The 144,179-nt window shown below is 38.3% G+C and overlaps 1 protein-coding gene across 2 annotated transcripts; it reads right to left on the bottom strand.

Moving 5' to 3' along the window:
• Positions 1-26,983: 26,983 nt before the first annotated feature.
• RASSF9 (Ras association domain family member 9) lies at positions 26,984-141,088 on the bottom strand. Of its 2 annotated transcripts, XM_044088430.1 has the most exons (3): positions 140,283-141,088; positions 137,529-137,610; positions 26,984-29,548 (listed from the first exon to the last, which is right to left on the bottom strand). In XM_044088430.1, exon 3 carries the CDS (start codon positions 29,533-29,535, stop codon positions 28,303-28,305), a length of 1,233 nt encoding a protein of 410 aa, XP_043944365.1. In that variant the 5' UTR covers positions 29,536-29,548; positions 137,529-137,610; positions 140,283-141,088; the 3' UTR covers positions 26,984-28,302. The 2 variants fall into 2 exon arrangements, with proteins under 2 accessions (XP_043944365.1, XP_043944364.1); XM_044088429.1 differs by lacking the exon at positions 137,529-137,610.
• Positions 141,089-144,179: the final 3,091 nt, after the last annotated feature.

Raw genomic sequence — 144,179 nt, 5'->3', positions numbered from 1 at the left:
TTTCCTTCTGATGGACTACTTTATCAATGTTGGGGACCATCAAGACAGTAAGATTACAAATAAACCTTTAACTAGGAAAGGGGAGAACCACTACCAGATCCATCTGTAAGAATATCTATAAATAGTTTTAGAAAGCCGCAAAGGTGCAAGCCTTTGCTAAGGGCACAGTGTGAAGAGGAACCTACATCTTGCCAAAAAGGATTTAAGGAACTATATCTGCATATATGGATGGTAGAACTGTCTACATAAATAGAGCTATTAGAATAATAGGGAGTTACACAGTAAAAATACTGCGGCATGAAAGTGTTGCATAGTAGGTAGTAGCAGATACTAGAAAAACTGAAGAGAGGGAATCTCTCATTGAGAGAATCCAAGCAGATTTAAGATAATTTTAGCTTAGATAGATAGCAAATGCTGGACGTGTGATGAAAAAGAGAGGGATAACAGGTGACATATTTTGGGAGGAGTGTAACAATTTAGCAGAGTTTAAAAGTTCCCTGCAGAGAACTTTGACAGAAATGTAGGGGGAGCAAATGATTGTAACTAAGGAAATTATTATTTTGTGATGAGGCACTGGATTAGAAATAGCTAGGCATAGTACGGCCTTACTAGGTTTAATGCTGTTGATTGTCATAAAAGCAATGACTAGAAAATGGAAAACAAAACACAAACCATAAGTAACTGAAGTACTGAATACTGTAAAGAAAATAAAAGAACTGAGGGTAGTATCATTAGAAAAGTGAAGCAGTAAATTACTAGAAGTAAATGGAATTTGTGGGTACATTACATGCAGAATAACATTCAGGAGAAGGAGGTGTGAGGTTTAAGCGAAGGGAGGAAATGAGCAATTTATGCAATTCTGGAGTAAATGGCAATTGTAAAATAAAATACATGCATACTGCATTAAAATATTGAAAATGTCATTATGTTTTTTTCTTTTTTATTAATGAATGTGTACTTATGTCATTATGTAAATTGTGATTTAACAAAATGGTAAAAAAGAACAAAAAACAATAAATAAGGTATAAGTAGCAAATGACAAAAGAGTAGTGGTATGAAAGACATAGTGAAAAGTGACACTTGAGCAGAAGAGGGGAAAATATGACTAGAGATGTAGGGGAAGAAGCAGAACAAAATATTCCTACTTGTCATCTGTATTTGTTATGAAATGGTTATTGTACCAAGTAAGGCAGGGCATAAAAAGAAAATACTATCTCAGCTATTAGTGGATAAATCTTTCATAAACTTAGTGAGGAGGTTAAGACACAGTCATATACTAGCAGGACTCTTATAAATGGGCAAGAGTAAAGTGTGGATCTTAGCAAGGGCTTAGTGGCCAGGAATAATGAAAGAACTTGAAACTGTTGTTTTGAATGACCTCAGTCCTAGAAGACAGTGCCCTACTCAGGCTTTAAAAACCTTTGCTTTCCAAAGACTATTACAGAGGTGCAACTTAAATGTATTGCTGTGGACACTGGTGAAACTTTGGTAAAAATCCAGCAATAGGTTTTAATACATCCTGGTAATTTTGGACTGTGTAACTGTGTAGCTGATGGAATTTTCTTGCATAAAACTAATGTTTAATCTATAGCTAGTGAGTTAGTCTTATTGATTTCCAGATAAATAATTTGTTAAGAAATGCTAAGTAACTTTTGGACTCTGTTTATATCCAGAAATTCAAAAACTGTGCCAACTTTAAGGCAGAGCAATTAAAAAAACTTCTATATACCATCCCCAAACATATGGAATAGTGAAACATTTTAAGTAAATTTTAAAGATCATGTTGAGAAAAATTATTGAGGAAAATGATTCTTGGTGTTATGTTGCAGTAAGGAAGAATTACTATGGCTATTTTGCAAAGAAGAAAGACATCCTCCTGTGAAGAAACCTAGTGTTGTGACACTCTACAAGACAGCATCTGTATGTACAAACTTTGATTCCTGCTTCTTCCCAGCAAAGAATAAAATTATTGAACTGTTTTGGAAGTAACTGTTACTTTATCTGAGGAGGCTCTAGAAATTTAAAAAAGTACTCAACATGTTTTTCAGTTTGTTCAGAAAGATATGTGGGTGTATCTGGATGTGAAAGAAAGTGTTTGGATCACTGTCTTTTGTTTAGATCTAACCACCCATCTCATAACTATGAATAGCAAGCTTTAGGCACCATTGAACCCTGCAGTTGCTGCCCCCCCCAACCACTGCAAGTTATCTTATCTTGATATTTTGTCAAACCAACAAAACAAGTACAGCAATCTTCTATACTTAACCAGGTGGGTAACTCTTATTTATATCTCCTTTAAAATTCAAAGATATCTCTGGTTATAGTAACAGTGTTTTATCAAGTAACAGGCTTCACAATTCCATTAAATATTTTACCACTGACATGGTTCCCCTGGTTTAGGCAAACCCTGCTGGCAGACATTCTCTCCACTAAAACTAACAACATGTCTAGCTTTATATACCTGCAACACCCATGGCTACAGGGGGCCCCCCTTAGTCATCCTTGACTGTGTGGGGGCCCCACAAATGCTGCTGCTGCTGGTTAGGGAAAATGAGAAGAAAAAATATATGAATTTCCAGATTACACTCTTTAACCTGAACAGGGCTGTGATATGACCCTGTTAGGATAAAGCCAATAATGAAGATGAGCAAGGTAAGCACTAGAGAGATCAGCAGTCCAGAGTGATTGACCTCAGATTAAGCTTTGGATTTTAAGAAGAGCTGATGCTTCTGGTCTTCAGGGATGTTTATTCACTTTCAGGGAGTTTTATAAATATTGGCATAACAACAGATACTATAACTCTCAACGTCTTTACTGAAGAATTCAGCTCAGTGTAAAAAATAATAGCAGAATAAAGGCTCAAAATCATGAACACGTTTTAAATATTAATGTAATTCACTTAAAGGAGAACTGCACCCACAGACTCAAAAGAACATGCATGTTTCATCATGGTTTGGTGTTTCCTACATTTGAACACCACTTTGGGACTATTTACAGGTTTTTAAATATTTTTATATGCAATTTCTGAGTCTGACCACTGATTGTTTACTCTGTCTCTAGGAATCCCACAATGCAGTGCTTGTCTGTAAAAAATTAATTACATCATACAGGCCTCTTTCTTCCTAAAGCTCCTGTCACTGCATTGATTTTACATGCAAACATTGCTGTCTTTCAGTCAGTTAGCTTTAAGTAATATTTCATGCCATTCAATGACTACTTAAAACATAAACAGCGCGAATGCCACAGAACAGACTTTCAAAGCTCTTTTTACTGCTGCTTCTTTTTACAATGGCTAAATTGCAGTCTTTTGTGAAGCCTGAATTGTACTAGTTTTACTCATCTCCCATCCCCCTTCACCTCCAACTTCCATAGCTGTCAAAGTGCTAAGGGTAATTTGAACTGTTTCCTACTAACAGCTCACAGCAGGAGACTTGACTCTTGTACCCTTTCCTTGTTCTAGCCCTTACTTTCTGTATTGGTAGGGGAAGGACCAGGGAGCTACGACAACACAGCATGAGTGGGTTTTTAGGACGGTCATGGTGATGCCAGTTTGGGAAGGTAATTGGCCAGAAAACTACCTGTATTCTTTGGCCTTGATGACATCAATGAATCAGAGACTGCAGCAAGCTTTTCCAGGGCAGGATAAAAGGTTTTTGAAAGTGAAACTACCACAGTACAGTAAGGTACTGTTTTAGTGAAGAGAAACAGTCAATTTAAAATATTTTAAATGCTGTATTGTTATTTATTCATAGTAGGGGCAGTAAATAGGGAGGAAAAGGACAGAGAAGTTGAGCATTTAATAACAGAATCCCATTGTTGTCCTGTAAAAATGTTAATAGAATAAGACTTTTTGTATCAACATGCATTTTTGGACAATAAAAAGTATAACAATCTGATGGATTTATTGACTGCAATCCTGAATGATTTACCTGCAAGGATAGAGCAAATTTATGAGCAAAATCAGAGAAGGCCTGTGAAATCAGGGGTAAATAAAAGTGACTTACACCTGCTGCCAGTGTTGCACAATGTATTGCTCTATGCTGAAATAAGTATAAAGCTACTATTGCTATGACTTATGCTGTGTGTGTGTGTGTGTGTGTGTGTGTGTGTGTGTGTGTGTGTGTGTGTGTGTGTGTGTGTGTGTGAACAGTGCTGCTATATGACCCTGTTAAGATAAAGCTAATAATGGTCTCTGGTCTCAAATGCACCTATTCTACAACCAGCCCAGTCCTGTTCAGATGTGTGTGTGTACAGAAAGCTGCTGCAAGTTTTGTGGGGGGCTAGGGATTGGGTAGTGATTACTTCTTTCATTTTCATTACAGTAAAAACTTAGAAGTGTGCATAGGAGGTCATTATAGCTTTCTTTTTGGTTGAGGACAGTGTGGCCATTGTTTCTTTTACTTTTCTCACAGACCTCAGAGGTGTAAAAAGAAGGCTAGTATAGCTTGTGTAAGGGCAATTTACTGTCTAGGAGTAACAAAGTCAAATACACTACTGTAATCATTATTTGTTTTTCACCTTCCTCACAACCACACATCAAGAATGTATACAGATGGGCTGCCTTAGGGGTAAGGAGTGAGGAGGCATGCTATGCAAATGTATGTCAACAGTTACTTGAAATAAATGACTGAGGCAATTTGAACCTTTGCTTTCATCCCAATCTAACACCAGAGGGATGCATAGGCAGTGACTATCTTTTTTGTGGTGTCAGGAAGGAAGGCAGTATTCCTAGATAGGACCTGTGTGCATCCTAACAACAGTAGGCTTGGTAGTTTATTGTGAACTACAATTTTGTCAGCTTTAAACAGTAAGCTTTGAGCACAACTTTTGCCTTCCTTGATAGAAAAAAAATAAGATGAAAATTCTTTTCTTACTTGTGGTGTTTGTTTAGGCCACCACAGGATTAAAAGGTTGGGAGCCCCTATGGCTGCTGCAGGCACTAGCTTAATTGAGTTATTTCCTAAATGGTTATTACTGTGCTATCTTGATCAGAATAGGTGTGTTGAATGGATGCAAGAAAAACAAAAGCTGGACAGCAAACACTGAATGTATTTCCTTAATCATAATTTCTATTCAAACCATCATTGGATGAAAAGGTTGTGTAAAAAGAAAAAAAAACTTTAAAATGCACTTCAGAGCATATAGAAAGTTAAGCATTTTGAAAAAGCTAAAGAGTAAGGCAAAATGTGGGAAAAAGAAAAAAGTAATGTGTATGATATGGGGAGCCCAAGATGGAGGTAAACAGAGGGGGGCTGAAGGATGTGTATGTCTGGGGGGGGGGGGGGTTGGCTGAAACAGTGTTTAGACCTGTACATAATGTTGTTGTAATGAGTCATTCTTGTAACCAAACGCCAATAACTGTAAATGTCCCTTTGTGAAATGGGCCAACATAGTGGGGTACACAGGCCTGTTGTAAAAGTATTGTAGCTACAGGTCATTCTGTGTGTGCTACTCCTAAAAGTTTGCAGCATGAACAAAGAGGTTGCTTAAGAGGGGTGGCAGTGACAGGGTGATACTTAGACTGGAAGTTCTTGGTGGACTCCATCTTGACATTTGCTGGGGGCCCCCAAAATGCTAACTGTAACTATGACACTGAATTTATGCAACTTGGATCCAAAGTGTAATCTGCAACAAATGGATTTGATAGAACATTTACCAATTAAAGTGTGCAGTGGCATAAAACAGCTTGACAAAGGAACCCTTAAGATGTCTACCCTGAAAACATTATGCTACAATTCTGCATAATGAATAAGTTATAACCTTGCATGACATTTAAAGAATTATAATGGGCAACATATTTTTACACAGTTTTCATCGTGTCCAGAATTCTCCCAACGTTTTGAGTTCAGTTTTTTTAGCATACTATAGCTGAACCTTATTCACCTGGATTATAACACCAGACTTGCACAGCTCTCATTCAAAATGTAATTTATAAAACTGTAAAACATTTGCTTGTTATTGGAATTTCAAGACTTTTTATAGTTTGCCTCATTAAACTTGTCTTGGACAGTTTGCCTGGCTGATTTTTAATGGAGCCAAGGACAGATGTTATAAATGGTACCAATTCTTGTTAAGTGTTTTTTTAAAGTGATTTTACACTTTTATCACTTTTTTACATTAAAATACAGCTCATTTAAAATAGCTGTTATTGTGCATTTCTTAGTTACCTGGTTATTTGTGAAGCTATTAGATCGTTTTGTTACACTGACTGTTCTTTCTCATTGGCTAACTTGATAGATAATATCTCCAAATAGATAATGTGTTTTTCTTGTGACTTTCTTACATTAAAATACACTTTTGGTTGTTTTGCTAGTTTGTGTGTAACTTTGTGAGAGCAGTGGTAGTTAGCATGTGGCAGAGAGTAATCTACAGCTGTTTCTGAGAGGCAGACATTATTAACGGGCGTTCTAACTGGTTTTAATTCATTCTTTCACCTTTAAACTCAGCTTAATGGTAATGGCAGCCATTTCCCTGAGTCTTTACCAAGATTTCAAGGTACCTGAAGAACATGTGATAAGTAAAGTTTTCCTGGTATTTTTCAACCTTAAATTCACAAAATTTCCAGGAAAGTACTTTAGATTAGTACACTTACATTCACTGGTGACTTCAGCACTTTTTCACGTATTTAATTAATTTCCATAACTTTTTTTGCAGTTTGTTTAGTTAAACGTGTTAGCTTTGTATCTTGAACAGTGTCCTGGCTGTTGTACCTGAATGCACTCCCTTCTAGTTAATATAAGTGCTTTCCCCTATAATTTTCACTTTTATCACCCTTTTTTGCATTAAACTACAGCTCAGTTAAATTAGTTGATATTGTGTACTTTAGTCACCTGGTTGTGTAGCTAAAAGAGCCTCCATAATTTTACACTGGGCATTGTGCTTTATTTCATTAGATACCATCTCCATCTAGTCAGTGAAAGTGTACTCCCTGTAACTTTCCACTTTTTCCCTACTTTTACAGCTTAATCTTACATTAAAGTGCAGTTTTCATCTGGTTTTCTAGTCTAGGTGTAAATTTACTAATAGCAGTAGTAGTTATTTGATAGCAGGAAATAGCTTGCTGCTGTTTCCGAGGGGTTGACATTATTGGCTCAAGCTCTACCTACTTTCTAAATGGTCTATCACATTTACACTCGGATTAACAGTGCTGGTAGCCACCTCCCTGTGTCTGCCAAACACCACACAATGCTGTACTCAACAGACGCAGTAACTTTCATTTTTTTGTATTCTCTCTTAGGAGCCTTAGGCATCTCATTTTCCTGCTTTTAGCTGTATAATCCATAGAGTTAAGAATGTGTACATCATTGCACATCTAAAGCCAATCTCATAGCTAATCTAGACAAAACTATTTACTCACGACCTAGTGTTGGTCCTCACACCAACATTTCTCAGTCTACAGTTACTAGTATACCCCAAATCAATACCTTAACTATGAGCTGAAATGTTTCTCCCACTAACTGTGCAAACAGACTTTGGTTTGTACGAAGAGGTACACTGCTGTCTGTGTACAGACAGGTTATTTGTTTAAGGCAGACAGCACTCCAGCAAGTCATCTCCAAACTTCATAGGTGCTATTTCCACTTTAGCCCACATTAGTAAACATCTGGAGCCATGGATTTGTACTTTCCAGCTGCCTCTGTAGGCAGCTAGGTTGAAATGTGTATATTGAGACAAAGCAGTAAGTATCTTGTGTTTACTGACAACCACCTACTACTTAAGCAAACTGATACAGTGTGTGAGAGATGTAGTTATATAATGCCATTGGGGGAATCTCTCAACAAAGCCACTGCAAATAACAAGCAGTACCACACAACATCACAATAAACTAATCACACACAACTCAGACCAATCAGTTACACATGCTGAGGCTCTTAAAAGTAACCTCTCTAAACCACAAAGGCCTCTTAAATGTTAGCTAAGAAGCAAGTACTCTCATCAACCTCACAAACATGCAATACAGGCAACACTCAACATTAAACATATATCTAAGGGTCACAGTGTCTTAGTTCAAACCTCCACACCCTCTACACAGTCCAATATCCTAGTTACAGGTGATTCCATATTGAGACAAACCAATGCACAACTCACCAGGCTATTCAAGGAGAGGGTCGCCATCAGTTGCCTATCAGGTGCCAGGATTTACCGCATCACATGTGCACTCAGTCCCTGCATCAGAGATACATATATGAAACAGTCACATTGCATTTGGGTATAAAGGACTTGAGATGTACCTCCCTGGACCCAAGAAGAGAGACATGATCGACTATCAGAATATGTGTCTTAGGTGGGTATGAACCTAGCCTTGAGCAGCATTCTACCATCTCCAAGAATGATGCCACAATACAAACAAGAGATTATTGGCTTCAACAAATGGCTTAGTTTCTGGTGTCATTCTAAGGGGTACAATATATATTTGCCAGGGATGAGATATTAGACAGTCCTGCTTTGTTGGGGATGGTCTGCATCTATCTCCCCAAGGCTTTACTATATTGGTTAAGTTCTTACTCAATACATAGTACATTTTTAGGCAATGTTAGTCTTTTAAAGCTTCCAGCATAACAAAACAATATTTGGATAGCATAAAGGTAAAGATATTGTTCAAAGATGCAAGAAACCAAAAACAAAATCTTACTTACCCTGAAAAATGTTGATATATGCACTGTCATGGAGACCTAGTTCAAGACCAACGACAGACCTCCATCAGTGCAAGGTTTCAGTGCCTATGACACATTCAGACCCACTGCATTTGATGAAGGCATTAAAGGCAGTGGTGTGTCTAAAGTCTTAAACAGCATTTCACCTCTAGGATCATAAGATACAAATAATGACCTGGAACTCCTCCATGTCCCAATTCCTATTAACAAAACTAAAAAGTATGGAGTCCCAATGCTTGTGCTAAACATCATTCTCCTAGGAGACTTCAACTACTCCCTCCATTAACTGGGAGAGTTGTACAGCCTCAAGCATGTACGCCCTGAAATTTCTGGAAATCTGTCTAGTGTGAAGTAATTTGTACCACACTCACCATATCTATGTTTTCATTAATTCATTCTCCAGTACCCACATTATTCTACTCAAGGTCACAAAGAAATCAGAGCTTATTCTTACAAAGGTAAAGAACAAATCTTGAATGGAAAAGAGTCCACACATAACACATTTACAGTAAAAGTTCAAACAATCCAAGAGAAGCTTAGAAAAAGAAACAGAAACAACTCTTTTGTTGCACAGTTATATAACAATGATACAACTCAATGCCACTTTCTTTAGGTTAATGAAGAGAAAAGCCTTTGCTTTTAAATCCACAAAATAATGCTATTCTATTACTCTGTCTCTCTCACACGCATGCATACATTTTGTATACACTCCCCTTACCAGAGTAACTGTATCTGCACTATTTTGAGCTCCTTTCTCTGTCCACCCAGCACCTTCAACATATGCTTTATACCTGCAGTAACATCTTTTCTTACCATCTTGGTCTATGAAAAAATCTATGTAAACACTTCCATCAAAGTTCTTAAAGTGTCATACAAATTGTTGTCCTGTGTTTCTACATTATTTTCTTTCCCAACCTTCTTTCCTGGTTTTCCTTCTATTTCTTTGCCATTCCTTTTCCTAATTCCTAATATAACTTACATCCTTGGCTGACTAACTTTTTGCCATTTATAACATCTGTCCTTGGCTCCATTAAAAATTCTGCCAGCTATGACATCTGTGTTATACCTCTTGCAGTTGTCATTTGTATTAACTGTTCTGAGTTCTAAAAACCTTATTTTTTGTCTGAGGATCAGACTTTTCCTTATAAGGTTCTTGTTACAGGCTCTGTAGTGAAGTGGTCAAGGTGCTGGTTTTATATTGTAATGGTTCTGAGTTCAAGCCTAGTTTTGCCAATATATTCCATTATGGACTGGCTTCTATAATGCATTTAGTCAGAGGAATTATGGGAGCTGTAGGTGGGCATAATGGTTAAAGTGTGTACCTGACAGACAAAAAGTACAGGATTTAATTCTTACCTTTGGGGTGGAAAATTTGGCTAGATTTAAAATGGCCCACAAGAGCAGATAGCCCAGTTCTAACTACTGAATACATATAATTTTTTACCCTAACTATACCTCAGATTACCCAGCTTCCAATAATAGCCCAGGTCCAGAAGCAACAAGACAGAGAAGCGTGGGAATTAGCAGCTAATAAGGTTAAACAATCTCAAGGACAGAAGTTGGAGACCTGCCACAGGTCTTTACCTTGTAGAAAGCCCATGATTGCAGCCTTCACATTTTGGAAGTGGAGGTGTGATCTGTGGATAGGGATGTGCAGAAGCAAGTGCTACACAATGTTTTGTGTTAAACAGAGGAGTGTTTGAATTATTCATACAATGTCTTTACCCCCAATGGATGAAGGGCGTGAGTCCTCTTAGTCCTCAGGACATGTATCACAGGACATCAGAGGACCAAACAGACCAAAAGTAGGGAAAGGTTTGATGGCCAGGGGACAGTCAGCTCATTTAATTTACAGCCTTGGAAGATTAACAATTTATACACCTGCAAGTAATTTGGAATGTGGGAAAAAACTAAAGATCCTGAGGGAAAAAAAGAGCAAAAAATATATATGGTCACAGGAAAGACATACAGACTCCACAAAAAAAACAAGATGGTACCCTAGTCTGGAGCATAGTGTGAACTGGAGAAGCAAGTAGTGAAAAGCAGCAGAGCTACTAATACTCCATGTTCAAGTATTATTAATACTCCATGTACCAGCATTACCTGTCTCATTTAATGCAAGTTGTAAGGCAAGAGGATATAGTTTAAACTAAAAATTTCAGACTAGAATCATTCAGCAACTGTTATAAGGAATATGCCTCATAATAAACTACTTTTGTGCAACACCGTGCCACTAACTGATGGACATTTTGCTCAAGAAAGACTTTTATATTCACAATATACCAGAGATGAAGAAATGCTTGAAATGTTGGAGCTCTGTGGCTGTTAATTAGTGTTTTGTAACTTGTGACACACTTCAACATAGAGTAGCATAATCATAATTTGGGTGTATATGGAAGCGACAACAAGTAAACAATATAAGCTGCATTCCCCCGTGTATATGGAAAGTACAGTTGTGTACACTTACCATAAATGTAGATGTCTGAGTGCATTCACTGTTGGAGTCATTACATTTAGGTTATCTGCTTGCAGTAGCCCTCAGTCAGCCTGATTAACAATGTCTTGGGTCCTGCATCGGTTGCTGTCCCTTCTTCCATGACGTCAGGTCGTCAGGGGTATAAAACATGCAGCCGACGCCATTACATCAGTTTTTCTTGACCCAGATGTCAGGTGCCCCTCGAATGGGAAGCAATTAAATCTATAAATACAAGGATATACCTCCAACAGAAAAGCAAATACATCAAAAAGCTTTTAGAGCATAGTAAGTGAGAGTAGAGGTATAGCCAAAGGAAGAAAAGGGGGCTGGAGGGAGGGTAACCAGGACTGCAACAGTAAATACACTCGAACATCTACATTTATGGTAAGTGTACACAACTGTACTATGTTCTTTGTGTTTCACTGTTGCAGTCATTACATTTGGGAAGATTCCCAAAGCTAAGGTTGGGAGGAGGAATTTAAATAGAATTAGGACCAGCTATAAGGCCCTGCAAGACTGCAGTGGCAAAACCAGCCCTGGATTTAGAGAAAATTGGCAAATGATAATGCTTGGTGAAAGTATGTACAGAACTCCAGCTAGCAGCTTCTAGGATGTCCCTAGTAGGGATGCCCCTGAGAAAAGCTGCAGAGGTAGATGCAGCCCTGGTTGAATGGGGTCTGATGCCCTGTGGGATAGGTTTTCCATGGTGCTTATAGCAGAAATGAATGCAGTGGCCAATCCATTTTGAAATGGTTTGTTTTGAAATAGTGAAAAATAAAAGGCAGCTGTTGCAAGACAAAAGCGACGCTTGGTAGATGGTAAATCCTTTATAAGCAGAAAACTCCAAATCCAGAAAAAATACAGACAATGTTCATCCAAGATAAAGCAGTGCAAGCAAACACAGCAGTATTAAGCACTTTCGTCTGGTAGATTTGTTTTGAAATAGCTTTCCCCTCTGTCCCTGCAGCAAATACCACCAGCAGTTGTTCGATTTCCTTTGAGGTTTAGTCCTGTCCAAGTAGAATCTATCTAAAGAGTGCAGTATCCATTCCCCTTTGTTCTGTGGGTAGAAGGTAGGCAAATGAATGGACCGATTAAGAGCCACACTAGATACCACCTTGGGCATGAAGGAGGGATTGGTTCTGAGGGACACCCTGTCCACATGAAAGATGATGAAAGGTTCCACTGCCATAAAGGCCTGTAATTCCGATACCCTTCTTGCAGAAGTCATTGCCAAAAGGAAAGCTGTTTTCCAGGAAAGGAATTTTAAATCTGCAGTAGCAGCTGGCTCGAAAGGAGGAAGAGTGAGTTTCTCCAAGACAAAGTTAAGATCCCAGGCTGGAGTTGGAGCTCTTCTGGGTGGCCTTAAATTTTTGGCCCCTCTGAGGAACTGCTTGAGCAGTAGGTGAGAAAAGAGGGAAGGCTCTGTGCTATAATGAGCTGAAATGGCTGAGGCATGAATTTTGATGGAGGGAAAAGACAAGCCCTTATGAAGCATCTCAGTCAAGTATTGTAGAATCTGAGGTAAACTGGGCACTGCTGCATTCATTCCTTGAGATTGGTTCCAAGCACAGAATCTTTTCCATTTTGCAGCATAAGATTTTTTAGCACTAGGCCTCCTTGCCTCTAAAATTATATCCATCACTGATTTACTGAGGGATGGTAAAGGAGAGATTAGGTAATTAGCCAGGCTGCTAGGTTCAGGGTTTGCAGCTGAGGGTGCAGAATCTGGTTCTCCTGCTGAGACAACAGGGAAGGGGTCTGAGGCAGGGGCTATGGAGCCAAGCATAACACACTGCGCAAAAGTGGGTATCAGTGTTGGTCAGTCTGGTGCAATTAAAATCGTCCTTGGCTTGTCCTGTTTGATCTTTAGTAGTACCTTGGAGAGCAGAGGCAGAGGAGGAAAGGCATACACTGATAGGTTTTTCCAGATGAAGGATAGAGCATCCACTTTCCAAGCTTGCTTGTGGGGAATCCTTGTGCAAAATTTGTCCAGTTGATGGTTCTGGGGGGAGGCAAACAGGTCTATATCTGGGCCCCCCCATTTGCTTGTCAACATGTTGAAATTCCTTGGTTCCAGTTTCCACTTGTGTTGGTTCATGAGGTTTCTGCTTAGTCTGTCTACCAGTGTATTTAGTTTTTCTGGCAGGAATTGAGCTTGTAGATTCACTTGGTAGCTCAAGGCTGTGTTCCACAATACCTTGGTTAGTCTGCAGAGGGAGTAAGAATGTGTACCCCCCTGCTTATGTACCACATGACAGTGGTGTTGTCCATCTTTACCATTAGTTGCCCTGGAAGAATGTGGTCCTTGAAGGCTGTCAGAGCATTATGTACAGCTAACATTTCCTTTTGATTTATATGCAGGTGCATTTGACTTGGGTTCCATTTGCCCTGAATGCACTTCCCTGCCAGGTGAGCCCCCCATGCATAGTCTGATGCATCTGTTGTTAAGATTTGTGCAGCAGGGGGTAAAGTGAATGGTAGTCCTTTGTTTTGATGGCAGGCCTCTGCCCACCAAAGGAACTCAAGGTGTAGGCAAGGTATGATAGGAATCCTTGCTTCCAGATCCTGTGAATGTTGACCACATAGGCTTTTGAGATACCATTGTAGTTTCCTCATATGCAGCCTTGCATATGGAATTAGAAGAATACAGGAGGCCATGAACCCCAAGGCTTGCAGTATTTGCCTTGCAGATAGCTGGGTTTTTGTGGCCACTTGTTTGAAGTAAGTTGTCAAATGAATCCGTTTCTCTGGCGTGAAGAAAGCCATCTGGGAAGTTGTATTCAAGCTTGCTCTCAGGAATATAATTTGTTGGCAGGGTACCAGGTGGGATTTCTTTTCATTTATGGTGAACCCCAAACAAGTCAGTATCCTTTGAACAAAGGCCAGATGATTCAAAAGAATGTCCTTGCTTTCTGCCAGAATTAGACAATTGTCCAGGTATGGGTATATTTGAATATTTCTTTGCCTGCAAAATGCAATGACTGGAGCTAGGCACTTTGTGAAAACCCTGGGCACAGTAGATAAGCCAAAGGGCAGTGCAGAGAACTGATAGTGTATGTAGTCTGCTTTGTAGTGTAGGTATCTTCTGCAAGACTCCCTGATAGGGATGTGCAGGTATGCTTCTTTTAAGTCTAGTGTTGCCAACCATGCATCCTTGCCTAGCATAGGAAGTAGCTGGTGAAGAGTCAGCATTTTGAATTTTGGAATCACCAGAAAGGTGTTTAGAATAGATAGGTCCATGACAGGACACCATGTACTGCCTTTTCTGGGTACCAAGAAAAGTCTTGAATAGAAACCTTGTCCCTTTTCCATTTCTGGTACCAACTGAATAGTTCCCATGTTTAAGAAAGAGAGTACTTGATTTTGGGCCTCTGCCCACTGATTTGGGGGATAGATCTGGCCACCCGCTCTGTGTTGGTAATGTGTGGAAATGAAATCTGTATCTTTGGGACACTATATTTAAAACCCATTTGTTCTGGGTAATGAGTTCACAGTTTTTGGCCTACAGACCAATCTTTCCGCCTAAAGGAGCATTCAGTTGGGAAGTGCTTGGAAGTTTTAAAAGCAAGTCATTGAGACAGTTTTCTATAGGGGGGAGTCTTACTACTGCCAGATTTGGGTGCAGAAACCCCCCACTGACTAGTCTTGTGTGTCCCTTGGGACTGAAACCTGGGGTTTCTGCTGTGTCTGGGTTTGGCTTGAGAAAACCTGGAGGGGGCTGGAAAGGACCAATTTTTATAGGGCCAGTGCCTGCTAAATCTAGGAGGATGAACTTGTAATAAATCTTTAACAGTCTGCATAGATTTAGCTTTATCTTCCATCTTTTTAAGAACTTTCTCAGCCTTGTTGCCAAACAGGAGGTCCTGATTTAAGGGAGCATCCAACAATTTAGCTTTAACATGATCAGACAAAGATTGCTCCTTAAGCCAAGCATGCCTTCTGAGCACAGACCCAGTAACAGCAGCCCTGCAAGAGGCCTGTAATGAATCAAATCCGCATTGCAAAGTATGTTTTCTAACCTGTTCAGCAGAATGCATTAAATCCTGTAATTCTTTATTTTCAGCGCAGTCAGGAAATAACATCATTTTCTGTTTAAGTAATCCAATAACATGTTGTTGATACTTTAACATATGAAACTGGCAGTTTAAAGCCCTAATGGCCAAGGTTGCAGAAGTGTAATCTTTCTTACCCCATCTATCCAGCTCCCTGGAGTCCCTATCAGAGGGGGTAGGATTTTTAGCAGTAGAAGCCTTAATGCCTTTGGGTCCCTGTGAAATAGTCTCTGGATCCGCAATAGGATTTTTAAAAAGGAACTTGTGAGAATCAGGAACCATGTAATATCTGTTAGGTTTTTTGGGAGCAGGAGGCAAAGAAACAGGGGCCAAACTAGATTCTGAGAAAGCATCATCAACAATGTCTAGTACAGGAGGTATAGCTAAAGGCCTATGCTGAGGCAGGAGTAAGAAATCTCTAAGCCTCTTTTTTGAATCAGAAAAATCCTGGCTTTCCCAGTGGAAATGCTCCCTTAGAATATGTAAGGTTTCACCAAAAGAAAAATCCTCTGGAGGGGAAGCAGAGGGAACAGAGTCCTCTGCATCAGAATCCTCATAAGTGGATAAGGGCAAATCCAGATCATCAGAAGAATCAGAAAAATCTGAATCCTGTTCAGAAGATTCATAAACAACTTCAGTCCTAGGTCTCTTAGAAGAGGGAGGTTAGTTTCCCCTGATTAGAGTTATACGATCTTCAGCCATTCTTATCATTTGTTTTTTAGGCATAGAGGCCTGAGCATGCAGCCTGGGCATCAGTTTCTTATGCATGGTTCGAGATTTTGGCCTAAATGAAGAAGGAGGCATCGATTTAATATTGCAAGTCCATAGGCCTGAATACACTCTCAGAAACCGGTGCCTGCACAGCAGCTCCAGACCCATCCAAGGTAGAGACATCTGCAGGTTCCACAGTGGAAGCATCTCGCGGCATACCGGACTCTGAATGGGTCTCAGTAGAGGCCTGCGAGTCAGAAGAAGCGGGTATCAGGGGCTGTGAAAGCTCCTCACTGAGTACCAGCGAACTGGCGACTGGCTTAGGAGAAGGGTCGTCAGCAGCTTTGGACCTTAGTGGCCTGTCTCTGTCTTTATCTTTGCGTTTTTTTGGAATCCTGGTAGTCGGAAGGTTAACCAACAAAATTTTTGGATAATTAAAGTGAGAACTGAAATATTTAGAAGTGAAAATATACCGATGACGGATAGTGTGCTGTTTAAATAAAGCACAAAACCGACAGCAAGGTACATTGTGGTCAGGGCCTAGGCAAGGAATACAATACGAATGAAAATCTTTGTGAGGTATTTGCTTTCCACAAGTAATGCAATTATTAACTTTTACTGACATCGGTAAGGAGCAAGAAAAAGTTTCCCCAACGGGGTACTTAGCTTTAGTTGAAGACTTCGGTTCTGAAATTCGATAACGAAAATTTCAGAAGTTGGCAAACCGGCACTTGCGAACTGCTTCTGCTTTGGGCACCAGACAGCAAGAAAAACTGATGTAATGGCATCAGCTGCATGTTTTATATCCCTGATGACCTGACATCATGGAAGAAGGGACAGCAACCGATGCAGGACCCAAGACTTTGTTAATCAGGCCGACTAAGGTCTACTGCAAGCAGATAAGCCAAATGTAATGACTGCAATAGTGAAACACGAAGAATATCTGCAACTCAAGTGCATTCCTTAAATAATTCTCTGTTTGCAAACACCCTTGGCAGACAGCAAAAATGTGAGAACAGTAATAAATGAGATAATTTGCTTTAACTGCCATGCATTGCTTGGTAAGAAACAACAGTAACAAATGTAATACCGGTATGTCTTGATTTTTAAAATGGTTCAAGGGCATTGCTGTTCAAATTTGTAATGACAAATCTGGTGGGAGGTATATACAAATCATTAGACAATCAATGAAGCAGCCAAAATACTTTGTGTAATACTTGCTTTCACTTCCATATCTATGCAATAAACATCTACAATTTATTGTCTTCTGTATCTATCTATCATATCATATTTATCATATCTATATCTATACAGATAGCTAGATATACTGTAGATATAGTTTACTTATATGTTATCAATCTCTTTTGGCTCACCATTTATCGAAAATATATTGAAATTGGTGAGCCCAAAAACATAACATTTTAAAAAAATCTTTTTTTTTTTCTTGCAAGGGGGCAAGCCCCTCTATATCACCCATGCAAAGGATGGATCCCACATAACCCCTTAAATTATATATACCAACTCCACAGTCATATAATAGTGGAAAAAAAGGGACCCCCCCCACAAAAAACTGCTCTGCCAGCTCACACTATACAATACATTGCTGTGAATCTCACAGCACCATAAAGTATTCTAAAAGAAAACACAGTTATTTAAATGTGTGGGTATATGTGTGTGTGTGTGTGTGTGTGTGTGTGTGTGTGTGTGTGTGTGCGTGCGTGCGTGTGTGTGTGTGTGTGTGTGTGTGTGTGTGTGCGCGCATGAGCACATGCATGTGTGTGTTTGCATCCTCCATCACTTATCCCAAAATTTTACACTTTATGCCAAGCTTGTAATACATTCACATACAACTTATTGACTTTGATAACAATAAGTACCAAACATTCATCTTTTTGTTAACTCTGAATTCGAAACCATAACGTGTAGTTAGGACCTCATGTGTGATCAATGCATACTACAAAAGCACTGTTTACATTTCTACATGTTACACTGTATACACGTTTCACTTATTTTTGGAATCAAATTGTGAAATGGAATAGAGTTGTTTAAGTACAACCTATGCACTTGCTTAAAAAAATAAAACTTGGTACTTCGTCATCCCTTGTAATCCACTTCTTTAAGAACCTTTACATGCAAGTGAAGTCACAGAACTTTACCAAAGTTGTAGTTTTGCATTATACAATTATGTTCATGAAGTGAGCTAATTTTGTTCTGCAAATACTGAAAACAACACACAGATAACTAATATAAGCTGTCTTTTATTGCATGCATGTGCTCAGAATATTAGAGCATATTCATGTGTTGTGACCCTTTAAGCTTTAGGCCATTTTTCCTAGCTAAAAGCATTCAAGCTTCCTAAATTTGTTTTTCAACTTTCCAGTTTATCTTTTATTTAAAACATGCAATTTGACATGCACATATGGACTATGATCTGCAGATGAATAGAACAGCTGCTGTCAATATTAATGCTAAAACAGAAACATTCATTGAATCCATATAATAAACAAACACTGTGAGCCTCTGCATAACGAGGTTACTGACATATGGACCCAGAAGATTTAGTAATCCCTCTTTACTACTGAATCAGGCAAAGCATTTGACAATGAAGGACATGATATGCTTTCTTAATTCACATTCACAACAGTACTTTGATGGAACAGCACTTGAAGAGATTAGAATCTGTGCCTATAACAATGCTCAAAGGACAACGACACAAGGAATTTAAGATTATCTAACTAAATGCATCTTGCCACTAGTTTTGCCGCAAGATGCCACATTGTTTGCACATTCTGTTAAGTTCTTTCAAAAATTATTATGGAGTGGATCCTTTATATCGCCATGGAAGTTATTTTATTAAATGCAACAAAACTTAAACATTGTTCACATGATTCTGAAGGAGTTTGGGTAGTTATACTTTAACTTACTGAAAGGAAAAAAAAAAACTCTTCCTACTTCAGCAAGGTAAGCTAATGGATTTTTTGGCAAAAAATGCCTTTGATGTTTAGTATTATCCTAAAGGCAATGAAGATGATCATTTTCAAAGATCTGAAATTTCAAGACCTTTGTATTATGTTTTACATTCATTTCACCTTTGACATACATTTGCACTATGTGATTAAAATATACCAAAAGCAAGACACAAAGTGGGCAAAATTCTTTCCTTGTACACAAGTAATTGTGTCTACTATGTTTTGCACTTGTAACAAACTGCAGAACAATGTTGATTATTATTTTTTTCAAAGTCCCTTAGAAGATTGGAGGGTGCACAGACATTAACATTCCTTAGAGGGCTAATGAATTTTACACTAATAAAACATGGCTTTTAATGCACTCAATAGATTTTTGTTAAAGTATTTAACAGTAAACAGTTTTTTTATTTAAATGAGTTATATGTAAATAACAACCATCTGAAAAGCTACACATTAATTGAGTTCTGCATTACAAACTGAAACTGGAGCATTCAGCATGTAAAATGCAATCCATTTAAAATTCTCTTTCGTATTTTCCACTTACAATTTTCCTTGTGTCAGAGTGCTGCAGGAAAATGACACCCAAAGCAAATTATATACATTATCTACCCTTACAGTTCACTGTGGTCCAGAATCATGACTTCTCTGCTAGGATGGCCACCCATGCCTTACATGATGGTTTCTTTCACACAAAAAATAGATTTTGAACATTATAGATAGGGACTAGGGTATCAGGTCCTGTTTATTTTTCCAAAAAATTATAGTTCTTTTCATTTGTCTGGATTTATTCAAGTGCAATCCACATCAGAAGCATGAATTTTTTTCTTAGTAGCAACTAAGTTGAAATATTCTGCCCTATCTCTATTGTGCCAAAAACACTACTTTCCAGATAAAATGGATTTTTTTAACTCTTGGCATTATTAACACAGCACCTAAGAAAAAAAAGTGCAAACAGAGAGCAATATAAATATTTTTAAGCTGCACTTTCATATATGTATGCACAGGCATATACCTTTAGTTAAGAATGGCAATGAAATTGCAAGAACTATATTTATGGGATCTCCGTGATGGTCAGTAATATAAATTCTCCTTTTGAATTTTGGAACACTTAGCTTTATATACTTAAGGAATATTTTCTTGTTACTGAAAGGATGTGGAATAGAGGGATAGAGCCCTGACTGCAATCAAGGCAATGAGGTTCAGTTAGCAAACTCAGTCACTGATCAATACAGTCGAGGGGGGGGGGGCATAATTTATAACCAAGGAACAGTAATAGTTGGTGTAGACCAAGAATGCTAGTCCCCAGGTATGTGCAGGTATCATTCACATTCAGAATTGATGGAAAGGTGATAAGATATAAAATAGCCCTCAGCAGCCATCAAGATGGTGCTGCGCTGAAATGCCCTGCTGTCCTGCGTGTGCACTTCGAACAACTGCCAATGATAAGGATTTTTCTACTTGTGGTTCTAAGGAGTTAATCTGATAGGTGTTAGGAAAGGTAAAGAAGATGACTGAAGAGTGTCTCTAAACACAGCTGACTGATGACAACTCTGATGGGAATAAAAAAATTAAAAAGAAAGTGTATAAAATGAATCTTAAAAAGTCCATAGTGGTGACTGTGAGCTAAAGATCAATAAAGTCTGCAATGAATTAGGACAGGGAAATTGTAGTGTTGGCAGAACAGCACTCCAGTGCTCGGCAGTATGAAGAGTGGTATCATTCAGCTATGTATAACACAAGTGAACATTTCTCAAGCAGGGGATATTTATCACCATTACAACTTAATAGGAATAACAATGAATTATAATACAAACAAAGCCTAGCTATTACTACATTGAATTTCTAGGTCTTTTTTTTTTCTCACCTGCCTAAATGAACTAGTAAGAATAAGAGATCATACAACCTACACATGCATTTCATGTTAGCAACTTGGATAACATAATTTTGGCCCTCTTCAAAAGGAACCTTGATGATTGGATGGGAGAAAGGAAATTCACCCCAGGGATCACGTCAGTTGCCCTGCTAGACACGGGTACAGGAAGTAAATAGTGTTGGAAGAAATAGCCAGGGAATTGTTATGGCTAGGCTTCTATAGGCCCTAGGGCCAATAGCCTAGTACCAACCTATGAACCTATGAACCTATAAGAACCTATAAGAACATAATAAAATAACCTCTGAATAAAGTGTTTTAACTACTGGATCATTGCAAAATACAGTGCTGATACCAGTTATATGTACAAATTTATAGGTGATGCTGTGAACAGCTTCAGCTGCAGCAGATGGTACAAAGTTTTTGCAACCAGGTTGTAGCACAAAATGAACTGAGTGATAAACAATGATATAGAAACGTTCCATACAAATGCAGCATTTTGGAAACATCAACACAATGGAAATGTACAGGCAACTCCATAATGTCAAACCCAACACCATGTGGACAGAACCTCTATGAGCACTGGGAAAAGCACCTAGAATTGGTCACTGTAGATGAACTTAAAAAATGCATCAACAAAAGCAATAGGCATGCTGTTAGGAGAGTACGCCATATAATCTTGAACATGTTTAACACCAAAAGAAGTGATTGCTTCTGCTGGTGTTACGTCCTTGCAAAAAAGTGCATGGTGGAGATTAGTGAATTTGCCTTTTTTCCACTGTGCAGTAATCTCAGAGTTGGTATATATATATATATATATATATATATATATATATATATATATATATATATATATATATATATTTATTTATAATTAGCGAGGGTGTGGGGGCGTGCAAAAAACATAATTGTTTTGATGTTTCATTATTTTGGTTTTCGATCTTTTAGGATCAATCATTAGCCGTTCAACATTTGTGTACTTCGATGTTTCAATGTACAACTCACTGTTAGGATAATGGATTACACTGGAAGGGAACTTAACAATACAGAGCAAGAGAAAACTCTACACGCAGGAGTAAAGGATAAGAGACTTCATCTGTATAAAGACAGTTAAGGCTGAAGAAGTCTAGACAATATTTAATAAAATAGCATGGAGATTTTACAATTTTTTTATGAAAAGACTAGGTCAATATTTGTCTCTTGAAAGAAAGCAGACATATAATGTTTGCATGCTTTAAAAGTGTAATTACAATTCTGGAATGCAGTCTTTCTTAGAAAAATTCATAAAAGTGCATGTGGGATAAAAACTAAAATAGGCAAATGAAATGGTTAAGGTGACAGCAAAACATCCTGCAAGTGAAGGTAGTGGATTTGTGAACAGCATAAACATTGACATATGTATAGGACAAATCCAAACCTGTTCCGGCGTTAGGCATAGAAACTTTAAAGTGCTGCTTACTTTTGACTGGTACCATGAATAAGTATGAGCTCAAGATAAATGATCCACAACATGCAGAACTAGAGTACTGCAAAATGATGGAAAATTCCAATATGCAAAGCAAATAGAACCACATAATACTGCTGCAGAATCAATATGTTACTGGGCACCAAAAAAGAGTCTGGTTTAGAGGCAGGCAATCATAAGTCAAGCATGTAACATTCAATTGTTTACTTTTTTAATTGCAGAGCAAACTACAAAGCAGAATTAGAAGCAGTTCATAGGTTCATAGGTAGGTACTAGGCTATCTGCCCGAGGGCATTTATAAGCCTAGCCAGAGTGTGTCAGCTTTCGCTGCTCCATTGATTAATTAACTGATCCTCTGTCAAGCAGAGCCAATGAAGTGATCCCAGGGGTGTATTTTCTGTTACCCATCCATTCATCAAGGTTTCTCTTGAAGAGTGTTAGTGAGGGGCTCTGCCTAATGTAGTTTGGAATTTTGTTCCAAAACATGGGGAGTCTCTGTGACAGGAATCTATCCCTCCAGCATGTTCTATTTATTGTTGTGGCGAGGTTTAGCTCACTAGAGCGCATGGCTCGCAGTAACTTGGATTTTTTTAGGTGGAGCATGTCCATCAATTCTGAGTTGGACATGGCTTTGTAAGTCGGGCGGAGATCACCTCTGAGTAAGCGATATGCCACCGAGTACAGCCGGAGGTTTTTTCAGTCGGGCTGCATAGGACATATGTTTGAGGTCAGTAATCCTCTTGGTGAGGTACTTTTGTGGTCTTTCCAGCTGTTGGAAGTGTCTTGTGAGGCACATCCCAAATGAGGCATTGTACTCTATGATGGGTCTGATGAGTGATGAGTAGAGGGGCACTATAACCTCTTTATTTCTAGATGCAAACCCTTTAGTAATTAGATGGGCCACATAGAAGGATTTCCTAACTACTTTGGCAATATGATTGTCAAAGGAGAGATTACTATCTACATGGGTCCCCAGATCTCTTATTATCTCTTCTGTATTAAGGGGGCTGCCACCTATGTGGTAACTCGTGGATGTTTTATTTTTCCCAAACGGGATGACTATGCATTTTTTGACATTTAGCTTGAGGCCATGACTTTGACACCAGGTGTCCGTCTCAGTAAGGCCCTTTTGCAGGATGTCCGTGTCAGCCAGAGAGTCAATTATGGCTCCCAGTTTGCAGTCCTCGGTGAACTTGGTTAGCCATAGTCCTCCTGTGTTTGCCTGTACTTCTGAAAAGTATATGCCAAATGCATATTCTTAATATAATGAGGCACTGGCAAACCATATATTTCTAAACACTATGTTGAGATATGCACAGGAATAGAGAAGAGTCTGAAACATTTAAGTTATGAAGATGAGACAATAAACATAACTGACATATAGTGTGTACTCCATACTCTTTTACAAAGATGGTCACAGCAGACAGCAAAAAAAGGAAGAGGAAGAAGATATATAATCAGCTAACAGAAGGACACCTGACAGTGGTTTAGAATCCAAACCTGCCAACTTAAGCCTTTAAATGAAGACACTAAATTTGCAGTGCACATAAAAGCCTCCACATCAAAATGCTTTTCACTGGGACACGTGGAAATGTCAGTTATGGTGACTTGAATTTTTCATCTGACCACAAGGAGAAAAGTGGTGCTCTTGGACCACAAATGCTACCACGTGACAACTCTTATGTGAAGTTTTCCTAATACGCCTACACTTACATATTTAAGTGCTAAAAAAATTAGTGATATATTTAAATGTTAAGGAAATTATCAGTGTGTGACACACACAGGAAACTGTATCAAGAAGAATGAAAAAAAAAATCAAAATGTTACAGGTTCATAGGTTGCTACTAGGCAACCAACTAAGTAAACTGTTTTAAGCCTACATGGTACAGTCACACTGGTACATCCTACTATCCCTGCTCATACGGTGGGGCTAGGCCTGGGGTAAAACTGATGGTTTTACCAACCATTCAGCCTTATTTCAATTTACAGACAGTGAAGAGTGTGCTTTCTTCGTAGAGTAAGAGTTTGTTTCAGAAGTGACAAATTCTTTGGAAAAGATATTTGTAACACCAACAAGCCATACTTTTCCTGCAGTAAACATTTAGGTCTCTTTATCATGTATTTATGTTGCCAGTAATCTTGTGGACGTGTAGCAGATCATACAGGATTGTGCCATAAACTGCTTTGTAGGACAAACATAGATCACCTCATAGGAGGAGACAGACAAGAAAGACAGGTGCTCTGGGTAACATAAGGAACTTACATCTGAGACTTTTTTTTTGAGATTTGGGTATTTTCAAGTTCAGTTAAGTGTTTGGACAGGTACATACTAATGGATGTATTGTAGTACATGGGATTAGACAAAGAGGACATACACTTAGTAACCATTTTATGGAGGTATGAGACTTTTCTAGTGACAATGGATGTGTGGTGGTTACAGGACAGGTCATTATGTGGGAAGGTGCTTATGTGTCCAGTAATAATTTGTTTTAAGGGGACCATCATTTACATGATAAGTGTACAAGAGTTCTTGTTCTCCAAAGTATACAATGCTAAACTGTTTGGTGTTCAGCTAAAGATGATGATACTGACACTACAAGTTTGCTCACATTAGGCCTTTTGAAGGATCACAGTGTCTCCAGCAGAGGTGTCGATGTAACCAAGCTTGTAGTCATCCATAAACATGGTCAGAGATCTTTACTTTCAGATTTGATATCAGAGAAGTATGCTCCTAAAAGCAATGATCCCAAAACAGAGTCCTGCAGTACACCACTGGTGTTAAGCCTTTTAGACTTATAGTGTACCATTAACTCCAACAGAATCATTTCTAACAGAGAGCCAATTGGAAATCCCATGAGTTGCATAGGAATTTAGCTGGAGTTTGATTTATCAGTAATGCCAAATTGGTGTAAGTGCCAAATGCCTTAGCTAAATTGAGGTAAGCAGGGTGCCTGAAGCTGCCTCAGTCCACAACTCTCAAGCATCCAGAATTTCACTGAATGTCTAGATTTGTGCCTCATAGTTTTCTTCATAAAGTTTGTATTTTTCTTGCAAACCATTGAGCGCTAAAGTCACAAAATTATGACAGATATTTTGGTTTCAGACTTCATACTCTACAGAAAACTTTCAAAGTTAATAAGAGCGATATTTAAAATCTGTCCCTGATTTTTGGCCTATACCACAAACACACACACACACACACACACACACACACACACACACACACACACACACACACACACACACATTATTTTTGACTTTGTCCTGAAGTCTTGCACTAACAGGGTTGAGAGGTATGCATCACAGCAACTCTTTCAAAAAAATTAGTTAGGTTTAACAGGCACAATCTACCTTCCTAAAAGCAAATTAGTTAGGGTCTATGGATTGTAGGCTTCCGATGCTCCTGCAAATGATGCAGATGAGACTGATCGGTCTACAGTTGCCAGGGTTAAGGAAATACTATATGTGTTCTTCAGGCTTCCGGTGTGTATCCAGTTGACAGGCACTGGTTGAATAGTTTAAAGAGGGGGGAATCTCATGGGAGATGATTTAAAAAGAAAAGCAAACAGTCTGGTATGTCATCCGGGTCTATATCATATGAACGAATAGCACAAATTGCGAATGCTCATAATATTGAACATATTGGACCTCAAAGTGCTTTTTATGATATCATGATGCAGTGAAGAATGGGATATTTGCCCTTTCCTCACTGTAGTGCGATCTCGGAGATGGAATATATATTTAGCGGGGGGTGGGGGTCATAGTCCCCCACAATAGGAAGTTCGAGGTCCGGTGCGTTTGATATTATGAGCGTTCGCAATTTGTGCAATTCACTATATGATATAGACCCATGTCATCTTGACTCATCGAGCTGGGTTTCATTTGGTCCTAGAGATCACTTACCTAGGAACCACTTATAGCATCTGTTCACTCTTCAGATGTGATTACGTCGGGGTCGGGGGAGTTATGGACTGGATACTTCACGCTGGAAAGTTTGAAGGTGACAGAGAATTCAGAGAAGAATTTATCTTCAGGGATGTAATTAAACCCTCAGGGTTTGCATGGGTGATGTTATTAAAGGTAAATTTGGCTGAATGCTAGGTATTATTTCTGAGATTCTTTACATAATTAAAAATGTTTTGTGGTTATACTTCATAAACATAGTAATTGCTTAGATTATAATTAACTCTGTAGGATTTCATCTTGTCCCTCCCAAGTTCATTACTAACCCTTTTAAGATTGATTACAGCACATTGAATTGTTGTTCTACTATTTCAGGTAATGAGGTTTTCTTTTATTGTAGAGTTTGTTTACAGCTGCATTTCACTGAATGGTTTTATTTATAAACCTGGCATAGTATTAGTGGCAAAAAGAAACATGAGCCTCTATGCAAGAAGTTAGAAGACAGCATGAACTTTGAATATATGCAACAGGTTTTATAGAGTGAGTGAGGGTAGAGAAATGCATACCTGCTTCAGAACCAGACACAAATAATTAAAGAAATTAACACTACTACTTCCCAAATGACAGAATTGACATATAGGGGTGCTCTGAAGACATATGTGGACTCACCCTTCATTTTAGAGAGAAAACTATGAGTACTCTGACATTGTAAATTGTAGAACCTTCCTTGTGTCTGTGTGAAAACAATATATATATATATATATATATATATATATATATATATATATATATATATATATATATATATATATATATATATATATAGAAAGAACTAAAGGTGTGTTCTATTATACTTAACTGCAAGAGGATTTTGAAGTTTTTACTTATTTAACTTTAACTGATAACTGGAAAAGTGAGCTGGTCAAAGGGCCCTTTTTAGCCACTACCCAGTCCAGTGTACAAAAAGAAAGTAAAAGCAGTCAATTAATACTGTTTACAGATACAGACAAATGACACAATACTTAACACACAAGCACACTGCACTTGTTGACAATGAGTATAGCAGGTGACATAACATAATGAAGTAAAATATGATACAGCTATAGCTGAGGCTGAACAACACTACAGACGATTATATACAAACATAAGAAAAATTCAAACACATAAGCAATACCACAAGTTATATCATTAAAACAACAGGAAAATGCACTCATGATCTGGTGCAAGGAAGGACCCCACCGATATATGTAAGTCTATACAAATGCACCAGTAATACGCCTACATAAAAATGCATGCAATGAGGGTGAATAAGTCCATTTACATTTGATTGCTTACAGAATGCTTAGTAGGACATATTTATATTTGCAGTGATATTTTCCCCTGGCTATAGTCAACATGTCTCCTCTGATGTACTCTGAAGAGAGTGGAGGCAGCCAGCTTTGGGAATAACATAAAAATCCTTATCTGAACAAAAATATGCAAATACTCATTTTGCTTATGCCAATATTAGCATTTATCTGCACATTCAGTGAAGGTCATGATAGCTACAATTCCCATCTACAAAGCATAATGAAACAAATCTTAGCAGTCGTTTTATATATTTTCTTACCTAAAAAGCTACAGTGGTCTGTTTGACATTTACGATGTCTTTTCTGTGGCTTGTGCTTAAAAAATGTACACACTTGTACAGATTTGTGACTCTTTGCACAATAACAAAATAAAATGGGACAAACACAACATACAAATAGTTTACATATAAATAATTTCACTGAGAATGAAAAAACTGTCTATAGTAGCATCTTGCAATTTTAGATGTGGGTCCTTGCTGATGACTTTAGAATACTGTAGTAAACCAGAGAATCACAAGAAAGTGACAGGGCTCCATGCAGTTCTGCTTTAATACATTTAGGCAGTACATCAAAATAATTATATCAGCTACTGTTACAATAGCCACGTTAAACACAATGAATAAGGTATAAAAAAGGTACTTCAAAATACATTTTCTTTAAATTACTGCTATAAACAGAAATATAAAATTCTGCTGTCAGACAAATGTTTCTATCTGCCAACATTCAAACAATTGTCCATCTTCCTGCTTGCTATGCTGTAAAGGGCAAATAAACTTTCAAATTTACTTGCAGCAGTTTGTTTTCCATTGTTAGGTAAAATATACAAAACAACATGGTGCACATATATGCATTATGTTGTTGTAAGTGCTGCTTCCACAGAGTCTTGGCTGTGAGTAGAGCTTATACCTGTGTCAGAGTCTGTATCATTCATGTCTGTGCCTGATGACTTATGAAGAAAATTGTAGGATGCAGCAACATTGCTTGTGTTGTATTTTGTTGACTCGTTTTCAGTAGTAAATTGTCCAAGACTACTTGTGTCTGAAATGTGGACTGAATTAACCTGCTCAATGAGTTGGTCATATTCTTTTGTTTTCATTTCCAGCAGTGACGCATTCTGCTTCAGTTGATCTTGGACAGCATTAAGCTGAGAATATAATGCCAAAGTGTCTTTCCTGCTTTTCTCTATTTCCTTCAGCAAAGTTTCAGGACATGTATCTTCCTGTTCATTGCTACAAGGACTGGATAAGTGGGGCAGGTCCTTCACTTCCGGATATGCACTTCTTGTTTCCATATCAATGTCTGTAGACAGTTTTTCTATTAGTTCATAGTAGCTCCTGAGCTGCTCTTCCAAGAGTAAAACTGCATCACCTTCACTGAGGCATTGTTCTGCTGTTGCATCGGCAGTATCACCTTTGCAATCAGCTGAAGCAGCATCTAACAAATAAGTGTTACGTACATAATTCACTCCATGCAGTTCAGCTCTAGTTTTATGCATTTTGGATTCATAATTCTCAATTTCCATGTCAAGTTCTTTCATTCTTTGAATCTGCTGGTGGATTGTGTGGTCCTGGGATATAATTAAATGTACAAGGGTCTCCATGTTGTTTCTGTCTTGCAGAAGAGCTTCCTGTTTTATCTTTGCCAGTTTCCGGAAAGCCTTTTTTACTGTTCTTTTCTGCTTTTCCATTGGCAGTGACTTTATGTAATGTACTGGCTTTTTTACAATTTGCCTGTCCTTGTTTTTCACAAGTTTTGCCTCTGCTGTTCTCCATGGCGGGAAGGGCATAAAAGCATCAGCCTTTACAAGAACAAAGTGAATGTTTGGCTGCTCTTCTCCCCAGACTCTCCAGAGTCTCCATATTCTTGTTTGAGGTGGTAGGATTCTTTCAAAACCTCTCCACTTCTCAACAATACAATACTCATTGGGGGCTCCTAACAAAGGCTTTTTGTCCCCGGCCATGGCATGATTATCTTCCAGTAATGCCTGGACTACTTCAGCACAAGTAGTATACTTTGTCAGACCAGAAACAATCTTTTCCTCTTGGCAAACCCATACCACAACTTCCTTTTCTCCAGATCCCATTTTTCTTCAGCAACTACAAAAAAAAGTAAAAAAAAATGTTATAACTGGATTAGCAAAGATAACATATGTTAACCACATTCTTGCCTACCTATCTCAAAAACATATATTTTACTCAATACATAAGAATAGATAAACCCATATAATAGTGGTTATGTTGTGGTGAGATAATTCTGAATATTATTTGAAGCAGTTAAAATAATTTATTAGTTACAGTTTATACAGTAATTAATTGGACAATAAAAAAGTACAGCTGTGTCAGTATGCTTACCATAACAGTTGATGTCTGAATAGAGGGATCATTGCTAAATTATCATTCCTTATCCATAAAAATTAAAAGCAGGTGGACCTTTGTCCATCCTTCCTGATTCTCTGGATTTTTAGGTATTTCCAAAGTGAAGCTGACCTCATCCTCTTCCCAAACTGTCAGCACGACATCTTGCTTTAAAGTAGGACTGGCCATACCATCTCAAATTCTTTTTTGACTAATAATATCACATAGAAGTGTGCCTTGCAAAGAACAAACTATGCTTCTGGGGTAAGATGCATGTCTCCCATTATACAATGTGTGGGACTTGTCTCACTAGGCCTAAACACGTATAACAGGGGCATTTGGAGGCACCCTGTAAAACTTGAGAGTAGGTGTGTGGGACAATGACAACTTCTTATTTAATATCCTTCTTTAAAAGAAAAAGGCAGGCAGAAGAGACAGATGGTTTCCCTCCTGTCAGATTATCACCCTCTCAAGATCATCAGTGAATTAAAGGGATGTCTAAAAAAAAAAGTCATTAAAACACAGACGGTCATTCCAGGACTCTGATTATCCTCCACCCAAGGTTAGGGAATGCTAACAAAGATACTGTCCTTCAATTACCTTATACGGCTAATTAATTGTTAAATAATCTATTATGTGTATAACTATCCCTGTTTTGTTGTAAGTTCACTCTTTTTACTGTAAAAAAAATTAAAAATCCACTTGATGTGAATTCACACGCTGGGCTAAGACTGAAATTGGTCAAGGGGGATCAGTGCTCTTCCCTACTTAGCAAAATGGAATAATATTTGGTTTGTTGACCGGGACAGCCCAGCTGGGATATTGCCCCTTTTCAGTGGAGCCCTGGGGAGAAAAGCTCCTCAATGGCAAAACATTAGCTAACTATAAGCACACAGTGCTAATGTGCTGCATTAGTAGGCAATGCATAGAAAATAATACATAAAATAACATTTACATAGCATATGTTAGATAAAGCTAAGGATACAAATATGTGTACATTAATAAATGTGAATGGTTACTTCTTTTTCAAGTGATTATCAGTAGATGAAATAAGGGACAGCAGAAAATAGAAGACCTGTAATGACAGAAAGAAAAGAGGGTAGGATTAAAGAAGGAAGAAGCAGGGAGATGTATGGGAGATGAAGCAGAGAGAGTGAGATGTATGGGAAGTGCTTACGGGTTGCGGGAAAGAGAATAAGAGATTTGGTGAAAAGAGATGGTTTACTGCTATTTTACAAAAAAAAAATGGTTTAAGTTAACATTTGACACAGTGGCAGATCCATATTGAAGTTAAATGAGTTTTTAATTCTGTCTGAAAAGCTGTGATGTAAGTTTTGATGCTAAGGTCGGGTGGGAGGGAGCTGTTTGACTTTACAATATATACTGTATACAGGGAATCAAAATGATACTTGATTTTGGAGATAGCTAAGTAGTTTGGTTAAAGAGATTTAGGTACTTGTCTTCATATGTATTTTGTTATTAAGTGGAGAAAGGCAGGAGAGAATTATTTGTATTGTTTAGTATGTTGTCGACTATATTAAGTTGGAAGAAATGTAAAGCATGAGTTAGTTCTAACCATTTAAATGAATGTAGAACCTGACAGTGATGACATCTGATGGGAAAGCTGGCACTGATTTTTGCATTTTTATTGTAGCATTGTCCAAGTTGGTTAAGTGACACTTTTCAGAGGTTTGTTAAAGCTGGAGCTGCATATATAAGTCTTGGCAGTTAAAGATACAAATTGTAATCTGGCTTATGGAGTGCATACTGTAATGATGAGTTTACTCACACAACTGTACTATGTTTAGTATAAAGAGTACAGCTGCAGTATTATTCCTCCTTACCTATGTGAAGAGTACTAAAGCAGTTAGCTACTGCTGTATGACAGTGGTCATAGGACACAGTGGCAAAGCTTGCCTTACTCCTGGACTGACTGTGCAATTTATATGGTTGTAAAATGTATGAGTAGTGGGCCAACTGGCTGTCACACAGATATTCTGAGCTAAATCGTTTCTAAAGAAAGCTGTTGTGATTATTGTTGCCCTGGTGGGTCATTCCTTCACTTGTCCTTCTAATGCTTTTTTGCATGATGATTAACAAACTATGATGTAAATGGCCAGCCATTTCAAGTGTTTGTTTGGACATTCATGTACTTTGTTTGCACAGCATGAAGGAGACACAACGCTGATCAGAAACTGAAATCCATAGCTCTCTCTGTGAGCAGTACCTGACATGCTTATGCACGTATATTAAAGCAACATCCTCATCCGCTTGTTTAAGTTATTAATATACTGGCAGCTGGGCAGTTTTGCTTGGGGTAGCTTCTGACACCACTTTTGGCATGTAGAGCACAGTTTTATTTCTAAGTTTTACCCTGCTCTTCTGGAAGACTGTCTGTGGTTCTTTATGTATTAAGGCCTGCAGTTCAGACATCCTCCTAGCAAATAAAATAGCAACCAGAAAAAAATATTTTAAGGATCAAACCATAAGGTTTCATCAAGGTGATGCGTTTCAGAGGGAAAAGGCCAACTTTTTCACCACAAAATTAAGGTTAAAAGCAGAAATAATTTTGGTGGGGAGAATGAGATGCACGTCTCCTTTCAGAAGATGCTTAACTGTGAAGAGGGTGAAAATGGGGACATCCTTTGGGAGATAAGCTACTGACAGATGCACATTCATAAATGTATAAGATAACCTCATGTGGGACAGCTCAGCTACATACTGTAGAAGGGTATGTTCTTTGGTTGCAGTAGGAAGGGTATTCTTAGAATTACATGGAAAAAGATAAACTCTTCCAGTTCACTCAATAAGATTTCCTAATAATTAGTTTCCTGACCTCTTGCACAATATGTAACACTTTCTTAGTGAAATGGGGCCTGTAGGGTACGAGACAAAGATGTTGATGCCACCAGGTTGAGGTTCCTTAGCTGTGGATGCAATAAAGACTATTTCTTTACTATTGGAAGGATAAAAATATTGGTAGTGATCTTTCTTTGTTTATTTGAATCATTTTATTGAACTATAATGACTTCATGCAGAGAGAGGGTTATCAGAATTTGTCTTGCTTTTTCTGTTCTTTCTTTTTGGAGCTTCTGTGAAAGAAAGACAGAAGCAATTACATTTGTAAATGAGTCTCTCTGTGCAGTGTGAGGAAAAGGCATTCACTGCTCAAGTCTCTTGGCATGGAAGTCTGACACATAACTTCTCGAGCCAGAAATTTATCTGTGAAGGTAACAGGTCTATTTCCATGGTTCTCTACCTCTTTCATAGGCTCTAGAAGACTTGTCCAGTTTCCATTTGTGGAGGTGGGATGAGGATTTGTTTAGCTTGTATACCATGAAGTTCTGATCTGAAGGGGAAGTATGTGCCAGAAGGACCAGGTCTTAGGTCATTACAACCAGTTTGCATAATGGATAAAAAAAGGGTCCCCCTGCCTACATGTGAATCACATCACTGTGGTGTTGTCTGTTACTCATTTCAATGTACTCGGGTGTGACACTGTTTTGTGTACCTACAGAGCTAGCAATAATGCCATAATTTCCTTTATACTGATGTGTTTGCCCACCATTGTGGAGCTTCAAGTGCCCTGGACTTTGCAGTGATCAGTATGCAACCAACAAACGGGTCTAGGACATCTGTTGTCAATGTCTGAATACTCTCTGGTGTCACAAATGGCATCCATGGGTTGGGTAACACTTGTAAGACTACTATCTGAATTTCTTGTTTATGTAAGGGTCAGTCAATGACAATACTTCTTCCAGTAGCTGCCAGTGCTCCTCTTAGAGATTCATGAAGTACCACTCTATCTTTCTTATGCACAACCTGCCCACTGACATAGTCAAAAATGTTGATAAGATACAGAACAGAGATTTCTTGAATGTTTACACTGTCAAGTATACCACTTTGGCAATGTGAGCAAAGTATCTTAAATGGTGGTCTTTTCCTGGGGCAATAATAACCTGTCTCTTGGTGTCTTGCATGGTATTTGAAGAGATATTTGAGGTTGCAGGTGTTACACAGGACTTATCTCAAGATCAAAAGAAATTTGCATGCTGGTACAGAAATAGATGGTATACAGCAAGTCTTTTTGCAACTCTTCTAAGGTTAGTGTCTGAATCCGCTAATTCTCTTGACAAAATTAAATGCAAATTCTCCAAGCCCTGAGATACACAAATAGTAGGGATAAGTATCAGTGAAACACTCAGGGCTCAATGGGAAGAGCAAATAACAGGAACTTGAACTGAAGGTACATCCTGCTCTGAAACTCAGGAATTGCCAGTCACTGTATGCTGGAATATGCAGGCACATATCTTTAATATCTATGGTTCCTAGTAGTTCATTTCCCATATTACTGTTTATGACAATAAATAAACAAAGAAAGGAGGCCTGGTGCAGCATTAGCCTTTTGAATTCTATAACTTTCAAAAACTTGCTTAGTCTGATTAAGCCCAAAATGAATCTACCAGGACCATCTGTGTTTGAAGCAATGAACAGTCTGGAATAATTCTCTTTACTTTGTTCTTTTTGAGGCACTCTTTATATGGCTTCATACAGTAAGAGTTTGCAAACACTGTTTGCGCTGTCTCTGTTTGTAGAGATGGAAGATATTCCTTGGAAAGGACAGAAAGTTTATGAATTCTGTACTATTAAAAACATCTCTTGGTATAATCTCCCTTATCCTTCTCTACCCATTTTTTAGGAAAGTCTCTCACCAAGGATATGAGAATAGGAGAGAAAGGAAGAGTCGTAAAGGAGGGGATACAGGGTGGAATTGCATAGTTAATACTGATTGTTTATTTCATAGGCAAGGGGCGACTTACCTCCCCTCTCTATAGCTTCATACATATCTTGATCTCTACTATTTTTTTTTTTTACCTGTTTGTTGTTTGGGTAAACCTACTGTAAAGAGCTGTCCCATTTGAAGGGTTACCAGGAGCTCTGTCTGGTTCAGTTACTCGATCAAAGTCACACAGCAGGCAAATGAAATAGAAGGAGTCAAACCCTGGAACCTGGGTACAGGAAGCAGCTCATTAACCGCTCAGAACTTTAGACCTAGTAAGTTAACTGCAGATTCAGAACTTTAGACCTAGTAAGTTAACTGCAGATTCAGAACTTTAGACCTAGTAAGTTAACTGCAGATTCAGAACTTTAAACCTAGTAAGTTAGCTGCAGATTCAGAGATCTTTTTAAAAGGATATTTTTGTTTAAACAGCTGTGGTTTCCTGAAGAACAGAAGTTATTTCTGGTTGGGTAATTACTGTTATACTGAAATAGGAGCAAATTAAAATTGTTTCACTGGATCTCTGGTCTTTCTCTCCCTTTTTTTCTCATTGAAAATTTCCTAGGAAGGGGCCCAAACAGCTCTGTCCAAACAGACATGTAGTAACTATTCATGTACTTCTTCTGTAGGGTTTGAATTCTCATCCAGGCAAAATTGCTTGCACACTACTATGCTTAAGGTTGCCCCCTACTGCTAACATCTTTGGCAATGTATCCACTTTTGATTGTATGTTTCCCAATGAAGTTTGAGTCAGCTTAGGAAATCATCAGGGTATTCAGTAGCTATATCCTCAGATTCCTACCTCTCAGCTGTCCCTGGTTTTCAGGGACGTCCCTGATTTTGACTCAAATTTTCACTCTGTCCCTCTTAATCCCCCCTAAAACTAGTGACTTTTGGAGGAAAGGTGGCGAATTACACTTAATGAATAATGACAATAATTAAGAGTTATAAACGTCTTTTACTTCAGAAAATGTGTATTAATTCACATGCTCTGATTCTGTCAATGTTTCAAGTTAATAGCACTAATATTTTAAAAGTGTCCCTGATTGTCCCTGAGTTTTTCTTGACTTGTCCCTGATTCAGGTGAAATTTGTCCCCACTTTTTGAGAGGTCTGCTCGGATTGTTTGAGGATATCTCCCTGGCATAATATTATATGTGTTCAGCAATTAAATGTTTTAATGGAAAGAGAGGGAGAGATGCATAGTTTCTTATTTATATGTTTATGCATGTATGCATGCATGTATGTATGTATGTATGTACTTGTTTAATTTATTTATTTACTTTTGCCAAATCAATCCCCTTTTCACTTGGGAGAGTGCTGAGACAAACATCGTGGTTAAGTTATTAGCAGCGTCTAAGTATTCTACAGCAGGGTGTGTTGCAGGGTTGTTAAATTGATCTTTCTATGAGTACAATGTGTGTGTGGTTTCTTATGTATGGCAACAAATCCTTCTATATTTACATTAGGGAAATAAATAATAACACTCAACAATGATTTGAACTTATTCAAAATGCAACCACCTATTCTGACCTGGAAGACATTGCCAACACACTATCAAATAAATTTAGTGCAACCTTTACACCAGCGATGACTAACCAAGGCCCACTTATCACCAAAAACTCAGACTGTCCATTGTCAATAAAGATCACATAGAAAAGATTTATTTTATTTATTTTTATTTTACATTTGTTGACCGGGCTAGTCTAGCTGGATACATGTCCTTTTTCAGTAGAGGCCCGGGGAGAAAAGCTCCAGAAGAAAAGAAGGTACATATAAAATACAACATAAGTAAATGTTATTAACATAAGAATATAAAAAAAAAAAAAAACAATGGTTTTACATACAGTTTAAAACAGGTACAAAACTTATGTAGGTAGTCTAACATGATTACATTGAGAAACCTTAAGGGGAGAAAGATCATTCTGGGCTGGGTAGTGGCTTAGGTGGTCCTGGACATTTGATGTTAGTCTGGTTTAGAACAGGGGCATAGCCAGTGGGACTTAAGGAATTCTTTGAGGTGATTTTTGAATTGATTAAGAGAGGTCATGAGTCTTAGGTTGTTTGGTAGGGAATTCCAGGATTTTCCAATGGAATTGGCATAGAGAGCTTCACCTCCCGAGTTGTTAGATTTAATGGTCTGTACCTGGAGACTTTTAGATGATCTGAGGCACGCAAGTTTAGAATAGGGGGTAAGTATTCTACTCAGTGATGGGGTTTTGTCTGGTTGGTTGATTATTTTAAATGCTTCAGTGAGTTGATTGAGTTTGAGAATATTGGGTAATTCTAACCATTCAAGTGTCCTTAGGTTTAGGCAGTAGTGGGTACGATAAGGCATTCCCGTTATAAATCTGGCTATATGGTTATAGGCTGTAGAGAGTTTATTGAGCTCTCTCTTGTTAAGGAAGGAAAGTATCGGGGAGGCATATAGGAGGGTGGAGAGGAGGTGGGTGCGAGCGATAGTTAGTTTGGTGTGTGGGGTTAAGAAGTTCTTTATTCTATACATGGACCCGAGTTTCTTGTTTACCGACTTGATGGTCAGGCTGACGTGGGTATCAAATTTAAGCTTGTGGTCAATGGTCACTCCTAGTAGTTTGGTGTGGGAGACAGGTTCAATAATGGTGCCATTGGTGGAAGACACATGGAAGGTTGGGTTATTGGCATTTGGAGGTTCTTTTCCTTGGGAGGTAGTTACAGTGGGGAAAAATAGTAGTAACTTGGTTTTGGTTGGGATGAGTAAGAGTTTTAATTCTGAGAACCATTTTTCTACTATGGTAAAGCAGTTTTGAGTTGTAGCTTGGAGTTTGGCGAGAGAGACGTCAGAGCAGATCAGGATGGAATCATCTGCATATTGAATGCAGGTGGCTTTGGGAATGACTGAGTGAAGATCATTTATAAAGACAGAAAAGAGAAGGGGACCGAGAATAGAGCCCTGGGGAACACCAATATTATTGGGGAGTAGGTCTGATAGCCTGTTTTGCCATTGAACAGCTTGATTTCTACCAGAGAGGTAAGCATTAAACCAACTTATAGTTAATTTGCTAAGATGAAGGGTTTCCAGGGTTTGGAGCAGCTGCTGGTGATTGACCATACTGAAGGCTTTCGATAGGTCAAGAAAGAGAGCGGAGGATATTAATTTATTATTGCGGTTGTAAATGACTGAGTCAACAAAGGAGAGAAGAGCAGTGGTTGTGCTGTAATGGGGGTGAAAACCATGCTGAGTGTTAAACAAGAGGCTATTAAGGGTAAGGTGGCTTATGAGTTGTTTGTGAACACAACGTTCCATATTTTTGGCTAGTGGAGACAGTATTGCTATGGGTCTATAGTTAGATGTGTCCGTGGAGGTCCCTCCTTTGTGGAGAGGGATGATATAAGAGATTTTCCAGATTGAGGGAATGGTAGCTTCAGTTATGGTTCAGTTAATCAGGATTGAAACGGGATATGCTATGGCATCAGATGCTATTTGTAAGTATTTGGCTGGGAGTTGGTCAGCCGCTAGGGTGGTTGGTTTGAGTTCTTTCAAGAGAGTACGTATATAGGAGGTAGATGTTGGTTGTAAGTTACAGGAGGGGTGAGTTGGGTCTTTAGTTAAGGTTACAGGTGAGGGAGTAGAGGTAAGCTGACTGGCTAGGGACTGAATGGTCTCAGTAAAAAAAGAGTTAAAAGTGTTGGCTATTTCTCCTGGATCTTTCCCTATGAGTTTATCAGGGCTGGGGGTGGTAGATTTACCTGGATGAAGGAGGTTGTTGAATCTATCCCAAAATTTTTTAGGGTTATGCTGGTGTTTATCTTGGAGGTGACAGAAATATTGTTTTTTATCTGAAGTAATGGCTGCTTTGGTTGAGTTTCTAAGCTGTAGGAACTTGGTGCGATCTAGGGGAGTTTTAGTAGCTCTCCATTTGTTCCAGGCCTGGTCTCTGAGTTTAATTTTGGTTTTAGTATCTCTTGTTAGCCAAGGTGCGATTCGTTCCTTAGTTCTGATTAGTCGCTTTGGGGCATGGGAGTCAAGTATCTTGAGGAATGTGTCATTAAAGTATGACACACTCTCATCTAAGGGTAAAGTTTTTAGGATGGACCAATTACATGATTTGAGGTCTGCAAGAAATTGGTCTGGGACAAATTTCTTATTATTTCTAACTAGTCTGTCTCCAACTACCTCTTCAAACTAGACCCACATCATGTCCATTGAATCTAGTTAACTTCCCTTGAAAGAGTATAGTAAGGCTTACTTTGGCCAAGGCCTTGAACACCATACCTCCTACTGAACAATTAGCAAATTAAAGGCATTACAAATAGCTCTGACGTTAAATCTTGGACCATTCACAATGTTAATATGATTTTTTTGACAACATTTGGTTTGATTAGCTTCACTAGATCCAGTCATACGTGTGTGTATGACATATCATCTAAATTTATTTTTATCTAATCAAAAATCATTGAAAAAATTATTTAAAATGCATTTTATCTAAAACACATTTCATTGAATCACATTTCACAGAAAATTTCATACACAGCAAATATTCTTCAAAATAATTTTGATTTTTGACCGGGGTAAGTCTTGCAACACCACCATGTGAGGGTTGTTTCTCGCACATACCCTTTATTTAAATATACTAACTCAACTGTTGCAAAACCACAGAGAAAAAAGAAAACATCACACACAGTGAATCTCTCCAGGTGCCCAAACACAACCTTTTAGAAGTGCAGTACAACAAAAGAGAGAACATTGGCTAGGTACAAACAGTATTTTAAACTAATTTGCCTTGTAGTTCCTATGATCCTAAGATCCTAAACCACACCAGCAGTGATTGCTTACAACCTTGTTCAGTTTTCTATGAATTGTGTTTCAGCCAAATGTGGTTTAGATGAAATGTGTTTTCAATTAACTTGCAATTACATGAAAAGATGAAAAGGTAATCAGATGAAATTAACTGTACACACATATATATATATATATATATATATATATATATATATATATATATATATATATATATATATATATATATATATATATATATATATATATATATATATATATATGTATCTATATATCTAAATCTATATATATATATATATATATATATATATATATATATATATATATATATTTATGTATAAACCAATAACTCAGGCAGCAAACACCAATATATAAAATCGAATAATAAACAAGGGTACGCAAAGCCAACATAGTAAATTAATACTTTATTTGGAACAAAAGTTTAGCGCTTTAGTCCCTGATTCATGGGACTGATTCAGAACCTAATTAATACTTTTGGGGTTCAGGTGCCTTGGCAGGGAGACATTTTCCTTTGATACATTTACTTGGTGACACATGGGCTGAAGTGACATTCAGCTGCAGAGAAATATGGCTGTTGTGAATTCTCTGCAGGAAAAGAGAAGAATGTAGTGCCACACCCAAAACTTCAATAACCAAGTGCACAAGGGGGGGGGAATAATGCCTGTGGCCCCAAGACAACATGAAAATGCAAGGAATATAGCAGGCAACAGAAGGCTGGCCAGAGGGCATGTCAGTGGCAGTAAAAATGCAAACTACAAGGGGCGGTGCCTTTATAATTGGTGTGTGTGTGGACAAAGTACAGTTGTGTACACTTACCATAAATGTAGATGTTTGAGTGTATTCCCTGTTACAGTCATCACATTTGGGTTATCTGCCTGCAAGCGGCCTGAATACCAGAGTCTTGTATTCCTGTGTCGGATACTGTCTCTTCTTCCATGACGTCAGGTCATCAGGGGTATAAAACATGCAGCCGACGCCATTACATCAGTTTTTCTTGCCCCAGATGTCATGTGCCCCCAAAATGGGATGCAATTATATGTTATGTCACACCTCCATCAAAAAGCAAATACACCAGAAAGCCTAAATGCACCAAACAAGAAGGAAGGGTAGAGCCAAAAGAAGTCAGGGGGGCTGGAGGGAAGGTAACCAGCAATGCAACAGTGAATACACTCAAACATCTACATTTATGGTAAGTGTACACAACTGTACCATGTTCTTTGTGTTTCACTGTTGCAGTCATCACATTTGGGTTGATTTCCAAAGCTAAGGACGGGAGGAGGAAGTTAGAGAGCATTAGGGCCAGCTATTAAGCCCTGCAAGACTGCAGTGGCAAAATCAGCTCTGCATTTAGAAAAAATAGGCATGTGGTAATGCTTGGTGAAGGTATTTACAGAGGTCCAGGTAGCAGCTTCTAGGATGTCCCTGGTAGGGACTCCTCTGAGAAAGGCTGTAGAGGTAGGTGCAGACCTGGTGGAATGTGATTTTATCCCTTGTGGGGTAGGTTTTCCATGGTGCTTATAGCAGAAATGAATGCAATGGACTATCCATTTAGAAATGGTTTGCTTTGAAATGGCCTTCCCCTCTGCCTCTGCAGCAAAGCCCACTAGCAGCTGCTCAGATTTTCAGAGAGGCTTAGTCCTGTCCAAATAAAATCTAAGTTGTCTGTGCACATCCAGAGAGTGCAGTATTCATTCTCCTTTGTTTTGTGGATTAGGGAAAAAAGTAGGCAAATGAATGGACTGATTTAGGGCCACACTAGACACCACCTTGGGCATAAAAGATGGGTTGGTTCTGAGAGAAAACCTGTCTGCATGGAAGATAATGAAGGGTTCTACTGCCACAAGGGCTTGTAATTCAGACACTCTTCTTGCTGAAGTGATGGCTAGAAAAAAGGCTGTTTTCCAAGAAATGAATTTCAACTCAGCAGTTGCAGCTGGCTCAAAGGGAGGGAGAGTAAGCTTTTCCAATACAAAGTTAAGGTCCCAGGCTGGTGTAGGGGCTCTTCTGGGGGGGGTCTTAAATTTTTGGTCCCTTTAAGGAATTGTTTTAGCAGGGGGTGAGAAAAGAGGGGTGGCTCAGTATTATAACATGCTGAAATGGCAGAGGCATGAATTTTAATTGACGGGAAGGATAGGCCCTTGTGGAGCACTTCTGTTAAGTACTGAAGAATATGAGGTAAGCTCGGCACTGTTGTGCCTATCCCGAGTCTGGCTCCAGGAACAGTATCTTTTTCCACTTTTCAGTATAGGATTTTCTAGTACTAGGCCTCCTTGCCTACAGAATGACATCTAGCACCTGCTTACTGAGGGATGCTATTGGAGAGCTCAAGGAATTAGCCAGGCTGCAAGGTTCAGGGTTTGAAGCTGAGGGTGCAGAATCTGGCCCGCCTGCTGGGACAGCAGGAAAGGGGTTTGAGGCAGGTGCCATGGTTCCAGTAGTGTCATACTGCACAAGAGGTGATACCAGTGCTGGCGTGGCCAGTCTGATGCAATCAGTATTGTCCTTGGCTTGTCCTGTTTGATCTTTTGCAGAACCTTCGAGAGGAGAGGCAAAGGGGGAAAGGCATAAACTGAAAGGCCTTCCCAGGTAAAGGACAGGGCATCCACTTTCCAGGCTTGACTGTGGGAAGTCCTTGTGCAGAATTTGTCCAATTGGTAGTTTTGAGGTGAGGCAAACAGGTCTACCTCTGGAGTCTCCCATTTGTTCCTCAAGAGGTTGAATATTTTTTGTTCCAGCTTCCATTCATGTGGGCCCATGAGATTTCTGCTTAGGTCATCTGCCAGTGAATTTAGCTTGCCTGGCAGGAACTGAGTTTGCAGGTGCACTTGGTAGCTCAAGGCTGTGTTCCACAGAGCTATGGCTAGTCTGCAGAGAGGGTACTAGTGGGTTCCCCCCTGCTTGTTTATGTACCACATAACTGTGGTGTTGTCTGTCTTTACCAATAACTGTCCTGGAAGAATGTGGTCTTTGAAGGCTGTCAGGGAATTCTGTACAGCTAACATTTCTTTTTGGTTGATATGCAGGTGCATCTGTCTCAGGTTCCATTTGCCCTGAATGCACTGCCCTGCCAAGTGAGCCCCCCATGCATAGTCTGATGCATCTGTTGTTAGGATTTGGGTGGCAGGGGGTAGAGTGAAAGGGAGCCCCTTGTTGTGGTAGCAGGCCTCTGCCCACCAAAGGAACTCTGTCTTTATACAAGGAATGATAGGAATCATTGATTCCAGGTCCTGAGAATGTTGACACCATAGGCTTTTTAGATACCATTGTAGTTTCCTCATATGCAGCCTTACATATGGAATTAGTAGAATTCAAGAGGCCATGAACCCCAGGGCTTGCAGAATTTTCCTTGCAGATAGCTGGGTCTTTGTGGCCAATAGTTTGAAGTAGGTTGTCAAGTAAACTTGTTTCTCTGGAGTGAGGAAAGCCATCTGGGAAGTTGTGTTCAAGCTTGCTCCCAGGAATACAATCTGTTGGCAGGGTACTAGGTGAGATTTCTTTTCATTTATGGTGTACCCTAGAGAGGTTAGAAGTTTCTTTATGAATGCCAAATGTTTTAATAGCAAGTCCTGGCTTTCTGCCTGAATCAGACAATCATCCAAGTATGGGTGTATTTGAATTTTTCTCTGCCTGCAAAATGCAATGGCTGGAGCTAGACACTTTGAGAATGCCCTAGGCACAGTAGATAAGCCAAAGGGAAGTGCAGAGAACTGACAGTGCATGGAGCCTGCCCTGAAGCATAGGTATTTTCTCCAAGATTCCCTTATTGGAATGTGCAGGTAAGCTTCCTTTAAGTCTAAGGTTGCCAACCAGGCATCTTTGCCTAGCATAGGAAGCATCTATTGAAGTGCTAGCATTTTGAGTTTTGGGATTACCAAAAAGGTGTTTAGAATAGGGAGGTCCAGGATAAGACACCAGGAGCTGTCTTTTCTGGGTACCAGGAAAAGTCTTGAATAAAAACCTTGTCCCCTTTCTTCTCCTGGGACAGGTTGAATAGCCCTGATACTTATAAGAGAGACAACCTGCTGTTGGGCCTCTGCCCACTGATTTGGGGGTAGGTCTGGCCAGCCATTTGGGGTTGGTAGGGTGTGGAAGTGGAATCTGTATCCTTGGGAATCTGTTCAAAACCCATTTGTCCTGGGTAATGAGTTCCCAGTTTTTTGCATGCAGGGTGAGCTTTCCTCCTAAGGGAGCAGGCAGTTGAGCAGGGCTTGAAAGGGTTAAGGTTAAGTCATTGTGACATTTTTCTGTAGGGGGTGCCCTACTACTCCCTGCTTTGGATGAGGGAGCCCCTCACTGCTTAGTCCTGTGCATAGTCTGAGACTGTAACCTCGGTGGTCTGTTGTTCCTGGGTTTGGACTGCGAAGGCCTGGAAGAGACTGGAAAAGACCAATTCTTTGAAGACCAATGCCTACTAAATCTGGGAGGCTGTACTTGCAGGAAATCTTTAACAGTTTGAATAGATTTAGCTTTTTCCTCCATCTTTTTAAGGACTTATTCTGCGTTGTTACCAAACAGGCAGTTTTGGTTTAAGGGAGCATCCAGTAATTTGGCTTTAACATGATCTGGCAAGTTTTGCTCCTTAAGCCAAGCATGCCTTCTAAGTACAAACCCAGTGATAGTACCAACTTGCTCTGCAGAATGCATTAAATCCTATAATTCTTATGTTCAATACAGTCAGGGATCAACATAATTTTCTGTTTAAGTAGTCCCATAATATGATGCTGGTAGTTTAACATATGAAACTGGCAATTCAAAGCCCTAATTGCCAAAGTAGCAGAAGTGTATACCTTCTTACCCTATCTGTCCAAGGCTCTAGAATCTCTATCAGAAGGGTAGGATGTTTGGCAGCAGTGGCCTTAATGCCCTTTGGTCCTTGGGAAATGGTTGTTGGATCCGCAGTAGGATTCTTGAAGAGGAACTTGTGAGAGTCAAGTACTCTGTAATACCTGTCTGGTTTTCTGGGAGCTGGAGGTAAAGTGTCTGGGGAAAGGCTAGTTTCCAAGAAAGCATCATCTACAATGTCCAGAACAGGAGGGATAGCTAAAGGCCTGTGTTGAGGAAGGAGTAAGAATTCCCTAAGCCTCTTTTTGGAGTCAGAGTAATCCTGGCTTTCCCAGCAGAAATGTTCCCTAAGAGTGTGCAAGGTTTCACCAAAAGAAAAATCTTCTGGAGGGGAAGCAGAAGGAATGGAATCCTCTGCATCAGAATCTTCATAGGTAGATAAAGACACATCCTGGTAATCAGAAGAAACAGAAATATCAAATTCCTCATCAAAAGAATCAGAAGGAAATCAGTTCTAGGTCTCTTAGAGGGGGAAGGATGGCTTTCCCTAGTTAAAGTAATAAGGTCTTCAGCCATTCTAAGCATTTGTTTATTAGGCATATGAGCCTGAGCATGCAGTTTGGATGCCAGTTTTCTAGGCATGGTGAGAGTTTTAAGCCTGGATGAAGAAGATAACGTCGGTTTAAAATGCAAGTCTGTAGGCCTGAATACACCCTCAGAAGCCGGTGCTTGCACAGTGGCTCTGGACTCATCCAAGGTAGAGACATCCACAGGTTCCATAGTCGAAGAAGCATCTCGCGGCATACTGGACTCTGAATGGGTCTCAGTAGAGGCCTGCAAATCTGAAGTAGTGGGTATCAGGGTCTGTAAAAGCGCCTCACTGAGTACCGGCGGACTGGTGACTAGCTTAAGGGAAGCGTCGTCGGCAGTTTTAGACCTATGCGATTTGTCTCTGTCTTAATCCTTACGTTTTTTTGGAAGATCAGTAGTCGTATGGCTTGCCGAAGCCATTTTGGAGTACGGGTCGGATACCGAATACCAAAATAATTTGCTGCAAATATAGCCCAACAATGAATAGTTCGGGGGTTGAACAAGGCACAAAACTGACAGCGAGGGAAGTCTTGGTCTGGGCCTAAGCACGGAATGCAGTACGAATGAAAATCTTTATGTGGTATTTGCTTTCTACAAGTAAGATAATTGTTAACTTTTACTGACAGCTGTAGGAGGAAGAAAAATGATCCCCAATGGGGTACTTATCTTTTTTTTTTTTTTTTTTTTGAAGACTTCGGTTCTGAAACTCAAAAATGAAAATTTCAGGAGTCGGCCGATCAGCACTTTCAAACTGCTTCTGCTTCAGGCACCGCACGACAAGTAAGACTGATGTAATGGCGTCGGCTGCATGTTTTATACCCCTGATGACCTGACGTCATGGAAGAAGAGACACCATCTGACACAGGAATCCAAGACTCTGGTATTCAGGTTGGCTGTGGGCTACCTGCAGGCAGATAACCCAAATGTGATGACTGCAACAGTGAAACATGAAGAACATCTACCACTTTCAAATTGTCTAGGGAACATTACCTAAAATGCATACTGGTGCATACATGAGACTACAGTACCATGCAGGATTTTCTCCATGCTGTAGCCCACTTCTACATCTTGTAGTTATTTAAGCATGTACTGTACACTGAGCACAACACTCATTACTTCTTCTGCCCCCATGCACTTGGTTATTAAAGCTGAGGGCATGGCAGTGTATGTTTCTCTCCATTCACAGGGAATTTACAACAGACATATTTCTCTGCAGCTGAATTTCACTGCAGCCATGTCTACCCAACCAAATGTACCATTGAGAAATGTCTCGCTACCTAGGCACCTGAACCCATACTTTTGATGTCACTTCCTTTTATATCATAATGAAACAATCATCTGTTAAAACAAGCTAAGTAATAAATTAACTCAGTGCTACTCATTAATTTAAAGGTACAGCTCTCAAATAATATAAATATCCAATCCAATCCAATATCCAAGGCAAATATAAAAACAAAAATACAAACTGAGTTGAAAACCTATTAAATAATAAAATGCAAGTAAAATAACATCAAAGCCTGGCTGCTCTCAGTTTCATAACTGGTTTATTAGAAATAAACTCATTGAGCCCAAGATGGCAACTAGCATTAGTTCTCAACTGCCATAATAGTTCCTTATACGCGACTGTCAATTCCCATTCTCCTCCTCTCAGGTCCAGTGTAACTTTAACTATTATAATAAATTTGAATTTTTCAAAAACATTACAGAATGTTTGTATAATACACTTTTTGTATTACAAGTGTGAATGTCATACAAATGCTCATATAATCTTCTGTTAAGGGACCTCCCAGTCTTTCCAAAGTAGAATGACACTGTGTACACTTGGCTGTATACACCACTCGCTCAGTAAAACAATTCCTCCTAGATAACTTTACAGATTTTTGCAGAATGTCCAGATTTTTGCCTCATATTTTTGTCCTTTTTTCATAAAGTTGTGGGTTTCTGGCAAATTAATGGCAAATCATTAAAGATCGAGGTTAGAAAATAATGACAGACATTTGAGTTTCAAACTTCATACCCTTCTGAAAATTCATGCTAACACACAACCTGTTATTAAATCAACATTAGAAAATGAAGAAACGAACTGAATAACGTAACAATTTATTCAAAAGGCAAAGCTGTCAGGTACAAGACCCTTCATCAGTGGTCAGTGGTCTTGTACCTGAAAGCTTTGCCTTTTGAATAAATTGTTACGTTATTCAGTTCATTTCTTCATTCTCTCGTGTTTTCATGAACTGTGTTTAACTCAGATTTTTGATTTTTTATCATTCTATCAACATTCTAAGTTTTAAAATTGTCCCTATTTTAAGGTCTTTCTCCCACTTTTACTTTTGGCTTTGTCCAGATTTCTTGCTCTAAGAGGATGAGAGTTATGCCTCAAGTCATACATAATGAGGAAAGAAAGGCAATAACACTCAAATGGAAATCCAGAACACACACACACACACACACACACACACACACACACACACACACACACACACACACACACACACACACATATACACACAAAACAGCATCCATCAATCTACCTATCTGTGTATCTAGCTAGGTATTTTATGTATGCATGTGTGTGTGTGTGTGTGTGTGTGTGTGTGTGTGTGTGTGTGTGTGTGTGTGTTACATACATTTCTGTGTGTCTACATGTGTGGTGCACACATGCATACATTCATTCAATTACATATATACTGTAGGTCCAATGGGAATGGTTAAAAGGTGGTTTAGTCAAAACAGAAATTTCAGACCAATTTAACTGATTCTAATTTCATCACAGTACATCGTTTCTGCTCATGGCTGATGAACAACGAGATTAAGGAAGTTTTTCCTTTTCCTTTCTGTTTTGCAAGCTTGTTGTTAGTAAACATAATTATATATACATATATATCTATATCTATATATATATATATATATATCTATATCTATATCTATCTATATATACACACACACACACACACACACACACACACACACACACACACACACACACACACACACACACACACACACACATATATATACACACACACACACACACACACACACACACACACATATATATATATATATATATATATATATATATATATATATATACATATATACATATATGGGGGTTGAAGGATACAACATCATCTGCTGTGAAAACATCTGTGTTACTATTTTGCTGTTTTTTTTTTTTTTTTTTTTGGTAAAACATTCAAATGATGCAGTTTCATCAAGAGAATGTTATTTGACATACTCTTTTAATGCTTTGTGATAATCTCCTTTCTCTGTCTCTCTACATATATATATATATATATATATATATATATATATATATATATATATATATATATATACATAAATATGGATATAGACATCTATATCTAGATCCACAACGCACATATATATATATATATATATATATATATATATATATATATACATACACTAATTTATGTAAGCATGTATGTTATATGTGTGTGTGTGTGTGTGTGTGTGTGTGTGTGTGTGTGTGCATTAGTATGCATGACTGTTCACGTTTACATATCCAAGCTGATATCCAGGTATTTATAAATCTGATTTCTGTGCTGCTTTTCCTGTACAAATACTGAAACTACAGGTATAGATAGTCCACTCTTTCTTTTCTTTTCTTTGTGCTACAAGTTAATACTAACAGCATGCATAGTAGGTTTGTGCACTTCAGAATAAGATCTCTCCTTTCAGTTCTCCAAATATGCAGAAGAGCATAAACATCGAACAAGCATTACTCAAGACCATGGCCTAAAAGAATAGAACCTATAAAATAATGGTATTGAGTCCTCGTGGTTTACTGGCTTGTTTAAGTAGTGAACATAAACAGAATGCAGGCATCTCTAACAGCAGTAGACCTGACACACAGCAACAATGTGAATCATTTTGGCAAAAAGTGCCAGTCAGAAATATTAAGTATAATTTCAAACTGACTTTATGTTTATACAGTAATTGCTCTACACACTGGTGCTGTTGTCTTTTAGAAAACTTAAAAAAAAAAAAAATAAAAAAAAAAAACAAAACTGGATTTATGCATTTTCTGTCTTGCACTATTAACCAACTATTCGTATAGGGTGGACAGTCATCTAGAACCAACAGTTCTACACTCCTTTCCTGTATCAGAAATTCCTTGAACTTTCTCATGACCTGTGTCAGGCTGTCGGGCCTAGAGTTACTAGTTTCCTGCATTCTACTGCAGTGTGTAATCTAAAGTGCTGTTTCTATGTAATGTCAGGCTTTTTGGCCTAGCGTTATCAGTTTCCTGTATTCTGTTGCAGCGTGTTATCTATAATGCTTTTCCTATGTAAGCAGTCCTCCTCCCACAGACTTTTTACATGCACTTGTTAGAGCTGCAATTGTTTTTCAACTCCTTCAGTATTTAACAATGCAATCCTACCCACATTTCTGTGGTTAATTTTCTTAGCAAATTCCTTTGTCTCAGCTACCAACACATATGCCATACCTTTCTTCTAAATTATTCTCACTTCCTTCTCTCTCCAGCCCTCATCTTCTACAACAAAATAATTGTTTATCTAATATGCCAGGTGGAGTTGAGTGTAGTCTCTACAATTGTTTTTAGAGTATAGAAGTGCAAGTAAAAGTAATTCCCTTTAATGTGTATAATAAACGTTATTATATCATTATGATATATGATTGTTTTTTTTTCTATGTACACTCAAGTACCTAATCTTGTCATTATGTTCCTTGCTTCTGTCTGTTTCTCTTGAAAGACACCACCCCAGTTCAATCACTACTGCATCTTATTCATGTCAGTACTGACAGACTTCTGACTACAATGTTGTTTTATTTTCACAATACCAAATTCTTATTGGATTTGCTTTTGACTTATTGTTAAATTCCTTATAATCTTCTTTTACAGACATTATTTCTTCTAACCATGCTGTTCTTGAGTTGTCTTTGACTTCACATGCACTGCCCCCCATTAGGAATTTTGTTTTTTATCTGGAAAGCTTATAAAGCTGTTCACTTTATTGTGAAAATTAGCAGCTCTACACTGACTACCCCAGTTAGTCTACACTGTGCCAAGTTTTGTACCATCATTTCCAGCTACTCTGACTTCACGCATGGTCTGTGTTTCTATAGACTTGGGGGGGGGGGGGACCTCTGCTTCAAAAATGAAACCACTGGTACTTCAAACAGCCACTTTAGTATTCATAACATGATCGCCGATGTCAGAAACATGTCTATTTTCTTCTGTCTCATTTTTTTCATCATTTTTAACTTATTCGTTACCCAGGGAAATAAACAGATCTTTTATGGGCTCTTTTCATGTATGACTAAGGCTGAAATATTAAGGGTAGGCACAGTGTATATGGGCAGGTATATGGACAATTTTTTTTTATGTGCCACTTAGCATCCAGGATATATTCTATCCCACAGAACATTAAGCAATGAGGATGTTATGTGAGCACCATATTCTTTAAATGAGGATGTTAAGCGAGCACCATATTCTTTAAATGAGGATGTTAAGCGAGCACCATATTCTTTAAATGAGGATGTTAAGCGAGCACCATATTCTTTAAATGAGGATGTTAAGCGAGCACCATATTCTTTACATTGTGCTTTGCTTAGCATCCTTCTGCACAACTGACTGCATTTATATCTCCTTAGTACAGTGCGGATGTAAATGCAGTTGGACGCTAAGAAGAAGGACGTTAAGTGGAGCACACCTGACCAACATGTTTTTTGTGATGTGATAGGAAATCGTGTACCTTTATAAAATCCGCAGGAAGAACATGTAAAACTTTGCAAGAACAATAGCCAGAGGATTCACCACTGTAAAACCATGAGACTGTCACATTTATCATCAAGTTACCTTAACACCTTGTTTAAGTCCTTGGTCAGATTTTTTACCTCTTTGCTTGCACCTTCCGCATAATTATACTGTAAGCTGTGATTTCAGCTATCTCTGGAAACTGGGATAACCTGTAATACCTGTGCCTCCATCTTCATTTCCATTTTCCCTGTGTCCAACTTCATTTGGATAGCTCTTTATGCTTTTCACAAACGCTGCTTCTCGGGAGGTGTATGTCCACTACCATATATGTGCACTACCATACATACTGTATATGCACTGCCATATATATCTGAACACCACCATACATGTTAAACTTCCCAGCCAAGTAGCTCAATGCTCTGCAGCGTGGGCACTCTTTGCTCTGAGCAATGCAGACTTGCAGGTGTTGCCAATACAGTGAGCTGGAATTCCTCAATGCCCCATTGCAATTGACCTACTGATAGCCACTGTCCCCCATTTTCCCTTGCCAGGTCCCTCCAGCACCCATGTCACAAACTGATGTTGCCAAATCAAATTCCCTTTATATGTAGCAGTGTAATATAGATATATATATATATATATATATATATATATATATATATATATATATATATGATTCAACAGACCTGCATAGTGTCCGTTGTTTCCTTGACATACTCTGACTTCTGGATTAACATCATTCGTATCAGTGAACATAGTGGATTTAGGGCAGCACTGCACAGTGGTAGAGGATGCCTAATATACTGCAATGGACCTCTTGGAATCTGGTTGAAAATGTCCTCTAAGTCTCCATTATATTTTTTCACAGCTGAATGTTTAGTGATGGCAGCAGACAATCTGAGTAGGTCTAGGACAGACTCTTATAAGTGGATGCTTTACAGGCAGGTTTTCCTGGACATTGTCCATTGGTGAGCTATTTTTCAAGTATAACTTTTTGCCTCCCCTCTGAGCAGACAACTTCCCATGTTCTTTTCTAGAATGCCAAGTCCTCTGACATGGGGAGTAGATTCCGTTGCTTTTATTGGAAAGAGGTGTTGCTGTATATTTATCCCATACTTTCTCTGTTGCTAAGAGTCCAACACAAGATCATGAGGGTCAAGCCCAAAATCTTGTTGAATCCCTTTTGGTCCAGACAGCATTGGTTTCCCCTTCTATTTCACCTGACCAGGGGCAATCATCACAAGTTACCTCACAGGATGGATCTTCTCATACAGGACAATGGCTCTCTCACTCACCCTCATCATCTCACTTTACAGTTGACTCACTGCGTGACTGGGTTTTTATTCTTTTTTAACAACAGATTTCTGAAGACATGCTTTGGGTTTTACAGGAGGCCAGAAAGCCCAACATTAGAACATCTTATGTTTTTCTACATGGATGGTATTTTCTGTTTGTTGTCAGAAACATGAACAAGGCCCACTTTTAGTGGGTATTCCTACTGCTCTTTCTTATTGGTGTGAATTGTTCAATTCTGATCTTGCAAACTCATTTGTTAAAGCTCATTTGTCAGCCACTTCTGCTTGTCTGCCTTTGGATTCACCACTTTCATCTAGATTTGAGATTAAAACAGGTTTTAAAAGGTGGTCTTCATATCAGGCCTCCAAGAAAGCCAATTCCTCCTTCTTGAGAACTTAGTTTTATTCTTGAAAAATGAACACAGACAACTTTTGAACCTGCAGCTTCTTGTACCTTGAAGCTGTATACCTGAAAGTCTATTTTGTTAGTGGCTCTGGCGTCTGCCTGGAGAATATCTGAACATCAGGTGCCAATTGTGATTCCACCTTTTATAGTTTTTTTATAGAACTAGGATGTCTCTTCGAACCAATCCTTCTTTTATGCCTAATGTGTTCAGTGTCTTGTCTTTGAATCAGACCATTCCTCTTCCTTTGTTTTTTCCATACCCCCAAAATAGCAGTGAGAGGGTTCTACTTTCTTTGGATTTTTATATACAGCTAAGCTCAGATATTATTTAGACAAGATGAAAGATATTAGGAAATCTGCACAACACTTTGTTTCTTTACATGCCATGAAAGTGGGTTTGACTATTTCTAACAAACCACCTCTTCTTGGATTTACAAACCATTTCTTTTTATTCATCTTTTCATGGCAAACAGCTTCCTCTTTCTGTTCATGCTCATTCTGCTAAGGTAGTAGCTTTTTGCAAGGGTGTTGAAGTTGAATCCATTTTGGAAGCCGCTACCTGGTATTCTGTGTATACCTTTCCTAAGCACTACAAGTTGGATGTTGTTTCTAGGGCTAGAACAAGTTTTGACAGGTCCATCCTCCATGGGATTTTGGAAGGTTCTTCTGTTGCTAGTTCCTCCTCCTTCTCCTTCTACCCTCTTCAGTAGCTTTAATAGTCTCCCTTTTGTAATGAATACTGCATCAGTGGCAAAGAAGCAACATAATACAGTTGTATATGTCCTACTCTTCACTGTTGTGGTATTCCATCCCACCTTCCTTCCCTCTGTTCAGGTTTTTTCTTTGCCCTCTGGCTGAGGGGCCTTCATTTCTCCAATTCTCTTCTCCCCTTTCTGGATGCACATGTTTTATTATTTTTCCTCATGGGTTGCTCTGATTGTCCTAGGGCAATTCAGTTCTGAAGATTTGGTGCTCATATGTCACTTATGTCCCTTAGTTCTTGGATGTAGAGCATATGTCTGATGTATGGCACTTGGATGAGTCTAAGGCTTTGGTGTGCTGGGCAGACATGCAGTTATCCTCAGCAGGATATCCCTTTTGTATGGAATAATGCATCATTGAAAACTAAAACAGCTACTGCTACAGTAAGTTTTTACACAACTGTAGTTTATTTAACTAATGATGACATAGGTTCATAGGTTCATAGGTTCATAGGTAGGTACTAGGCTATTAGCCCTAGGGCCTATACAAGCCTAGCCAAAAAGGTACCCTGGCTTTCCCACCCAAGAAATTATTTTCCTGTGCCCCTGTCAAGCAGAACCACAAAAGTGATCCCCAGGGTGAATTTCTTATTGTAATTTGTGCGGAAACCATGCAGTTCATCAAATGTTCAGAATACACAAATGTTTTAATGCAGGCATTGCAACTTGAATGTTGCTTTGGTCACAGAATATCATCATTAGTTAATGGGATAGCGCTGTGAAGAGTGGGAATTTCTTATTGTAATTTGTGCGGAAACCATGCAGTTCATCAAATGTTCAGAATACGCAAATGTTTTAATGCAGGCATTGCAACTTGAATGTTGCTTTGGTCACAGAATATCGTCATTAGTTAATGGGATATCGCTGTGAAGAGTGGGAATTTTCCCTTTCTTATTCCGAGCTGTTGTGCAAGCATGGAGCTGGTATACATAAGTACTAGGAGGTGGGAGCAAAAAACATTTTTTTTCTTCTTTAACTTTTTTTTTAATTTTATTTCCTTGTTTTTTCATTGCTGTGTGTTTCAAAGAAAAATTATTGATATGTTGAGGTTCGTGGAGTTTGCCTTTAGTGGGTCGGCATATAACACACACACACACACACACACACACACACACACACACACACACACACACACACACACACACGATAATGGAGAGCACTGGACTAAGAGTAACTTGCGTCTATGAATATGAATGTGAGTTAGTCTCAGTCCAGTGTTCTCCATTATCGCTCATTTTTGAAGTAAAAGTTTATAATAATTAGTATTTACTGACTATGATCCACCACATTTTTACTCAAAAAGTCACAGATTTTAAGAGGAGAACAGGAAATGTTTCAGTCAAAATCAGGGATGTTTCGGTGAATGCAGGATGCTAAACATACAGGTTGCATGATGCCTTACCGTTAAACTTCTTTGCTCAAAAATTCTGAACAAGACCAAAAATAATAGGGGGCAAAAGTGTGAAACCAGTGACATTTTATTAAATGTTAACCCAGTTCACTTAAAAAGTTAAATTACTAGAACAACAGTTTTTGCATCAACTTGCATTTTCTGAACAGTAACATGAAACTATAATGGCTGACATCGACTGATTCTAATCCTCAGTTAATTAGTGGAAAATCAGAGAATGTGTACAAATAAGGGACCACTGAGATGTATATGGACAGCAAAAACAGGTGGTAATGCAGAACTCTGGACTGAAATAGCATCTTTACGATCATGATTTCAAATACTATGACCACAGCATGCATTTGCACAACTACATTTCTGCCCTAACACTTCAACTGTCACACAAAGACACTATTTTAGTCCAGTGTTCTCCATTATCACCAATATTCATAGAGGTTATGGTACATTTGATAGAAAAAAATTCATAGAAATCACATACAGCAGAACATTCATCTGGCAGAATCACATTTAGTCATATATATGTATGGGCTGTATTTTGAGAAGTGTTTTAGTTACCTAATATTTGCAGAATGTAGGTTGTTCTTCCTGATATTTTTTCTTTATTTATTTTTGATAACATTAGTGATGTTGTTATTAGTTTGTAGTATATATTGCCAGTGTAGGGAACTGTGGTTGCTGCTTCATGTGGGAAAGCATTGGTTGTGCAATTTCTAAATGGGTCAGGAGTAACTGCATTGTTTGTTGAGATTTTTCACTTCTCTGAGTCGGTACAACCATGGAGTTCATATATATACATTCAATGGTGTGGGGTCTTGCCACACACATTCAGGGGGGGTTGCAGAGAGGCTTGCTCCTACAAAACAAGCTTGTACAGCTTTATTTTTCTCGCTTCTTTGTTTTGGAAATGTGTCCAATTAACTTATAGTAGAAATAAAGTGTTTGGTTTACTTTTTCACTAAACATGACTCTATCAAATGAATTTTCTAACATGGGTAGTTTCTACCAAACATGATACTACAAATTTGGTCTCTACTAAAGATGCTATACTCTTCTTATCTCCCTCTCTCTCTCCAATGAACACAAACAAGTCTAGCATAATGGTGTTCGCAACACAGGCCTCCCTTCACTGCTAATAAAAGATAATAATAGTAACACACTCCCAAATTTAAAAAGCAAAGATGTTTGGATCAAACAACAGGCCAAACATAATCCTTTTGCATTCATACTGATAAAGCCTTCAATAAAACACTAGCCCAACTGAAGCTATGCTACAAGATCTCCCACCTCATTTCCTATACTGCCTGTCAGGATCTACTTCCCACAAATGTCTTTATCCCAAAAACTCAGTATGGCCGACCACTAATACCACTTTATTCCAGCTCCAAAACCAGCAGAGTTCAGATGGCTGAAAGCAAATATGCAGATTTGTCCTACTGTCAGATACCCAGACCCATCCCCATGATCTCCTGAAAGGCCGCAAATGCTTACCAATAAACAGCACAGCTACTTTTTTTACTGAGCTCACTACTTTATAAAATAATCACACAGGGTCACTGTCCCAAAACTCATTAGACACCATACATACCCTCTTAGAGAAAACCTCAAAGGAGCCATGACTCTCACTGGACCATGTCTCAAAACACCTACTCGAGAAAAGGCAATAGCAAAACTAGCCCCTTCTATATAGAACCACTTGCCAGCAGAAGTCAGGAAGCAACAGTTTTTGCATGCTTTTAATATAAATCAAAATAATACCTATTCAGATAAACTACCTGTACATGCTTTAAAGATAATGGTTGTAAAAAGCCAGAGCACTCTTACATTCAATGTATGCAATTAATTGTAACACTTGAGGTAGAACTGCTGCTCTTGTTTTACTTACTGAAGTTACTATAACTGCTCACTTGATGTTAATTACTACTTACATGCCAGTCTGTTACCACTGTACCTGAATACTGTAATCCTGATGTTCTTTTGCTCTTGGTGTCCATGTCATGACTGAAAAGGGTCTGTTAACCAGTTCATTTACCCAGCTACTAAACTGACATAAATATCTATACCTAGGAAACACAAAATCACAGACTAGCCGCAAACTATGAACAAAACTTAAAACCACAGCTTAATGCAGAAATGGTACAAACCAGGCTGATGCGATTTAGCGCTTTCTTTCACTTTATTTAAAATGTGAACTTCTTCAGAAACATGTGCCCTCCCCAGCACATGTCTTTTAAATCCTATAGAACAGGATATGATGTCACAAGATTATCCTTAATTATTAAGTATATACATACAAAAATGCAAAATGTGTATCTTGTGACATCATATCCTGTTCTATAGGATTTAAAAGACATGTGATGGGGAGGGCACATGTTTCTGAAGAAGTTCACATTTTAAATAAAGTGAAAGAAAGCGCTAAATCGCATCAGCCTGGTTTGTACCATTTCTGCATTAAGCTGTGGTTTTAAGTTTTGTTCAAATATCTATACCTATCTACATATCTATACCTGTATGCATATATATATATATATATATATATATATATATATATATATATATGTGTATATATATATATATATATATATATATACATGTATATATAAATATACAGTGCATGTGTGCATCATTTTATTTGTGTGTGTGTGTGTGTGTGTGTGTGTGTGTGTGTGTGTGTGTGTGTGTGTGTGTGTGTGTGTGTGTGTGTGTGTGTGTGTGTGTGTGTGTGTGTGTATATATATATATATATATAACACACACACACACACACACACATACACACATACACATATATATATTATATACACACACTCACACACACACACACACACACACACACACATATATATATATACCTATATATATATACACACACATATATACCTATATATATATATATATACACACACACACACACACACATATATATATATATATATATATATATATATATATATATATATATATATATATATATATATATATATATATATATATATATATATATGCATCTGAGGTGGTGCAGTGGTTAGCATTGCCACCTCACAGCAAGAGGTTCTCTGGTTCGATCCTTGGCTGGGGTGCCTTCTGTGTGGAGTCTGCACGTCCTCCCTGTGGTTGTGTGGGTTATCTCAGGGTGCTCCAGTTTCCTCCCACATCCCAAAAACATGCTGTAAGTGGAATGGAAACTCTAAATTGGCCCTAGGTGTGAGTCCTTGCGTGTGCCTTCTGTGAAAGGTTGAGTGCTGGGCTGCCAACTCAACACTGCAAAACTCCATTTCCAATTATGAGCGGACAGGTGATCCACTGTGGCGACCCCTAAATGGGAAAAGAAGAAGATGCATCTACAAATAAATAAAATATATATGGAGTCATCTAGTTAATTATTCTCTTACTCAAACTTAAAATGTAAAACAGAAACAATGTTACACATGAAGGGGAAAAGCTTGTAGAGATCTGAATTAAGTGCTAGCTAGGAATGCCGAACAAGCAGCAAGTTGCTGCTTATAACAATCAATATTATCACAGGCCTGGTTTCTGTGTATTAGTGATGCTTTTACCATGCAGTGTAAACTATGCTCAGCATTTAACACTCTTATGTTCACAATTTGAATTTTTAATTTATTAATCATACAATTAGACTCGGCTATCTTATACCCTATTCAGCCATAACCAGGGACCCAAATATAGGAATAAATGAAAAAAATTATATAGATATATATATATACTCTATTATATATATGTATGTATATATATATATATATATATATATATATATATATATATATATATATGGGTCTACCTGAGAAGAACGAAAGCCCACTTACCCGAAGATGACAAGACCGAGATGACATCACCGAGTCTTCATTTAAACTAATCCACACAAAACTGAGAAGTTATCCAGAGAAAGGAAGCGGTCGGCCAACAATAGTAACAAAGCACAGAAGTACTTCAAACCCACACAAGTGGGGGGCTTCAGCCTCCACACCCCCTAACTAATTATACCAAATCCAAGATTACACTGTGTTGGGGAAAAGGGCTAACTTCCAAAGTTGGCCGACTGCTTCCTTTCCCTGGGTAACTTTTCGGTTATGTGAGGCTTTGTTTAAATGAAGATTCGGTGATGTCATCTTGGTCTTGTCATCTATGGGTAAGTGGGCTTTCTGTCTTTTCAGGTAGACCCAGATATATATATATATATATATATATATATATATATATATATATATATATATATATATATGTGTGTTTGTGTGTGTATATATATATATATATATATATATATATATATATATATATATATATATATATATATATATATATATATATGTATAATTATAAAGGCTAGAGCAGCCAATAAGCCAGCATGTTTTCAGGAGTTTCTAAAGCTTCCAACATAACAAAACAGAATATAGATAACATAAAGGTATTGCTGCTCAATGCTAGGAGCTTTACCAAAATATTCCACACCCTACAATAAGTCCTCACCCAAGAAAACATTGATATATGCATCATCATAGAGACCTGGTTCAAGACCACTGAAAACATTCCATCTATTCAGAGTTTCATTGCCTACCACATGTTTGGGTCCACCACATTAGGTGAAGGCACTAAAGACAGTGGTCTCTCCATCTTCAAAAAAAAAAATGTCCAGATTCATTAGGCCTTATAAAGGCCTGAAACTCCTCTAAGTCCAACCTGTTATTAACAAAACCCCTTTTCGTATCATAGCTAAATATAGGGCACCCCTCTTTGTCCCAGTCAGCCCATACCTCCTACCTAATTAGTATGACGTCTCTATACAATAAGCCAAACAACATTTCCATGGAGATGTAAACTACTCCTCCATTAACTGGGAGGCTTATGTATATTCAAACATGTATGTGAAGAAATTACTGGACTTCATCAAAATAAATTCTCTGGACCAGATGGTCTGCATCCCAACCAAAGATTATTTTACTAATATGGGACAGCTTTGCCCCCCCCCCCCCACACACCAGTTGTTGCTTCTTCTATGGTCAAATTGGACCACAAATCAGTCACATTCAACATAAGACTGAAGCTGGAAGTGTCTCCTGTTACCTCAGAATTCAAAGATTATGCTAAAGATAATCTACTACTGAGTAATGATCTGACTAAATGCAAAATCCCTTCCAGCCTAATGAACCCACTATTTATGAGGAATCCTTTGCTTCCAAATTCTGTGCACATGCAAATAGCTGCATATATACATCTGATCCCCCTCCAAAGTAAATACAGTTCCAAATTTAGGAATAAACCTCTGTGATGTAACCCAAAATAAAAAAGCCTCTACAATAAAAGAACAAATCTAATTGCATTTAAAAATCAATGTAACTCTCAGGATGCTAAAAGCACAGTTGTTAAACTCAACAGGGAACGTCAATCCCTGATCAAATCAACAAAGCTAGACATGATTTAAAAAAAGAAACCCAGCCAAAGGAAACCTCAGAAACAATGCCCTACACTGCACATAACTAAAAGCAAATGATATCACATACTCAGACTCAGAGGACTCAGCCAATCTGCTAGCAAATTTAGCATAAACTTCACCCTCCAATATTCCTAGATCTCATACCTGCATCTATATCCTTCCAAATCTCTCAAGAACAAGTCTTCAAGTCATTATCCAAGGCTAAAAACACCACTTCCATAGGGTTGGATAACATACAGGGCTGTCCAATGGTCAGCTGAAGCAGGACTTATCAGACCTCTTACAGAAGCTATTCAATATCAACATCCAATCAGGCTTCATAATGGATGAGTGAGGGACAACAGCCATTATATGTGAAAAAAAGAAATGGAACAACCACTAACGATCAATGAGCTTTACTATAACAGCAGAATGGAAAGCAAGCTCTGCATTTTGTTTTGCAGCTTAACACATAATCTTTAAGAGTTAATGGGCAACCAAGTTTGCAGATGACTGTAAATTTGGTGCCATCATAAACTCTCCAGACATGACATCTTCAAAGAGCATCTTTCTCATACAAATAGCTGGTGTCAAAACTGTAAACTAAAACTAAACACCAAGAAATATGTAACAGCCTCCTTCAGCAAGTATGACTTTCCTTATATCTATAACATTGACAGTGTAACCCTGACAACTAATCTTGCAGTTAGGGATCTGTGAACCTAAGTCAGCAATGAACTGTGCTTTGATCACCACACATCCATTAATGTAAGGAGGTCATCATATATTTTATGTCTGAAAGTATGACATCCAAGTCCAGGGGTATAGTCAGTCCACTGTGCTTGTCTCTCATTAGTCTAATCATTGAATATAATGCCCTTTTGGATACTTGTCACAATGAGAATGGCCAGAATACTTTCTCACTAAAAAAAAAAAAAAAAAAATCAAGGCCCTAATTGCAAAAAACATTGCAGACAATCCCCAAACCTTGTCTCTCTTCTCTGTATCATACATGCTACTAAAAGGCGACCTCTGCCTCAAGTACAGAGCTTTGACAAATCCTATCCTGTCAAAGCTATTACACATTCGCAAGTCCAATGGTAGCATGAAGACCTCCTCAAGGAATCTTGATCTCTTGCAAAAGAAACAGGACATGTTGGTGGGACAGGTATGTATCACAGAGAATACCATTTGTGAGGAAACATATTCAACTCCATATAAATTAAAATACTTCTCTTACTCTATTCAAATGCAATTTGGATGACTGGATGGCAAACTTTATATTCACCTCTAGTTTAACACCCATGTCCCTCGTGGACAGGGTCAACAAGTAAATACCCCAATATTGTTCTGCCCCACATCTGGGTTATTCTTTGGTTCTAGTAGACAAATGTAGCTCATACTTCAGTCCCTCTCCCCTCAGATATTCCCAGATGACATATGCACATCTACACCCCCCCTTCAAAATATAAGGGCTAAAAAAACTGACAGGGGAATGTAATGCTATGTCTCATAAGATCCTTACAGATCAACAGCCTAGTAAGTACCTATGAAACTTTGAAACTAGACTACCTGGAGAAAATTAGTGAAGATACAGAATGAACATGCCAACTCCGTTTAGACACTGACTAGTGAAGGAAGTGAACCCAGACCTTAGAACTGAAAAAAAACAGAAAGGCTTAACCACTGAGTCACTGTGCTGACAGAAGATGTCTTATTCCAGAATAAAATGACAAGCTCTTTTAAGGTCTAAAAAATATGTTAGTGCCTACAGTTCACTAGCATGCAGTTTATCTACCTTGGTGTAGTATATTGTAGCTAAGTGAAGAAACGTGTCACAGTTCAGTAAGGAAAGTTTAGGTTATAAGCTGATACTGAATTTCATTATCAAGACATGATCAACTGAATATTTCCTTGTTTCCTATCAGACTCTGAGCAAGTCACCTTATCAGACACAGTGCCCATGGGATGTGCGTGGGGGGGAGGGGGGGGGATAGAAGAGAACACTTGTGAATGGTCCTCCTAGTCAGCAAATGAATAACACAACATAAAAACATGGTGTTTTGCAATGCTTCTATAGATGTAGCCTTTAGAATTGAAGGAGACATACACTGCAGGAAGTGCTTAACAGTTTTAAATGGACACCATATAAGGTTTATTGCAAAATTCAGTAAAATACACTCTCAGATATGCCCTGCTGGTAGTATGAACATATTTATCTCTAAAATGAAGCATTTTATTTAAAACTATTAGCTGTTACTGTTTTATTAAGCACATAATTTCCAGCAGGCAAAAATTACTTGAAAATAGTTCTTAGTCAAACTACAGATTAGTAACCATTACACAGAACAGATGACTTCATTTCTAGCTCAGAAAGAAATAGACCACACTTCATTAATTCCTGGAATGTCTTGTTTTCCAAGATTGCTATAATATTTCCTAATACTAGCTCAAATCACAAACATGCTCAAGGCAAAATATGATTTTTTGTGCATTCCGTTTTTTTTTTTCTGTTTCAGTACAGCATGTACTGTCAGTTAGTACTGGGTAAAAGAAAAAAAAACAATAGTTTAATCTACTGGGCTCAGCTGTACCATCATATGTAATATATTTTACTTAAAGACATGAAAAATCTGCATTTTTCACTGCTGCCCTCATGTTGCTGTAAGAAACAGATTAATACTGGTTCCTAGCTGCAGAGAGATGTAGTAGAGATATGCATAGAAGGTTGTCTGACTGACTTATGTTGTAATGCACAATGCAAGGAAAAAAACACTTGATCACAGGTTGTGGAGTTCAAAGTGCTGGTTACATATCAAAAGAAACATTCCATTTGTTTCAACTTCTTTGCTGAAGAATTCTGGGCAAAGCTAAAAATAAAGGGGGAACGAAGATTCAAAATCAGGATAGATTTTAAAATGCTACAATAATTTGCTTACAATATTAATTGAACAACAGATTTTACATCAACGTATTTTCTGAACAATAAGAGGCATAAAACTATAATGCCTGGCATTACTGACTGTAATTCTTAGTTATTTACCAAAAAAATCAAAAAATTATGAGTGGCAAGGCAAAAATACAAGAAAGCCAAGGAAGTTCTGCAAAATTAGGGTCTGTTGTAAGGTATGGAACATTCAGAAAAGTGGTTCAAACTACAATTTGCAAAATCTTTAATCATTTCAAGATATGGCAATTGCAGTAACTGTTTTGGTTTTCCTGTCCCATGAAGGATTTGACCCAAGGGTAATCTTTATAGCTGTATATTAAAGTATGTAGTCGGAAAGAAATATCTTCTCTTTGATCAACTAGATTCAAGAAGTTCTTCTGATCATTATATTGAAGAAGTAGTTTAGAATAGTGTATGTCCTGGACAGCGTTGTTAAGTAGCTGAAAAGAGATGTCCAAATGAGTGGTTAGGTCCATTTTTTTATTAGTGTTACCTATCAATATATGGTTCATTAACACAACCTGGCAGTTTAGTGCAAAGCATTTAAATTATGACCTGCTAATAAGCTTCATCCTGCAGTTCTGGACTTTATTCCTTCAGTCTCCACTTGCCTTTTCTATTACTTTAAGCAAGTAATATAGCCAAACTACTTGCCCCTGGAAAGAGGCATTTATGCCTATTGGTTTACCCGGTTATAAAAATTAAATAAATAAATATTCTTTAATGCATTTTGCTTTTTCAGGACTGATCCAGCAGGCTAGATAATCAAGCGGCTTGGTCTGTGTGTCAAACAACACATAAACACAAGCTGTTTGAATAATTATGAAGACCACATAATTTATATATCCTTTGTTGACCAGGTTAGTCTCATTAGGCTAGTAGGCTCTTCTCGGGGAGACCCAAGGTGGTATTTATACTACTAGGGGAAATTTGATAAAGGCACTGGGGAATTTCCCCAACTCTTTCCAATAGGTGCCATGGGATATTTTACATCCACCTGGGCTACCACCACACCAAATGAAGTAGATGGGCCTTGGTTTAACTACTCATCCAAAGGACAGCACTCTCAGAAATACAGCACCCCCTCCCCCATGAGTTATTGAAAGGAGCAATACTGAACATTGCCTTTAGTGAGGAAATGCATGTGCAGTAACAGTAAGTGGGGCTAACAGTGTGTGTGTGTATATGTGTGCACGTGTGCGTGTATGCATGTGTGTGTGTGTGTGTGTGTGTGTGTGTGTGTGTGTGTGTGTGTGTGTGTGTGTGTGTGTGTGTGTGTGTGCGTGTGTGTGTGTGTGTGTGTGTGTGTGTGTGTGTGTGTGTGTGTGTGTGTGTGTGTGTGTGTGTTCGTGAGTTAGGGTTACAGTAGGAGCTAGAAAAGGATAGATTTTCCGTTCTACATGTGCAATGCTGTTTGTGAATTACACCCACATGTCTTGTTTAGTACTACTGCTAGGGAAATGTTTTTAGTAATGTGGATCCGCGGTGGTGGTGCTGCGGTAGCGTTGTCACCTCACGGTAAGACTTTGTCCGGTTCGATTCTCAGCTAGAGCATCTTCTGCATGGAGACATGCATGAATGGGCGTACCTTCGTTGAAGGTTGTGCGTCAGGCCTGGCAAGCCGGTACGTAAAAATCAACTGCCAATCATTAGCGGACCGGAGTTCCGCTGTGGCGACCCCTAACCGGGAAAAGCCGAAAGACACAAACAAACAAAATGTGTCAGGATGGCATTGGGACAGTGGTAGGGGTAGGGTTACAGTGAGCACCTATCAGCAAGGTTTTAAAGGTGGGCACAGTTTTCTTCCTTTCTTTCTTTAGTTATTTATATCTATTGACCATGAAAGTGGAATAAACCAAATATGCCTCAAACAAACATCTGAGAGCATCTGATAGATGTTCATCACTTGTTCAGGGCAATGATTTGCTTTGCTGCGCAGTTCCAGTCAATATGCCATTATTTCACTCAAAACTAATAGAAACACTATCTCCAGATTGCAGAATCCAAGACATTTTTCTTTTCCCAAGATATGATAGGGTGATCAGTTACAGAAGAGCTTACGGATGACAGAATGTTATGATTAAAAATAGTTTGTGTTCATGAAAGTTCCATTTGAAATAACTTCATGCCATGAAAATGTAATCATGCTATGCAATTTAACAAAATGTACCTTACCCTTGCTCAGACATACAAAATAGATGACCATATATATTGCACAGCATCATTAAACATTCACATCCTATGTTAAGTAGTACCCAAAGCAGTTTCCACTTGCACAAACAGTGTTTGCTGCACATACATGACATCAGAAGCATTAAGTAGGTTGTATCATGTGGAAGCTATAACACTGAACCACTGGGAAGAAATAATCAGTATACAAATAAAGAGTTTATCTGTGAAAAAATTTTACCCATAACTGTTTATATACACAAATTATTTACATCTAAGAGAGTGTCTATCATATATCCCAGTACAGTATTTGGCAAAACTAGTTTATTGTCAAGTAATTAGTATGCAACAGACAGTGAAAAGTGTGGCCGATGTGTTGTTTACTTTTCAGTGAGCTAAGCAGAGTGCTACCTACATTTACATCAAGTTAGCTCTGGGATATCAATATAATGGATGAGTGTATCAACTGTATAAAATGATAACCATCCTTTGGCAAAGATTGCAAAAATCAGTGGTCTAAGGACCTAATATGATGATGCAAGAAAATACAGCAGCAAAAATTATTAATGGCCTTTGACATGTCAAGATTTAATGCGCCAACAGAATTATCAAGACTGGGCTGTTCACATATCACGTATGAAGATAAGCAGAGTAGAGGCTATAGAATGACTGGGGCAAAAGGCATGCTGGGAGTGTTGGAAATGAATGTGCATGGAAAGGGAAGTGCTGCACTTATGTTTTAAGAACTAGTACAATGCCAGGAAACATATGGATTTAAAAAAATAATGGGGGGAGGGAACACTGTATTCATGTCATTTATATCAGTACAGGATACGCTTATGTTCTGGCGGCAGGGGTCTTCCAGCTAGTCAGCTAAATGCAGAACATCCTTTTATTCTTTAAACTATTGCACTATCTCACCAGCTTCAGAAACATCTGTAGAGACTATCCTCTCAGAAAATATTACATACAGCACAGATACAGTGTTGTAAAAGTAGTCACCAAAGACTACAGTATATTTCTTGTGTTCTGCAAACTAGTTGATAGACTGTACAGTAAATTAAAGACAGCAGTCAGGGAGAAGTCATTATAAACTAAAGACTATCATCTTGCCAACTGCTGCAAATCAGTTGTAATCTTCAAGCTTTCTCACTAATTGCACAGAGTTGAATTAGCTGCCTATAATCTACTATTACAAAGAGCAGGCATATAACCAAAAGTTTATATTTTGTACTTAGACCTCATGCTGCCACTCTACCACCCAACTGTCACTTAAAAATATACCCAACCTTCAAATGTTACCTCTATGCACTTTGGAAAGGTACATATTATTTTCAACTGCTGCCACTTATAACCTTAAAAAAGAATAGTTTTATTGAGCATTCCTATCGCATAATCATGTTTCGTAAAGCTTCATATAATACACACTAGTTTAGTCTGTTCTTAACATTCTGTGCTGTTTGAGTCATAAAGTTTCTGACAGCTGTTCAGAAAACAAATGTACTTACTTAAGTGTACTGAGTATGCCTAGCTCTACCCTTGATGTAACCCCAGTACACATTACAACACAGTTCTTCAATCCTACAGAATATGAACTTGACAAACTTCAGATTACAGCCAACAATGAGTTGTTGGTCACTAAGTTTTACAGTACAGTTCATTCATTTTACAAACTGTTACTTCACTGAATGTTACTATGCAATTCTTGCATTTAAACACCTCAACAGCCTTTGTATAAAGTATAGTTCTGTAAAATCTTACCATAACAATAGATGTCCTTCTGTTCACTGTTGCAGTATTCATAACATGAGGGATTACCTGCCAAGGGCGACCCAACATCCAGGCAGTATACCAAAGCCTTTTATTACTTACAAGTACATGTGACATGGCATGCATGCTTCTTGTGTATGTAGGGCATAAATGTGACGTCCACATGTGCTATCCTCAGAACTGAGTGCCCCAGAAGAACACCAGTCTTAAGGAAAAAAGGAAGTAAATCATACATTCATAGGAAAAGGCAATACCCAGGGGGTAGGAGGGAGGGGTAGAACACTGCAGCAGTGAAGAGAAGGACATATATGGTTATGGTAAGATTTTACACAACTATACTATGTCCTTCTATTCTACTGTTGTAATATTCATAACATGAGGCAGAGGACCAAAGCTCATGAAGAAAGTTGGGAGGGCAGTAGAGCTCTCTAAAAAGCCATGAAGAATAGCCCTAGCAAAACTAGCACTAGCTCTGAAAATTCCATCCGACTTGTAATGTTTGGTGAAGGTATGTACAGAAGTCCAGGTACCTGCTTCAGGAATGGAATTAGTGTCCAAAAATTTGAAGAAAGCACCAGAAGAAGCCACAACCCTAGTAGAATGAGCTTTATCAGAAAAAGGAAGGCTCTTGCCATGAGAAACATAACAAAAAGAAACTGCATTAGAAATCCAAGCGGAAATAGTTTACTTTGAAATAGGTGATCCCAAGGACCTGAGATGAAAAGAAACAAAAAGCTGATCAGATTTCCTGATAGCCTTAGTTTTATCCAAATAAAATCTGAGTTGTCTATGTACTTGCAAGTTGTGTACTACCTTCTTACTAGGCGATTGTGGAGAAGGGAAAAAGGTGGGCAAATTAATGGATTAAATAAGTGACAACTCATTCACAACCTTGGGCATAAGTGAAGGATTAGTACACAAGAACACCCTACCCTTATGGAAAACCAAAAAAGGAGGAGAAGCCATAAGGGCTTGAAGCTCAGACACTCGTCAAGCTGAAGTCAAAGCTAAAAACAGAACAGTCTTCCAAGAGCAATGCTGCAAGGAAGCTGTAGCCGCAGGCTCAAAAGAAGCCAAAGTCATTTTCTCCAAAACAAAATTAAGATCCCAAGGAGGAGGAACAAGTTCCTGGGAGGTGTAATATGTAGCATGCCTTTGAGGAATTGTTTAGTCTCAAACTTAGTAGTTAAAAGAGGAGATAAAGACAGACAAGCAGAAATAGGTGACAAGTGGGTCTTGACAGAGGAATAGGCCACAACGGCATTCAGCAATTCACACAAATAAGAGAGAGCCAGTGGAACATCCATAGTCAGTGGATCTAGATTATGTGAAAGACATAAAACAGTAAACTTCTTCCATTTAGATAGGTACAATTTCCTAGTACTGGGTTTTCTGGCCTACTGCAGAACCCTAAGCACCTCCTCATAAAAAAGGTGTCTGAAAGGAATCAAAATCCTATCACCCACAGAGTCAGTTGCAAAGTCGACAGGTGGGGATGGATAAGAGATCCTTTGTCTTGTGTGAAAAGGTCCATCCTCTGAGGTAACTTTTGATGATTGCCCTTGCCTAAATGCAGAACAAGAGATAACCAATGCTGTCTTGGCCAAAAAGGAGTCACCAGCAAGCTTTTGAATTTGTCCTGCTGAATCTTTAACAGCCCATTCAGAATGGGGGGGGGGGGGTATTCATAAAGAAACACCCCCTTCCAAAAAAAAAAAGATAGGGTGTCCACCTTCCAAATCAGAGGACCTGGGACTCTGACACAAAATAGAGGAAGTTGTCTGTTCAAAGGGGAGGTAAATAGATCTACTTGAGGAGTACTCCACTAGTGGACAATGTCCAGAAGCACAACCCTGTGAAGCATCCAGTCATGGGACTGAGTCAAGGACCTGCTCAGAGAGTCTGGCACATAATTCTGACCGGAGGAGATGTACACTACCTGAAGAGTGACATGATTCTGAACTGCAAGCTCCTAAGCCATGAGCGCTAGAATGCAAAGAAGAAAATATTTTGTCCCTCCTGTTTGTTTACATACCAGAGGACTGTGGTGCTGTCTGTAAACAGCTTGCGAGGACCTGGAAGGAAAAGAAGATGAAAAGACTGAAGGGCCAGCAGAACCTCACTCATCTCTTTGATGTTCATGTGCTCCTCTCTTTGGAAAGGGGATCAGATCCTTGTACCTTCATGGAGCTAAAAGCTGCTCCTCAACCTGCATCGGAAGCATCTGTGAGAGGGAAAAGGAGAACGCAGAAAGAGACCAGGAGTTCCTTCTTCAGACAATGAAGAAGAGGAACCAAAGCCTCTAGGGGATGTGCATGCTCATCCAAACTGTTTTCAGGAACCACTGAAACTTCCTTCTGTGAAGTTTGGGCAGAGGTAACACTGGAATGGTGGATGCCATGAATCCCAGAAGTCTTAGAAACTCCTTGGCTGTGATGGAGGGTAGAGGGAGAAGAGTTTTGAAGAAAGAAATGGACAAATCCTATGGAGGAGGGTGAGAGGCCAGCATAAGGTCTGTCTGTATCCTGCACCCCAGAAAATGATCCTGAGAAGGGATGAGAGATGACTTTGTCAAATTTATGGTGAACCCCAGGCTTTGCAGAAGGGAAATGGTGACGTGTAGGTTCTGCAGCTAGATCTCTGGGGAAGATGCCTGAATCAGAAGGTCATCTAAGTAAGGGAAAACTCAGATGCCTTGAAGCCTGCAGAAAGCAATTGCGGGTGCTAGGCATTTGTTGAATACCCTTGGGGCAGTAGAAAGGCCAAACGGCAAAGTACAGAACTGAAAATGCAAGGAAGTAACAGAGAAATGCCACAATTTCCTGTAAAGGGGATAAATAGGAATGTGAAGGTAGGCATCCTTGACATCCAGTGATGCCATAAAAGCCTGAGGAAGAATGAGAGGAAATAATGTCTGAAGGGACAGCATGCAGAAGGAAGGAACCTTCAAGAAGGTGCTGAGGTGTGAGAGTTCAGGAACTGGTCTCCAGGGACCATCCTTTCTGGGCACTAGAAACATTCTGGAATAAAACCCTGTTCTTCTGTGAGTAGGTACAACCTCCTGAATTGTTCCCTGATTCAACAAGCCCTGAAGGACCTCTGGAAATAAATTCAGCTGTTCCCAAGGAGGCTGAGGAATGCCCATGAAGGGAGGAAGAGATTTCCAGACCATGAAATAACCATTTTGAAAAATGGAAAGAACCCATGTGTACTGAGTAATGTTTCCCCAAACTTGTAGAGAGAGAGAAGGGAAAGAGGAATAAGGCTGTGGTGAGAGTGGTAGTTGCAGACTACCTGGCTTGTTAGGAAAGGGCTACTTTTGGCCAGGAGCAGAGTGAGACATTTTTGGTATAGGACACCTTCTACCACCCTTTTTAGTCTTATATGGTGGAGTGCAAATATGTTTTCGCACAACTGCAGTCTTGGGGGGATAATTTCTGTGAAACCTGGGTACAAGTGAGACAAAACAATGTGTTTCAAAGCCTGTAGCTCCTTACCTTTGTCCTCCAAATACTTAAACAAGTCATCATAAGCAGAACCAATCAAGGCTTTATTATCCAGAGGAGCATCCAGTAATTTAGTTTTAATGTAATCTGGCAATGGCCAAAGTCTTAGCCAGGAATGCCTTCTCAAAACAGAGCCCGATGCAGCTGCCCTAGAAGATGCTTCTGCTGCATCATAATTACACTTAACTGAATGTCTTTCTACCTGAGAAGACACTCCTAAAAAGGACAAGGCATTAGTTTTTCCTACTGAATCAGGAAGATCAGAAATAAAGTACAGTTTTGTACCTACCATAAATGTAGATGTTCGAAGATCCACATTGCTGCAGTCCTTACACTTGGGTAGTCCGCTGTCCTCGGTCGGCCCGAATATCAAAGTATAAGGCTGACGTCGGTCAAGGCGCATTTGACTGACATCAGGACGTCAGGGTACAAATGCGCATGACCGACGTCATATCCTCAGTCTTTTCTTGCCCCAGATGTCAGAAGACCCTAAAAATAAAGGTCAAAACCAAAAGACAGCAAAACAAACAACCAAGCACCCTTGCCCTAATTATATGTACAAAATATACACTATATACACAATATTTACAACTCAACCCACACAACCACCTCTAACTACAGAGGGGAAGGAGGGAGGGTAAATTGGACTGCAGCAATGTGGATCTTCGAACATCTACATTTATGGTAGGTACAAAACTGTACTATGTTCTTCATCTCACATTGCTGCAGTCCTTACACTTGGGTAGAATCCCAAAGCAGAGGTATGGGAGGATGGCTAGACTATAAGGAAGCAGGAGCTGCCAAAATGCCCTGCAAAACAGCAGTGGCAAAACCAGCCCTGGATTTAGAGTAAAGTGGCAGGTGATAATGCCTAGAGAAAGTATGCACTGAACTCCAAGTAGCTGCCTCCAAAATATCCTTGGTTGCCACCCCTCAAAAAGCTGTCAAGTGGCAGTAGCTCTAGTGGAATGAGGCCTAATCCCAGCTGGAATCTCCTTGCCATGATGGGAATAACAGAAAGCAATGCAAAACCCAATCCACTTAGAAATAGTTTGTTTTGACACAGGCTTGCCCTGAGAACTCAAAGCAAAAGAAACAAATAACTGCTGAGACTGCCTGAACCCTTTAGTTCTGTCCAAATAATATCGCAACTGCCTGTGTACATCTAAAGTGTGCAAAATCTTTTCCCCTTTATTTTGGGGATTTGCATAAAAAGTAGGCAAATTAATAGTTTGGTTTAAAGCCACACTAGAAACCACTTTAGGCATAAAGGAAGGATTAGTATGTAAAGATACCCTATCCTTATGGAAAATCAAGAAAGGCTCAACTGCCATAAGGGCCTGCAATTCAGAAACCCTTCTTGCAGAGGTAATGGCCAACAAAAAAGCAGTCTTCCATGATAAATATTTCAACTCAGAAGTAGCTGCAGGCTCAAAGGTTGTAGAGTGAGTTTCTCCAACACAAAATTGAGATCCCAAGCAGGAGTAGGAGCTCTTCGTGGGGGTCTTATATTCTTTGCCCCTCTAAGAAATTGCTTGAACAAAGGATGAGAAAACAATTGTGGGTCACAATCATAGTGAGCCGAAATTGCTGCAGCATGAACCTTAATAGAAGAGAAAGACAAACCTTTGTCCAGTAACTCAGTAAGATATTGAAGAGCCACACTCAAATTAGGCTCAGAAACATCAAAATCTTTTGCTGCACTCCAAAATAAAGATCTCTTCCATTTATCTGCGTACACTTTCCTTGTACTAGGCCTTCTAGCTTCCAAAATAACATTCAAAACTTGCTGAGGAAGTGGAGGCCCACTATGGTTCAAAACAGAATATGCCAGGCTGTTAGGTGCAGAGAGTGAAGCTTGACATTGAGCAAATGGCTGTCCTCCTGTGACAACAGGTGTGGAATCGAAGGCAAAGGCCATGGAGGCTTCCATACCAGACTTCTCAGTAATGGGTACCAGTGCTGTCGAGGCCAATCTGGAGCTATTAAAATCATCCTTGGCTTGTCCTGTCTGACCTTTAGAAGTACCTTTGGGAGGAGTGGCAGAGGTGGAAAGGCATACGCATGAAGATTGCTCCAATAGAAAGAAAGAGCATCCACTCTCCAAGCTGTGGGATGAAACCTTTTTGTGCAAAACTTTGGCAGCTGATGGTTTAGTGGAGAAGCGAACAGATCTATGTCTGGAGTTCCCCATGACACTGTCAATTTCTGAAATACATGAGGATCCAATTTCCACTCGTGGGGATCCATAATTTGTCTGCTCAACACATCTGCTAAGGAGTTCTGTGCTCCTGGCAGAAACCTTGCCTGAAGATTGAGCCGTAAACTGAGAGCAGTCTCCCACAAAATCATTGCTTGCCTGCATAGAGGATAAGAATGCGTTCCCCCTTGCTTGTTGATGTACCACATGACAGTTGTGTTGTCTGTTAGAATCAACACCTGCCCTGGAAGAAGTAAATCCCTGAAAGCTATTAATGCAAACTGGACTGCTAACATCTCCTTCAGGTTGATATGTAGATGTTGTAGTCTGGCAGGCCACTTGTCTTGTATCCACTTTCCATTTAGATGAGCTCCCCAAGCTTTGTCTGAAGCATCTGTCGTTAAAATCTGACTCGCCTCTGGCCGGGTCACAGAGAGTCCCTTGTTTAGGTGACATTCCTGAGCCCACCACAAAAATTCCTTTTGAATGCAAGGTATTATTTGAATGACAGTGTCCAGATCCTGGCAGTGCTGTGTCCATACATTTTGAGATACCATTGCAGCTTCCTCATATGCAGTTTGGCATTGGGAAGCACCAGAATACAAGATGCCATGAACCCTAAGGCTTGAAGGACTGTCCTTGCAGTCAGCCCGGACTGATGAGATAGTTGATGGAAGTAAAGGGAAAGACTCTTTTGTTTGTCCGGGGTTAAAACGGCCATCTGGGATGCTGTATTCAGTCTCACACCCAGAAAGCACATGTCCTGAGAGGGTACTAGACTGGACTTTATTTCGCTCACAGAATACCCCAGGCATCTTAGCACTGCTATCACATATTCCAAATGATGAAGAAGCTCTTCCCTTCCTTGAGCCAGAATCAGGCAGTCGTCCAAATAAGGATAGATCTGTATTCCTTTTAGCCTGAAGAAAGCTATCACTGGAGCCAGAACTTTCGTGAACACTCTGGGCGCAGTAGATAAGCCAAAGGGCAATGCAGAGAACTGATAGTGAGAAGTCCCAGCTCGAAAACGCAGATACTTCCTGCAACTTAGTCTTATAGGAACATGAAGGTAAGCCTCCTTGAGATCCAAAGTTACCATCCAATGATCTTTGCCCAGCAGAGGTAAAAGCTGCTGCAACGTCAACATTTTGAACTTGGGAATGTCCAGATAAGTGTTGGGGATAGATAAATCCAAAATTGGTCTCCACGTGTTCCCCTTCTTTGGTACTAGGAACAGACGAGAATAAAATCCTAGGCCCACTTCTGGCATAGGGACCGGCTGTATGGCCCCTATTTGGAGTAACAGACAAACTTGCTTGTGAGCCTCTATTCTTTGTTGAGGAGGAACGTCTGGCATGCCTTTGAAAGGAGGCAAGGTATGGAAATAAAACCTGTAACCGTGGTGTATGATATCCAAAACCCATCTGTCTTGGGTAATTAAACTCCAATTTTCTTTGAAAAGTGCCAACCTTCCTCCCAAAGGTGCTGCCAGACGAGAAGGCTCTGGCAGCTGAAAAGGTAGGTCATTGGGTCTGTTTACGAAAGGACTGACCCCTGCCCTCACCCGAAGACTGTGCAGGAGAACTCCCTGTTTTAGGCCTGAAAGAGCCCTGAGCTCTGCCCCTACCACGTCTAGATCTACCCCTAGACTGGGAATCATAAGAAGGATACGTCCACCCCTTAGTAAGCCAATTTCTACTAAACTTTGGAGGCTGGACCTGCAAAAAATCTTTAACAGTCTGCATAGACTTAGCCTTGTCTTCCATTTTCTTTAAAACTGCCTCAACAGGAGAACCAAACAACACGTCAGATTGTAAAGGAGCATCTAAAATCCTTGTTTTAACATGGTCAGATAAATTTTGATCCCTCAGCCAGGCGTGCCTGCGAAGAACTGACCCAGTGGCAGCCACCCTAGACGAGGCCTGTACAGCATCAAAACCACATTGCAAAGAATGCTTACCCACCTGTTCAGAAACATGCACTAAATCTTGCAACTCTTTACAATCAATACCTTCTGCCAGAGCATCAACCTTAGACTTCAATTGTGAAAGGAGATAGTTTTGGTATTTCAACATGTGAAACTGGCAATTTAAAGCCCTCATAGCAAGAGTGGAAGAAGTATAAACTTTCTTTCCCCATCTATCCAAGGCCCTGGCCTCTTTGTCTGCAGGAACCGGATTCTTTACAACAGAAGCCTTAACACCTTTAGGCCCCTGGCTAACAGTTTCTGGGTCTGCCCTAGGACTCTTAAAAGATACTTATGAGCTTCAGGCACCCTGTAATACCTATCCGGTTTAACAGGAGCAGGAGGCAAAGAATCAGGATTAAGAGAAGCCTCTGTAAAAACATCTTCCACTACATCCAAAACAGGAGGTATAGCCAAAGGCCTATGCTGGGGTAAAAACAAAAAATCCCTAAGCCTTTTCCTGGAATCAGAGAAGTCCTGACCTTCCCACTTAAAATGCTCCCTCATGGAATGAAGAGTTTCTGAAAAAGAAAAATCCTCAGGAGGAGAAGCAGAAGGAGTAGAATCATCCACATCAGAGTCAGAATAAGGAGAGTACTCCTGCAAGTCTTCAGCCGAAGACTCTGAAACATCTGAAGCCTGCTCAAAACTCCCTAGCTCAGGCTCCACCCCAGGTCTCTTATCAGGAGGGGGCATAGAACCCCTAATCAAAGTAATCAAATCTTCTGCCATTTTAAGCATATGCTTCTTGGGCACAGTTCCTGAAGAACTAGGGGTAACACCAACTGAAGCTAAACCTGGCCTGCCCTGGGAGAAGCCTTGGAAACAGAAGGAAAGGGCCTAATCACCCTACGCAGGGAGGACAGTATAGTATCCTGAGAAGCCCCATCAGCCTGGCCTGCCTCCTGAGAGGCCACATCCTGCAATAACAAAGACTCTCCCTGGGATCCCAAAGAAACCTCCGGTGGAACCACCGGCTCCACCGACACCTCTAAAGAACCGGCGTCCGGTACTGACGGTTCCTCTAGCCTAGGTTTAACTGCTTTGTCCTTGCGCTTCTTGAAGAAGCGGGCCGGAGCATCCGACGGCATTTTATAATTGCACCGCTTCCCGAAGACTAACCTGGCACAATCTAATCTTCTCTTAATAGTGCGCTTATTGAACCTAGCACAAGAGCGACACCCAACAACGTCGTGCTCAGGCCCTAAACAAGGAATACACAAAGTATGGTAGTCTCTATGCGGTATCTGTTTCCCACAAGAAATACAATTATTCACTTTTTCTGACATCCGGTAAACCACTGAGGCAAGAAAAACTAAAATATTCCCCAACGGGTACTTAGCCAACTTTGACTCGGTCTGAAACTCCGAAATCGAACAATTTCAGAACGCCAACCGGCACTTGCAACGCTGCTTCTGCATCGGACCATGTGGCAAAAAAGACTGAGGATATGACGTCGGTCATGCGCATTTGTACCCTGACGTCCTGATGTCAGTCAAATGCGCCTTGACCGACGTCAGCCTTATACTTTGATATTCGGGCCGACCGAGGACAGCGGACTACCCAAGTGTAAGGACTGCAGCAATGTGAGATGAAGAACATCTTGAATGGCCTGTGAAAGAAGAGCCAAAGCATATCTGGTCATCCGAGTCTGATAATTAATAGCACGGAAAACTAGGGCAGCAGAAGTATAAACCTTCTTCCTCCAGCCTTTCCGCAGTCCAGCTTTCCTTATCAGAAGGGAGAAGTGAAGTAGATGGCAGTAATTTGGAAGATTTATACGAAGCCACAGAGACCACAGCAGGATCAGCAGATGGACACCTAAAAAGCAATTTGCTATCCTCTGGTACTTTGTAAAAGTATTCTGGCTTCGTAGGGGCAGGAAGCAGAGAATCTGGAGTTTTGATGTTGAAATGAAAGCATCCAACAATGCAGGCAAAACTGGAGGAACAGCAGAAGAAGAAGAAGGGGACTCCATTATTTGCAATAGGTCATAGAGTCTCTACTGCACATCACTTACTGGGACCTATCCCATTTGAAAAACTCCCTCATTTTGGAAATAGTTTCCCCAAAAGTAATCTCTTCCATGGGAGAATCAGTACCGTTAGACTCTTCTTCTGGAGAAGCATACTCCAGAGGAGAAGGAATCTGGGTAGAGTAGGCTAAGGTTTCATCATCTAAAGAAAATTCTTCCTCAGAATAATCCTGTTCCCTAATTCTCTTTTGAAGTGAAGCTGTCCAAGGCAGATTAGGGACAGACACACCAGAAGGATGCTTAAGGGCCATAAGGGCATTAAATAAGTCTTGGGTAGAACTCTGCCATTCACTTTGTGGATCTCTGGGAGAAGTGGAATGCTTGGTCTTTTGCTTATTTTTAATATGCACATCCCCCTTAGGAAAAGTAAAAGAGCCTGACATTGACCTACACTCCCCAATTATAGTCGGGACTTCCTCCCCAAACAGTATTTCAGGGATCCACTGAGGGCCCTCTGAAATCATGAGTCTCAGTTCCTCCTGGACATCCAAAGCAGATATATGCAGAGCCTCCGAGGATGTGCCTGTTGTCAGATCCATGGTGACCTCTGAACCAGTTTCAGCCAAACAATCTGAACCAAGGACCAGATGGGTCTCCGGGCCTTCAATGGTCTCAAGAAAGACATCCGATGTAGGAGGTGCAGCCGAAGATCCAGACTAGGGTGTTTGGCTTTTCTATTCACAATTAACCAATTAACCCAGCAGAAGACCCAGACATACCCTCCATAGCATCTTTTACTAATCATTTAAGATGCTGGTTTTGCGTTGCATTGTCACCTCACAGCAAGAGATTCTCTGGCTCATTCTCGGCGGGGGTACATTCTGTGCGGAGTCTACATATCTGCCCTGCTTTCGTGTGAGTTTCCACTGGGTGCTCCAGTTTCCTCCCATGTTATAAAGACATGCATCTCGAGCATTTCTACCCAGGCCTCCACTGAAAATTGGCTTCGTTCCAAGTTGGATTTTGCCAGTAAACAAATGTTAAATAAAATAAAGTAGTAAAATGCTTTGGTATACTGGACAGACATCGGGTCACCCTTGGCAGGGAATACCTCATATTATAAATACTGCAACAGTAGCATAGTAGGACATCATTCCTTGCATCTACAAACCATTACCTGACCAAACTTTACAATGCAGTGAGCCCATGGCAGACATGAAGACGACTGTGACCCTGATAACCTGACATTGACTAATGACCTGCTTGCTGGAAGAATCCAATGAGGGAGGATGGGAGTGAGACACTGAGGTGGATTTGTCCATTCTGGGGAAGAGAGTCTTCCAGCCTATTGCAGTGCCAAAACCTGGTGCAGAGAAAGGTGCATGGCATGCAGTGTATAGGGTGGGGACATGCACCAGCTATACTGCAAAACTGTGTCCTCTAAGTAGTTTTCACAGGGAGTGAAGAGAAACATGTGAATGACAAAAGATGAAGGCATAGCAGGAACTTGCATCTCCAAGTATAAATGTTAACTACTGGTGAGATGACCTAGGGCCATACACAGAAAAACCTTGACAGCTGCTTAGATGGTAGTCTATTGTGATTGCCTCTTTCTCCCTAAGGGAAAGGAATAAGTAAACTGAACACAGGTAGCAGGGAAAGGATAGAGCTAATGCATTCAGCTTTTGTGTTATGGAAACAATTTCCTTTTAGATGGCTGCCAAACAGTCTTATTATACTGCAGTTCTTGTGTGTTACAAGCTTCTACTTCAGCAAACAACATACTATAGTCTTGAACTTAATGCAGTCATGCCTCAAAATCCTTTGGACAGAAGTGCTTGAACTTTAGAAACAACCAAATATGTTTATAAGGAATTAAGGTTTCTAGTCCACAGGACTGCAGTAAACATCATGGTTGTGTCTTGTCATGAAACAACTAGCACAACACTTGAGAACTACAGCGTTTCATGTACTGCGCCATGAGTGAGTCATCTAGGATCTCATATCCTAAACCCCTACAAAAACTATAATAACTCCCATCATACAGTCTAACAAAAAGGGCTGTCACTTTCAGAGCAAAGCTAATAGCCAGAGGTCACTAGTTCCACTGTCTCAAAAGCCTTTGTTGAAAAAAAAATAAATTTGAGACTATTCACATGTAGTAAATTAAGCATTCCAGCATGTGTTGCATTCCTTGAATAATACTCTGTATTTGCAAAATGTTCCTTATTAAATATTTTATGCAGTGACACAAAATAATTCCTTTTTTTTTGTTAGCCAGGTAAGCCCTCTAGATAGAAGTGTCCCTTTTCAGCAGTAATGCAGAAGCACTGTCTGGTAAATTGATTTGCTGAGAGTTGCACAGTGGACAAATGTTGCCTGAGGGAACCAAATAGGCTTCAGAAAGCATGTGATAGTTTTTATTCCTCTGTATATATGCCAAGATTCCTTTGGTAATTTGTTAATAATGAAGCAAAGTTGTAAACTCTTTAAACTAGTGGTATAACATTCCTGCTCATCTTCAGATATGTCCTTGGAATAATACCTCTTTACTGATATTAATATTTTTTTTAGAATATACATAACATATGGTAATATCATTCAATATCAGTCAGATTAGAGATTTATAAAAAGGAATAACAGAAGCATTCTGTGACATAATAGCATATAAGAGAGTTTGTTGTACTTAGGATAACATTTTATAAATTAATAAAGCATTCTTATTAAATGAAAGGGATGGATTTGTTATAGTTCTAAAACAGTTATAACTGTACATCCTGACATAGTACAACTCCCTTAAATATGTAGTAATGTGGTGTACTAGGGTTTTCATTGCACCACAGTAATTCAGTAAAATCAGAGCCCTGCCTAGACATATTACAGTAGCTATAACTTGACATTTAGGAAGCAGTGGATAAATTTAAAGGCTAATATGTATGCACGTGACTCACCATGGTGACATCCAGTAATATGGTGCACCCTAATGGTATGAATTAGTAAGAAAAAAGCAAGTAAAGTACACAAGGAGCCGAGGAATTACCTAGATGCATGACACTGTAATTCTGCTGCAAAGTGTGCTACAGGCTAAAGCATACCTGCATTGTCTTGTAGGAGAGGGGACACCCTCTTGTTGAGGTCATACTTTCAGGCTGTACACACCATTAAAGCCTGGGCTGCAGTGAAGTTCATGAGCTCTGTAAATCAGGAATAAACCCGCTAAAGTATAACAGAATGCTCTTTTACAGTTGGTTATTCCAAATAAATTGCATTACTCAGTACAGCGCAAGTTCCTTATTGCCTTATTGCTCCATTTTACTAATGAAACACAAAGTTACAATATTGTCATACAGAAGTGAGCAACAAGGTGCAAGCAATGTGTATCTTATTGCATCACTACAGAACTATTTATGAACCCACCCAACTAAACACATGAAACTTTACAGCACATTTCTGAAAGACAATGAGACAGTATTAGCATACCTCTCAACTGTCCAGATTTATGCAGAATGTCTAGAGTTTTTGCTTCATATTTTCAGTCTGTTCCTCATAAAATGTGTGTGTTTTTGGCAAATCACTGCAGATTGAAGTCACTAAATAATGACATACATTTCAGTTTCAGACTTCTTATCCTTCAGAATTCACACTCTAACACAAATCCTGTTATACCGGCAACTTTCTAAGTTTATAAGAACAACATTCAAAATCTGTCCCAACTTTTTGGGCCCTTTGTCTCCCCATTATTCTAGGCTTTGCCTAAAGTCCTTGTGCTAAGAAGTTGAGACATATGTTCTTGAGAATGCACAATGTTCTGTCAGCTAACTCCTACATACGTTCTAACAACACAACTGTAGCTTGCCCTTGTAGGACCCATTACTATTGAGACATATGTTCTTGAGAATGCACAAAGTTCTGTCAGCTAACTCCTACATACGTTCTAACAACACAACTGTAGCTTGCCCTTGTAGGACCCATTACTATTCCTTGCCCCTCAACTCTAAGATCAGGAGAAAAAAAAAGTTCTGCTTCTGGTAATCTGACCCTTTCTCTATAGAGGAGTACCACCAACCTCTCTCATCTGTGGTCTGAAGCAAATAAATAAAAAAATATTTGTTCTAAACTGAGGCTAACTGCTTACTACAAATGTGATTGTACATTGTAGCAAGGGGTTTGCTACAGTTACTATACCACCCACTACATACTTCAGCAAATACAGTACCTGTATTAATTTCTGATTCTGATACTGCATTAAAGCTCTATCATCAACTGTCAGTTGCACCCCCTAACAACTTGTGCTCAAGATGGCTGCCCCCTTCACCCCTCCCTAACTACACTTCTGTCTAACATCACACCTCTTCCTTACAAAAATGCACTGCAAGCTTTTATTTTGAGAACTGTTAGTTACATTGGATAACATTCAAAAGCAGTTAAAATCAATAGATTTTGTCAAATCTGCTACAAAATAAATTGTTAGATGACATTGCTAAGGTCTAGCATATAATATCTTTATTTTTTATTGTTATTATTTTCTTTTTTTTTTTTGTAAATAGCTCCCTTCACTCAACAAGATGTATCTTAGTTTGTTTCCAGTTTAGTAGATCTGTTTTTGCCTTTCTGTCATTTTTTCTTGTTTTTTTCTTCCTAACTGCACACTTGTGAACTGATATACCATCAATACTGTGACAGAAGTTAATTGAAAATGTCTCTCTTCTTAGCTTTTGTCTGAGCACGTTATGCTACCAGGGTTCTTACCAATGGGAAAAGATATTGTGCTACACAAGAACCTGAACTGTTCTCAGATGTGGATAGGGATGCATTATAACATACTGTAAAATAACTTCATGGAACTAAACAAATGATGGCAATGAGGAATCACAGATGTACTGGACTGTGTGACAGACATATAAAACAACTCCTAGTTTTTAACAGTAACTATAATTGTGCCAATCATTTTCGTAAACTGACAGCTGAGAAACTAATGTAAGTAAAGGTCACTCTTAATGCACCGACCTGTCAGATTTCTGATACAAGAAAATAACACAAATGGTTACTTGTCCCACAAACAAAATTTCAGATTAATTTGAAAGGCACTTCCTTTCTTTTATTCTGACTTGATTGTGCTACACTGTTTTAGAAAAACTATTGCTTATCTACACAATTGTACTTTTGTAATGCTTAGCAAATCAGCACTGGCATAGTTTTATTCTGAACTGCCCAGATAAGCATTGTTACTGGCTCCCAGTTTCCTTATTGGGTAGACCCAAATAAAGTTTCTAATTCCATTAATCAATGGCTGAATATCATTTATTTACAAGGTTGTTATCATTCAGGATGTATAACTGTACTGATCATCACACATTTGCAATATTCTTCAGCTGTTTTCGCATGGTCTGTATCATGTCAGCGAAACGGCATTACAGCGAATGCCGTTTTGCCGACACATATAGACCGAAATCAGAAAAGAGCGAAAGTTCAGGTCAGCGATTTCTTTCTCAGGGAAAGAAATCGCTTGGCCTGAGCCATGATATTGCCCTTTACCCAACTTTAGCATGATCTCAGAGTTGGTATATTTAGTTATGGGGGGTGTGGGGGGTGAAGCCCCCACTTTGTAATGTTTTGAGTGGTATGTTGTGTTTTGTTGGTTCACTGATTTTTTTCCAAGGGAAAAAAAAATCAGTGCACTGGGGTTTTGCTCTTTTAAGATTTTGGTCTATATGTGTCGGCAAAATGGCATTCGCTGTAATGCCGTTTCGCTGACATAATATAGACCCATTTTTGCATTCTCATGAAGTCCTAAATAATCATCTTCAGTACATTAATGTATATATATCTATCTATCTATATATACATATATATATATATATATATATATATATATATATATATATATATATTTGACAGGTATCATTTACTACTTGACTGTTTTAAAAACTCATTTAAGAGATCTGAACTGGACATTTGTGCAAATATATCTGATGTTACTAACAATATGAATGTTGTCAAATTTAGTAAAGGTTAGTGTAATTTGACTACTTGATGTTATCTGTAGTCATCTAAATGAAGGCCCATGGTTTATTCCGTCCTGTGTTTTACCATAAGTTAATAAATAAATAAAATTAATTTTATATGCAAAAAGTTCAGAAGCCATGTAGTTGAAACACTCGATACCCTTAAAGAGGTCATCTGCATATATCCTATGGGCCTCTATTAAGGGAGGTCTAAGGTATCACACAGTAAATCATGTGGCTTGACTGGGTTTTTCTCGTAGCTGTATACACGCACACACACACACACACACACACACACACACACACACACACACACACACACACACACATATACATACACATGCAAACACACACACACACACATATATATATATATATATATATATATATATATATATGAATATGACATAAAAACTCACTAGTATAGGCAACTGTTGTGCCTACAACAGGCATTATCCAGGAAATACATTTGTTTATTACTTCATTTGAACAGTACATAAGGATGTTTAACAATGTATGACTGACTGTACTAAAAGCACTCATATATATTGCGTTTACCATTGCCCATACAGCCTAGGTCATAGCTGAAAAAGGCGGAAGAAGAACCAGGTTTCTTATTCCACTAACAAACAAGCAAATAAATACACAGATGTAATAAGGATAGCAGCGTGTATCCATGCAGCCAATATGAAGAAACCCTGAACAATAAGAAGGCTCATATAGTGCACCTAGGTTAATCCGGACGGAACAGCATGCCACCGAAACCAGTGTTGCCAAAAACAACAGTTCACAAATTGAATCTTCTAAAACCACATTATGAAAGACTCATAAAACAAAATTAATACAGCTTAGTAAGCATTTTTAAAAAACAAAAATAATTCAGCTAAGTACGGTCACAAATCTATGAGGAACGAAAGTGCTTAACCTGCAGCGCTCTATTAATTGTATGACTTTTGGCGGATCTGTTTAAATTGGTGACATTTTGTATCTACTTATTTTTCTGGTGAAGTTCTTTCTGAAATAAATAGGAATGAAAGAGCTCAAAAACGTCTACTTGTCCAACCTCTCCTTGGAAGAATTTTAGTGATTTGGTGTTCTTGTTTGAAGTTTTTAGCATACGCTCTTTTGGACTTGCGTAGTTTTTATTTAGTGTAATGGTGAGCTTCCTTGGCAAAAAGCTAATGTAGAATGTGAACTTGGATCTGTCCACTCATCCTGTACTGCAGGATTTTATTTCTTCAACACAACAGCTTACTTTGGTAGTTGCTGGTGTTTGTGGCATTCTTGAGCACCTTAAGGAAAATGGCATTGTTACCTATGCAGGAAGGGCCAACAGTCAAAATAAACTGAATAGACATCATAGTATGGCTGTTTCTAACAGTGGTGGCTCAGAGACCATGCAATGTGATTGGCCTGCTACACCTACTCCAGGTACTAGTACCGTTATTCATGGTTTAATTGGTAATATTTGCTAACTGTTCTTAAATCAAAATGACCTGCAATACAATCAATTTAACTGGAATTTAGCTTCTGATGTAAGCAGTGAACATTGTCATTGTAAGCAGAATATTTTTAAACTTGAAAAACTTATATTTAAGTTAAAACATTTGCAATATGAAGCGCATTATCTTGATGTTTGCATCAATAGAGAGGAAGTACCATTCAGGTTACATGTTTTTAAATACCCAAATGGGGTTACCTCCGGTGATAATGGAATTATTTAATCAAATCGAGGTAGAGATGATGAAACTTTTGGTGGCCAATTGCAGAAGTAAAATGAATACTCTTGAATCTGAAGTTTATGCTTTAAATGAGTCGATTATTAATAACACTTCTCTTGGGCAATTTCATAGTCTGTATCACAGCATCAGTCCTAAAATAAGCAGGCTTGCCCCAACAGTCTTCTTCTTTTGACTTTTCCCAGTTAGGGGTTGCCACAGTGGATCACCTGTCCACTCATGATTGGCAGTAAAGTTTTACAGTGTTGAGTTGCCAGCCTGACGCCCAACCTTCCACAGAAGGCACACACATGCACACACTCGTACCTAGGGCCAATTTAGAGTGTCCAATCCACCTACAGCATGTCTTTGGGATGTGGGAAGAAATCGGAGCACCCAGAGGAAACCCACGTGACCACAGGGAGTTCATGCAGACTCCGCACAGAAGGCATCCCAGCCGAGGATCGAACCGGAAAACCTCTTGCTGTGAGGTGGCATTGCTAACTGCTGCACCACCGTGGTCGCCCCAAGTAACTTATGCTAGATATCATGGTTAAAGTACCAGTGTAAAATGAAGAAATTAAACAATTGATTCCCAAAAGATGCAATTCTATGACAATGTTATAATTATTCATTGAATATTTGGCCTGTAATAATGAAACCAATGTATTTTGTTAACTATGTTTCAGAAGACTGGCCTTAGGTGTCAGACATGCGTCTATAATGCCAGATGCCACTGTCACAGTCCGTCTGTAATTTCTTTCTGTATTACTGAAAATGTTCAGACTGGTTCATCCTGAATTATTCAGGAAAAAAGGCTTAACCAAATAATATGTATGATAGCTTGACAGGATATGGAAAAAGAAGTAAAACTATGTAATGAATGCCAATAAGGACAGACTGACACTCAGGAAGTTACAACTTTAATATTTTATAAAAGAGAACTAGTGCAGCACAAAATAAGTGTACTTCAAAGATTAACCTATACAGCTTGCTTTTTAATTAGTTAAGCTTCTGTTACATTATATTAAATTCAAGAACTGCATTAGTCTCTCTAGAAAATTTACTTCCAGAACTGGTTCAAAACGAAATTCTGGGCATACAAGAAACAGGTAACGCTAATCTTTGTAAGAGGGCAAGGAACCAGAATAGGATAATATTTCAGAAACAGTTTGATTCATAAATAATTAGCTCTTCATCTGTTCTAGCTACATCAGTGGCTTGCCCTAACAGTAATTAATAGAAAAAACAAAAAAATGCTGCGAGATGCTAAAGCTTACAGAACTGATACAGCATATTTGCTTGATAAGAAACATTCTAGAGTAAATGTTAGTGGTCATTCAGTGACTGCTAACAATGTTGGTGCACCTGTGCATTTCACAGCCATTAATCATGGGACCACTATTAGCAATCAAACTGTTAAACTGATTATGATTTGCCCCCAGTTTTATCCCTGGCTCTTTTTCTGCCCATCCAACTCCGCAGACATGGACTTGTTGGCAAAAAAAAGGCAGAGAAGAGGAAGGGGAAGTGGGAAAGACAGAGGAAAGCGATAACCTTCCCTGAAGCTGACAGAATTTTGAGTAAAGTGTAACTCGATAATGATGCACTCACTGTCTGTAATACAAAAAGGATTTACATTTATCCCCACACAAACTGCTAATCTAACCAAGGTGATAGTTGATTTAAAACTTTTTACAAGGAAGTTAAATTTAGGGTATATTTTAAAAATCCCACAATTTCACAGCACAAACACTAAAAGAACATTGGTTAAAAGTATATTTTATCCTTCTCTGCAGCAAACCTTGCAAGTATTCTATGAGCAATATGAAAATGATTTGAGAATGTGTGTTGGCCGTAAACCAAAGTTTTACAATTTAACATACAAGGAGCAAATGCACTAAAATAGCTTAGTGAAAGTAAAAATAAATAAACATGAAAGCAGATAAGAGCGAAACAGTTGTTATAATGGACTCTTCTATTTATACTGAATCCATTAATAGATTATTGTCTGATGTTAGCTGTTATGAAGAAGTTGAGGATAATTTCATCAAAAAAAGTTTCATCAATATTGACAATTGCCTACTTGATCTTCTTTGCCAGAATCAGATAGATCATGAAATCTATATATTTCTGAAAAGTGATCATCCAAAAAATGGCTTGTTTTTTTTTTTTTTTTGGAATACCTAAGATACATAAAAACCGCAACAATCCACCTTTTAGACCTATTGTTGTAGCTGATTTTTATAAAACAGAGCCTATTTCTATTTTTTTTTTTGTAATCCTTTAGTTCAAAGATTGCATTTTTATCTTAAAGATTTTTGGCATCTTCTAGAATTGTTAAGCCAATCTGGACAATTTTGATGATCAGTGCATCCTAGTTTCTACTGACATTGTTTCATTACATAACTGTATATGCCAACAAGCAGGTGTTGAATTTTTTCAGGACTGCTTTACTAGGTATTCCACTTTTGAAACTGGGATGAATCATACTCTGTGTGATCTGCTTGACTTAGTTCTAAGTAATAATTGTTTTGAATTTAATGGCAAATTTTATAGACAGACAAGGGGCATTGCCATGGTGCAAGGGTGGCCCCTGTGCTTGCCAATTTGTTAATGGCCTCTTAGGAACATCAGTATATTGCTGTACACCTAAGTTTCAAGCAAGTTCTTTTTTATAAATGTTTTACAGATGACTTGCTATTTGTCTGCATGGGACAGTAGAAGATTTTTACTCATTTTTAGATTATTTAATTAACTGCACTAATGTTTTGAAATTTAGTGTTAGTGGGATAGGTAAGAGTATCAATTATTTAGACATCAAATTGTCATAAAATGAGACTGGTGATTTACCTCACAGCAGTATCCACAGGAAGGACACATTTGCTAATAATTATCTGCACCAAACTAGTTTCCACCTCTTTCATAGGAAGAGGGGAATCACTAAGGGGCAATTTATAAGATTAACTAGGCTTACTAGTAAGGACACTACATTTTTGACTGAGGTTGAAGATTTGAAAAACATGTTCGTTGCTACAGGAAACTGAGATAAAACGTAGCAAGGTCTATCCTTAGAAGTAATATAGGTGACACAAATTTAAAATCTGAAAAAAATATATGGTCAGGTGTAATCACTACCAAGTGGCCCAGTATGTTAAAGCATTTCCTTTGACTCTTACAACAGACTTGAAGGCAATAAGAAAAACAATTCAGGATAACTGGAATCTTATTTTAAGAAATACCGATCATACAGCAGTTTTGGGGAATGAGCCTTCCTTTACGTATAATAAAATAATTTCATGTTAGAAATATACTTGAAAAAGCAACACATCTTTGTGCTAACAGAACTACTTTTGGAATATTTAAATGTGGGGCATGTAAATATTGCAGTTACATCGGTAATTGTTCTAGTGTAGTTGTAAAAGCCATTAATAAAAAACTATCATAGCTAGAGATAGCTATGATTGTAACACACATAGGATGGTTTATCTGGTCAGCTGTGAAATATGTGAAAGTTTCTATATTGGAAAGACCATCAGGAAACTTTCCAAAAGAATTTATGAAGGCACACTGGACACAAGGAAAAACTATAGTAATAATGCGTTGGCTAGACATTCGTCACTTTGTAATAACTTTAGAAAATTCAACTTTTTTCTGTTAGATAAAGTTGATATGGAATGATTTAGCGGCAATTATAATGTTATTCTAGAGTGTAGAGAATAAGAGTGGTAGATTAGGCTTGGATCTGATAAAAAACCAGGACTGAACGAGTATACAAATTTAAAACATTTCCTTTTGGCACAAAGGTTATAATAGTATATTTAATTACCTTTTTTATGTTTTTAAATTGTGATCCCTTGGCTTATTTAATCCAATCTGATAATATTCATTAACATATTGTATAGCTTAGGTGTAAGAATGTAATTGTATTCAAGCATGAATGGACATCCTTAAGGTTTTATATGCATATTGTGTTGTGATTGCTTGATATTTTAATATGACTTTTGGAAGGTCTTTTTAAATTGGTGACATTTTCGATCTACGCATTTTCTGAGGAAGTTCATTTTGAAATAAATAGAAACAAAAGCACTCAAAAACATCTACTTGCTCAGCGTCTCCTTGGAAGACTTTTAGTGATTTGATGTTCTTGCTAAGCTGTATTAATTTTTTTTAAAAAGTCTTTCATAAAGTGGTTTCATAAGATTCAACTTGTGAACAGTTTTTTTGGAAGCACTCGTTTGGTGGCATGCTGTTCTGATCAGATTAACCTACATCGGTACACTACTGAGCCTTCTTATTGTTCAAATGCACAGATGTGATCTTATCTAACCAAATTCCAGGTATGTTGTATTTTATGTCAACAACTTTCATCTGTAACAAAACAGCCCACTGGAAATTTGCAGTCATTACCATATTTTAAACATAAAAATATATTAACATAAACCAATGAGAAATAAATTGTGCATAAAATAACATTATATGCTTATACAATTTCAGCCTGAAAGTTTTAGTATATACGTGTAATCAGTAGGTATCATTATTCTAAAATATCTGAATGCTAAAAAAAGTTTACATAAAAAACATGGAATAATTTGACCATGTGAGTTTAAACAGATAAATAAGGAAATGATCTGAGCAATTATTCATGCACAACAATAAGCTCTACAGAGCTGTTTCACTAACTGTACCTTTCCTGTTTTAATATATTGACTTTATCAAATGCTAAAAGCTACATGCTTAGGCGTCAGTGAGAGAAGATTATTTCATTGACCAGGCTAGCAGTGATGTTAGTAAACAACCTCCTTACAACATGTTTATGCGAATGGGAGTGCAAACAAAACAGGATCACTTCTCAGCTACATGGTTATTAAACAGAGATATAAAACATTTCCTTGTTAGTATTTTTAAGGGGCACTACACTGATAAAGTGTGTGGAAAATATTTTAAAGCTATTAATAAGTCTAATAAGTATTTGATTGGAGAAGATAACAGTATTTTGGGGCACTAGACTAAATAACAACAATTATTTGTACAGTACAACACTAAGCACAGTTATGTGTCTGGAGCAAAGTAAAAAAAAATCAGTATCATATTTGCTGTGGTTGACAATACAGTACAGAGGAAGGGATACATATACTGACAGATAAATGAGTCACCGAGAACCAAAACAAAATAAATGCCTATGGAAATAACTCAAACATTAGCAGGGAGGTCCTAAATGTATCCAGTCTCAGTTAAGCATGGCCACTGGTTACTCAAAATAAGCATTGAAGATAAACTAATAGGCAGACATACTAAAACGGGATTTCCAGCTTTCTAACAAGTCAAGAATTTGTCTTTCCATTTTGGATGGCATATGGTAGCATTGTCTTCTTTCACAGTCCTAGCTTTCACAGCTATGAATCAGAATGCAGAGGAACCAAATGTCTGCTGACCTCCTTTACTTCAGAGGATCATAGTACAGCTGTCAAGGTCAAAATTACCATTTTTGAATAAATGGTGGTGCTACATAAATCTCCACAGTGCGGCATTAGGTTTAGGTGGTTAACTATGTCCACAGCAGCTGTAGGGGAATTTTTAATTCTTGTGAATTCTAAGCCCTTTAAATAAAAATAAGCATACTAATGACACAGTGAGCAAATGTTGATGTTTCCTGAGCCACTAATCATAAAAAAACCTCTACCAAACTGTATATGTAAAGAATCATAGTTAGTTGCTGGACATGAGATCTGGGAGACCACAGAGGATCCTAGCCATAACTATCAACTGTTTTTACAGAATGTCCAGATTTTTGCCTCACATTTTTGGTCTGTCCTTCATAAAATGTCTATTTTTCTGGAAAATCATTTAAGACTGCACTAAATAATGATAGACGTTTGAATTTCAGGCTTCATATCCTCAGAAAATGCATGCTAATGCAAAACCTATTATTATTGCAAAGGAAATAAGTTCATAAGATAAATATTTAAAATCTGTCCCTCATTTTGACCTTTTCTCCTGCATTACTTTTGACTTTTTCAAAACTTCTTGCACATAGAACTGAGATGTATGAGTCTAGCCCATTTTCCAAACCGCCCCAGAGCACTGTCTGGTTAACTCACTTACTCAGTCATACATGAGGCAAATGAAGGTTGACAGAATCAAATCCTGGACTATACAAAGCAACTCGTTAACAACTAATATCCATCATCTAATCAGTTAAGTGAACTGATCCTAAGACCTAGTTCACTACTATCTGAACTCCAAGGGCAAAGGTAACTAAAGTATACAAGGACTCTTTAGTGTAACCAATCAACTAGCATATTTTTGGGATGTGGGAGGAAAGTGAAATTCCTGGTAAAAGACTATAAGTCTGCAAAGCCATGGAGAGTGCAAGCAAATTCCTCAGAGCTGATCCTTACATCTGTGAAGCAGAGATTTTCATCACTGGCCCATCCTGCCATGTGTGTGTGTGTGTGTGTGTGTGTGTGTGTGTGTGTGTGTGTGTGTGTGTGTGTGCGTGTGTGTGCGTGTGTGTGTGTGTGTGTGTGTGTGTGTGTGTGTGTGTGTGTGTGTGTGTGTGTGAGACTGTATTTGTGTGTTAGCTATAGATGTTGCTTGTACATTACAGAAAAGTCCTACATCAAATGAATACAGGGTCAAACCAAAAAACACTCATGCAAAACAGATCATCTGAAAAAAAAAAAACAAACTCAAACATCCCTTAATAAGGACATCATGGAAGACATGCAAATCATCCTGTACAGACAAACATGTGCTCCAGGTCACTGGCATCTGATGGTAGTTAGTACAAAGGATTAATGAGCTTCTTTCTACACCCCGTGGTAAAGGTTTTGATTATTTCTACTTCTATTTGCCTACTGTGTCCCAATAAGCAAGTGAATTAGCCAGACAGTGCTCCCAAGTTACTTCTAAAAAGAGACACTTGTGTCCATTGGGCTTATCTCAATAACAAATATACATGACAATAACCCTTTATTTATTTTTAAAGGCCTTTAGTAAAGCATTCAGTCCAGTAAAGCCAGACTCCACTGTCTGTAGCCATGATATGTTTAGCCCTTTTTGGACTTGTCAGTACAGCATAAAAAGAGAGTCTCAAAAAATATTCTGGGAGTCAGACTAGTGCTGTCTGCATGAAAACCATTAAGCTTTACTGTTAGACCATATGTGAAACCCTGCATGGAGCTAATAGATATACTGAGAATTTATTTTATGTTTCCTTATGAATTAAAAATAATAAGTCTTAGCACGAAGCCTACATAGAGTTTACATGGTTGTGTGATGAGCAGTAGCTCTAATCGCATATGCATGTCGCACATCAAACTCACACAAATACATGTGAGGTTTCATGGCTGGCGACAGTGTTGCTGGCCAAAAAAATATGTAAAACAGCACAAAGGCATAAAGAAAAAATGCAGGCAAGTTTACCTATGGGCAAACTTGCACTGCAGAATTATGCAGCCAACCACAATGATCACCAGGGCTAAAATAAATGAAGTACTAATACATTATGGAAAGGTGCATCAAGGCAATGTACACCACAACATGTATTTGGCATACTTAAATAAAGGATCAGTGGTGATCACCAAGTGTAAATAGAATCCAGTATAAATATACTAGCTTGTTGAAGTGTGCATATTGAAAAGGGCCACAGAGATGCATGGTAGGAATGAAGAAAGAGGAAGACAACATATGAAACATGATAATGTACACAAGATAAGGGCATACCAATGTACGTACACTCCAGCCAGTAGCATAAAATTAATCACATATATACATAGCACAGTACATACTGCTGTTTATACATCCTCTGCGAATATATTTACACCATTACACATTATATTATGCAACTGTCATACAAGGCTACATATCAGTGGAGATGAATGGTTGTGATATAAACATCCTGACATGCTCACTGGAGAGGACATTTAGCAAGGATGGTATACACAATAGGGGTATGTGCATATTGTGAAAGTGTGCAAAATTACTTGCTTGAATATGACTGAAATGTCAGCATACCTCTCAACCAATCAGCGACACATAGCAACAGGCTCATGGACAACATTAGACAGAATCAGGCACAATCATGGAGAAAGTTATTATACCTGTTCTGCAGGGACACACTTGTACAATTGTAATGATTTGACATTATTCTATAAGAGAAATTCAACACACTTTCCTCAAAAATGACCACTTTTTGGAAGGGTTAAGGGGGCAATGTTACACCTGTAGTTTAAATTAGGTGCAATCCCTGCCAGTTGAGAGGTTTGCATGACACATAAACCACAATCCGCACCTTCAAGAATCAAACGCATACTATGAATGCTGTCAATGAGCTGTGTATTTCCTGGATGAGGGCCGAGTACAATAGCAACATAATGTACTTTGATGTGGATGGCCTGCCCATATTTATGAGTTGTGCCACATACGAGGGATTTGTCACTACTGTGGACTCATGGTAGTCAAAGTTCTGATTACTATCTACCTGATTACCCAGATCACATACTACTAGGTGTATGCCTAGGGGTGTGCTGTCTATCTTGTAATTAGCTTGGGTGTCTGCTTTCTAAAAGGGAATAATTATGCTTTTGTGTTCACTAAGTGTATTCATGAATCTGGCACCAGTCATTCTTGTGCATTAATACTTTCTGCAGTAGCAGTATATCAATACTGTTCATAGATTCAGTGATGGTCCACAATTTGCAGTCATCCACAAAGTTGGCAAAACCAAGGCTGTCTAAGTTTGTCTTGACTTCTGAGAATTAAATACTGAACAGGAAAGGGCCTAGTACAGAACCCTATGGTATGGCCCTGATCACTTGCCTCTTGCTAGAGGTGAATTTACACACTTCAACAGTACATGCCCTGTTGATGATTCATTTGGCTACCCACCTGATAACATAGCTTTTTTATGCCCAGTTGAGACAGTTTGTCTGTACTACCCGAGTGTAGATTTGTGTCAAATGCCTTGACCAGGTCTACTTAGGTGGAATGCACAGTCTTTCCCACATCCATGACCTTTGTGACTTTCTGGAAGAATTCAAACAGTTTTAACAGACATGATGCATTCTTAAATTAAAATTGAGTTTGGGCACACAGTCAGGAGATTACCTGTATCCTTTTTGATAAGGTCCATGATAATTAATTTGATTGCTTTACAGATTAGGCGAGTCAGGTTTATAGGTCTTTAATTCCCTGGGTCGGGTGATGGTCCCCCTTGTTCAGATGAATGACTATTGCTGTACACCTTCTGCCAGAACATAGCCTGCCTGGAGGCTGTGGTTAAGTAGGAATCCAACTGTGTCTGTTAGGTCAGGTTTTAAGTTACTGAAAAGGCAATGAACTGCTCTCTCGATAAAATAAGCTGAGTAATGTTTGCATGTATACTTTGGGTGATGTCCAGTGTAAATGGGAGGGGTTAAGTTTGATCCAAATCTGTCAGCTTGCAGATTGTCTATTTCCTACATTTGAGTATGGGTGATGCCATCCACAAACAACTCTGTGCTTAGTTGTATATTCCCCTTAACATTTCATACTTGTCTAAAAAAGGGTTTGTGACACCTCCAAATACATCCTTCAGTATGCCTCACGTGTCATACAGTGGAAGTGTTAACACAGTCAGAAAACTCTATGTCACATAATTACATCAATTGCACATCATATGACTTTATGCTTTTCCTTGAAAGGCTGTGTGTGAGGGCCTTGATACCATATATGGACATAGTACAAATGAGATGGATGTGGTTCGTGCAGAACAGTTCCTGACACAAATGCTGACAATCACACAATGCTGCTGGGGACTCCCTCAATAATCCTCGTGAACAGCAACACAATTGTACATACAAAGAATTCACCAAGGTTGCAAATGAATCTGAATCACTTATATGTTTGTGTATATAACAGTATTACAACATGTGAATGAAACAAGACATTTGTACCCATGTAATCAGTATGACGTTATACTGATGTAACTCACTTTTAGCACAGAGTGTTTAAACAGCAATGTGTAGAGGTAACTCGACCAATGTGGCCAATGGCAAAAACTCATCAGGTTTTGCCATATGACATGAAGAGCCATTCAAAGTCATCTGGCATTAGTACGTGATGCCAAACTCTGCACAAATGTGGAGTACCAAAAATGAAGGGCTTTATTAGGGAGCATTTCTGCCATGTGTTTGGTGTGTGATTTTTCTTTTCATGTTGATCAGATTAAAGGTGTGAAAATGGGGCAGATAGGAAAGTGGTGAAATTGGGAGCATGCAGGGGGAAGAACAACTGGGGAGCAATATAGGAATTTGCAGTAGGGAATTAGGAAAGAATCATACCTGTTCAGTTCGTCAGCAGTGTAATATGAACACGTATATAAAATTAGATGTATTTGCACTGCTGCCAAAACACAGATGAGTGACAACAATGCTATCATGTTGTATAGCAAATTGGACTGAACCAAGCATGTCGAGAAGACACATGTGAGAAGTGGACAGCTAAGTATGGGACAAAAATGTTTTTGTAGGACAGGTGCCCATTTCATGTTTATTTTAAAAAGAGAGTAGTGCTGAGAAAAGGACATAAGAATGTCAGGGTCAGGTAGGTAGGCAGAGTAGGTGAGGAAGCAGGGGCAGAAAAACAGGACAAACATGACAGACACAGGGATGGTGAGGGACACAAAAGGTTGGGGGTCACCATAATTGGGGACAGGGAGAGGACATCACATGCCTCTGAGAATCTAGTCCTAACACTCAGAACTCTCATCACTATCCCCTTCATAGGCTTCCTGTTGGATTGCTTGATGTTTTTTTCTGCATTCCCACAAGCAACTTCTCCAGACAGCTGAGGAATGCACCAATGCTGCTTTCTAATACCTCATGCACCATGCCTGGCAGCTCCTGGTAGGTGAGATAATTCCCACCTCCATCAGTACTCCTGGAGGGTACCAATGCACCAGATGCTGGGACAATGCTACCTGATGTTGAGGGACTAGATAGTGCAGTGGCTGCAGAGTCAGTACTACCAGGTCGTGTGCCAGATGTGTTGAGTGTTGGTGCAGCAGTTGGTGGAGGAGTGGCACACTGAGCCACAGTGGTTGGCTTACCTTACTGTGCTGGAAATCATTTTGCTTGTTGTCTGAAAATTATGACATAAAAACAGTGTTATCACACACATAAAAAATAGAAGAAAAAAATAGAGATAAGGGGTGGCGTAAGAGAAAAATATATTATTAGAACCATTATATGTCACATATAGCAATTTAGTACAATAAAAATATATTTTTACTTTTACGTTACTGATACTTTTTGAAAATCCAAAATAGGACTGAGAATTGTACAAAATAATCCTTGCAATACACATATATTGCATATATGTTTTTAAAGATAATACAGATTAACAACATGGCATTTATACCAATTTTGATTAAATTAATATTAAATATTTTTATTAGTATGGATTTGTTACTTGTGGGATCTGAATACACTATTACACTTTCCTCCTACAATTACCTTGGCCTACAGAATAAAGCATGCATGTTTGCTTTTACAGTTAAGATATGCATGCTTAAGCTGCTTTTAATGTATGGAAGATTAATAACATTAATAAAATAATTTTAATTTGTGCTGCATACATACTCCTTGCTTCTCTGAGTCTTCCTAAGCATCCATCATGTGCCTCTCTATTCGCTGAAATCTACCGAGCAGCTGAAAAATAAATAAGGAGAGCAAAAGAGAAAAATATTTTTCATACCAGTCTTGTCTACCTGCAGCTTTCTATATCAGTTAAAGTATCTTTATCTGTATACTTACACAAATCTGGGATATTAGCAGTCCTAAACTCATTTGGCCACTGCTTGAGTTGTTCCTGCTTGTCCCATTTCAGGTCATTATAATGATACCTGCATTGCCCCCCAGTTAGTGGAATACCAGTTTCACTGGAGACTGATTTGTCTAGACTGTTCCAAGCCTCAGATTAATATTGAGACCCTGTATTGTCCCCCTGCAGAAGCCTACAGCCATAGCACTTTACAAGAAGTGCAATAAATTTTCTTGACTCCTCTACACCCCATCTTTGAGCCCTGAATTGGACACCACCATAACCAGCTCCTGCCATGTTTGCACAGGTCATCCAACAGCAGTTAAAGTGTTTTCCCACCAATTTGTGTTAGTGTGTTTTATGGCCAGTGCACAAACCCTCACAACTATGCTAACCACTTTTGTGAAATGGTGTGGGGAAAGCAACATTGTCAAACAGAGAACAAGACAATTTATGAAACAGGAAGGGTAATGTAACAATTGGCATTAATTTATGGCTTGTATGCTGCTATACCCATTAAATGACTTGACTTTTAATACATGAATTGGGAGGTATACATTTTATGACTTGGCACATATTTTGTGGGGACTTACACACTGATAAATGTAATGTGTACAATGTGGGATACAAACATATGTGAAATAGAGAATACATATACTTCCACACAGGTGTTTTTCCTCATTGCCACAGAAGACGTGTTTGCAAATCCACATAAAGAGTTAGTGGTGCTATACTTCAGTTAACCATGTATATGTGTGACCTGAGAAGGTCCTGGTTTATGCATTCTCAAATGTGTGATGCAGGATTAATGCATGACAATATACTGGAAATGCATATAGTCATATTACTTTCATAGCAGATTTTTGAGTTCTGAGTCAGACAATGCAATACTTTATTTTTTACAGTTCTGCTATGTGAGTTGCATCGATGACTGTCAAACTATAAAGACCATCTCATGGCAGAAAAAAATAATTACAGAAACATAATTGTCAGAATACCCCCAGTTACATATACAATTAATATGATATCAACTGCTATATATAGCTATTGTTATGCATAATTATCTTTATACTGTTATTTTTTATATGAATTACAGCGGAACAGCATTAATAAAAAAGGGGAGTGCACTGGATTACAAACCCACCTCTCTTGTGTCGTGGCCATGAACTTACACCTGTTGCCACAGGGAAAGCTAGGCAGCAGGTGTATTTTTTACACTTATTACTGTCTAGAATGCTAACCGCTGTGCAATGCTAGTTAGTGTGTTTGCACATAGGAGGGCAAAACAAGTAACAATGTTCCATTTTAACAAGGTGCAATGTTTCTTTCTTGTTTGAAGGTGTTGTGCAAGAGTGCTGTCCACTGCTCAATGATACTTAGTTTATTTGTTTGTAGGAAGGCAAGTAACTGTGTTTATTTTTTTGCAAGTAACAATGAATCCTTTTGTCTGCAGCAGTAAGCCATATTTCTACACAGGTGAGTAAAGTGCAAATGAGACAGGCAAAGATAAAAAAATACATTTTCTACATAAAAAGTAGTTAGTCTAGTTTATCCTTAAAAAAATAATTTGGGACTTGAACCATGGCATAATTATCTTATGTGCTGTGTGCCTCAACATCCTTACAAGGTATGCTACACACAGTTGATTCACAGGTCTAATTTATGCTGTCCATATCATCCAAGCTGCTGACTGCTGCTCAATGGCACTAAGTGGGATTGCACTTCTTAAGGCAACTGACATTAAATTTCAAATACTTAAGTGTTTCATCATGTGTGCGCTAGGCCGTGCACCTAAGCCATGCACAGCGCAAATATTAATGTTAAAAAAACACCCAAAAATATTTTACACAGCTCTGGATGTGAAGTATCATACTAATGAAACTACAAAACACAGTAGGAGTTTGCTATCTCTTTGTCACAGACATAAATTTTCAGCAGGAAAGCAAGTTATGTTCATAAAAGCAATTCCCATTTCCTCCACAGTATTAACAGCACACACACTTGAACATTCCCAATTGGTTGTTCATGTGTGGCTTACATATTTAGTGCAATGAGTGATCACACAACCATTTATGAATATGTCTGCACAAATGCAGCTCTGTCTTTTCTGTGTATTGTGTTCAGACTTCCTTTAACTCTGCTGTAATCTCAAACATGCATTCTATAGTGCATCGTGTATCATTCTCCTTTAACTGTATGATAAAAATACATGCCAGTGAAAAACATTTATCAGCACAGGCAGAAGAGTTTGCCTATTATTTAACAAAATGATAAATGTGTGCTGTTTTGTTTCATTTAAAAGCTTTCTTAAATTTGTTCCACACTTTGGAAGTGTATCCTGACTAACACTGCAGGGAAGTTTGCCTGAACCACTGTTGTGTTTTCCTTCTCTCTCTCACTAATCATTCACAGCTGCAAGCCATTAACAGGAAACAATAGTGTAGAGCCTACACTATATTTACATCTGCTACACAAAGTCAAACATTTGGTATTCAGCAATTCTAATAAGCTCATACCTCATTTATATCTTCACCCTGTTCAGAGGTCTGAATCTACACCATAAAAAGGTAACCATGTATCTAGGGAACTTGAAGGTGAGACAATTTGTCTATTTGGACAAAATAGAAGATTGCTACTGATTTATCTGCAGTGAAGACTTCTAATTTGTTAAGATATACTTGTATTATTCAAGTACATTCTAGATTTTGTAACATGTTACTAATCAATTTATATATCCAGGAGAAAATGGAACTTTTATCGTATGCACTTCTTATACTTCACTGTTGGCACGGGCATTTTGACAAACATTTACATTTCTCAGATAGACAGGTTATTAACTTTCATCACAAATATTACTATAAAAATTGTATTTTACATTCTTTCTATGTTATTGGAGAGAAATGGTAATGCATGTGTCACTGACACAGGTGTTATGCTTTTGAGATGGCCACCTCCAGGGGAGTGGTGGGCAAAAAAAGGGGTGACTGGCAGTCATAAATTGACTTTTCTGTTGTAAATGTGTACACATTCTGATAACTGTGTGTAAAGTATATAGACCATTTAATTATATGGTATTCCTTGATTTGTACAAACCTTCATTTGTTTGTTATTTTGGGAGTGGAGCAGCCATCAACCATTTGTGTGTTGCGAGAACAAAAGTGTGTTTCAAGTGCTTTTCTCTTGAAAAAATGTAGGCATCCTGATACTTTATTGTGAAACATAAAGCATTACTAAAGTGGTATTATTTGATTTGGAGAACACTTGGTTTGTGTGTGAGGGTAAAGTGGGACAACCACATAAGCTTCAGTTTTAATAACTTACAAGTGTGTTTCCAGTGCTTAATGTTGACAAATGTGTAGGTAAGCAAGAGTTTAGTTAGGTGATATTTATGTGTTATATCCCTTAGTATTAGAGCACCCAAGATTATAAATCCATATAAACCCCCCTTTCAGTAACACTGAAAATAAACTGATGACCCAGGCATTCAGAAGCCATGGCACCTTTCTGTTTGAGAAATGGTGTGGGAATATGGTTGCCGGAATGCAGATTTGGAACCAGTTAGTGAACAATGTCAATGCAATAGGGGGTTGAGCCAGGAATTATGATTAGGTGCATCAGTGGGCCACTGATATGATTTTATCTGCTCACAGGAGAGCAGCTGCACTTGCCTAAGAACAGCTGGCTACAGGTTGGGGCCACTACTGAGCCCCCACTGACATGAAATGAAGAGTTCTTGTCTGAGATCCAGACAGCTCAGTTGAAACGGCATGCCAACATGTGCACGATGTTGGTACTGATGTGTCCCAGGAGTAGCTTCCAGGTAAGCTTACATATGACAAGTTCTAGATTTGTTTTTATAGTAAAATATCTAATTTGACTACTACTTCCTGTGGGAAATTTATTTCTCTACATATTGATAAGTTAATAGACTTGTATGACACAGTTGTTCATTACACATGGGCTGTGGGTGGACGTGTCAACCAAGATTTAGTTACAACTATTCTTACAGGACATACAGGCAATTGTGTATTCACTGTCCCCCATGTTATTCCGATTGTGATATTTGATTAGTGTCTTTACCTTGCTTAATTTCTTCCAGGACTATCCTCCCTAAAAAGTGTGCAGTCATCTGAAAACGGTAAGCAGATTTATTTTGTTTATTACTGAACATTCTTTAGATATATGCATTGAGGTGGGTGTAATGCGTGTCTGCATTGCTGTACCATCTGTGATAGTGGGAACAGTGCTAGTTTGTTATTACATAAATTGTTTTAATATTTATTGTAGTAGTAATTTCATTCCTGTGTTTGCTGCTTATTATCACAGGTGATCCTGACAGTGGAAGTGTAGAACTCTTACCTCCTGATGTTGGGGTATCGGTAGGCTCTGATGATGATGGTAGCCAAACAAAGGCACAGTCAGTGGGTGCAGAGGTTGAATCTGACACTGAGGTTAGCATTCAGCCACCCCCTGGATTCCCGTCAGATGCAGTCAGTATGCCTATGCATATCTATTCCACTGAGGCCTCAGATATTGGACAGGTAGAGGGTGAGACACTTGATCGGGGTAGTGTGCTTACTGTGGCTTCAGTGCCAGTTGGCTTTGGCCATAGCCAAAGTGTGGGCAAGGTGCCATGCAGGAGGATTGTAAGGGGTGCTTAGAGGAGGCCTGCTGTTCACCCTCCACCTGATGTTAGTGTGCCATTACATGCCACTGGACGTATGTTTATGGCCACCATGGAGACACAGGCACATCCTACTAGGGCCTTCTAGGGCATGCTTATGGTTGTAGATATGGCACTGGCTGATATGTGTGACTGCCTCCATTGTGTGACTGATTCAATGGATTGATGAATGACATAATGCAATGGGCAGTGTCTGTGAAGGAATGCTGGCTAGCAGGGGAACAGCATCCATGTCAACATAGTTCAGCAGCATCATTTGCAGTTAGCCAATGTGGCCATGCCTGATCCTGCTCCCACAGTGGCACTACTGCCACTGTTCTGTCAATGGTTGAGGTGTCCACACACAGACATGGTAGGCCATGGGGTTATGGTCCGGGCCACAGTCATGAGGAGAGCTCATCCAGCAGACATCAATAATGTTCAGGTGTAGCACCAGCACACCTGACCATGAGCATGGACGTATGAGTGCAATTCCTGGCAGAGACAGTTCTCATGTTCGGGGATGATGACAGTAAACTGTTACCTCTACCATGCTTGGCTCACACCTGTCTGACATGCCAGGTTGTAGAGCTAGCACAGAGCTTTCTCTGTTCTTGCAGACACTCATGCACACATATTTTATGTTGCGTGCCCATACAAGCACACACACATAACAGGTACATGGGTCATTCATGTGACTAGCAGCTCATTCTGTCTCATTGACCATTTGAAAATTAGCTAAATTTCTGCCTGCCTGCCTGCATGTCTTTCTTACTGACAAGAAATCACTATCTTCTGTGTCATCCTAGGCATCCTGCCCCTCAAACTACACCCTGTGCAAATTATGATAATTATACCATATCCTTGATTTTATCTTTTGAATTCAGGGATACATATGTCTTTTTTTCTGATGCACAGGGTGCAGAGCTGACTGAGTGCTTAGTATATTATATGTGTTGGTGACACTATTTTGAAATTTTTACTGCTTTCTTACATGTTATTGTATTGTGTGTATCTTTGGTGCACAAAGCCTATTAGTTGCTAAAGAGCAGACATCTATTAACATAAGTCATTCCTGTCACATATTGATGTCATTGCTGTAAAACTCACACATGTTCTACCTAGGTACATTAACAATTAACAGTATGCAAGTATCTGCCATTCATTTGTGTTCGTATTGATTTATTTTCCTATTCCATGTTCAACACTTACCTTGATAGTCCTGTAGTTAAAATCGTTATAATTCAGGGATGACTTTCTGTGATGCTAGCAGTACACATTCATTACATGGGTGACCAGGGTGAGTAAAGGTTGTGAGGATTGCCTGGCATCAATTTTACTGACTGTATGTGCATAGCATGAAAGTTGTACTCCTTAAGTGGTCGGCATGTGTGCTGTCCATTGCCTTTTGGCCAGAGCACAGGCATACTGTACGCTCCTATGTCTGCCTACAACCATGGCAGCTGGTGGTTCTTCCTCTGAGTCCTCACCTGCATGTGTCTGTAGTGACCTTGCCAGTTGTGATGGGATATATGCTCCTTCCCCTTGGCGTTCCTGATGATGCTGTTTTCTCAGAATAATATTATGAAGGATAGCACAGACAATGAAAATTTCAGCAAAAATACTGAGATTGTACTCCTAGCTCCCCTGATGCATCTAATCACTGGAACCATGATATTTCTTGTTTTAGCTTGTGCCTCATTATAGCATTCTTTGGTGGATATCTGCACACCTCTAATGGGTATCATCAGCCATGGTTTGAGTGCATACCCTGCATATCGCAGTAAATGACTTTGTGGGATATCCCCCCTGAAAAACCTCTAGTAGAGCTGAGAGTCATACCATTTATGTGAGTCGTGGTAACTGGCAGGATTGTCAATGCACACATTCAGGACAATTCCCTAAGAGTTGCACATGACTTGGCAGTTAATGGAGTGGAACCCTTCCCTGTTCCGGGTGATGTTTTGATCTCAAAGTGTATGCAGTCCATGGCACCCGAGACTCCAGGGATGTGTGCTACAGGGTAGAAATCCTGCATAGTTGTAGCTCTATCCTCAGGGGTATCGGGAAAATGTATGCAGTCACTGGCATTCTGTAACATAGCATTCAGGAATTCATGTAGGATCCTGGATGCTAATGTCTGTAACACCTCCAACATGTACCCTGTTGGTTTCTGGATGGTTCCTGTACCTAAACTTCTAAGTGATATACCTACCTTAGTCTCCACAGGTACTGGTTCCTCTCAATTTGCCCTTACTCTCAATTGAGGATGACAAACATTGAGGAGTTCCTGGAGTGTGTCTGTATCTACCCTGTAGCGATCTACAATTTCCACTTCATGCAGGCCACGAAAAGTTAAAAGGGATCTAAACACCTTTCTTTTTGTTGGCCAAGGTCAATCAGTGGCAGCAGCAGCATACCTCAGGTCTGTTGCACATACACATGTAGAACATCAGCAACAGCAGCCTCTAACAGTCTTTCCATGTAGAGTGGTTTCCGAGGCTGTATTCCAATAAGTTTTTGAATTTGAGGCCAAAACTTACACTAAGAGTAAATGCTTGCTTTAGACCTTGTTGAATAGCTCCTCCATCTTGCACTGGTTGATTAGCATACAATTCAGCTGCTTATAGTGCAATTAGCATGCCACACTGTTTTACTGTATTCACACAGCTCTTCACACCATGTAGACCCACTTACTGAATACGGATCGGTGCACTACAGTATGTGTTCCACACCATGCACATGGTTTTAGTGAGCCATGTAGGGTATATTGAATCCAGCCCAAATGGTTTTGTTAAATAATTAAACAAATGTTAATACCCCAGACACTACATGCTCCTCATAAACAATTTTGTCTGTCAGGATGTAAGATTTCATATGATGCGATGCGAGCTTTTGTAAATGAATTAGTTATTAAACAAAATGGGAATATTTTAAGATTAAATATAAACATGTTTCTTCACACGTGCAACAAAAATTGCAGCAGCAGTTTATTTCTTCTAATGTTATATGCATTTTGGAATATGGACTGGGTTCTGAAATGTTAAAATATGAAAATGATCATATTTTCATAAATAGCTATATAAATGTAAATATGTTATTACCTATGCAGAGTACAAATTAAATGCTGGTGTCACTATGTTGCTTTATCTGTCATGGTATCTATCCTCTTTCACATAGTCAATGTCAACTTTCTGTACATTGCTTAGATTGTGAAATATTAACAAAAGCAGGAAATTCATGAACATATCCATAAACAGACAGAAACATGATTAGTTTCTTGTGAATCATATATACCATATATAGTCTTATTGTCATTTCAAATCAGCAAGATATCACCCTTCACAAGGAATAATTAAATTATCTGTATATTTTTATTAGCTGTGAATTTTGCAAACATTTACTTATCTGTCTTATTCATTAACCAGATAAACCCTTTGACACAAATGGTCTTTTTCAGGGAAGACTTGGGAGTGCTGTGAGGTATGAAATGGTCTCTTCAAGAAAAAATTAACATCTGAGCCTCACATCAATAGTCATTCTATGAGGTAAATGATTAGTAGATGAATGAAGTTAAATGGAGTTGCTGGAGCTACAGTTTTAGTTACCAAAAGAGTTATAATGTTCCTCTGCATGACAGTGTATAATTAAGCACATTAAACTCAAAATAGTTCCAAAGTTATTTAAACAAAATGGTTCACATGTAGGATATGCCTTCATTAACATTTCCCACAGACTTGTGCATACTTACTGTCCCTGTGTATTTAAATCTGTGTTACATAATGCCATTAACTGCCTCATAACAGAGACGGGTTACACACAGCCTATAAATTCTGACCTGAAGAATTTGTGCACCAGCTTTCTCCTTGTTGTGCTCTGCCATTGTCACTTGCTTCCTATTATTGTATCTCACCAAATGACCATGTTTCTCCCTTTTTTAACTAAAACACCAGGTAATTGTTTGACTCTTTTTTTTTTCCTAAAGACCAAATCTAGAGAACAGTTATGCTTAGCAGTCTAACATATTTCTACTAACTCATAGATTTTTTGTTTACTGTATCAACATATGAAATTTTACTTGCCAAACGTATTCTATTTCCATTTACCACATTTCTTAAAAAAAAAAAAAAAAAAAAAAAAAAAACTTGCCTTAGATCATTTTGCAAGTAATAGAATTTTACAAGCTGGCATTTTCTGTATTTAGCTGCTGTTTTATAACCTCTCAGTACCTTTCCAAGCAATTTGATTCCCATAACAGAATGCTTCTTATCTTGCTACCAAAATGCACTACATAAAAATATTGCCATAAGCAGTTTTTAGGCTACAAATATCAAAATAGTTTATCTTAGTAAGTATCCAGTTTTCATTTTTAATTTGATGTGTGGTACTGAAATGATTATAGGAATGTGTTTAAATGTGTTATAACAGATTATCAAAAATTTTGCTCTATAACATATATTTACAATTCAAGAAGTGTTTCAGCTAATGTCTAGGACATACTTTCATTACATATTTTCTTGAGTAGTTGGCATGTCTACACTCCTTTCTACAGCTCTGTTTCATGTTTGTACAAACAAGACCATTTTATATGTATTATTTTTGCAACTCTTTTGATATGCTCCATGGAACAGAGTCTTAATGACTGTTATATTTTCTTCTTTTCAGCAATATTCTACTTCTCTGCCATGTAATTACGTTATTACATATTTAATTATCTTGTGTTTTCCTTGTAATTAAACTATAAGACTACTTACTCTGCCCAAACATGATGAAAATAATTATAATGTTTAATCATGTTCTTATTTCATCTTGTTTTTTATATAGTTCATTATTTTGGTTATGCAATTGCAATTTAGTCCAAGTAACATAAAACACATATTTCCAAGCATGTTTTTCCTTGTTTTTAAACAATAATCATGTTTTTAGACTATGTTAGTAGAGGCATACATGTGGCTGACTCGAGTACACAGGACATACTGTTTCAGCATGTGATAAAGTTATTTTATTTGTCTGGTGTTATACTATGACTTGAGTACACAGGACATACTGTTTCAGCATGTGATAACGTTATTTTATTTGTCTGGTGTTATACTATGACTTGAGTACACAGGACATACTGTTTCAGCATTTGATAAAGTTATTTTATTTGTCTGGTGTTATACTATGACTTGAGTACACAGGACATACTGTTTCAGCATGTGATAATGCTATTTTATTTGTCTGGTGTTATACTATGACTTGAGTACACAGGACATACTGTTTCAGCATGTGATAAAGTTATTTTATTTGTCTGGTGTTATACTATGACTTGAGTACACAGGACATACTGTTTCAGCATGTGATAAAGTTATTTTATTTGTCTGGTGTTATACTATGACTTGAGTACACAGGACATACTGTTTCAGCATGTGATAAAGTTATTTTATTTGTCTGGTGTTATACTATGACTTGAGTACACAGGACATACTGTTTTAGAATGTGATAACGTTATTTTATTTGTCTGGTGTTATACTATGACTTGAGTACACAGGACATACTGTTTCAGCATGTGATAAAGTTATTTTATTTGTCTGGTGTTATACTATGACTTGAGTACACCGGACATACTGTTTAAGCATGTGATAAAGTTATTTTATTTGTCTGGTGTTATACTATGACTTGAGTACACAGGACACACTGTTTCAGCATGTGATAACATTATTTTATTTGTCTGGTGTTATACTATGACTTGAGTACACAGGACATACTGTTTCAGCATGTGATAAAGTTATTTTATTTGTCTGGTGTTATATTATGACTTGAGTACACAGGACATACTCTTTCAGCATGTGATAACGTTATTTTATTTGTCTGGTGTTATACTATGACTTGCGTACACAGGACATACTGTTTCAGCATGTGATAACGTTATTTTATTTGTCTGGTGTTATACTATGACTTGAGTACACAGGACATACTGTTTCAGCATGTGATAATGTTATTTTATTTGTCTGGTGTTATACTATGACTTGAGTACACAGGACATACTGTTTCAGCATGTGATAAAGTTATTTTATTTGTCTGGTGTTATACTATGACTTGAGTACACAGGACATACTGTTTCAGCATGTGATAAAGTTATTTTATTTGTCTGGTGTTATACTATGACTTGAGTACACAGGACATACTGTTTCAGCATGTGATAAAGTTATTTTATTTGTCTGGTGTTATACTATGACTTGAGTACACAGGACATACTGTTTCAGCATGTGATAACGTTATTTTATTTGTCTGGTGTTATACTATGACTTGAGTACACAGGACATGCTGTTTCAGCATGTGATAACGTTATTTTATTTATCTGGTGTTATACTATGACTTGAGTACACAGGACATACCGTTTCAGCATGTGATAACGTTATTTTATTTGTCTGGTGTTATACTATGACTTGAGTACACAGGACATACTGTTTCAGCATGTGATAACGTTATTTTATTTGCCTGGTGTTATACTATGACTTGAGTACACAGGACATACTGTTTCAGCATGTGATAAAGTTATTTTATTTGTCTGGTGTTATACTATGACTTGAGTACACAGGACATACTGTTTCAGAATGTGATGAAGTTATTTTATTTGTCTGGTGTTATACTATGACTTGAGTACACAGGACATATTGTTTCAGCATGTGATAACGTTATTTTATTTGCCTGGTGTTATACTATGACTTGAGTACACAGGACATACTGTTTCAGCATGTGATAACGTTATTTTATTTGTCTGGTGTTATACTGCAGTCTATAACAGAATTTGCAGACTGAATGGTGGTAGAAAAGGAGAGCTTCCACTGAAGTGAAGTTGTAAAATGGAAGGTGGAAGCACTCAGGTAAATATATTAAGGTAAAGGTTAGCAGCAATAAATGTGTAGTGGAGGGAATGAGAACATGTGAAATGTAGAATGTATGGCACTAAAATTTTGGGGATAGGAAAAAAAAACAAGGAAATTCACTAGAGAGGTGACATATGAGTAAAGGAAGTAGAAACAATGATTTGTCAGGTAAGGCTGCTGGCAGGTGTGAGGTACTTGTTTGCAGATTGTTATGATTTTATTAATTTATGTTCTCCACTGGGGAAGCCTGGCAAAACAAAGGCAGACAATATTGTTGATACCAGATATCATATGGTATGTCAACACAAAAATAAAGTAAGCAATAATGAGTGCAAAACTATATTAGCAATGTAAGGTTATGATCCAATGTCACTAGTGTGCTTAACAGGCTTAATAAATAAAGCTAAGTTGTTTGCAAGAAGAACCAGAATTACTGACCATCTGACAGTAAAAGTTTTTACCATAACAAAGTTACAAGCAGAGACTAGAACATAAGCAGTTAGCAATAAAAGCCAATATACATAATACATGCCAAAAATAAATAACATTAATCCCCAGTAATAATATAAGCTTCATGTCCACTGCAACTAAAATACTGAAAGCTAATAGATAAATGTGTAACAAAAAAGACTGACTAGCTATCAAATCAAAGTCACTCATGATAGTTATTCAGCACCTCAATAAAAGAACATGTAAAGTTATATTCCCTACCAAGGGATCATGAGCCTGTCAGAAGGGCAATGCCTCAGTATAAATGGAAAACTGGTAGGATGGGGCAAATTGTTAAGTATTTGCAGGAAAAAAGAGGTATGGGAATTCAGCAAGCTGCTCAGCTAGCTTGGGAGAGAAAGGACGGTATCTCTCTTTCTCAAGAAAATGGGAGGATGTATGGCAACATATAACTAATGTTAAGATGTGGATGAAAGTCTGGGACACACAAATGTAAATTATCCATGTTTGGTACTTGATCCTGGAATGGCTCTTTGACACAGGCAACAAGGCAAACATATCCTGCTGGAGATGTGACCAAATGAATGCTACTCTAATACACATGACTTAGGGCTATCCAAGATCCCAAATGAGGTGAAAACAGGAAGTGAGTGTGCAGAATGGCATCATGGGAAATCACCAGATTTAGCTAGAGGGTCTGTATTTTTGGCCTAAGGAAAAGCAAATAGATTTGGAAGCAGACTCAAATTAAAACTATATTTATATACTTCTCAAACTTGAAATCTGGACGAAGATAAAATATTGGGGAGACAAAAGTCCAAAATAAGGGATACATTTTAACTATTGCTCTTACAAACATAATGTTGACAGAATGGGTCTATATTGCATCGTCAAAAGGACTGTTCTTTGAAGCCCTTTCATCGACACATAATAATCGAAATACCAAAACCCTGAACAGCCACATAAGCAAATTTTTTCCCACTGGAAAAAAATCACTTGGCCATCATTGGGGATGTGTCCTTTCCTCCACTGTAGTGTAATCTCGGAGTTGGCATAGGGGGGTGTGAGGAGAAATTTTTTTTTTGGTGTTGGCCAAGCGATTTTTTCCCCTGGGAATAAATTCACTTTTGTGGCCATTCGGGGTTTTGGTATTTCGATTATGATGTGTCGATGAAATGACGTTCGATGAACAGCCCTTTTGATGATGTAATATAGACCCAATAAAATAATAGGTTTTGCATTAGCATGCATTTGCTAAATGATATGACATCCTCAACTCAAAGGGTCTATATTAGAACATTGAAGTTTCAAAACTTTGAATGTTCTAACATCGACCCCTATTCAGCAAAAGCTGAAAACATTGAACATACAGAACAGTGAATTTTTTTCCTAGGGAAAAAAATTTGCTGTTCCAAAACACATACACACAACACAAGCACACCAACCAAACAGCAATCCACACACATACACCTAAAATCTTACACCTAACCCTACAATAAACTATACACACACCACTAACTATCCACTTACCTTAACCCAAACCCTAACCCTAAGGTCCATCACAATCGCACACTCACTTCACCCGTGCCCTAACCCAACTCATCTACTCCACCCTAACCCTCAAGTCCACACAATCGCACACTTATCTGACCCCATGCCCTAACCCTAACTCACCTAACCCGGCCTAACCCTAACTCACCTAACCTGCCCTAACCATCATGTCCACACAATTGCAAACATACCTAACCCACACCCTAATCCTAACTAACCTAACCCACACTCAATCGCACACTTACCTGAACCCGACCCGTAACTTTCCACCACAGTGCTGAAAATACTGAAGCAAAAAAAATGGACAAACTAATTCTTTCCCTATGAAAAAATTTGGCTTTCTGTTGCTTCGATATTTTCAGGTTTCGCTGAATAGGGGTCGATATTAGAACATTCAAAATTTTGAAACTTCGATGTTCTAATATAGACCCAACTCAAATGCATGTCATTATTTAATGACTTAAGTCCTCAATGTTTTTTCCAGAAAACCACAAATTCTATGACTAACAGACCAAAAATATGAGGCAAAAGTCTTGGCATTCTGCAAAAATCTGGACAGTTGAGAGGTATGAAAAACTCTGCTAACATTTTTTAGCCATGCCTCTTTCAATATACAGAGTATGTGGGTAAAATGATATTCTCCATAAAAGGAGAGGTTTCTAAAATTCAACTCTCTGGTAACTAGAAGAACTTGTGAGCTTCCTGGGAATTTCACAAGGTACTCGGTTATTATTTAGTAAAAATTAATTTCAGGTGTTCATACCTGAACTGATCTTTGGGATATTGCTGAGCCTCTTGCAAATGTGTATACGGTTATATGAGTTTATGCTAATGTTATGCTGTTTGTATTAAGCTACATGGTTCAAGATATGCAAGTTGTTATAGCTTTTGTTAAAAATCAATAAAAAATATTAAAAATATACTTTTGTACTACATGAATTACACTGCTTTTGCATCAAAGCAAATAAAAACATAAGCTTCTTATGTACCCTTCTGACTTTAGAATGTCCTATAACAAACACTGATATGTATATTTAACAGCTGTCATAATCAGTTGTTACACTACAGCCACAACAGAACAGTATCAGAGTATTGTGAAAGCTTCAAAAGGTGTAATGTACTTCAGGCTGAAACACCACAGGCAGAAATGTAGTTAGTTCATCTGGTGCCTTATGCTATTCCCTGAGCAAGCACCCCCCCCCAGAAAGTTCTTTCAAACTTGAAGATCTCAAAAAAAAAAAAAAAACTTTTCTGTCTGAAATGTTGCAAGATGCTTCTTAAGTGTAACAATAAGTAGCTCTTCTACCTGAAATAATTGTAGAACTGCTTTGTACAAGTAACAATCAAGCAGCTTGCTACAGTTAAACCAGAACCCATGGTTATCCAGAAGTTATAGCTCACCCCCAAGGTATATGAGCTTCTGAAGGCAAGAAATGCAGCTTACAGGGCTAAGAACAAAGCATCCTTAAGAGAAGGAAGAGGCAATCTGATGAGAGGTATAAAGGAGACAAAGAGGGAGCACGGCAGAAGGGCACAGAGCCACTTTGATGACATGACGAATGCAAGGAGATGATGGCAAGACATACAGGAGATCATTGACTACAAAGTCAGGTCAGCACAGTGTGAGGACAGAACTGAGAGAGTTTGAATACCTTTTGTGGTAGATTTGAGGAGAGAAACAACAGGTTGGCACTAAAGCTACCCACTGATAAGAAGGATGATGTGCTCAAACTCAGTACAAAGGAAGTGAGAAGAGAGCTAATGAAGATGAAACCCAGGAAGGCTGCTGGCCCAGACAACATACTGGGCAAGGTGTTAAAAGGCTGTGCTGATCAACTGTTCACAGTGCTCATGGAGATATTTAACACCTCTCTTGCCATGGTGAAAGCACCCTCATGCTACAAGGAAACAAACATAATTCCATTGCTTAAGAAAACTCCCCCCCCAAGCCTTAATGACTACAGACCAGTCGCTCTGACATCCACCGTTATAAAATGTTTCAAGCAGCTGATATAAAAGCATTTGTCATGGGGCCTATCTCCCAATTTTGACCCTCTGCAGTTTGCTTACAGAGCCAACAGATCCATGGCTGATGCCATATCATTAGCGCTACACAACTCTCTTGACCATTTAGAGGGCAATGACAACTATGTGAAGATGCTGCTCATAGATTTCAGTTGAGCATCTAATATGGTGGTACCATTGAAGCTGTCAGATAAACTGTTATATACAAGAGTCAGTAAACAACTCTGTAAGGGGATCCTGGACTTCCTGATTGAGAGGCCATAGAGAGTGAGTTCCGTAACAACACATCAAAGTGTATCAAGTTTAACACCGGGCGTCCAAAGGGATGTGTTCTCAGTCCACTGTTATTCAGCATCCTGACCGATGACTGCTATGCAAAGCACAAGTCCAACCATATCATCAAGTTTGCTGATGATACCACAGTCATAGGGCTCATCACAAAGGAGGATGAAAGAGCTTACAGAGAGGCGGTGGCATCTCTAATCAGTTGGTGTGAGTGGGAACAACCTTGACCTGAATTTAAGCAAGACCAAAGAGAGTATCATCGACTTCAGGAAAAAGTAAACAAACCATCATGATCAACGGCAAGACTGTAGAGATGGTTAAGTGCACTAAATTCCAAGGCATACACACTTCAGAGGATCTCTCGTGGTCTAGAAACACCAACCAGATGGTCAAGAAAGTGCACCAACACCTCCCGTCTCATATCCTCTCCACCTTCTATAGAGGTGCTATTGAGAGTATCCTCACCAACAACTTCACAGTGTGGCTTGGAAGTTGTATAACTACAGAAAGGAAGCCACTACAGAGAGTGGTCAGGGTCACAGAGAAGGTAACGGCTACCAGTCCTCCACTGATACAAAAACTTTACTGTGCAAGAAGCATCAGAAGGGCCACCAAAATAACACAAGACACCACACATCCAGACCATGGACTGTTTAAGCATCTGGCATCAGGGAGAAGCTATCCCAGAATCTGCTGCAGGACTACCAGATTCAACAACAGTTTCTACCTGACAGTGGTCAGACTTCTAAGCTTGGGCACAAGTCCCAGAGAATTGGACATTAACTAAGTCATTTTTTTATTTTATTTTAGTTGTTCACAAATACTTATAGTTTGTTATATAATTCCATGCCACACAAATTTCAAGTATGTGCAATATTTATATTATCTCTATCAAGTGCAATATTAGACAGACAACTTAGGCAATGTGCAAACTGTAATGTGTCCTTTATTTAAATGGGGTAGTTCTTATAACTTAGAGGAGGGTATACTTACTCTGTATTCAAATGTTGGAATTGTTCTGCTCTATTGTACGGGATCTGGGAGTAGGATTGTATATGTAAGTTGTGTTCGTTCTTTTACTTGTATGTGATATTTTACTTTCTGTTTGTAATCTCAAGAAGGAGCTTATGCACAAAATTTTGTTTAGGCTACACATGTGTGGTCTTAAATGACAATAATGTTTACTTTGAAATCTATGAACTTTGAAATGAAATTGCCACACGCAGAGTGTGTCAGTGCTTTAGCCATAAAATGCAGTATCGATATTGATTTTTGAAACAGAGATATCTTCGCAGTGTGAGAAATCAATGCTGGTACTGCACACCTACAACATCAGTACTTGCCAGCTGTGCACTCTGATGGCTTGAACCTGGGGCAGCCACACCCTCTACCCCACCCTAATTACAGCACTACACACATGTACATAATAAAGCAGTTGTGACAGCATGAAGTGCTTACAGCTATCTGAGTGATATTTAATATTGCTTGTTTTCTGTGTTATACTGCTAAGTAGCTTTATTTATTTATTTATTTACTCCGTTTGGTATCAAGGGTAGAGCACTGATCCAAATGGATCTACTCCAGTCTCAAAGCTGTAAATATTTCCTGGGTTTTTTTTTTCCTCTGTGTAAGTTACAGTACATTGGGCAGCTAAAACTCTGTATACCACAAAGGATTATGATTGGACCTTCAATCACAACTACATGCAAATATTTCTGAATTCTTGATTCATTTTCATATCTACAAACTCAGCTACAAAACCTCAACTTCATTTACATATGCTTTATTGCTAAATTGCGTGCTTTACTTTAAATCTGTTTATTAGCACATAATTTTCTTATTGTAGACTTGTATAAGCTATACAGTAAGTCTGACATTTTTGTTATTGTTTGTATTATTCGTGTAAACTTGTATAACTTGAACTATAACTTACAAATGTTTGTTACTGTTAGTATTACTCTTCCAGACATAGCCTGAAATAGGCCCAATTGGATCAATTCTCTGTCCCAGTCAAGATAAAATAACTGGATTCAAGAAATTCACTTCTCAAGCTTTGCAATCAAGAAGATGTCTCAGACAAATCAACAAACTGGCTATGATCAGTGAGGTAGCCATAATTCTCTGTAAGTTAATGATTGGAATAACCTGTTAGTGCTACTAACACTGTAAACACTTTAGTTTAATATAGTTGTCATTCACACATAACAAACTACATGCTGTCTACTCAGATTAGGGGGAAAAACACTGCTCTAGGTTAAACAACACATATCGTTTTCTGCTTTTCAGAAATTACTTGATGGTTTTATGGGGAACAGAAAATTCACATATTGGCTTATATTACCTAACTTCTTGAAATTCAGTAGATCCTTAAGGTACGTTTTGATTTTTTTAGTTTTGAACTGTTGATTTAATAGCCACATCTACTAACTTTTCTAATACCAAAAATAGGTCATGAGGTTTTGCATGCAATCAGTACTGGTAGACCATGAGTGGGGAGCCTGTTTAATTTCATTATCTATGCAAAATTCCACTGGAGAGCAATAGTTTCATAAAGGTATTTCAGGTAGTTTTTCCTGCCAAATTTAATGATAGTTTCCCTTTCTCATGTTTACTTACAGGGTACAACTGCTCTAATCAGGACAGTCCTGAAAAAATAGAACATTGGATAACCTTGAATCAAGCTGCTGCAGTTTATTATTTATTTATGTATTTATTTATTTATTGACATTTGTTTACCAGGAAAGTCCGCTGTGTTTGAAAGCCCATTTTTAATGGAGGCCTTGGGGATAAGCTCCATCAGTAAAACAAGCACAGCTATATAACCGTCTAGCATATAGTTTTACTTGCGCAACTGTGCTTTTGAGTGTAAATGGGAATGCATCTTTTTGGTAGCCCTACTGGTTTATGCTACATGGTATAACACCACCAATGGAATAAAAACACAATCCAGTCATATCAGTATGTTTTAAAAATGAAAGAAATCTGTGAATTAGGTGCAATAATAAATGTATTTATTTATTATTTCAAAATATAAAACCTCCCAAATTGTTTTTATCAGTCAGTGAGAGGTAGACAACTGATTCTGGAAGATGATGGGGAAGCTCAGAACATTATCAACAGTACAGAGGAGATTTATTGCTGTGTAATGTGCCTCAGTTAGAATGATCTAGAGAAAGAACCAAAATAGTATCAACACTCAGTATTAACTTCACTGCAGACAAGTTAATAGAAACCATAATAAAAGAAGGGCTTGTCTTTTCTTGAAAAATGCTTTTCAAAATGAAAGAAAACATTTCTCTTTAATCTGAATGACATTTCTGATTTATGTAAAAAAGCTGAAGAGAAAGCCAAGCTATTTAGATATTTAAATCCCTGTTCATGTTTCAATGTGGAAATTACTTAGTAAGTTGTAATACCTCTGGACAGTATGACATTTAACTTAAACTTTGAAAGAAGCCCTAAACTGTAGTAAGAAAAACTCATAAAAATTATCCCACAACTCACGGGGTTCATTTCCTGGTTGAATATACTTAATACTGAAACAGGCTGTACCAAAGTTAAGCTTAAGTGGAGACTGCACTGTGATCTTTGGCAATGATAATGCACAACAGAGAAGCAGAAACTCAGGAAAATGCACTGATAAGTTTGTAAATTAGTCCATTTGCTGGGATGTCTCGCTGACAAATCTGAATCAGCTCATGGCCAGAAGCAGTGATGGTTATAAGTTCTGAAAAAGCAACAATACGTAAAAATAACTACCATAAAGGTCAGATTTGATTGTTCATCTGCCATAGAAGACTAACTGTCCAGTTGGCTATATGGCACATTAGGATGAAGGTCTGACTGTGTCCCATATGACTCAGGTTGATTACTGGCTCTGGTGCTGGAAAAGCTGACCAGGGAGGGTGGCAGTAAGTGAGCAGCTGATGCTGGCTTGCCCATAGGGGAAGAAAGTGGTCCAGTCTGCTGCAACACTGACTTCTGGAGTAAAGCAGGAGTGCAATGCATACCAATGGACTGGGCATATAGGCTTAGTTCTGTCAAGCTGAAAAAAGTAGTAGCCTTCTAGGGGAAGTGTACATGTGTGTGGACATCTTCATGTAGGCTGTGATGCCTCTGCTCTGGGACAGTAATCAAGGAGCCTCAATCCTTACCACCGACACCAGTGAGGGATGTTCACGTGGAACAAAAATAGATGCCCACAGTATTTCTAGATGCAGCTCTCTGCACTAAGCACAATTTCCCTTAACAGCACACAGGAAACACACTCCCTTCCTGGAGGTTGGTTTCCCTCTCTCTCACCAGGCCCCAAATAAGACTTCACACTGACTACAACTGTAAAGTTGAGTCCTCAGCCAAGTGTTCCAAGCCAAGTCCTCCACCACTCTTTGTATGAAACCAGTGCTCTGTGTCCCTGCTTCAAGTAGCTGACACACAAACTCTTTGAGATTTTGTTTACACACTATCACACACACACACACACACACACACACACACACACACACACACACACACACACGGTAAAAGCTAGCACAGGTTTACCAGCTAAGCCCCCTCTACCCAGACTATAAGGTAGATACTGCCACCAGAACACTCCTTAAACAGCTACTCTAAGGCTCTTACAAGGGTGCCCAATTATACTGAGTAAAAGTAATACTAATATAAACGATAGTGTTTGACCAATGCAGCTAAGCTTTCAGGAGTGGTCACAGTGTCACCAAATAAATATAAGTACTGTCAAACGTTAAAATATTATCTTAAAGACCAGCCACAAAGAAAAGTTTAAATATAATAAAAGGGTGTCAAAATACTAAATATCTATGTACAATAAACACCAGAGTTTCAGACACAGGAAATATTAAAAATAACACCGATGGAAAGATTCATGCAGATACAGAATACAAAACAATACTTAACTAATCTCACTACATTTTCCTGACTGATCTAAAGAATTACTGTCCCCTAGATCACTTACTAGAGCAAGGCAAGATAATGTAGGTGAGTGATCCTTCTTTGTCAAGTTTCAAAAACAGACTGCCCTGAGACTTCTGTCTCATATAGTATTAAAGCATCATCATTTCAATGTTCTTACAATATCCCCTTTACTAGAAAATAATTGGAATCCAGCACATAAATGTCATAATATACACACATAGAGCTTTTCTAAGATGTGTTACAGCTATAAAACCATTTCAAAAGCTTCCACCCTTCCAGGGTAGCAATTAGTTCACCTCTAAGGACAATACAATAATATTCCCAGTCCTGGTTTTCACAGACATTTTGTCTCTGGCTGCAATCAGAACTGTAAGATACAATCTTTATGGCCTAAACCAGGTAATTTAATTTCAGACTATTTTTCAAAGTTAGCTAGACTGAGACTTAACCTCTTCTCCTCCAGTATCCTCAGTTACAATATATTTATTTCAACAGTTACAAAACTGTCTGACATATAGGTGTATTTATTTTCTGTCCAGCAGGACCCACTGTTGGTACATTTTAACACAAGCAGCTTTACAGATACATCTTCAACACAAGCACCTGTACAAATCAGTTTGAAATACATATGATATACAATTCATTACAAAACTCCAGCTAGCTATGCTGCCATATCTTACACATCTACTGCCCTACTTCTCCTGGCATAGCTGGCACTACCTCACATCCTCACATAGGTAAGGTGTAGTAGCTGCTTGTGCAAATAAATAAGCACATCAGCTATCTTGGGTTGGAAACTTGAGTCATCAGTTAAAAAAATATACCAGTGGTTGCATAAATGACTATATCCCTTGACTGTGTCTCACCAAAAGGGGCAAATGAAATGGTTAATCAGTCAAAGGATGACTCACTGTTGGCAGGCAGTGGAGATAAAAATTAATTAAAAATATATCAAATGGCATGGAACTTAAATCAGTCCTTGGAAAAAGAGGTCTTACTTTGCATGGTTTTGATGACACAGTACTTTGTGTGTGTATCCAGATTTTTTAACCTTTTCCCCTAAGGTCTTTCTCAAAGAGTCTCATTCCTGTGCACTGTGCCAACATTAGAGAAGAACTAAATTATTAGGACATTTCTGAGATGGTATATAGCATGCAGTCATGAATATTTTATGTAATCTGCCTGAATCAGAGGACAAATAACCCATTCCTTCCCATCCAAGGAAGCCCATATCAACTCCTTGGCTCCACGATGAGGAGATATTGCGGTATTATTGAGTGAGCAAGAGGCTACTCTCAAGGAGATCCCATCCTACCCTGTCCCTACAGGTGGCACAAAGACTCAGATACTCTGTTGGGAGATGAATGTATGCTCCCAGACATGTCACCTCCCTCATTCAGTTATATGTATGGCATTTCTGAAATGTGAGCTTGCTCAACCTCTTTCACTAGCGAGTGTCTACTCACTGGTAAGTTTTATTAACATGGTGGTTCTAACCACCTGTCTCCCCTTGGATGAGTAAGATGGCAGCAGCAACTCAAAGTCTTCATCCCCTCTGAGATCCCTCCAGTACCTGCACAGCTAACGGAACATGGTTTATCTGGGTTACAGTCTGGACTTCATCCACAAGTCTGGTGGTGTACAACCAAAATTTTAAGATACTTTTGTTCTCACCATGTACTGTGACAAAGAAGGATAACACCTTGACTATGACCCAATAGACCCATAATCAACTATCAGTGTTGGTGAGGGAGAGTGTGAGTCAGTAGCCAAAGCTGGCTCATCAGTTTGTAGAAGAATGTACATACAGGGAGTACTAGCAGAGCATTCACATCTGCAATTGTACATGCCAGCCACGAGGGGGACTGGTAAGGGCATTAAGACACAAATATCCTTAATGGCTGCCTGGATGATGTTTTCCCTCCTTATATTCTGCTCTCCCCCTGGTAATGAGGAGAATGAATGGGCAAAGTTGTGGGAAGCAAATGATGGCCTTGATGGTCGACAGGCATGAGGCAAGCAAAAATAAAAATATACTACTTTCATTTACAGAAAAGGAAATCAAAGATAATAAGCAAAATCTATAATAATCCAGGAACTTCCAAAAACATTCTGGCATTAGAGTGTTTAGGAATGAAACACATATTTCCTAAATGATCGAAGACAAAGAATGAAAGATCGGCTGGTGAAAAAATGACAATGATGGAGCAAATGGAAACCAATAAGTGAGTACAATGAGAGAAAGAGAGTGTGTGCACTGGAGGGCCACTGAGTATAGATTTTTATATTGAAACTTTCAAGAACTTGAGATGTATATCAAAATACTGGACAAGACTCATAGACACTACATGCATTGCCTTCAGCTATTACCTCAGGAAATGAGCAGAAAAAAAATTACCAGTTTGCAGCTCACAACAGAAAGTGTGCCTAAGGTCAATACAAATTATTTTAATGCACAGAGGGTCAGCTAGAGACTCACACACTGTACATTACTATGCAACAGTGACTCAATATCACACCACAGTAATTCTCATTTAGCTACAACAAGCACCAAGGCTATCATTTAACAAAGTACAGCAGCCCTGCTATTCAAATAGTTTACATTTGACTTCCAACAGTAATTTTATTGGGTTTGTCTGCATATTTTTGGGAAACTAACTACTGTATCACACAAGCTAGTTGGAAAGGCCACTTTAGCTGTATTCTGCCTTCCTGAAACAGTCATTACCTGATACCAGTAGGAGGGTAGGCCTTGGAGCCATAACAGAAGCCTTGGTTGGAGTTAAATTTATTTAAAAAATTAAGTCACTTATATTATTCTACCTGTGTTATTCTGTCAGGAAAAAATCAGGAAAGTACTTGTATTACTTTGCATTTAAATTTATACAGTGTGTTTTTTTATTTATAGCTTATTTTTACTGAATTTTACTGCTTTAAAAGTTTATTTCATTAAAGTTGCATTTATACAGTTACCTGGCTGTTATTGTGTTAGCATCTCCATTTTGTTAAACTGTTTTCCATGTGTTTTTCCATTTCTCCTACTTTTGGATTAAATTGCAGTTTAATTTGGTTTCTGGTGATCGCTTGCTGAATGAGGATAGAACTGGTTATTCTGTGGCAGAAGATAATTTTCTCCTGTTTCAGAGGAATAAACTTTGTTGGTTTTAGTTCTAGCTGCTTGTTTACTGATTCTTTCACTTTATCTCCTCAGGATAACCGTACAGGTCACTGTCTGCTTGGTGTACTTTCCAAAGACTTCAAGAGAGCTGTGCTGGTAGTAAACATGCTAAGAAGAGATTTTCTGGTGTCCTAAGCTCAAACCTCTGGAGGAAAAAAAGCATTGCTTTTAAATTAATCTAGCATTTTCTGTACTTATATCTTATTTTTACTATTTATCACTTTTATGGTTATTTTGACTAAAGCTGCTTATATTGTCTTCATAATTGTTGTCAGGCTGTTATTCTATTAGATTGCATCTCCATTTTATTAAACTGAATGTTCTTCCTATACCTTTTCACTCTTTTCCCTACTATTACATTAATTTGCAGTTAATAGTTTGTTTTGCCTGAAGTTGTTAATAGTTTGGTTTTAACTGTGTCGCACGTGCGCACACACACACACACACACACACACACACACACACACACACACACACACACACACACACTTTAACATTAAATTATAGTTTGAGTTGTTTTCTAATCAAGGTGTTAGCTTACTGAAGACAGTAGTAGTTATCCTATGGAAGAGGACAGTTTGCTGCTGATTCTGCTGGGTGGACATTCTTGGTTAGTGTTCTAACTGCTTTTACTGGTTCTTTCACTTTATCTTGTCAGTTTATCTGTGCTCCGTGCAGAGCTGTGCAACACCATATTCAACAACGCAGTCTATTTCAGTTTCTCTCTCTTAGGAACCATAGTTAATCCAGTCAGAGCTGCTTAATTCACAAAGTAAAGCAGTGGCAGAATGTTGCACTTCTGAACTGATCTCATAGCTAATCTGTACCAAAACAGATAATCTAGGCCAAAATATTTACTACTTGCTGTCTTTTGGTGCTTGAACCAAAATGTATCTATATTTATTATTTTACTTTGAATCAATACTTTAACATTATGCATACCAGAGACAAGAATTGGAGAGAGTAGCTTCTTCTTCGTTCAGCTGGTCCCATTCGGGGACGCCACAGCGGATCAACTGTTCCATTTCTTCCTGTCCTCTGCATCTTGCTCTGTCACATAAACCACCTGCATGTCCTCTCTCACCACATCCATAAACCTTATCTTAGGCCTTCCTCTTTTCCTGTTACCTGGCAGCTTCATCCTTAACATCTTTTTCATAATATACTCTGCATCCCTCTTCAGCACATGTCCAAACCAATGTAATCTTGCCTTTCTGGCTTTGTTTCCAAACCTTCCAACCTGGGCTGACCCTCTAATATACTTATTCCTAATCCTGTCCATCCTTGTCACACCCAATGCAAATCTTAACATCTTTAACTCTGCCACGTCTAGCTCTGACTCCTGTCTTTTTGTCAATGCCACTGTCTCAAACTCATATAACATAGCTGGTCTCACTACCCTCTTGTAGACCTTCCCTTTCACTCTTATTGGTTCGTCTGTCACAAATCACTCCTGACACTCTTCCCCACCCACTCCATCCTGCTTGTACTTTCTTCTTCACCTCTCTTCCATACTTTGGACTGTTGATCCCAATTATTTAAACTCATCCACCTTCACCACCTCTACTCCTTGTATCCTCACCATTTCTCTATCCTCCCTCTCATTCGCACACATATATTCCGTCTTAGCCCTGCTGACCTTCATTCCTCTTCTCTCTAGAGCATATCTCCACCTCTCCTGGGTCTCCTCCACCTGTTTCCTACTCTCACTACAAATCACAATGTCATCTGCAAACATCATAGTCCATGGAGACTCCTGTTTGATCTTGTCTGTCAACCTGTCCATCACCATTGCAAATAAGAAAGGGCTCAGAGCTGATCTAAATCATAAAAAAAAAAAAAATCAGCAACGCAGGGAACTTTGTAATCAAGCTAAAAAACAAATATACAAAGATAAGAAACAATACTCTCATAAACTACAACTTATTCATAAAAATGGTCCAAAAAATTCTAGTCCTCTATTTATACACACAGTCCTGGCTCAAAAAAGATCCATATCACCCTCAAACCTGCCCCCCCTTAAAAAAGTGACTACCTTTAATAAATACTTTATAGAGAACATCGCTGCCCTATCCAATACTACATCGCCCTCCTCTACACAAACCCATAACATACCATATTAATCTCCATAAATTTGAATCCAAACAATCCTTAGCCACATATGCTAACAATTTTACCTTATATCAGCTCCACAGGTGCCAACAACATCCCACCTAAATAACTCAAGATGGTAGCAGAAGCCATATCCTACCCGGTAGCTACCTTAATCAATAGATCCACACAGGAATCTTACGTCCCAGCCATTTAAAAAAAGATCATACATCATCCCACTGCACAAGGGAGGAAACTCTACAAAGGTATCTAACTTCCATCCTATTGCAATTCTCTCCCTCTCTCACAAATCCTAGAGAAGTGTATCCACACTGCTTCTTCACCATCTCCTCTCAGAACAGCTGTTAACTAGTACTCAACATGGATTCCACCCTGGCCATAGTACAACTACATCACTAGTATCCTTTTTAGATAATACAAACAAGAAAAGGGACTCTGGTGAACTTATCTCTTCCTTATTTATAGATCTGTCCAATGTCTTTGATACCATCTCACATAGTAAAGTCCTTCAACAAAGCACCATCTTGGTCTACCTCCTCCTTCAGTTCAGCAGTTTAAAAACTACCTCTCTTACAGACAGCAAACTGTTAGATGACAACATACTTTCTCTCCTTACATCCCCATAACTACCGGTGTACCCCAAAGCTCAATTCTTGGTCCACTTCTCTTTAAAATTTTCATTAATGACCTTTATAGCTCTTCTAGGCAAGCATCACTTACACAGTATGGTGATGATTTGATATTAATATGCTCATCTGACACTCTAGGGCATCTTCTTGAAATCACACAAGAAGCTTTCAGCTCTGTTGAAAACTGGCTTTACAGTGTGCAATTATTACTCAAACCCCCCCCCCAAAAAAAAAAAAAACTACTCCTATTCCTGCATAAGCACACCTGAACGACAAATCCAGCTTCAAAATATTATCACTTAACAATAGAGATTGAAACTGTATCCCATACAAAACTGTTTGGTGTGACAATTAATGACAACCTCAAATTTGAACTCCACACTGAAAATAATATAAACAAACTTGCCTAAGGTTTGGAATGCTTTATGGAAATAAAAATGTTCTTACTAGCTACTTAAATCTCCTTCCTTCACTCTTATATGGTGCCCCTAGCTTTACCAGCTTGCAGGTATATGTTAAAAGATACCTTCAAGCTGGTAAGGATACAAGCTGGTAAGGAGACACAAAGTCAAAAATACTATGATTTACAGGCAGAAACAAAGGCAATGTGGAAGAAGGATACCCAGATAGTTCCAATAGTAGTAGGAGCAATGGATCTTATAAAAAAGAATTTAAAACTGTACTTAGTTATGTTACTGATACATGTACATTGTATGAATTGCAGGAGGAGTCATTTCTGGGCACATTGTGGGTGCTGCAAAGAGCACTTCTGGCTAACATCAAAGATTTAAACAATACCTATTTTCTTGAACTTTAAACATACTTTGACTTAGGAATGGGGTTCATTCCCATCATAGTACTGGTAACTCAAAAGAATTGGAGAAATTAAACCAGCAGTCAACATGGTTTCAGATGGAGTTTCAATATGCTATCAACCCACTTTGTAACTGGTATTATGTATACCACCATGGAAAAGGATATTCTAACTGGTGATGTTTTTGTAGGCTTCAAAATGTTCTTTGAATGGGTTATCTATTCTATGTTCTTATCAAAACATGATAATTTATTATTCAGTGATAGACAGTCTAGTTCAATAACTGTATGACAGAACCACTGAAAATTATAGCTGGCATTCATACATTTAAACTTAGTAACTTTGCTGGAGGTGTCACTCTGTAACAACGTGTGGGTCCTATTTTGCTGTCTACCTAAACATTTTCCACATCTGAGACTGAACATATCTGTTGCTGGTTTAATTCTTCTCATATATATACTATAACTGTCCTTAACTTCATGAGAATCTAGAGAAGGGCTTTGCTGTTGTACAGACTGCAGAACAGTTAACCAGTAGTAAACTCAAAAAAACTGCTATGTTTCAGCAATTATCCAATGTTGGGATAACTATTTTCAGAAGATGTGATTCATTCAATGAGTCATTTGATGCATCCAAACAAAGTCATGCCTGAAAAGTGTCCAGATCAGTACACTTACATATTTACAGATGATAAATAAATAAACAATGTACCATAATGATTACTTCAGAAATATGCTAAGAATTGGGGCTGGCTTTCATTATGACACAACTAACCATTTTAACAAGCCCATTCACTAAACAGGGAGGTTAATGGCTATTTTGTACAACTATTTAAACATATTTATTATGAATAAAAAGTTTAAGTCTACTACATAAAGTGCATAGTTAACATCTTTTCACTTATGCCCATCTTTGGTAACATGTAAATTCCAAACATGTAAAGTTACCTTTGAGTCCTTTACATTAGCATTCAAACAGCACCAAACAATAATTCCCAAAGGGGAAACAAGCTTCACAGTGTTTTGCACGTTAATAAGATTCACCGATGTAACCTCTAGATCTTTTATGCAAAGACATATAAACTGACTAGGAAGTAGAGATACATACAATTATTTTAAAGTGGGGGCAAAAGCCCCTTAATATATAACATCTGTAGGACTCCAATGATTTTCTGCAAGACACAAACCTGTGCCACTCATTGACAGGGGTGACAGGTGCTGACGGAGATTTCTTTTTGGGGATAAACTCTTGGCTAGGCTTGTAAGGGCCCCAGGGCCATTAGCCTCATAACCTCCTATGATCCTAAAACTAAAGCTGAAATATGCTACAACAAAGTTGCTAAATTTGCTGCCAATGAACAACACTATACACATAAAAGTTTGAACTGGAATGAACTACCTCTCTATCTGGACTTCATACAACTAACTACTGCCCATATCATCATTTATAAAACCCATGCCAGTTCTTCACTAAACTCTATTCTTCCTTCCTTTCACACAAACACCTTTGTTCTAATGGCAAACAACTTCTCGACATCTATAAACCACAAAAAGCAATAGAAATAGCCTTTACTGCTACTCTGTTCCCAAAAAAATGGAATTCTATTCCACAGGCTATTAGAACTGTAACCTACTATCCTTCCTTCAAGTATCTTCTGAAAGGTCACCTATCAAACTCATGGCTCTGCTCATGCTGTACCCCAGGGCGAACATAAATTTTGTCTACTTTTCTCCACCTCTGTCTGTACAGACTGTCTACCCAGTTCCACTTCCTCTTCCTCAACTTCGCCTGGCTATCCTACCCTCTCAACCACTTTACATACACTTTTCCAATCAGCACCTCCCCATTTATGCTAACCTACCCTAACCTCTCTCCCCTTTATATTTACAGTTGAACTAAACCCTTGACTTTTTACTTGTTGCAACTGTGAATTGCAAAAAGGGCACTCTCCAGAACTCTGTATAGTGTTTTACTTTACTTTTTGTCATTGTTCCCTTTGTAACATATTTAGCATATCTCTCTGCCTTGTTGATTATTTTTAAAATGTATAATTTTCAGATTTCTTATTTAATGAATTTGATTTTTTTTTTGCATTTTCTCTATTAAGTAAATAAATAATAAATGAATATACCATACAGGCCCATACATGCCCATACATACCCATACATACCTATACATACCATACACACTCATACATATCATACACACCCATAAATACCATATGTACCCATACATACCATACATACATTACCCATACATATCATACATGCCTGTAGATACCATACATACACGTACATATCCACACATATCATACATGCTCATACATACCAAACATGCCCATACATATCAATCATACCTATACACACCCATACATGCAATACATACCCATATATACCCACACATACCATACATACCTATACATACACATAGATACCATACACACCCATACATACCACACATACCCATGCATAACAATACATATCCACACTAAATTACTATTTGTTGAAGCATTAAACCATCCTTGCTCATGCTTCAGTGACTTAGCAGCAGCAAGGCCCAATATAAACCAAGCACTGTAACAATGATTGGTGATAACACAGCTGGAAGTCACCAGGAAATAGCATATCCTAAATCCATTACACCATAGGTTCATAGGTTGGTACTAGGCTATTTGGCCCTAGGACCTATACAAGCCTAGCCATAACAATTCCCTGGATATTTCTTGCCACAATACTTACTTCCCTGGACCCCTGTCTAGCAGGGTGACTGACATGATCTCTGGGGCGAATTTCCTATCTCCCATCCAATCGTCAAGGTTCCTTTTGAAGAGGGCCAAGGAGGCACTCTGCTTGACATGTATGGGCAGTCTATTCCAGAGTATGGGGAGTCTCTGGGTCAGGAACCTATCCCTCCAGCATGTTTTGTTCATTGTGATGACAAGGTTTAGATCCCCAGAGTGTGTGGCTCCGAGAGATTGGGATTTCTTTAAATGTAGCATGTCCAACAGCTCAGGTTTGACATGGCCTTGTATGTTAAGCAAAGATTGCCTCTGAGTAGACAATATGCCACAGAGTATAGCTGGAGTTTTTTTAGATGGTCAGCATAGGGCATCTGCTTTAGGCCTGTGATTCTTAAACAGAAATGTATTAGTGATGGTGACTTCATAGTTAGCCACAATGATTCCACACTCACAAGACTGAACAAAAGGAGGGTGACATTGAATTGTCTCTCAGGAATCAAGATTGCCAACATTACAAAGGCTTGAAGACCCTTAAACCAGATAATTGGGATTATGACATGGTGGTGGTCCATGTTGTAGTAAATGACCTGGCACACAAAACCCTGAAGGGTATGCAGAGAGACATGACAGAGTTCTCCATGCATGTCACAAATGCAGGAAAGACTCTAGTATTAAGTAGAATCTTTCCTTCACCAAGATCAATGGCAAAGTATACAAAAAAAAAGATGATTGTCTTCAGTAATTAGTTAAATGCCCGTTGGCATTCTAACGGGATCTAGTATGTGCCAGAATGGAATGGGATGAGATGCTTGACAACCACACCTGCTTCACAAAGGATGGTTTGTACCTCTCATTACACCCTTTCCACAAATGGGCAAAAGGGTTTGCTGACCCTATTGTGCCCTTTTTAGGAAGGGTCAACTTTCAAAGCAAACCAACCATTTGGTCACATCAAGGTGCACTTCAAAATCTCAACAGCAAACTGACATACTTTGAGGCCTTTCTGCAATAGGAGTACCTCTACATATGTGATGCTACAAATACCTGGTTTAAGTGCCCAGAGAGCACTCCCTCCTGTTTTTTTGTTTTTTTTTTTTGCTTATTAACACTGTTTTAGACTTAGTGGAAACTGTGATGGTGTATTTATATTTGTTAGAGACCGCATTACCTTGAGACAGATACCTGGAAACTCACAAGCTGAACTTACAGAGATTCAAATCACAATAGATAGGATCAGGCTACGAAATCATAGCAGATACGGCTATTAGATCATAACATACTACTGGATTCCCACTATGTCCTTAGAAAATCACATAACATTCCTAAATATTCTGGATGAACTCCCTATAAGTATGTATTACCCATTGATAAACTGGGGGTACATATAAGAGCAATGTAGGATATGTGCAAAAATTCTTATTCTGTATAAACAAGAACTCCCTGGAACAGATTGTTAAAGAGCTAATTAATGGACAAAATAAACTTGATGTGGTCCTAACAAGCATAGTGTCTATATGTACCAGCCACAAGATATCCCCTCAGTGGTCAAGTCAGACCACAAATTAGTAACCTTCTACATCAACATTTAAAATTCCAAGCAATCAGAAGCAAATATCACAGAATTCAAGGACTTCTAATGTAAAAATCCTGTACAATTCTAGGATGAAGTCTCCAACTGAGCAAAATGGTATCACCCATAATGTTGAAATTGCAAAGAGTTGATGCAGATAAGCTCTACACACACTTAGACAAATTTATTAATTTGGGAGTTCCAAATAGAGTCAAACAAATAGGGAACTTTAAAAGCTAACTCGTGGTGGTGAACAAGCATTAATAAATAATATAAAAAGGAAGAGACTCCTTAACATATTTTGCAAAACAAGAAACCCCCAAATTAAAGAGAACATCAAAAATGTGGACCAGAGGTGCAAAACAATACAGCAGTTTCCATTGTCACTGAAATGACAAGCTAACATATGCAAAATCATTAAATTCTCTACTGCAAAAAGATCCAGTTAAAAAGTATACCTCTGCAAAGCGCAAACGGGTTTATCATGTGTCACAGTATGTACTTGGAAAGAAAAGAAGAAATAAGCTGTGCGATTTGTTTGGCAGTTACAGCTGTATCTAGGTAACAGAGATCATTGCAGTACATTCTACATAGAAGAACTGTTGCTACTTGCTATGGCCGAGGATCATTAAGGTGAGACATATTTCAGCATCTAAGTAGCAGTTCAGAATTGAACAAACATACTCTACCCGTACATTTTCCATAGGGTTCATATTTGTACAAACATACTACTGGTACATTTTCTATCTTTATAAATAAAATTATTTACATACAGTGATTCTTTATTGCATAGAAGCATTTAAGCTGTGTTCTTTGTATTTCCTGATTTCATGTTACATGGGGAAGAATCCACATTCCCTTCATTCTTATGTAGTTTTCTCCTCTGCATTGTGTTTAGCTGTAGGTTAATTCCTCTTCTTAACTAGAATCTGGATAAAGGAATTTAGAACTACTTTGATAATGTATACCTAAAATCGTATCATATTGTTTTGTCTATTTATAATTGAAAGTTGTACATATCACAATTTACACAAGTATCTCACCCTGAACACAAGTAGTGCACCAGATTTATTTATCTGCACATGCTGTAATGACTGCATTTTCTACTGTCATTCCAAGAAGCAGGTTGTATGTTTTTCATTTTATTACTTGTGTGACTGGATCGTGTTAAGGTAGTATAGTATGTACCAGAAGAACAAGATAAAAATCATAATTTAATTGGCCAGTTCTGATCTTCTTGAGCATAACATGGGATGTTGTGATGCACGAGTCAGTGAGACTTACAAATGCATACCAGACACGTCTGTCCAAGAAGAGCATTAGCAATTGATACTATGCCCTCTGCCATGCTTGACTAAGGATGTCACCTGTTGAATTATTTTATGCATACTTCTAATAAATATATTTATTATTGGAATCCAGTCATCTGTAATTCACAATAGTATATACTTTCCTTCCCAATATTCTAGGAAATTCAAAGTACCCTGGCTCATCTGGACACACAACTGTTATCTAACTTTCATTTTTTCTTTATCTTAACAGGTTTTACAGCACAGATGTAAACCAGGCCATTGTACCTGTAATTTCCTTAGTAAAGATCAGAACTGACAACTTCAGAAATAAGGAAAACAGTGGCAATTCACTGCAATGCACTACACATATTACCTTTGATGATGACAATAGCAGAACCTTACTTTAGAACCATATCTAATGGGGTGGCCTCTCAAGAACATTCACAAAAGACAATCAAAGCTATTCATAAGCCATTGTGCACCATGGAGTAGGGCTTATTTGCAGTACAGGTATGCGTTAACATCCTTTGTACTTCAGAAAGGCATGAACAAAATGGGGAAATACACTGTGATCTTGCCTCACTTTGTTCACAAAGCACTCCATCCATACAACACACATGCAAGTTACATCTCCCCAGGATCATGTGTGATTCACAAAAGGTGCACCATGTATGTACAGGCTGTCCCCAAAGCAGTAAATTATGGGAATCTAGATACATATAAACAGAGGGTACACCACTCTATAGCGTAGTGATCCACCTTCTCTGCTGATATGCCTCTCAGCAATACAGTATGGTACCATACCAGTGCTAATATGCCAAAGTAAAAGTTGCCAATGAAGGAAAAAAAAATACTAGCAAAAGTGTATCTTGTGATGCAGGCAAACATGTTACCACAACCTTACTTGCTCCACACAGCTTACACAGGAGATCTTCTTATTACCATAAAATGATAATGACACTCATTCTGTATCATACCAAAGAACTTAAAACATTTCTACACATTCTAGGAATAACAGCAGAACACAATACAACAGGGAAAGTTAGCTTAGTCAGGTATTATATACCTTACCAGTTAGCTATACATAGCTGCTTGGTAAGGTGTAGTATACATTATTAAGCTGTATTACTTCACTATGCTGTGTGGTACTGGAATATTACATAATAAATCCCCTTGTTAACAGTCCAGGTCCACATAATACACAGTGGTGGACTATTTGCTCCTGTATGCATTTGAGAACATGGTAAGACTGTTGCATATCACCATGGAGTACTGGAATTCATATCTATGAATCAGTACTTCATGGCAGCGGACTGAACATAATGAGCAACTGCATGAACATATCTGTGCCCTGTGTTTGATAATACCAAGGTATGTATGTTTCCTCTTACTTTAGTACCTGAGTATGCAATTTCTACTAAACCCTTTCTCCATGCTTACAGCCACCTAACTGCTGAGGTTTGCTTCAGCTGTACTTCAAAGCGTAATTGTTGCTTCTAAAAGACATCACCAGTTGATGTCACTTAGATTTCACAGCAGTAAATTAATATATCAGATTTTTGCTCAGATAGGAAAAAAACGTGTGCAGAAAAAATGAAGGGAATGGAACCCATATGAGAAATAATTATGTGACACAGAAATAGTTTAGAGTCAGACATGTCTTAGCAGTGGTGGTGCTGCGGTAGCATTGTCGCCTCATAGCAAGACGTTGTTCCATTCAATTCTCAGCTAGAGCGTCTTCTGTGCGGAGGCATACATGAATGGGGCGTGCCTTCGTTGAAGGTTGTGCGTCAGGGCTGGTAACCCGGTACGTAAAAATCCACTACCAATCATTAGCGGACCGGAGTTCCGCTGTGGCGACCCCTAACCGGGAAAAGCCGAAAGACACAAACAAGAGTCAGACATGCCTTAGACCACCATCTTCACAAGTTACATTCTTACAGATAATATTTTGAGTACTTTGTGCTGAGTGAGTGTTTTTTTTTTTCAATGTTCGACATTCTTGTGCCAGCTGTGATCATGTGGATCTTACTCCTCTAGAATAATAACAAACGACTACTAAAAATCACAAGCAGAAGTTACTTATCTCAGTAAAATTCTTTGTGAGATGCTTTGAAGTATTCTAAATCCTTTCACAATGGACTTTATCTAAGGAAGGGGAAACCTGTCATGACATTTTTGCGTTTTTTTTTTTCTCTACAAAGATTAAGTACTTATTTTTTGAAAATCTTCATACTATTGCACCTTCATGGTACCATTTTACATTTTTATTTCTTTTCCAGTCTTACTGTTGAGGCTCTTCAAATTTATATACTGCAAAAAGCAGAACCCTAGGATGATTCAAATAGTGATACCTGGGGAACAGTAAACAAGGAAAAAATGTATAGCAGCATCTTTCCTTCCCCCGAATGGTCAGATTTTATAGGAGGAAGTAAGAAAGTTCATGCCCGAAACCAAAAGAAACAGCAGTTCTACTATCTACCACTGCTTTCTGGATTCTTCTCTCAATTTTTACTAAACAAGATACCTGTACCAACATCACATTTCTCTGAAAAAGCTTTTGCCAACTCAGGCCTGCTGTTATCATCTCCTTTTTTATATACAGGGAGCTGACATTACATAAAAAAACAATTGGAATTACTGTTAGTGTTTGCTGTGATGATGTTAGTTAACTCTCTATTAAAAGTATATTAGACAGGATGATTCCTTTTCTTTAAAATTGTTAAGTTTTGTGATGTATTCTTACAGATACACTTTTTATTAAACAAGAAACATCTGTATTAAATTATCACTTATGACATAGGCAATCGTACACTTAAATAGATAAAATCAAACCATATTGACATAGCTTTAGTTGCAAGCATTATTTATCACTTGTAATCAGTCACTGTCAATTTTACATAGCTCATTCAAATCCTGACTTCTTTTAAACCTCACTCTTCATCTGCATGTATTGTTTCCACAATTTCCATTTTTTTCTATGTAATTTGCTCCTATATTTTTCTAAAGATCTAATTTCCAGATGTTTTATCTTTGTTACTATATTCATTGTTTCTAGTACAGCTAGTTTAGACTTTGATTTTCATTTTCTGGTAATTGCTTTTTGGCAGCCACCATAATTAGACTAGGCAAGGCCTTACTATGCCCAGACAGTTCTGATTCTGTATCACAGCTCAAAAATCATTTCCTTAGTTATACCAATTTGCTCACCCATCATTTATAATAGAGTAGTCTGTAGGCTTTTTTTTTAAATCCGCCAACTTATTACACTCTGAGAACATATGTTCCAAATTACCTCTTTCTTCCTCATCACACCTCCAACATTCGCTATCTACATGAGGAAAAATTCTTTGGAGTCTACTTGGAGTAAATATTCTAGACTTTGTTGCATATTTGGGAGACATACATATATCCCCCTATTGTTTCTTTGTGAATTGCTTATCCAGCCTCTTCCCAATTTTTTCCAACTTCCCCTGATTGATTCTTATAGTTATCATACAATATTTTACATGCTCTACTAATTATTAATTTTTAACAGCAACTATAGTTCTAGATTCTACTAAAAACTCTACTAGCGCTGGTCTTTCACTTAGGGCTCCCCCCCCCACTTCTTTTTTTGCCTATACTCTTATATCAATCCTTGATATGGAAGGCCATCTCTAGCCTGCAGTCCAAATAAATTCTTGGCCTCTTCCCATTCTATTACCTTTCACTTTCTAGTTATTTGCTCCCAATACCTTTGTTATGTTACCAGTTTTCTCCAATAAATTCAAGCACCTTCTTGCTTATTGTCTGTATCCCTAATTGCAGTCTACCCTATCGGTAGAATCTTTTTTCTCCATTCCCATGCTGGCTTAGTTCTTAGAATACTTTCTTCTACTTTATAAATATAATATTTTTTCACTTCTTTAATTTCTCCAAATGTTTTGAGTTTCTAATACCATGACAGGAATGGGCCCCATTCCTAAGTCAAAGTATGATTAAAGTTCATGAAATTAGTATTGTTTCAATCTTTGATATCAGTCAGATTCTGTATGGTTATTGTTATTTTCCTTAAGGATCGGCATCCAAAATCCCAGTTTCTCCTTGTTTATTGAGCTTCCCCTCTGTTTCATCATCATTGGTTTTCACTTTGAATTATAAGTTTCTGCTTGTGCTATGTATCGGAGCCTTAACTGTGTAGCCCTGAGATACCCCTTCAAATCAGATAATCCCAGACCACCTTGTTCGATTGGAAGAATCAGCTTATCCCACTTGACTCTTGCAGTCTTCTCCTCCCAGATAAAATCCATCATCTCTTTATTAATTGATATCCACAACTTCTCCTCTGGTTAATAAAAATATGTCTGACGTGCATAAAACTAAAGGGACTAAAAACATTTTAACTGCTTGTATCTTGCTATGCACATCCATACAATAGAGTTTCCAGTTTCTCAATTTTCTATTATCTTTTGTTTAGTCTCTTCCCATATATCCTTAGCTGCCACAACAGAATCCTTTTTAATTCATACCCCTAAGTACTTCATTTTACCAAAAATATGGCTATTGCATAAACAATTTGCGTGTGGGTACATAATTTACAGCTATTGTCTCTGATTTAGCTTCACTTTTGTCTTTAAAACTGCTTCATGCTTTTCTTTTCAAATACCAGCTTTTGAGAAAACTAAATTATTACTTTTGAGATGTCTGTGCTCATAAATGGGTGCAAAACATGTTTTACTCACTCTGTGTGAAAGACCGGAAGTTCAAATATCAGAGAAGCATTTATACACTTATATATTTAAACTGTTTATTAAACAAAACTGAAATGTCAATTCAGTAGCTATTTGCTACAGATTATACAAATTATACCATGCATGAAATTCTAAATCATTTTAGTCATGACCACAAATGCACCTGCCCTACCAACGAATCATCATCTTTTTCTGATGACCACACCCCCTAAACCTTTGTGCCTGGTGTGGCAGCCCCCTTTGCCCCGCTGACTCCAGCAGCTTGTTCACATGACCAACTCAAATGCCTTGGAAAAGTTCATACCATCCTACCGCACCACTGACTTATATGTTACTGTACTATACTTTTCATTTCTTCTGAGTTTCTACAATAATTCATAAGATTTTTGGACTATTACATTTTTCTGCATTTTTTACTGATTGTATACATAGTACAATACATATACAATACTATATTTGTCCTGTACCCTGCTACTTTAAAATCTTTATTTCCATTAATGTTTTACATTCTTATTTTACTTTAATATTGCCAGAATTCTTTTCAGTTTCCATGCAATGGTCTCATGTTCAGATGATACTCCCTTAATGCAGAAAATATAGATCTTTTAATCCTTATTCCTTTGTTTCCCTTGATCCATCATATAGATGAATTTTCCAGAACTGCATTTTATTATTCCATGTGTACATAACATGTATCATAATGGCATGAAAGCCTAGTATTTACATATTTACCTTCTGTAACACTTATTTCTTCACTTCCAAAAATGCAATTTACAGATGTTTCTGTATCTGAGTACTTATACATTACTCCAACAATATCAAACTATTTATTCCTGCATATTTTAACATTTCGTATTACTTTCACAATCTGATTTGTTATAATTTTTCTCCTTCCTCTGTTTTTCTGATGGACAGCTAAAACTGACAGCCCATATGTAACAACCATTATCTGTGACTTTCCTGAAATCGAATCTTCTTTCTTCACTTATTGCATATGTATGAATATTTCACAATCTCATATGTAATACTTTCCTTGCAGTTCTCTGTAACTGTACAATATTATACCCAGTATCAGATATATTATTTCTACTATTTTTCCATAAAGCTTTTCTTATAGAATATTGCTTCAATCAAGAATTATTTAATTAAAAAGACCAAATGCATTTCCTCACCAAAATGGTTTGAATTTGGCTTCTTACTATTCACCCATTTTGTATCTTATAGAAAACACATTTCTGTTTCCAGTATTTTAACTATTTAGAAATGTCATCCTCCTTTTCCACTGCTGTGGAGTACTTTCATTTGTACGTTAACAACTTCCAGCATCTCATTCATTGTATTAGGTCTAGTAAAGAGTTCCTGTGCTTATTATTTCTTATTGTGCTATTTGCATGAACATGTATCACCTTGTTTCAGCAGTGACATGGGATCTTAGCACAAGTGAACAAAATACATATTAGGTTTTCTACCCAGATAAGGACAGAAGGAAACATTTTGAAGTGTCTGTGAATAAAGCAATTCTTTGTAAACTGCATGCATTACATATTTATTGCTAACAGTAAAGCTGTCAGACTCATTGATGTTGTAATGCTACACCTGTGGATATTATAAAACATTTACTGACATTCTTCTTTACCAGAAAATGGGACTTGTTACTTTTTAAATCATGCTTGACATGCTAGGGAATTCAGAACTATTTCTATTTATAGCTTGTTCTTGCAAAATCAAAAACGCTCAAAACACAGACAAATTGCATCTCATATTTCTCAAAACATATGAGTTCTGTGCTTTGTAAATTAACAGGAAGTAAATATGAAGAGAGCTGGAAAGATTTTTTTTTTCTTTTTATTAAGTGTTCCAGTTTTCCAAACAACGGACCTAAAGTCCTTACTTTTGATATTTGATATGCACTTACCCAAACAGGCAGAATAAAATGTAAAAAGTATGGAAGATGACTATTGTCATTTATTACACTAAGCTGTATAATGATATGCGAATATAAAATACAAGTCCAGCTTATAAAGCAATCACAAACGAACACCTTAATATATAAATTCACACATAACTATATTTAATGGTAAATGAACATAACTCAACGTAACATTAATGAGCGTTGTAATTGTTTGAAACAGCTTGCAAGAGTTTTGTGGGCTACTTCATAAAAAAATGAAAAAAAAATTTCCTAAGTCCTGACTGTGGGGGTCACTTAATATTGCAGTTTCTTTCTGCTCAGGCAAGGAAGTAACAGAGATCATAGATAAACTAGTTATGTAGCAAATGCATCACAAATTTTATGGCTATGAGTTAATAGATATCAGTAAAGATAACGGCTGACTCGTGCAGTGTTGCTTCAAGTATTGACACCTCAAGGTATTTGCTGCTGTCTCAGAGTTGACTGACCAATCAGTTTCTTACGCATGAAAAATCTGACTGGCATGCTGTGGAATCCTGGATTATTTTTCTGCTTGCATAATGTACTTAAATACCAGTTAATATGAAAATGAACTAACACTCAAACACGCATACACTATATTTGAGATCTTTCAAAATACAGAAACTATGCACTTTATAAAAGTAACAAAAAGTAGGTGCTTAAAGACATGAAATAAGTTGTTTTAATTCTTTTCCAAAGCATTGCTTATACATTAATGTAAATGGCTTTCTTACTGCTGTGTGTCAAGCATTCAGTTTCACAGAACTCAAGTTCTGCCTTTTGATGGATGATATCCACTCAATTAAGCAAACAGAGAGACTGATTGGTGAAGGTATTCAGCATCAATTCGGCATGCCTGTGTCTTTTACTAAACTGCACAAATAAATTTGCAGATGCCATATTTAATTTCATTTTATAACTCAATAAACTAAGCGTGTAATATAAATGTATATAAAAACAAGAGAAGAGCTATAGCCATTTCACCTTTAATCATTTTATAACACCCATAATTCATCACTGTAGAAGCAATACCTTTACTGATACATTGGCAAAGAAATGACATTCTGAAGGTATCTCCCATTGTGTTGCCCATATTTTGTATACTTTGTTCTGTGCAACTGAATTTAAGACAGACATCAACCCCCCCCCCCAAAAAAAATAGACATTCTATTCTGAATGCACAGAGTTGTAATAAGAACATTGTAAATGGACATTCCTCTATTTTACATGCTTAAAGCAGAATGTAGGTCACCTGCAACTTCCACATGGGGACTGTAGTCCTACACCCGTAACCTGGTTACTACCTCAGCCTTACCAGTTTTCAGTCAACTGCATCCTTTTAGAAGTTGATGTTCTGTGCAGTGCACTATCCGGTGAAGAGAAAACCTTTCTTTAGTTAATTTATTGTTTTCCTGAAATAATCACCCGCTCATTCTGTTTATTATATAAATAAAATTACAAGTGGAAATATTTCTGGACTATAGCACATAGGAATTCATTACTGGCTAAACTTTTGGAATGACATATGCCAGCTGACCACATGCTGTCCATATAAGCATTTGGGATTTACTGTAAAAATTAATTTTTGACTGGAAAAATATATAACACTCTCATATTATGTTGTAAAATGTGACACTTTACATATGCTGATAGATTGTAAGAGTTTACTATAAATAGAAAGCAAAGAAAAAAATTATGTCAAGCATCAATAAATTGACCTTTTGCATTGGAACTGTTGTGTATTTTTTTCTACTGTGAAATCCCAAACTGATTTTACCAAGTGATAAACATTCTACATACACATGAATTTTAAACCACAATGCACCTATCTCTCATGCCAAACACTGCAATAATAATGGCACTTCTACACAATACAAACCTTTATCCTGGTAAAACACTATAACTCTTTCTTGCAACATCAGCTGTCATCTTGAACACATTGAAAACAGGAACAAAGGCCCCTGAAAATAGAAACATCTGGATAAAAATCTGGACATATAATTATCATTCAATTTGAATATCAAACAGCCCATAACTATTCCAGCCATACCGCTCAACCTCTTACAGCAATAAATCTGGACAATGCCATAAAAAATGGGGGGGGGGGGACAAAGTCCGAAAAATAAGGACAATTTTAAATATTGCTCTTACAAACTTGAAAATTTGATACAATAACAGGTTTTGCATTAGCATGTGTTTTCTGAAGGGTATGAAATCTGAAATTCAAATGTATGTCTCAATGATTTGCCAATAACTTGCCAGAAAAAAAAAACAGACTAACAATATAAGACAAAAATCTGGACAGTTGAGAGCTCAGTAGAAATATGGACTCGAACAGAAAGTGACAAAAATTATGAAAAAAAGATGTGTATTATCAAAGTGACAGTGTAAATCTGTAGAATGTAATGAATTGTATTGCAAAATTCTACCAGGCAAAGTCACTTATTTAGGTTTCAGCAAAAGAGGGATGTAAGATGTGTCTTCTGTTTCTTTAAATTATTGGTGTGACTTGTATGTTGGTCACAGACTTCTTAATTGTCCCTATTTTTGGAGGAATGTTCTCACAAAACTGATGGGGCAGCCATGGTAGTGCAGTGGTTAGCATTGTCGCCTCACAGCAAGAGATTCTCTGGTTTGACCCCCAGCTGGGATGCCTTCTGTGCAGACTGCATGTCCTCCCTGTGGTCGTGTGGGTTTGCTCCGGTTTCCTCCCACATCCCAAAGACATGCTGCAGGTGGATTGGACACTCTAAATTGGCCCTAGGCATGTGTGCCTTCCGTGGAAGGTTGGGCGCCAGGCTGGCAACTTGACACTGTAAAAATTCCACTGCCAATCATGAGTGGACAGGTGATCTGCTGTGGTGACCCCTAACCGGGAAAAGCCAAAAGAAGAAGAAGTTCTCACAAAAATGATGTCTTTTTTTGTAATTTTCATAAATTTCACAAATTTCAGAAATAGCTGACTTGCACTATCTACTTTAGGTCACACTGAGGCAGTTTACATTGGTTTATGGGTTAAAAGGGGGACAAGAACAGAAAGTTCACACCGGGATTCACACCAACAGCACTACTAGATAGGGGCCAAGGGTACTAGCTGCTAGTACAAGGGTCTAGGGAACTACTAAAGGGGCGGTGAATACCGCACAACGTGGCTGGGCTAATATATGCCTTCGGGCAGATAGCCCAGTACCAACCTATGAACCTATAAGATAATTTACCTGTGTATAGAAACACCTGCTACCCAATGCCTTCGCCTTAAAACTACTAATGCTCATATACGAATTAAAGCAAAGTCCGACTCACTCTCTACGTGTTTTCTGGGCAAACCCAACAAGTTAAGCCAAAGTTGTAGGGTTACCACCTGTCCCACTTTGCGAGGGACAGTCCCTCTTTGGGGAGTTGTATCCTGCAAAAAAGTTGTAAAAATGGCAAATGTCCTGAGATTTTTAGGACAAAATTATTTCCTATATTTTATGTAATAGCTGCATAAAACAGTTATTCTGTATCTGAAACACTAAGTGTTATAAGAAACAGAATAACCATTAAAATGCTACAATAATAAGCTTTTATTTAGGCAAAAAAGTGAAGTTCTGTCCTTTGTACTGGCCGTGGGTATGTTTCGGCCTGCAAAATCCGATGTTTGTACCACAAATGTCCCACTTTGGGCATTTGAAAAGGTGGCAACCCTACAAAGTTGTGCAATCCCATCGAGTTCTGATCCACACTGAAACAGCTTCAGCACGTTTGGAGCTTTGCCCAACCACGGTTTTAAGGGTGGGTGTTTTATGAAGTACTGGCAAAGTGTATTTACCTGTGACTTAATCTGACGCCAAACAGCTAACAGTGAAGGAGACAGCAAGCAAAGGAAACGTAACCATGCAAGCAAAATCCTAAACATGTAACTCAAAAGTAGTTGTCATGTTTCTCTGTGAGGTGCTGAGATTTGAAATTCTAAAGTTAAAATAAGGTCAAGATGTCTGTTGTTTGGGAGGGGAGTCTTCATGTTCATCGGGTTAAATAAAACAGTTACATCTGTAGAAACACCCTTAGGTACGCAGTTTATGAAAAGTTACGGATGTATACTATTTCACAAAGTTACACAACATGTCCTTTATGCCAAAAATAAAGCAACATTCTCGTGCGTACTATCATCACACCAACCAGTACTAACAACTCCAGTTATTTACTTTTAATTTAGAATAAGCACTGCCTGAGCCTGGCTGTAAGATGACAGTGCAAAGCTCTGTGAAATGTGAATTTGGAAATACCTGAGAATTTTACAAACTTTGGAACACGAAACATAAAACCTAAGTTTCAGTGCCCCTAGGCTGAACAGCACTACAAAAAAAAAAAAAAAACAGGCAGACGAGAAAGGTGACACACACACAAACGTGAAAAATCTCCTAGAGTTGGCAATTGCAAACTTTTGGAGCCACTATAACTCTTGACGCGCCCCCTTTGTAAGCACCTGATATAAAAAAAGAGACACCTGAACAAAGGACTTTAACATTACTACACACACAGGAGCAAAAGTTAAGGCTAATGCCAACGCACTAACAGAAAACATGACTATCCATGATGGTTCCCAAGTATGTAACAACGAAATTATACAGACGGAAGAAACTTTACTTACCTTTGCGTTTCTTTACAGAGTATTCATACCACGCTGCATCCCGGTAACATGAAAGGTTTTAATTATATTTAAAATACAAACTTTTCTTCCCGAAGTACGTCCATATCCCGGAGCTTTTGCTTAATCATCAATAGCAACTTCACATGTCAAGTGACTATGATTTTTCCTAGTTTCCCCACGATGTATCGGGGACAGCTGAGCAACATCGGACACCCTCTTTATCTGAATCCAGAAAGATCAGCTGCTCAAAACAAAGACTGTAAATGTCCCGGGATTGCGCTTTACAAGAGGGCCGACACCAAGTTGGAATGGGGGATATCTAAGTGGAGGCTGGTCATCTCCAAATCCTGCACAATTGGTTTTACACACTGTGAATGGCGCGAATGTGAAATATACGCACTCCTAGAACAATGTAAATCAAACACCGGACAAACCGCCTGTAACTGTGCCACTGTCTGGGCGGGGGTGGCGAACCTGTGCCTCAAACAAAAATAGTGTTTGGGCGGGACCCAAGAGGGCGCTTCCCACGTTTAATAGTTAACCAAGTTCCAAGTTCTAAGGCCAGCCTATCCGGACGATTGGCTTTAATGTTCTTTGTTTTTATGCTGTTTTACACCCTTTTGTGGGTGACGGAGCTAGAGTGCAAAAACTTCTGACTGCAAGTGTCAAAAAGTAATAGGGTGGTGACTAGCTTATTATTTTCACAGGCTGTAGATAGAAACGAGCCTAGGAAACAAGACAAAGAGTGCGGACAAGAAGCACATTCCTTTACTTTTAATACTTTTAATTTCCTTGGTTGCACCCAGAGCAAAGCCACCGACATTCTCTAATAGCATCCACTTACCAGAAACCTTCGGCAGAGTGCCAGCTAATCCCTACAGCAAAAATCTTACTTCAACATACTTATAAAGGCTGCTAAATTCACATGGCAGGCGGTCATAGTGGTTACAAAAGCCCTTTCTTCTTCTGATTTCCTTTCTTTCAACAAGAGGGAGCAGGGCATTCGTATTTTAAAAGTTGCAAATATACCACTTTCTAAGGCACCCTATCTGGCTAGAGTGGTGGCCCTTGGCAGCTGCGAGATTACAGTCCTGTTATTTTTCTTGCCCGAAATAATTAACTTGCAACTCTGGATACTCAACTTTCCCTGTTTTCTTGGCAACTTTAGTATGCTTAAAAGAGAAATAATGGAATCCTGTTCTGCTAAGCACCGTGCCAAGTATAAATAGCCTGCTCAGAAGGCATACTATTATCTATACTTTGATCCTGTAATTATTAACTAGAGTAAAATCGATCCAGTGTGTGGTTTGTGATTATTTATTTTACCAGCCAAATAGATGTAGAAGGATTTCACGAATTTCCAGTTCAGTTAACGTGTATTATTTTCTTAACTACGTGCCAATGTTTTGATAGTTTACATTTCCTGTGTTAACCGAATGATGGCACCAACTTTTTTTTATGCTTGCTTATGTACAAGTGCATGTCTTACTAGAGAAACATGCAGTTAGAGTCAACAATAATAAATTGTATAGTTCATGTGCGGTGCTTGGCTCCCGGACTCGCTCACTTACGCATACCTCTCAACTTCTTAGAGCAAGAAATCGGGACAAAGCCATAAATAAAGGCCCAAAATAGGAACATTTTTTTAAAATATTTCTCTTACAAACTTAGAATGTTAATAGAATAACAGGCTTTGCGTTACCATGAATTTTCTGAAGAATATGAACTCTGAAACTGAAATGTCTGTCATTGTTTTCTAACTTCAGTCTTTAATGATTTTCCTCTAATTTGCCAAGAAAACCACAATTTTATGAAAAACGGACCAAAAATATGAGGCCCAAATCTGGACATTCTGCGAAAATCTGTACAGTGGAGTGATGTGTCATACATAAACAAATACATACATTTACATATGAATAAATACGTATAAATATATACATACACACATACATATGTGTACATATAAATAATACGACTTCAAATGTACTGATAGGAAGCCGTGCATACAACTCTCATCTCTAATGTAAAGCAGTGGTATTTAACTTTCTCCGGGAGCAGGGCTATTGATTTTGATAAAGTTTAACTTATCTACATCTACAAGTCAAAACTGAAAAAGGAACAGCCATGACAACTTACCCCACACCATTATGGTGATATGGAGCATCTCTAGGTTATACCTGAGTGCGACAGATCTGGGTTCTTCCTACATGTAAGGACAAAACCTACCCCTCTTTAAGTAGGGCAGTCACTACTTTTGGGTAGTTGCGTCCTGTGAAAAGTATGACAAAAGGTAAACGTTCTGATATTTTTTGAATCAAAATATTTCGTCAGTTTCCTCAGATTGTTCCATAAATAAATTATTTTCTATCTAAAACATCTTCTTGTGATACTGGGACCACAACATAAACAAGATAAACTCTCAAAAGTGAGCTTTAATTTTTGGCAGCAAAGTGAAGTCCATACCTTTGTACTGGCTACAGGAATGGTGTGTCCTGCAAAATTACAGGTTTCCTTGCAAAATGTACCACTTTGCGAATCTGAAAATGTGGCAACCCTACCTTCAAAACGTCAATAGAACCAGATTTATTGGTAGTTTGACAACAAAGCAATTTCACAAAGTCGGGGGTATAAATCATCAGAAACCAACCATAACTCAAACACTAATGATAAATGTTAGAAAAATGTGTGTAATAGTAATATGCATGCTTAGTGCATTCGAGGTTTAAAAGGGTTAATACATTTATTCTGTTCACACTGCATGAATCTGCACAGCTACAAGAAGCATTTCATTTTTGCTAGTGTCATGAAAATAACAAGAGACATTTCATTTCTGCTAACGTCATGAAACTTAACAGATATTCATTTCTGCTTATGCCATGAGAAAGTATGCAGCTGCTAGAAGCATTGATAAAGAAAACAGTAGATGCTTGAAAGTTTAAACCATAGTCAGCATTACTTGTACCAAAGCTAGAAATGTACCTTGAATCTAGACGAAATGTAGCACATGTATTAGAACAGTACAAATGAAGAATTGAAAAGTTTAAGGTGGGCAAAAATAGCCCAAGGCCAGGTTGTTTTTCTCAAAATGTTTTGCCAAACAGCAGATAATCTAACTTAGTCAGTAATAAGTCTAGTAACATTTTCTGTAGAACATACAGAAAGCTGTGTCTAACTACATCAGCAATAGAATAGTAACATTTTCTGTGTGACAGGAAGAGAACTGTATAAGAATAACATACTAATCACCAGTAATTCAGACAAACCTTGTGCCTACATGCTTTGTCTCCTTGCTGCAAGTAATAAAGGGTGCCTTGCTTGAACCTAACGTGAATTGGTCTTTGAAGTTTTTTCCTTTTACAATAAACTTTTCAAATACTGTTATCTATTTCTTCTTCTCTTTTGGCTGTTCCCATTAGGGGTCACCACAGCGGATCATCTGTTTCCATTTCTTCCTGTCCTCTGCATATTGCTCTGTCACACCAACCACCTGCATGTCAAGACCAAATCCGCCCCTTGGCTTTCTAAAGAAACCAAACATAAAATTCATCTCAGAAATAAATACTGGGCCAAATGGAGAATCACTAAGGACCCTGCAGACCAACACAATTTTAGACAGCTAAGAAATGACACTAAGAAAGCTATACTGTCAGATAAAAGAAACTACTACCTCAATTTCAGCAGACAAAACAACCCCAAAAAATTCTGGGCTAGCATTAGCCAATTACTGCATCCCGGTCAATCCACTACTCCAAATCCTCTAAATCTTCTTCTTCTTTCGGCTGCTCCCGTTAGGGGTCACCACAGCAGATCAACTGTTTCCATTTCCTCCTGTCCTCTGCATCTTGCTCTGTCACACCAACCACCTGCATATCCTCTCACTGCATCCATAAACCTTAT

This window comes from Protopterus annectens, chromosome 11.part0 (genome assembly GCF_019279795.1).
Source record: "Protopterus annectens isolate FY-2018-M chromosome 11.part0, PAN1.0, whole genome shotgun sequence".
NCBI lineage: Eukaryota > Metazoa > Chordata > Ceratodontiformes > Protopteridae > Protopterus > Protopterus annectens.
The sequence above is the reverse complement of the archived record's forward strand: the minus strand, read 5'-3'. Positions and strand labels throughout refer to the sequence as shown.

What these genes read in the sequence shown, in the direction of transcription:
- RASSF9 (XM_044088430.1), bottom strand. Translation starts at nt 29,535, where the DNA reads ATGGGATCTGGAGAAAAGGAAGTTGTGGTATGGGTTTGCCAAGAGGAA.